Here is a 144179-nt window from a genome sequence, read left to right on the forward strand (position 1 = left end):
ATCTGGAACCAAAAGAAAAAATGCTGGAAAATCTCAGCATGTCTGGCAGCATCTGTAAGGAGAGAAAAAAGCTGACGTTTCGAGTCCAGATGACCCTTGGTCAAATCTGACCTTTTGCCAACAGCTTTGACAAAGGGTCATCTGGACTTGAAAAGTCAGCTCTTTTCTCTCCTTACAGATGCTGCCAGACCTGCTGAGATTTTCCAGCATTTTCTCTCTTACAATGAGGATTGGTTGGAAGCTCTGACCCCAGTGTTCCATGCCATTGTTTTATTTAAAACATTTGGTGCCATAGGAGAGCAGCTACCTATTATCCACAGGTAAAAAAATTCAACTGTCCTGTCAAAGGAAACTATTGCACAGGAAGCCATTAAATCACACACGTACTTTTGAATGTGTGCAAGTGAGGATTTTCCACTCGCTCTAACCAAAAACTGCATGGGACAAAGACTTGTAAGAAGAAAAAGTTGTGTTGTTGATGTTTAATTCTATGATCGAGTCCGCCTCAAAGACCAACAAAAAGGTTACTGCTGCTTTAAAAATATAACTTTTACATATTTGAAAATTACATTTGTTTTAAGCATTTTATTACCCATTAGTTAGCAACATTTAAAAAAACTTCTAATACACCTGTCCCTTTATTTATTTAAGAAAATAATAATGAAGAGCCCTTTCAACATATTGTTCATTTTAAGATATACCATCTATAGCAGCAACTTGCATAGTAAAAGGCCATATGAAACACTCTTTGCGGGTGACTCGGAATACATTACTTGTTGACATATGGCCTCTTGCACTACGATGAATCACAGTTATTGAAGTCCTAGTTAACCTCTGCCTGAAGCCTTTATCTGTTTAATATGCAGCCAACACTGACGAGACCATCAAAGTCTTTATTGGTGTCTCTGGTGGAATTCAGGCAGTGCAGTAGGAATTGGAAAGCTCAGAAGTTGCCTCTTCTTACAGACTTCAAAATCATAATGATAATTGAAGAAATCTCAGTGGGCATAAAATGTATGAGCTCTCAGTGAAGACAGTTCCTTTTTGCTATTCAGCGCCTTTATCGGTTATTTTGGTTTAGATGAGCTAAGGAGCAAAAACAGACGGCTAAATTGAAAGAAAAGAATTGTTTTTAGAAAGTCCTAGGATCGACCATACAGCGATAGGAAATAAATGACAGTGGCTGTGTTTCTCACGTATCAAATGCAAAGTCTTTTGAGATTTGGTTTGATATTCAGTTTTTTTTTGCCAAGTCTTGTAAACATGACGCAGCTTGGGAACAGGTTTAAGCTAGTTGACAGGGTATATCGGATATAGTTTCCTGTAACATGAATATTTACTTCCAGTTCATATGCCAAGCATGTGACCTTGTCTGCTGCTTTTACCACTCTTTAAATTACTTATATTCTCACTGCTCAATGGAATTTTGCTGGATTGAAGAACGGCCTGAATTCTAAACTCAGCACTAATTCAATCAGACACTGTTCACTATACACACTCACACACAAACAGGACACAATGTAGATTATATATACTGTTACAACATAACAACACTTCTATTAAGTTGAACTTTGGATGTGCATAAACAACATAGATTATAAGTAGATTATTATTTAGATAGGAATTACAAAAGGGGGATAATAGCATTTGTTTTACATTTTCACCGACTCTATAAATATAAATTTGAATTCACACTTCATGAATTATAGAGCAATGAAATGGCTCACTCACAGACAACATATCTTGGGTATGGCGGTGATTGTTTCCTGAACTTGTGTTGGTTTCAACTATCTACTGACATTGTAACTCACACATCACACTTATGCACAACTTCAATGTAATTTGCTGTGTTACAGTTCTCCTATTCATTATGCATTGACAAGAACAGACAGGATACAAAATTAAAGGCATTCATAACTGATGTCATAGCCCGCGCTGGGATGAAGAAACATTTGTGATAAATTTAAAGTAACATTTTCTACACAAATGTAAACTCAAAATAATTTCATCAAATGAAACACACACTTCCCTAGCATGTATTCTATAGCTATTCATGCAGATAAATAAATATTGCACAGAAAACACTTTGGTGGGTTACAGTTCAAACATTGGGCTTTCTCTGTGATGTTACTTGCGTTGTGATATCCCTACTCAATACTTAGAGTGGCTTAACAGAGTAAGTAAGCCCCACTGTAGATGCCTTTGGAGTTATGGAACACATCCTCAGGTGAAGGATGTCACTGATTCTTCCAGTTAATGCACGGGAAGAATGAACAAACTTTAGGGTGTTACCCTAAATCTGAATTTTCTCTATATTTTTCTTTCAAAATATATGTACACCTGATCTTTTTTAAATATCTAAAGCCATCTAACAAAAAGAACTGATAAATATGTGAATGTATTGTAGCTATAAGTGCCTTTAATAGATGAGTTCACATTGTAAGTTTGCTGTGATGATATTGCACAGTGTAGTTGCTATTGCTGCAATAAAGTGAATTACCAATCCAACAGCTGATGTCACTATTGTGTCCCTTAACAACACTATATGTCACATCAGTAAATTGAGCTGAATTTTGAGGTCCACTGCCCAGCACAAATGGGTGGTATTGCCCTATGGCATGGAAGAACTTAGTACCTCATTACCACCATCATCTCCCTTTGCCAGGGTCCTCTGAATAACCAACCTAGGTGACCAGTTATTGACAGAGGTCATCTAGGTATTGTTTGTAAATTAGGCCCCCACAATGCCAATAACACTTGACACTATTTTTGGACTAAACATGCAGCGTGCATGCTCTGCCTAACATGTGCTAGTGGCAGAGCTGAAGAGGAACCAATGAGTTACCCTCACTTTATATTTACAAGGCCAGGAGGTTCAGAAGTGCTCCTCAAGGCTGCTGTGCTGCCACTTCAGAATTCCTTCCCTTTATCCACCCCCCACCCCCCCCGCCCCGCAATGATGGGAGCCCACGTTCTATCAGCCTGGAGGCTATCATGCGCTGCCTGATATTGCAGGTTGCTTTGGGTAGCACCTCGTTTCTCCATTTTCATCCTGATGGCCCAATGCTGATTAGTCCCTGCATTGAAAATGGAACATGCTACCGGAATGGTTAGGCAGCTGGCCTGTGCACATTGCCTGTCAGTCACCTGTAGTCAGCCCATTCTCGGAGGGAAAAACAGCCCCATTCTCTCAGCAGCATGTAATCCGATTTAGCTGGGCTGCTGATGAGATGATTTTCCGAGCAAGGGGTTTTCTTTATCTGACTGTATGAAAGATTGGCTTGTTTGAGGAACACACTCAGAAAGAAGTCTTTGAAACAGTTTCTTCTAGCTGTCTGTGAACTGATGTTTGAAGCATCACAGGGAGTCTCTGGTTTCACAGCACCTGCCTTTACACCTTGGGATATTAATGCTTATTATGTGCATATGAGCTGTCTCTTTCTGCTATTTTAGCCGGGGCATTAATCTCATCAAAATTAATTGGTTATTGCTTCCACTAAAATAGCAGAGGAAGGAATCACATAAGAATGCGTATCACGTGGCATGTTTTCAGGACCTAAGGATTAAACCGCAGGGCTCAGAAGCATAAAATCCTGATTTTCTGTCAGGTTGTATAATACTTCATTTAATACAAGCTATTCAATTGGACCATTATCAAACATTGAGCAGTTAATTGAATGGTCATGATTTCAGTTCAACACACATCATGAACAGCTGATCGAGAATCGGATGTATCAGAAATATTGCTGTAAACTAAAGGGGAATTCTTAGAATTTGAGACATTTTCAACATTTTCTTGAACCTTGCTTTTAGAAGAACAGCAAGCTTTTTTAATTTGAACAGAAGAGTCATTGATATGATTGTGTTATTTAAAGTATTAAATTAAATTGGGGCTTTAAAGAAAGGTTTGAATCTACTGAAAGTCTTTTGACGTGCTGGGATACTGGGTTTCATTTTTAAGTGCACTTTTTGCCCCCATAATTGGTTCTAGAAGATGCAATCAATGTTACATCCCTAAGCAAAAATGTGTTCATGCTCTTTATATATATTTAAAACTATAGTTTATCGAGTGATTATTGACAGTTCAACTACACTAAATCAGTGACAATGCTAGAGTCTCATACTTAAACCTAAGTCACAGCATTAACTGTGATGGTAACCTGAGTTGTTTGCTACAGCTCAATGTGCTATTTCATTAGCCTTTATTACCTCCGGATATCCTTTGAAATACAAAGATTGTCAGGACTACAGTAAATAGGTTAAATATTAATAATAGTCAAAATATATTAATAATAGAATTAAAGTGTGTATGTTTAGTTTTAAAATTTAATAAACATTTGATGTCTTGTTGAGATACAAAATAAAAAAAAAGCATTTTGCAAATATAAATTTTGTCTGTTGTGTCCTCAAACCGCTTCCTGCCCTGCCATCTCTAACTTCCACCCACTTGAGTGACAATCCATTGTTGCTCACTGGTTTGGTGGAAGGAAAGATTATTCTCTCACACACAATCCATTTCGTATCATCGTAAGAAAGCTTATAATAATACCACAGAACATGATTGAATACATCCCACAGGACTGACACTGGCTGGCTGTCAACCATCTACTGACGCAGACTATATTTTCCTATCAAGTGTATTAAATTTAATAAGGAAAAAGAATCCTTTCTCTTCTTAGAAGTCGTTAGGACCCTGAAACCTCCAATAATTTGGTTTGGTTTCCTCATGTTCACATAGCAAACACCATCAACAGTGGCAATAAAATCCAGTGCTGGAAATATCACTGCCCTGTACCTCATAAACATGTTTTTTTTTCTATCCTCCCTAAATGAATGTAAGCCACTATAGTAAAGTATGTAAAAATATATCTGTGCAATTTTAGTAAAACAATAAGCTAGGTTTCCTCGTTAAAGTATTTCGCTTTAAGAAAAAAGTAAAACTGTTTTAAAACTGTTGACTGGGGGCATGGAAACAACCTTCTGACAAATTGCGAATGAATCCAAACCTCTAACATTGCCAATAATTTCCTCCTTAGCTCTGATGACAGAGTGAAAACTTGGCTTCAGTTCAAGCGAGTTTTCATGCTGGTCATTGTGAAACTAAGCACAAGGCTTGAACAGGATGGTCTTAGTTTATTTCCATCCAACCTGTATTTGTGCTCCTTATCATTCTAGGAAGTTACATCTGTAATATTGCTGTAAAAACCACTATTTGATGCTGCCATCCAGCAGTTGGTGCAAGAGTTCTTTTTACACTTAATTCTGAGAGTAAGAGCGGGATAATTGCGAAGGGTCAAACTGATTCTGTTTAAAACTCAAATCTGTACTGGTGTAGTATCCACCTGAAACTGTCCACGTTACCCTGCATTAGCAATTGACATTTTAAAAATGATATTTGTGCAATGTTGAGATATTAACCGTGTACTTTAATGGTTTGTACATAATATCAAATTGTAATATGTTGAGTCGTGTGCCGCAAATTAAAGTGTGCAGCTGCACTTTTCACACTAACACAATGGTGATTGTTGACTTTTGTTAAAAAAAAGATAGGGAATGGGCAAGGTGTACATTTGATGTCCATGGAAAGTTCAGATTCTGACCACCCCCAAAAAAACAGCCGGCACCTTAACTGTTTTTCTTACGGAGGAAATGAGAATACAATATCCAGAACCCTTTCACTCACCAGTCTGGGGATTATCCCCCCTCTTGTTAGACAATCATTGTTTGGATTCACTCTGCCAAAATAGGAACTCCTCCAGTCTTCGTTATAGGGCTTTGCCTATGCAATAGTGTCCTGCATACTGTAGATTTCATCTGTCAGTAGCGCACTTAGTGACATCCTTATGGGTGCTGTTCATCAACATTGTAAAAGAGTTTCACAGAATGGAAGTGGGTCACATCACCGTGCATTTTGAGAATCCATGCATCATCATGCATCTAATTTCCTGTATTCCTGTGTAGGCTGGATGTTCCTTCAGGGACTCCAAAATCAAGAGGACTACCATGCATTTGGGCTGCTGTCTTATCAGTTTCTCGGAATTGTCCGGGGTGAGGGCTGTTTGTGAGGCTGCCGCGCCCTTATTTCATCCCACTCCTCAGCACCTGATTTGCTGCTATGAGCATTACACTGATGATGAAAGCTATAGCGAACGCACAGATGAGACTCTTCCTTACACACGTCTGCTTGATCTGCTGTGTTGAGCACGCTGCGGATAAAAACAAAAATCGTTTTGTTCTCTGAATTCACTTGAAAACAACACCCTTCATTTTGCTCAGGGCTCTATCCAGAGGCCTGGCTGGGAAGTGAATGAAACCTGTCCAGTAAGAGGAAGTGAATTCAAATGCCAACTGAAAATTATTTATTATTAGTGTCACAAGTAGCTTACATTAACACTGCAATGATGTTGTGGTGAAAATCCCCTAGTTGCCACACTCCGGCGCCTGTTCGTGTACACTGAGCAAGAATTTAACATAGTCAATGCAGCTGACCAGCGCGTCTTTCAGACTGTGGGAGGAAACCAGAGCACCCAGAGTAAACCCATGCAGACATGGGGCAGACGTGCAGACTGTGCGCAGATAGTCATCTAAGCTGAATGATAGGGAGTGGGATAGCTTGATCTTGGATTTGGACATAGTTTGGCACAAGATTGAGAGCCAAAGGGCCTGTACTGTGCTGTACTGTTCTATGTTCTAAGCAGAGAAATGAATCCGGGTCCCTGGTGCTGTGAGGCAGCAGTGCTAACCATTGTGTCACCATGCCACCCATGGCTTACTGCTTGGAACTCAAGTATGTGACAATGTTAGAAATGCTGCTCCCTTTACGATTGAAGCAGGACTGGCTGCAGAGTGAATTGAGAGCAGACAATACTAATTGAAGCTTGCTTCTGGATGGGGAGAGGATCTGGAAGGGATGGGTGGAAACCTGTGTGAGTATTGATCTATAGTTTCACAACAACAGTGGCACAGTGGTTAGCACTGCTGCCTCACAGCACCAGGGACGCAATTTCAATTCCCATCTCAGTGTGGAATTTGCACGTTCTCCCCGTGTGTGCAAGGATTTCCTCTGGGTGCTCCGGTTTCCTCTCACAGTCCGAAGATGTGCAGGTTAGGTAGATTAGCCGTGCTAAATTGCCCTTTAGTGTCAGGGGCATTAGAAGGGTAAATATATGGGGCTACAGGAATAGGACCTGGGTGGGATTGTGGTCAGTGCAATCTCGAAGGGTTTTTTGGCCTCTATCTGTACTGCAGGGATTCTATTCTATTCTATGAAATAAAACAGTCGTGAATCATCAGGCTGTCTTCTGTTGCCTGATTCCGTAATTGGAGATTCACCTGTCTGACATTATGGCTGGAATTTTCTGGCCGTTCCTGGTGTCTCTAGTCCTGCTGCAGTGGACACAAATCTGGCTGAATCCCAAATTCTGTCTCCTTGATTGTGGCAGTGACGGGAGTGAATGGCTGGAAAACTCCAGCCCATGTTTTAAATGTATATTACGTACCAGGACAAAGATGCATAGCTATTGTCTAATATATAATGGTGCACGTATATAAGTTCAAATGTACTCTGAGTGTTTTGTATTTCAAGTGAAGGGATAATTCTAGAGTCAATACTACCCTGTCACCTGAGGGACGATCACTTGGCCAGGAATCAATAAATGTACATTCCATACCACAAACTCTGCAGGAAGAACAAATTGTGTTTACTTTTTTTAAAAAAATCATTATACCCATGTAAAAATGGATTACAAATAAAATCTAGGGCAGTGAAGAGTTTATCACTCAGATGTTGAGGAATTGTACCATTAAAGACTGCCTAAGGATCATTTTCAATTTTGCTTTTAGTGTTATAATGACTCTGTTCCCGCCCCTCCCATCATTTAAATTATTTTGACAAAAGTAGAAAATGACATTGAATTATGACACTTAATAAGTTTGAAATTGTTTCACTAAGTTATTTTTGAACCAACGTTCTAAAGTTAACAAGCTTTCAAGTAAAATTGGATTTAATGTTTCAGTGACAATATAATGTAACTCAATCCTTCCATCAAATCCTCATTTATCTTGATATTTGAAAGGAGATGTTAGGTATTCTGTTAATTTCACTCACTTTGTTCTGAGGGACGGGAAGATTCAAAAGATATTTCTACTGTCTACTTAGTATCAGTGGAAAATGAAGAAAGGATCTTTACCAATTCCAACCCACAACTAAGAATTCCTACAATGATGTTTTCTATTGTTACTACATACTACAACCTGTTGGGACATGTGATTTTATCTGAAAGCTTACTTATTCAGAACAGCATGGTTGTACAACATTTCAATGCCATTAACACTGTGCTGGCACAGTGGATAGCACTGCTGCTTCACAGTGCCAGGGACCTGGGTTCAATTCTGGCCTCAGATCACTGTCTGTGTGGAGTTTGCACGTCCTCCCTGTGTCTGCGTGGATTTCCTCCGGGTGCTCCATTTCCTCCCATAGATGTCCAGGTTAGGTGGATTGGCCATGCTAAATTGCCCTGAGTGTCAGAGAGATTAGCAAGGATAAGTACATGGGGTTACTGGGATAGGTCGTGGGTGGGACTGTGATTGGTGCAGACTCAATGGGCTGAATGGCCTCCTTCTGCACTGTAGAGATTATATATTGCTACTATTCTACAGGCTAGTAAGGAGTGGGCCTGGCCTTGTATTACTTTGCATGCTGACCTTAAATTGTGCCTGAGGGTGGTGTGACCCTCAGCAAGGTGAGGCTGTCAACATTGAGGTATGACAAATCAGGATGGGGATTACTGCAGCTTACTCCTGTACAGTTCCTAGCTCAGGCAAGGTAGAGGAGAAGGCTATTAGCCAATTATTCCCCTCATATGCCACATGGTGTGGAAGACACCTATATGAAGCAAGGGAATGCAATTGTAAAATGGGACAAGGTAAAACATTTTGTCTCTTATTGTCTGTTCTTTATGAGGCAAGTACTCATTCTAATTGTTTGAAGTGGTACTTGAAATCATTTGGAAAGTATCCAGAAGCAAAAGATTGCAAATGCTGGAAATTTGAAATAGAAGTAGAAAATGCTGGGGTACTTAATAGATCTGGCTGAACCCTTGGAGAGAGTACAATAGTACAATATGATGATTTTGAGTGATATGGGTCCCATTGGTGTGGTTTACAACAGGTTTTGAAAAGTGAGATTCAGCTAAGTAGATTCCCTTCCCCTCCCCTCCCCGGGGTAGCAAATGTAAGTATTGCCTCTGGGGGAGAGGATATGCTGGAGCCTCTAGCACAGGTTGGCACTGCCAGGTTGCTGACTGTGCCAACCTGTACTGGGGGCAGTGCCAGGAGTGGACCACCCCAGGACAGCCCCATGGGATGGCTTGCCCTTTTTATGTGTTGGGGCTGGTGCCTGTGTGTGGGGTTGGAGAGGATTGTGCCACCAGACTGTAGTGGATGTGGGGGGGATAAGTCACTCCAATGCCTGCAAGGGAGGTGGGAGTTGGCGGGGGGGGTCGCCCAATGCCTGCGAAGTGGGGGGGAATGTGTTGGGAGTGCCCTAGTGTTGGCATTGAGGGGGGAGCTCCATCACTTCTGCTATGGTAGGGTGTTGGTGTAGGGGGTTAGTCCCTGATGCTTATGAGGGGCATCCTAATGTTTACATGGGGGGGAAGGGGGTGATGGGGGGAATGGGGGCCCTTCAGTTTATGGTACCCATCAGATCTGACTGAATCCTTGGAGAGAGAAATAAAATTAGTGAGGATGATTTTGAGCGACATGTGCATCTGATTAGGGCACCTTTTAAAGATGGCCCCACCCCACTAGTGTGCTGGAGAAAACTCTCCCCCCAGCCCTTTTTTTTGCTCAGGAATCTGGGGTGGAAACTGGACGCTGCAGCTGGAGAATTGACTTTCAGTCAGGTCCTGACACTGAAAGAATATGGGAAAATTCCAGCCAACGTTTCAGGTTGCTGCCATTTTGTCAGAACTGGAAGCCTGTCAATCAGGTGGGGTGCTGGGTAGAGAACCAATTTAACAACATTGCATGCACACGGTGAAGTTAAAACTGGGATGCAAGCGGGCAACCCCAAATGCTGAGTTTCCCAAGCCTTACTGACCCCCCACACACCCCACCCCACTCCTGGTGGGTCAGTTGTTAAAATCCAGACCATTAACTTTGTTTCATTCTCTGCTTCCAGCCCTGCTAAGTATTTTAAAAAGAGAAAATACTGGAAAAAAAATTCTTCTATTTATCACATTTTATCAGAAAAAGTGTCATCCATTCAGTTGCACTTGGTGGATTTATGACTGTAGTAGCGATTTACTGGAAGGCAGACACACTGTGTCGTGTTAGACTGGACTCACTGTCAATGTCAACAGGACATTCATCTGGGTTTACAACATGGCCCGCTTCTTCTGTCATGATTATATTTTCTATGTCCTTCATTGACAAATGTTCACAGAATGCCTCGTAAAGAAGTCTCTTCAGTTCTTCTACTGTCATTCTCTGCATATCGCACTATGGGACAAAGCACATACAGAAAATTAATAATCCCAGGAGTAGTGTCATCATAACATAATTACACCCATTACCTGATAGCAACAACAATAATAATCTGCCTCTTCCAATGGCACTCTGATAATTACTTCATACTAACTTGAATTGGAATCTTTGTTGAGTCTCTTGTCTTTTTTTTGTTCATCTGGACATGTTGGCCACTGCAATGTTTCTATAATAATGAACAGTTCCCAATGGTTAAACTGAATTCATATTTTTATTACAGACAAGTTCTATTGTACCAAAGACCATTGTGATTGGGATCATTATAACACTAAGGGAAGGCTAGGTTTATACTGTTCATCTGGACATAGACAGCAACAATGATCGGATTAATGTTATTCTTTATCATTGAGCTGCTTATCTAGAAGTGTATTTATAGCACCATAAACAAATAATGTGTCTAAATATAGTACTGTAGAATAAAAGGATGTGAATATGTTCCATGAATTCTTATATGATGGTGGCCCGATCTGAGCTGAGGGGTGATTGGCAGACAGAGAATGAAGATAATGATCAGGTAAGTTCACCAACCTCAGCCCTCCTTCCCCCACACAAATAATGACTAGATATTGTGTTGTTGCTGCGTGCCGTCTGGAAGCTCATTATAGAATATCAGTGGCAGAGAGATGACTGTAGTCTTGAAAAGAGATTATGCCAAGGGCAGAATCTACTCAGGCCATCGAAGGTGGTTTTGGGGACAAGCGGGCCGAGAGTCCCGGAAGGTGATGCTGAGTCGGGATCCTGATGTGGCATTGCCTTCTTCCAGCTTTTCACCAGGTGGCATTGTTGGCAAGTGGGGAATGCCATCATCTGTCAGGTAAGTAATTATGAGCTTATTATGAAGCCAATTATAAGTTCTTCAGTCCTCAATCCTAGATTTCCCAGCTATGGAACCCATTTCTCAACCTGTCAGTAACTTGCCAGAGTCACTGGGGTGAGTGCAGAGTAAGGGGAGTGTCTTCAGTTGTTATGTATTTAAGTGGTTGCATGATTGCTTTAAGACCCAGTCACATGATGCTCCACCATTCATTTTGATCGTGGCTGATCATCAAATTCAATATCCTGATTTCCACCCTTCCTCCCATATCCCTTGATCCCTTTAACCCCAAGAGCTGTATCTAATTTCTTCTTGAAATCAGGTAACGTTTTGGCTTGAACTACATGCTGTGATGGTGAATTCCACATATTCACACCCTCTTGGTGAAGAAATTTCTCCTCACCTCAGTTCTAAAAGGTTTACCCCTAATTCTGGACTCCCCCACCATTGGGAATGTTCTTTCTCAATCTACCCAGTCTAATCCTGTTAGAAATTTTAAGTTTCTATAAGATCCTCTCTCACCCTTCTAAATTCTAATAAGTATAATCCTAACTGACTTAATTTCTCCTCATATGACAGATCTGCTATCCCAGGAATCAGCCTGGTAAACTTTCATTGTACCCCCACTCTAGCAAGGACATCCTTCATCAGAAAGGGGCACCAAAACTGCACACAATACTCCAGATGTGACCTCACCAATACCTTATACGATTGCAACAAAACATCCCTATCCTTGTACTCAAATCCTTTCACTGTGAAGGCCAACATACCATTTGCCTTCTTTACTGCATGCTGTATCTACGCGTTTACATTCAGCGGCTGATGCACGAGGACTCCAAGGTCTCATTGAGTATCCGCCTCTCTCAATTTATACCCATTCAAGTAATAATCTATCTTCCTATTATTGCTAACAAAGTGGGTAACCTCACATTTATCAACATTATACTGCATCTGCCATGCCTACACACTCAGCCTGTCCAAATCACGCTGAAGCATCTCCGCATCCTCCTCACAGCTCACCCCCCCACACAACTTTGTATCATCTGCACATCTGGAGATAATACGTTCAGCTCCCTCTTCCAACTCATTAATATACATATAGACTGAACAAGATGGGAAAAGATAGTTAACGTTGAGATTCAAACAAATAAAAAATGTTATCATAGAATCTCTGCAGGGCAGAAGGAGGTCATTTAGTGCATCAGATCTGCACCAATTCTCTGACAAAGTAGCCTATCCAGGCCTTCCCTCCTGCTCCATCCCCAAAATCCCACGTATTTACCATGGCTAATCCACTTAATGTGCACATCTTGGGACACTAAGGGGCAACTTACCATGGTCAATCCACCTTATTTTGTGTCAGACCTTTTGCTTGGGACATAGTAATACCCAAAATAACGTCAAACTCTTTCTGATTATCCTTGAGTTCCAATTCCTGATGAATTCACTGACGTAATTCTGAGTGTAAACTTTTGAATGAATCTGTGCAATTGAGCAGTGAAACAGAAAGTAGTGTTTTCTTTTTTTCATTAAAGAGTATCCACTGATGGATTGAAGAATGATGACCTAATGTGGTTTTCTCAATCCAGCTGAAAATGGGTTTATCACGAAAAATATGTTTTATTTAACAAGCGCTCAAGCCATCTACCATTGAATAGCCTGATTTTAAAATCACTGGAAATGACTATGAAAAGCTACATTGAATCATTTAATAGTTTAATTGGTATTTACTGGTCAACTCCTTAATAAGCCAAATATTTTTGATTGAAAACCTTTAAAAACATGCTACTAATGCCTTGTGCCTGTTTGAATAGAGGGGAGTACGGTAGGATGAGAGGAGAATTGGCGAATGTGGACTGGGGGAGCGCGTTGGAGGGAGGGTCTGCTGAGGAGCAGTGGAGAATCTTTAAGGAGATCTTTCTTGGTGCTCAGCGGAAATTTATTCCGATGGTCAAAAAGGATAGTAGGAAGAGAGGTAATAAGCCGTGGATAACGAAGGAGGTGAAGGAAAGTGTTAAATTAAAAGCGGAGGAATTTAGAGTAGCTAGGAGTAGTGGGCGAGAAGAGGATTGGGAGAGGTTTAAATGTCAACAAAGATTGACAAAGAAGTTGATAAAGAAGGGTAGGAGAAACTATGAAGCTGGGCTAGCGCTTAATATAAAAAAGGATAGCAAGAGTTTTTATAAATATATAAAAAGGAAGAGGCTGGCTAGGGTGAATGTTGGTCCTTTAGAGGATGAGAAAGGGGACCTAGTGGTAGGGGATGAGGATATGGCTAAGGTATTGAATAACTTTTTTGTTTCTGTCTTCACGGAGGAGGACGTGAATAATTTGCCGGGTGTTAGCGATGGAAAGGTGGTAGGACTGGAAGGTCTTAATGACATTACTGTTACTAGAGAGGCGGTGCTCGACAGACTGGAGGGGCTGATTGTGGACAAGTCCCCAGGACCGGATGGAATGCATCCGAGGGTTCTGAAAGAAATGGCGGAGGTGATAGTGGATGCCTTGGTGGTTATTTTCCAGACGTCGCTGGATTCCGGGGAAGTGCCGGATGATTGGAAAACGGCTAATGCTATGCCGTTGTTTAAGAAGGGTGCCAGGCAAAAGGCGGGGAATTATAGGCCGGTTAGTTTAACGTCTGTGGTGGGTAAAATGTTAGAATCTGTCATTAAGGAGGAAATTGCGAGGCATCTTGAAGGGAATTGCTTGATAGAGCAGACGCAGCACGGTTTCGTTAAAGGGAAGTCGTGTCTGACAAATTTACTGGAATTCTATGAGGATGTGTCTAGGGCGGTGGATAGAGGAGAGTCGGTGGATGTGGTCTTTCTAGATTTTCAGAAGGCGTTTGACAAAGTACCTCACAAGAGGTTATTGCAGAAGGTCGAGGGACATGGAGTTGGGGGTAGGGGGTCAATGGGTGCTATTCGGATTGGCGGTTGGTGACTAGTGGAGTGCCCCAGGGGTCGGTGCTGGGGCCTCAGCTTTTTACCATTTATATAGATGATCTGGAGGAGGGAACCGAGTGTAGGGTGTCGAAATTTGCTGATGACACCAAGATTGGTGGAACGGCAAATTGTGCGGAGGGTGTGGAGAGTCTGCAGAAGGATCTAGATAGGCTGGGCGAATGGGCCAGGAAATGGCAAATGGAATTTAATGTTGGCAAGTGTGAGGTGGTCCACTTTGGTAGGAAGAATGGTAGGAAGGACTATTACTTACGGGGCGAAAAACTGCAGCAGGCGATGGTGCAGAGGGACCTCGGGGTCCTTGTGCATGAGTCGCAAAAACCCAGCTTGCAGGTGCAGCAGGTGGTCAGGAAGGCGAATGGGATGCTGGCCTTCATAGCAAGGGGGATTGAATATAAAAGTAGGGAGATCTTGCTGCAGCTGTATAGGGCATTGGTGAGGCCGCAGCTGGAGTACTGTGTGCAGTTTTGGGCGCCGCACCTGCGCAAAGATATTTTGGCCTTGGAGGGAGTGCAGAGGAGGTTTACTAGGCTGATACCGGAGTTGAGGGGGTTGAGCTATGAGGAGAGGCTGAATAATCTGGGCTTGTACTCGTTAGAGTTTAGAAGAATGAGGGGAGATCTCATTGAGACGTATAAGATGATGAATGGGATGGATAGGATAGAGGTGGAGAGACTCTTCCCGCTCAAAAAAGACAGTAGGACTAGGGGGCACAGCCTCAAGATAAAAGGGGGGCGGTTTAGAACGGAGTTGAGGAGGAACTTCTTCACTCAAAGGGTGGTGAATTTCTGGAATTCTCTGCCCGTTGAAGTGGTGGAGGCTGCCTCGCTAAATATTTTTAAGACGCGGGTTGATGGGTTTTTGATAAGAGAGGGGATTAAGGGTTATGGGGAGAAAGCGGGAAAGTGGAACTGAGCAGCGACAGATCAGCCATGATCTTATTGAATGGCGGGGCAGGCTCGAAGGGCTAGATGGCCTACTCCTGCTCCTATTTCTTATGTTCTTATGTAAAATAATTAAGACAAGCTGAAGAACTTTCCGTGAAAAGTGCCAGGCACAAATCTCGTGATTTCTTTATCCTGGGAGAGAGAAAAAGATACATTAATTTGGAGTCATTTGGGTAAATCATAGAGTCATAGAATCCTACACTGCAGAAGGAGGCCATTTGGCCCATCGAGTCTGCACTGACCACAATCCCACCCAGGCCCTATCCCCATAACCCCATGCATTTACCCCAGCTAGTACCCCTGACACTGAAGGGACAATTTATCATGGCCAATCCACCTAACCTGCATGTCTTGGGACTGTGGGAAGAAACTGGAGCACCCGGAGGAAACACACGCAGACACGGGAAGAATGTGCAAACTCTGGGGCAAATTACAAAAATGGAGAAAGGGATAATTTGATAAATGGGATTTCCAAGGTGGGATGTTCAATGCCACTTGTTTGTGACGGATAGGTTCTGAGCAGTATTAACATGGAACACATGGAAAGATCAATATTGAAAAGAGGAACGAACACAATGGGGGTGATCCTACTGGCTCGTCCCACCATCAATTGGCATGGTGAGTCGGTAAGATCAGGCAAGACGTGAAAAATCTTGTTCATGCCCAGTTTCTCGCCTCTTGCAATTTTGCTGGCCCTGTTTTGCCGGCGAAATCGGCCTCATGCTCATGTAGACAGTTGGGAGTGCTACTAGTTGTAGTATATTAAATGTGTTAGTCAAGAAATGTTGGTTCATGATTTTGTTGCTGAATTTCTGACTGTCAAAAGAAGTGCATTCATTCATTCATAGGCACACTGGCCATCTGAAGGGTGGTTGGTTGTGTAAAGGATAACATAATGTTGACTGGATCATGTCAGATAGTTCAAGTGTGTCAAATTCAAGTATTCAATAACCTGCTACATATGGGTGGCAAATCCCCAGAAGGATCTTTGATAAGAGATCATAGAATCCCTACTGTGCAGAAAGAGGCCATTTAGCCCATCGAGTCTGCACCAACCACAACTACAGCATTCTTCCACTTACATCGGTCACAAGATCTTTTTTATGAGTTCTGATGAACCATCTGAAATCATGATATTAACATGATTTGTCACATGTTGAATATCTACAGACCTACTTTCATTGAAAACACATTTTGTTCTTGGGTTTTCTAACATAGACTTTTCTTTTCCCTGGCAGTTTCATTGATGTTTGTTTAACTTGTGCAATTTGTAAAGAACCCTGAAGCTTTCTGCTACTTGGATCATCAAGAGTATTCATTTTCAAGTGGCACACTGACTATATCACTGCAATGTAACTAAAACCTGCTTGCTGTTTACCCTTTGTCCTAGCTAAGTATTGCAATTATCCCTTGATGCCGATATATTTCAGTCTCTTTGCTGGTGATTACTCAAGCTTCCAATTTCAGTTTAAGTACTTGCCTCACTCTTGTACCATTGACTCATTTACCAGGCCTGTGAGAGAGCAGCAGTGGGGCTGGTGGCAATGTTGGGAGGATGGGAAGGCTTAAAGATGTGCGGCTTTGGCAATTTTCATTCAATCACATGCAGTGAATGATCATACAAGTACACTCAGATCAGAGGAATTGACAAGGCACTTGCTGTTCTGGATGCAAGAATACAATCCATATCGATTCAGTGGCCATGACGTGTGACATTTACTATGCAAAGGGAAATTGACTTCAGGAGCATGATTGAAACACACACGGACTGGTGAAGATTAAGAAGGAAGTCATTTCTTGGTTGATTGCCTGTAGCACCTCCTACACCTGAGGTTTACCATCGAAGCACACATTAGCCTGGCGAATGAACTACTGAATAAATGAACAGAGTAACGGAACCAGAGAGAACCATGTAGAATTTTAATCTGAGTGAGAATTTGAACATTGTGGGGACAATTTTATCTTAATCTGCCATTGGTAACTGACAAAATTGGTTGTATGCCCAATTCTACTCTCCTTTGAAGCTAATGTTGGGTGGGGAGTAAAACTGGCATTCCACCCAACCCTATGCCTTCTTGCCAAGCCTATTAGGTTAAAATCACCTCCATTTGGTTGCCTCGTCCATAATCCCCCATATGTGGCCTAGTGAGACAACAGTAGAAGTGCAGCCCTCAGATTGCTTCCTGAACATGATTGCTGGGCAGCATGGTGGCGCAATGGTTAGCTCTGCTGCCTCACAGTGACAGGGACCTGGGTTCATTCCTGGGTGACCATCTGTGAGGAGTTTGCACCTTCTCTTCATGTCTGTGTGGGTTTCCTTTGGGTGCTCCAATTTCCTCCCACAGTTCAAAGATGTGAGGGATAGATTGATTAGCCATGCCAAATTGCCCCTGAGCGTCAGGGGGACTAGCAGGGTAAATACATGGTGTTTAAGGGGATAGGGCCTGGGTGGAATTGTGGTAAGTGCAGGCTTTATGGGCCATATAGTCTCCTTCAGTGCCATAGGGATTCTATGATTCTTGGGAGATAACAGTTAGTATGTATGTCTTTGATACAATGCAAGGATGCAAATTGCTTGGACTCCTATAAACGCTGAAACTCAAGCGAAATTCTGTTTCATTGAAAATCTTTCTGTTTTCGGCAACCCTTATAAAAACTATTTGCTCTCAAAGAATGTCTGTTCTCCCTCCGGTATGAGCTTTGTTATTGAAAAGAAAATGAATAAATTCTTTTCTGAGCAGTGCGACCAGGGGCTGGATTTCAGTTGGTGCCTGGTGGACTGAAATTGGCATATCCCATTGAAACTGAAGGCAGACAAACTCACAGGAGAATTCTATTTATCTGAAGAGCAATAAAAAGAGATATTTCTGTAACCCGCAATTCATTTCTTGTACCCATACTTCACGTTGTCAAACTACTGGTTAGGAGCAGTATGGTTATCCATTGGATGTAGCCGGTGTCTCGTGGCTAACTAGAAAATGCTCTCCATACGTTACTGCACCCAAGATCCTCCTGTCACTGCATCCTACAGTGGCAGCAGCATCATTGGGAGTTGTATCTAACACACCCGCCCCATTTGTAACCTTACATATTAGTTTCATTTGTCAGCTATTGTTTGTCTATGATTGGACAACATTGCCATTCTACTGCATTCATGTGAAAGCTAAAGACTAAGCTCAGGCAAGCTTTACACCTCCTGGTTGGTACGTGTGTCATGAATGCAAGTTCTTGTAGATACCTGCCATATTTTCAGCATTAAGATGCTTCTAAATATGTTATCATCGAGTGTTAATAAAGGAATATTAGTTTATGATTTAGTTGCCTAAATGACTTGTCAATGACTTGACAAGAAGAGGTTAAATCAGTCACTCAACTGAGGGCTGGCTGGCAACCAGTAATCATGGTGCACAGTGGTTAGCATTGTTGCCTCATAGGACCAGGGATCCAGGTTCGATTCCTGACTTGGGTCACTGTTTGGATGGAGTCTGTACGTTCTCCCTGTGTCTGTGTGGGTTTCCTCTGGGTGCTCCGGTTTCTTCCCACAATCTGAAAGATGTGCTAGTTAGGCGCATTGGCCGTGCTAAGTTTTCCCTTACTGTACCCGAACAGGTGTTGGAGTGTGGTGACTGGGGGATTTTCACAGTAACTTCAATGCAGTGTTAATGTAAGCCTACTTGGGATACTAATAAATAATCGCCTAGATCTGGCCTGGCAAACCTTCAAAATGATTCTTTGATGAGGAGTTAAAATAAATAGATTAAGGATTTATTTTAAGTAACGCATGTTATGAGTTTACCAGCCAAAGTTTATTTATTTTATTTATTAGACACAATTAGGCTTACATTAACATTGCAATGAAGTTACTATGAAAATCCCCTAGTCACCACACCAGCGCCTGTTCAGGTATACCGACGGAGAATTTAGCATGGCCAATGCATCTAACCTGCATGTCTTTAGACTGTGGGTGGAAAATGGAGCACCTGGAGGAAACCCACGCACGTGCGGGGAGAACGTGCAGACTCCGCATAGCCAGTGATCCAAGCCAGGAATCGAACCTGGCGCTGGAAGGCAGCAGCGCTAACCACTGTGCCACCATGATGCCCCAAGTGTTCTTTAAAGTATCAGAGTGGGTATCGGACACTCGTGGCTTCAGACGCCAAAGCACAAAAATTTAGGTTGACGATCAAGTGTGATTTGGCCCAGATCCCACACACTATTTGCAAACAAGAACAGGGAGGTTCTCCCCAGTGTCCTGGCCAATAATAATTGTTCCACCAACATCATTAGAACAGATTATCTGATGGCTATCCCATTAATGATGGAGAGACCTTGTTATGCTTACATTGCCTGCTGTATAACAACAGAAATTATCATCCCCCCTTCCATTCAGCGACCAGTCATTAGTATTTTCAGGATGCCTCTCACCATTATTTCACAACACTGAAAGGAATTACTGGATAATAATGTCTATTCGGCTGCGAGACTGCATACTATGTTGGAAGTTGGATGCCGCTTTCTCTCACACTGCCCCCTCTTGCAGTTCCAAAGATACGAGCTAGACAGACACCCGGCAAATACTTTACCATTTTCATTTTTCATCACATTTCAGAAATTAAAAAGTCATTCAACATTTTGTTGTGATGCAGTTGCTCACCTGTGAGCAAATAGATGTAAGCAATGTTGCAGCACAACATTATTGAGGAGAGGCGATGGCCCAGTGGTATTATCACTAGACTATTAATCCAGAAACACAGCCAATGTTCTGGAGACCCAGGTGCAAATCCCGGCATGGGAGATGGTGGAATTTGAATTCAGTAAAAAATATCTGGAATTAATAATCTACTGCTGACCATTAAACCATTGTCGATTGTTGGAAAAACCCATCTGCTTTAGGGAAGGAAATCTGTTGTCCTTATCCAGTCTGACCTACATGTGACTCCAGAGCCACAGCAATGTGGTTGACTCTCAACTGCCCTCAGGCAACTAGGGATGGGCAATAAATGCTGGCCAGCCAGTGACACCCATGTCCCATGAATGAAAAGCAGAGGATGAGATATGCCTAAAGTAGGTCAGTCTGAGCATTTGGCAGCCTGAACTGGACCAATTTTAGGTTTAGGATTTGTTGTCACTGTGCCAAGGTACCCAGATGTGAACCTGTCATGGGGATCCCCTGGGGGCACAAAGTTGAGAATAACACCAGGGGAAAGGGACATTGCACAAGTTGGCACTACCAAGTTAGCACCCATGCTAAACTGGCAATGTCAACCTGTGCCAGGGCAGTGCTGGGGTGGACCCTAGTGGGAGTTTCATGGGGGAGCATTCATTCATTGTGGTGGTGGTGGGGGGAGGGGTAGGGGGAGTGAATGTGTCAATGTGGGAGCCAGAGATGCTGATAATGGCTGTATGGGGAGGGGTACCAGTATTGACTGTATGGGGGGGAGTAGGTGGAAGGGATGGGGGGGAATGGGGTTGATGCCCATTGCGAGTACTGAGGTAATGGGGGAGAAGCGAGAATAAATGCCACCTCTGATCAGGAGGGGCTGTGTGCCTCCGATAAGAGGTTGGGGGTGGGGTGGATCTGATCAAGAAAGGAGGGATGGGAAGGGCAACCTCTGAGACCTCTGTGGTGGGCAAGGGATGAGAGGGTGGAGGATGGTGGTGGAGGTCATTGTTTGGTCTGATGAGAGTGCTCTTTAAACATGGTGTCCCAATCCCAGTTCAGGTGGGATTTATTGGCATGTCGAGGCCCCACCTTTCTACCTAATGGCGTGAAATATGCCCACCTGTTTTTTTGTGGCAGAGTGGGGTAAGATCTGGGGGCTGTTTCTCTTATCAGAACCAATGCTCTGCTGTTTTTTTTTGGTAAGATTTCACTCATGATTTATTTTATTGTGACTTCCTTTCTTCCATTTAAAGCTTGAAGGTGTGGCAGCAGAGATAATTGGGTTACCCAGGGGAGGAGATTTTACTTTCCAGATAACTATACAGTGGAGTAAAGGGACAAATCTCTCCGTGCTGAATACAATGGAGGAGAGGGGAAACAGAAATAGCTCAAGGATCTTTGAGATGATGGGCAGGATTTGCTACTACTCAATGCACAGCACCAACCCGTGAAGAACAGCAAGTAGCCAAAGTAATGTGACAGATATGTGACCTGAGAGCTATATCAGCATGGTGCTCCTGTAATGTCCATTCCACTGAGGCTTCTGAACAACAACAGGAGACATCACTTGGAGCAGCATATATATTTCACCACAGCTTTACTGAGACAACAGGTATCCTTTTCACTGTGTGTCATAATAGATCAAGGGCAACGGTGACATACATCTTTGATTTTACCAGACACCAAACACTCCCTCAGTATAATGTGACATCTATTGCACAAATATTGCTATCATAAGTCTACAGGCACAGCCATCTCTTCTATCAATATTCAGTTAATAGACTCATTTTCTGAATGTTCTCTTGACTTACGCATTGTGAAGGAATCAAGGGCTTTGAGTTGTGGGGTGTCAAGGGGAGGTGGGAAAGGTAAAACAAAAGTTCAACTGAATGGAAAAAGGCCACAATTTTACATTTCACCCTGTGTTGGGTGGGTTGGCAGGGACCTTATATTTGCTGGCATGGCGTGGGCCATTATATCTGTTGTCTATCTGCTTCCATTGGAATTTTATCAATGGTGGGGTAGGTGTTGGGTAGCCTGCCTCTCGTTGGGCCAATTGAGGCTGCTTAAGGACCTTCTCTCGCCGCCACTTCACATGCGTCGGCTAGTCTACAGGCTCACGTGAGCATCTTCCTCAGGTTTCCTGGGCCCAACATGTTCAGTGTTAATCGTCATCAACCTTGCCACCCACCATAATCTTGATCAGCAATCTCCCCGACCAATCCCTTCACCAGGTGAAGCTTTCCTAACTTGGGATCCAACCTCTGTCACTGTTCTTTGTGAATGGACGGAGTGGCTGCAGTCTCAACAATGACCACCACTCCCAGTGGCGCTGCTGAGACTAGAGTGCTGTCTGCCATCTGAGTGGTCAGCCTCTCTTTTAGGTGTTACATCCTCCCACATGTCAGCTGAAGCCATGAACTCAGGGAGTTAACATCCTGATGACCCTGAAATCTGGTTACTGATTCCCACCCTGGCTCAGGCAGGCTGGTTCACAAGCCTGGGGTTTGATCTAAGCATACTAATGACACTTCTGTGGAAATGTTCAAATGTGCCAAGAAAATAAATCATGTAAATGATGCACAATATTGAAGCAGCATAGCATATACTTTGATTCCTGAAACAATGATTGCAATAGCAACATTGCACAGTCAGTGGGGATGGGAGGTAATGTTGCAGTGATTTGGAGCAAGTTGGCAGAATGACTGCAGAATCTTGCAAATGAAGTTGCTACAAAGCAACCCTAGAGAAAGGTGGTGGGAAATGGGAATCCTCTGTGGTAGAGCAGCCAGTGTCAGAAGTGACATCCATTTTTAAACAACTCAATGACACATTCATCTGAGATTTTTTGAGAATGCAGAAATGAGTAATTTTTTTGGATTAGAAGTTGTTCTATTGCCCCAAATGCCTGTGTTAAAATATCAAAGGAATGAATTTTGTACAACAGGGTTTGTTCAGGCCAAGTGTGGGGAAAAAGTGTGCTCCAACTCATAGCTATAATAACAAATTGAATGTTTGGGCATTTCTCTCAGTTGCACAAGGTAATTATGTTGATGTGGTTCCCCTAATGCCTTACCTTCCAAAAAACATTATCAAATTCGGTCCCGTGGAACTTTTCTGGAATAGCAGCTGATGACAGTTTGGGTCCTAGCAAAGTCACAAACTCTTCAAAGTCCACCTGTCCATCACCTGAAGTCATAATACAAAGTTAGTTTTGAATATTTCAAATTTGTCATAACAGCAGCTAATGATAGCATAACTTGAATCTCATTACATTCATCTGTAAATATGAATTAGGAGCAATATTTGGTCATTTGATCTCTAGAGCCTGCTCTGCCATTCGACAAAATAATGGCTGATCTGATTCCAGCCACAACTCCACATTCTGCCTGTCCTCTGATAACCTTTGACTCCCTTGTTACATAAAAATTTATCTATGCCTGAATAATATTCACTGATCCTGCACCACCACCCGCCCCCCCCCCCACCTCTCTCTCTGGGGAAGAGTTTCAAGGACTTTCAACCCCAAGAGAATAAAAAATCATCTCTGTCTTAAATGGGAGACACCTTATTTTTAAACTGTATCCCTTAGCTCTAACCTCCTTTCATCCTCCACCCTGTCAAATCCCCTCGAGATCACATATGTTTCAGTAAGATCGCTCTTAATCTTCGAAGTTCCAATGGATATACGCCCTACCAGTCCAACTTTTCCTTGTTAGATAACCCCACATCAGCTAATTGGATCATACAATCCCTACAGTGCAGAAAGAGGCCATTTGTCCCATCAAGCCTCCTTTGACAACAATCCCACCTAAGCTCTATCCCCGTAACCTCATGTATTTATCAACCTGACACTAAGCAGCAACTGAACATGGCCAAGTAACCTAACCTACACATCTTTGGAGTGTGTGAGGAAAACAGAGCACCCGGAGGACATCCATGGGGAGAATGTGCAAACTCCACACAGTCACCTGAGGCTGGAATTGAACCCAGGTCCTCAGTGCTGTGACCTATACTGTGCCACCGTGCAGCCTGAGTGAAACTTGAGTGAACTTTCTCTGAACTACTTCCAACGCAGTGTATATTCTTTCTTAAATAAGGAGAGCCAAACTGTAAACACTGTTCCAGATGAGGTTTCACCAATTCTCTGTACAAATGTAGCAAATGATGCCTACTTTAATATTCCATTCCCCTTGCAACAAACAACCACATTCTATTTGACTTCCTAATCACTTGCTGTATCCACATATTAGCTTTTTGTGATTCATGCATCAATATACCCAGGTCCTTCCTGAACACTATAAAATAGACTCTGATGTTAACCTGGAGCAAGAGGACAAACCAGCAACTATCAAGTGGATGACCCATTTAAATAGCATCTTTGCAGGACTCTTGCCAATTGTTAGAGCCTCTGCGGCAATCTCCTTAAAAATAACAGAAAGCAAGCAGAGGATTCTTATTTTAATATTCCATTGAAGTTACTGTGAAAATCCCCCAGTTGTCTTATTCTGGCACCAGTTCAAGTACAATGAGGGGAGAACTTAGCATGGCCAATGCTCCTAACTAGCATGCCCTTGTGAGACTTGAGAGGAAACTCTGGAATTAAAAGTCTAGTAATGACAATGAAACCATTGTCAGTTGTTGTAAAAACACATTGGTTCACTAATGTCCTTTAAGGAAGGAAATCTGTTGTTCTTCCCTGGTTTGGGATGGGCAATTTAATTAATGCATGGGATATGAGCCCAGCCACATCCCATGCATTAATTAAAAAGTATTTTTCTTTTGTTAGCTTTGTTTGGCGTTTTAGCATTAGGCTGGGACCCATTCCCAGTTCTTAAAAGTTGTTTGATGTGCTCCCAGATTCACCCAATCCAATGTTGTTGGTGCTGCTCTTCCAGTGCTGGACAGACAGAGAAGTACCTTTTGGCACCTATTTGACACCGGTAAAATGAGCACCATTACAATTGTTATGGACAGAAAGAAGAGATAAACTGAACCGCCCCCAAATTCCCAATTGCCCTCTCTTACTGTTGGCAATCACTATGGCTGTTTTGGAAAGATAGATATGTGGATTTCTAGTTGCATTCTGATACAGCAGCCTCATGAAGAGCCAGCATCTGGCAAAAAAAAACAAGGTCAGAGCCACACCAACACTACAAAGACATGGTTAAGGTAAATCTGAAGTGGTGCAGTGTCAAGCCTAATGACCTGGAAGAATCAATACGAGAAGGAACTCGCTGAAGATCCTTGACCCGTTGACCTGCTGTCACTTTTAAACAGGATCCACGTCAACATCTCACCACTTCCCGTGAACAGTGTCATAGAGCAGCATCTGTCTGTGTCACAACATTAGCGTTCCAATACCCCAAATGTTTCTAACTCTGTGCATCCAGAATAGGACAATGTAACCATTGCCATTTTCATCATTGATGAATCTGCACATCCATCATCTTCTTCAAACTCTAGGGACAACAATCATCAAAGAAACAGCATCAGAATTTCATGGGTTTAAAAATAAAGGAAATTATTTATTCACACACTCGTCCTGAAAAAAGTTACACCAAATAATTATGCAACTAAAGAAGATAGTGTTAAGTTAAAAGAATAGTTGGCTTGGCTTGTTGAGGGAGATCTATCAGGGTGGGCCTGGTAAAGGGGAGTATTTTTCCACTCTTGAATTGCAATTCCAATGGGTCCAAAATTACTGATGTCAGATATCTGGGTTGATGCAAAGTTCCTTCAAAGGGATGGATGTTCAGCAGGTTATGAAATTAGGCACTTGGCTTCTGTATAATAGGTTATATTGGACCTCTAAAGAGGAGTCATTTTGGACTTGAAACATTAATTCTGCTTCTCTCTCCAGAGGTGCTGCAAAACCTGCTGAGTTTTTGGATCACTTTGTTTTTATTTCCAATCACCAACAGCTGAGGCAGTGGTGTAGTGGTATTGTCCTTGGAATATCCAGTGATTACAGGGGACCTGGGTTCAAATCCTACCATGGGGAATGGCAAAGTTTGAATTCAATAAAAACGACTCTGGAATTGTAAGTCAAATAATGACCATGAAACCACAGTTTTGAAAAAAACAACACATCTTGTTCACTAATGTCCTTTAAGTAAGGAAATCTGTTGTCCTTATCTGGTCTGGGGATGGGCAATACAACTGGCCCGGCTCGTGATCATAGAATCCCTATAGTGCAGAATGAGGCCACTTGGCCCATTGAGCCTGCACAGACCACAATCCCATCCAGGCCCTATTCCCTTTACCCTGCTAATCCCCTGACACTAGGATCAATTTAGTATGGCCAATCAACCTAACCCGCACATCTTTGGACTGTGGAAGGAAACTGGAGCACCCAGACGAAACTCACACAGACATGGGGAAAATGTGCAAACTCCTCACAGTGACCTGAGGCCAGAATTGAACCTGGGTTCCTGGTACTGTGAAGTAACCACTGTGCTGCCATGCCACCCCATGATGCCTGTAGCCCATGAATTAATTGAAAAGTATTTTGCTTTTATTAACTTTGTTTGGAATTTTAGAATCAGGCAGGGAGACACTCCCAGTTCTTAAAAGGCAAATCTTTTGCAGCTGCTGTGTTTAGAGTGTTCTTCTGCATACTGCCCTGGTCACCACGCCTGCAGATAATGAGTTTTATCTCAGTCTGGTTTCCATCACAAGACTTGGCTTTGTCTAACCAGAATGGCTCGGAAGTCTGAAGCCATCACTAACTACACAAGGAAATATTAGATGGAAAGGCAAGATGCGAGAGAGATACAAGCAGTTTACAAAGATATATTGATAGGTTCAGTAAATGGGCAAAAAGATTGCCAAATGAAGTATAATGTGGGAAAATATGAAGTTGTTCATTTTGGAAGGGAGAACAAAAGAACAGAGTATTATTTAAATGGAAAAAAAACTGCAGAAACCTGCAACACGAAGGGACTTGAGGATACTTGTGCACAAAATACAAAAAGTTAGCACACCGGTGCAGCAGGTAATCAGGAAGGCTAATGGAATGTTGGCCCTTATTTCAAGGGGGTTGGAGTATAAGAGTAGGAAAGGCTTGCTGCAACTGTGCAAAGCACTAGAGAGACTGCATCTGGAGTACTATGAGCAGTTTTGGTCTCCTTATTTAAGGAAAGATACTTATTTCATTGGAGGAAGTTCAGAAAAGGTTCACTAGGATGATCCCCTGTATGGAGGGATTGTCTTATGAGGTAAGATTAAAGTTTGGTACTCTACTCATTGGAATTTAGAGGAATGAGAGTTGATCTCACTGAAACATAAAGGATTCTTAAGAGGCTTGACAGAGTAAAGGCTGAGAAGATGTTCCTCCTCATGGGAGAGTCCAGGAGTAGAGGACATGGTCTCAGAATAAAGAGGCACCAATTTTAAGACTGAGATGAGCAGAAATTTCTTCTCTCAGAGGGTTGTGAGTCTTTGGAACACCTTGCGCCTGAGAGCTGTGGGGACAGAGTCCTTGTGTACATTTAAGGCTGATATACGTGGATTTTGATTGGTAAGGATCAAATCAGCCAACAACCTTGATCCTGCTGATGGACATGTCAAGATGGACTTGAACCTGCTGCTGTTGGTCTAGAGATATGGATGCTACCGCTACCCTACAAGATTTTCTATGAAAGATATAAGCGGCACAGAGGTACAGTAATTAGCACTGCTGCCTCACAGCACCAGGGACTAGGGTTTGATTCCCAGCTTGGGTCACTGTCTGTGGAGTTTGCACGTTCTCTCCGTGTCTGCGTGGGTTTCCTCAGGGTGCTCCAGTTTTCTCCCACAGTCCAAAGGTGTGCGGGTTAGGTTGATTGGCCTTGCTAAATTGCCACTCAGTGTTCAGGATTAGTAGGATAAATACTTGGGAATAGGGTCTGGCTGGGATTGCTGTCAGTGCAGGCTTGATGGGCCGAATGGCCTCATTCTGCACTGTGGTGATTCTATGGTTCTAAATTGAGATTTATACCAAAAATAGCAGGGACCAGATTGAGGAAAGTAATAGAAGTGCAAAGGAGATTTTACATTTTGTTTATGCCAATACCTATTGTGTAACTAACAAGGTGAGCTTCAGAAACAAAATGCTACATGGAATTATGGTTGAATTGGAATAGTAGAGACATGGTAGGATGAGGTCCTTAAATGAACATTAATTACCCACTTTGCTACCAAACTCACCATAGGGGAGGTATTAGGCTTTGTCCTAGGTCGCTGAAAGAAGAAATGTCAGGGGCATTAGTCCCTACCTTTCAATCCTCAGTAGCTACCAGAGTGATGCTAGAGAACCAGAAGATTGGTAATGTTGTATGATTATTTAGGAACGAGGTGAGGAATAAATCAGGAAACTACAGGCCAGTTAACCTAACATCAGTGATGATAAATTAGTGGAAAGCAGGCTCAAAGTAAACTTCCATTTGGAAAGACATGGGTTAATCAAGGAGGTTTGTTCAAGGCAAAATGTATCTAATTAACTTGCTGGAAGTTGTTGATAAGGGAGCAAAGAAGGTTGATCAAGGTAGTGTAGTAGATGTTATGTATATAGACCCTTGGAAGGCATTTGATCAACACTGAAGGCTAATAAAGAAAATAGAAACTCAAGTAATTGACAGAAAAGTTGCAGTAATGTTAAAAATTGTCTCAGTGATAGGAGTGTGACAGAAAGGGTGGTGATGAGTGAGTTTCTAGACTGAGAGGTGGTTTGTAGTGGTGCTCTCCAAAGGGATGATTTTGGGTCTAATACTCCTTTCAGTTTTTATAAATGACCCAGATTTCAGCATAGGGAGCAACATTATAAAGTTCTTAGAAACTTAGAAGTGGTAGATGGTGATGAGGATAGTTATAGGCTTCAGGTTGACTGACAAGATGACAAAATTGTCAGGCGCATGACAGATAGAATTCAAAGCGGAGAAATGTGAAGTGATGCATTTTGGAATGACTAGTATGGAAAGACAGCTATAAACTGGCATGATTTTGAAAAGTGTAAATGAGCAGAGAATCCTTGATGTCCACACACTCAAATCATTAAAAAGGCAGCATACAAGTTAATAAGGTGGTTTAAAAAATCATATGTATTTCTTTTTTTAAAATTCCTTTGTGGGACATGGATGTCACTGGCTGGCTAATATTTATTGCCCATCCCTAGTTGTCCTTGGAAGACAGTTTAGAATTGACCACAATGCCATGGATCTGGAGTCACATGTAGGCCAGGCTGGGTAAGGATGGCAGATTTTCTTCCCCAAAGGACATTAGTGAACCACAAGGGTTTTTTCCACAATTGACAATGGTTTCAGTAGATTTTTAATTCCATTTTTAAACAAAATATTGAATTCAAATTTCACCATCTGCCATGGTGGGCTTCAAACCCAGGTCCGCAGAACATTAGCTGAGCTTTTAGATTATTAGTCTAACGATAATACCACTGGGCCATTGCATCCCCGTACTTACATCCTATGCCTCAATTTACAACCCTTGGGGTTGCAGCAAATGATCCATTCTAGAACTTTATAAATCACTAGTCAGGCATCAGCTGGAGTGTTGTGGACAGTTTTGGGTATCACACTTCATGAAATACCATTGCAAGGGTACAAAGGAGTTTTCTAATACAGTCCCAGGGATATGGCAGTTACAAGGAGAAATTTTGAAAAATGTTTGTCAAAAGGTCAGGACTGTTCTCCTTGGACTAGAGAAGATTAAGAGATGCTCTAATGGATGTTTTCAAGCTAGTGAGAGATTTTGACAGCATAGAGAGAGAAAATTATTTGCTCTGGCAAGTGGGTTAATGACCATATGTTCAAAGTCACTGGCAAAAGATTTAGAAAGGGAAAAGGAGACTTCTTTTTGAAACTCAAGCTAATTGTTAGAACCTAGAACACTCTACCTGAAAATTTGGTGGAAGCTGTTTCCATTAAGGACTCGAACAAACACTTGAGGGTGAGGAGTTTACAAGGTTATGGACAAAAAAAGGTGTTGGATTGAGCACAGCTAATCTTCAAGGAGCCAGCATACAGACAATGGGCCAAATAGGCTCATTTCATACTGTGATTTTCCACACTGAGAAAAAAGCATGGAAAAACAAATTAAACGATCTCTGCTTTTGTTTATATTCTTGTAAATTTACAATCAAGCTTCTTTGCAATTTTTCAGTACAGAGTTCTGATCTCTCTGGTTTGGTGATCAGTTCTTAAAGTTCTGCTGGCTGATACCACTGTTGTGGGTCGGATCTCAAACAATGATGAGATGGAGTACAGGAATGAGACAGAGAATCTGGTGAATTGGTGCAACAGTAATCTCTCCCTTAATGTCAACAAAACAAAGGAGCTAGTCATTGACATCAGGAAGCATAGTAGAAGGGATGCCCCTGTCTATATCAGTGGGGGCGAAGGAGAAATGGTCAAAAGCTTAAGGTTTTTAGGTGCTGAGATCACCAACAACCTGTCCTCGTCCCCCCATGTGGATGCTATTGTTAAGGAGCCCACCAATGCCTCTACTTTCTCAGGAGACTAAGGAAATTTGGCATGTCCACTACACCTAACACCAACTTCTACAGATGCACCAGAGAAAGCATTCTTTCCGGTTGTATCACAGGTTGGTATAGCTCTTGCTCTGTTGAAGACTACAAGAAACTACAAAGAGTCGTGAATGAAGCCCAGTCCATCACGCATACCAGCCTCCTATCCATTGACACTGTCTACACTTCCCACTGCCTCGAAAAAGCAGCCAGCATATCCGGGGGACCCACGCACCCCGGATATACTCCCTTCCACCTTCTTCCGTGGGGAAAAGGATACAAAAGTCTAAGGCCATGTACCAAATAACTCAAAAACAGCTTCTTCTCTGCTGCCATCAGGCTTTTGAATGGACCTATCTCGCATTAAGTTGATCTATCTCTACACCTTAGCTATGACTGTAATGTTACATTCTGCACTCCTTTCTTTCCCAATGTACAGTATACTTTATCTGTATAACACACAAAAAATTATACTTTTCATTGTATACTAATACATGTGATAATAATAAAATCAAATTAAAAATATTCTAGAGTAATTTGGTTGACCCATGTCTGCTCTGTCACTGTTTTTAGAACAAGTGATTGCATTTTGGTGTCTCATCTCAGACATGTTTGTGAAAGCCAACAGTTGATGGGATGTTTCGTGCTTCCCAGGGGTTTGAGTGTTTCTTCCTTTATATCTCCCTTGGTGGAATGCAAGTTTGTATATTCTGGCTGGCCAGCAGTCCTCCATTGTCTTAACAAGTTAAGTTTATTTATTAGTCACAAGCAGGCTTACATTAACACTGCGATTGTGAAAATCCCCTAGCCACCACACTCTGGCGCCTGTTCGGCTACACTGAGGGAGAATTTAGCATAGCCAATGCACCTAATCAGTGTTTCTTTCGCATTGTGAGAGGAAACCCACACAGATATGGGGAAAACATGCAAACTCCACATAGACAGTGACCTAAGCCAGGAATCGAACCTGAGTCCCTGGCGCTGTGAGACAGCAGTGCTAACCACTGTTAACAGGATTACGGTTTAAAAAAAACACAGCATTATTGTGCAGAAAAAAAAGGGCAGTTGTATCTCCTTTTTGAGAAACAAAAGCGCATCCTTGCAACATGATAAAAATGACCAAAGTGCTTCGTTGGGGAGGAAGGAAAGAAGGATTTCTGTCCCCAAGTAATGATAGATATGGGGTGGATCTTGGTCCTGCTGAATTTCTACTCTGTTGGAATTAAATCCTATATTCCAGGCATTGAGGAAGTTTTTTTTAGCCGACGTCATTCTACCGCCACCACAATGATAAGGTCATGAGGAATTCTATGGGATACAGGGGGGAAGGAAGGATCAGGCCATTGAATTTGATGATCAGCCATGATCAAAATAAGTGGTGGAACAGGCTCGAAGGGCCGAAAGACCTACTCCTGCTATTTTCTATGTTTCTATGTATTCCAGAAATTACTTACATGTGGCACCTTGGCACAGCAGTTAACACTGTCTCACAGGGATCAATTCTGGCCTTGGGTGACTGTGTGGGGATTCTATGTACTCCCTGTGTCTGCGTGGGTTTCCTCCCACACTCCAAAGAAGTGCAGGTTAGGTTGATTGGCCCTGCAAAATTACCCCTTAATGTCAGGGGGATTAGTAGGATAAAGAAGTGGGGTTACAGGGATAGGGACTGAATGGGATTGGTGAGGGTTCGATGGGTTGAATGGGCTCCTTCTGCACTGTATAGATTCTATGAATAGGCCCAGATGAGATTCTCATAGTGCAAATATACTAAAAGTAGCCATACTCAAATAATAGATTAAATTGTTATTTTTATCCCACTAACAAAAGAGGCTATCACCATGTTAATTTCACATGGGCATTTGAGAACAAAGGTCAGTAGCCCCAATGCATTTAAGCTTCCACTTACTGTATACTATTAACTCATGATGGAAACCTATCACCAGTTTATATACCAACCATCTTTGGACCTGTGAACAGGAATACAAATCTGACTTGCTAATGTACCATTGAGCCTATTAGGAAATGCTCATTACGTTGGCTTTCTGTGCGGCTAGGCTTTGTCGCAGATTGTTGTTATCCATTTTATTTAAGATCCAAATCGTAGAAAGTAATCATATAGCCAGTGAATCTCAGTATAGAGCTACAGTAACTGACTAATCAGCAATTTATAGAAGTGAGTGACAACACAAGCAATTATTGGATACATTTATTAGTGACCCATTAAAATAATAGCAAAAGAGCACATGCCTTCACTCTTCAGAAAGTGCAGGTTCATATCTAAAGAGTTATTTGAAAGTGATCGAAACTCTGCCAACTCAATTATAATGATTTTAATGAATTCTTGATAAATCCATCTGGCAATCTTTGAATATTTTATGTCGTTAGGAGGAAGCAACTTGAAAATAACTGCATGATTACCAGTGAGGCAAAAATGATCATCCAAAATAGCCTGAATTGGCCTCTATCCGAATTTTGCCGACTTTGTTTTAGGTATTTCAGCCTTACAATGAATGCACCAAGGGCAAAATGTCCCATTATGCATGTGCCACCTGCAAAATGGCAGGGGCCTGACTTTGTTGTGGTTTTATGTTGAAAGTTCTTGACGGTCTTGTGATATGTGCATGTCACTCATGAATCTTTTCCTCCGTTGAACAGCTGCAGTTTATTATTAAGACTCCAGATCACCATTAGGAAGGATTCAGAATGTACCTGAACCTGGATCCCTGGTGTATGATGCAATTAATGGGAAACAGGAACAGATGTGAGCAGCAAAAACATTTTTTGCCATAATTTGCACTGGCACTATGGTCTTTTTGATTTACTGGGAGAAAAATGCCAGTGAAAACTCTATCTTAACTTGCAGAATGTTGGCTGTTCTATTTAGTACATGCATTCTCTGGTTGGTGAATTTTTTGTTTGAAAATGGAACATTTATTACACTTTAGTCAGGTGGTGTCAGAATCAAACAGTCTTTATTCAGAGGTAGTGCAACACTGCTGTAAAGATCTTCTAATCTGTCTCAACAATTGGGGAAGAATTGCTCAGGTTACTGCTTATTATATGTTCAGTGACATGTATTCATTGAGATTTCATCTGTTCCTTACTTCTAGTAAGATCCTTTCTATGCTCTTGAAGAACAGGTTTATGATTTTGCTTCCCCCCCCCACCCCCGACATGTGCTTTAATATCAACATGAGGAGTTATAGTACCGCTATGGGTGGCACAGTGGTTAGCACTGCTGCCTCACAGTGCCAGGGACCCCTGTTTGATTCCAGCTTTGGGCGATTGTCTGTGTGGAGTTTACATGTTCGCCCTGTGAGTCCATGGGTTTCCTTCAGGTGCTCTGGTTTCCTCCCACAGTCCAAAGATATGCAGCTTAAGTGGATTGACCATGCCAAATTGACCCTTCAGGGTCAAGCTTACCAAAAAAATTCTAATTCCCGGGTGGGTGGGAAAATGGGAGAGTTCCAATCTGTTTGCGTGACTTCAAAGCTGCTATTTTATGCACTCAGAGAATGAAAAATTGCAGAAATGGTTTTTTGCCTGTAGGGGAGGGGTGTGGGGCTTAAGTCACCTAAACGCTGGTTGAGAACAGCAGAGAGTACTAATGCACATGTGCAAGTCATTAGCAGCAGAGACCTATCAATCTACCTTTGCTGCTGTCAGCTAGCCTCTATGGCAGAAATAAAGCACATTAAGAAGTCTTAAATAAAGTCTAAATCTAGTGGATTTTGCTACCAAATAAACCTGTTGGACTTTAACCTGCTGTTGTGAGACTTCTTGCTGCGTTTACCCCAGTCCAACACCCGCATCTCCACATCATGAGAAACAAAGCACCCAGCCTCACAAACATGGCTCCCCACTGCCCCATTAGCTATGATAGAGGCCTGTGGCTCCATCCACACGGACCAAACCCTCTCTCCCTTCCCCACCCCCTGTGACAGTTGGCTGCCTGATTCCCCACCCCATGACCAGCCCTGATCATCCCCCTCCCTCCCCCCACCGATCTATATGCAGAGTAGAAGCAGGTCCACCCCCCGCCCTTCCTGCTACCAATCTCAACGCAAAGTGTATAGCGCCCCCCACCACCACCAACTATCCTCCTTGTAGTCTCTGCCCCGCCCCATAAGCCCCCAAACTCTTAGGCCTCACCCCCTGGGCATAACTCTGTGAACAGTGCCAAGAAGCCCAGTGAACAATGCCAGGGTGCCCAGGGGGCAATGCCAGAATGTCAGGCAGGCACCTCCCTTCCCCCGACCTCTTCCCGGAGGCATCAATGGCGAGACCATCACGACTGGTCCACGTTGCTGGGCACTAGCTGTGATCTTGCCGGAGAGAACATCTCACGCAAAGCCACAGAGGCGTGAGTCCGGACAATAGCATCCTGAGCTCGTTAAATCAATGCAAAATACGTTTAAAATGAATTGAAATAATTTATTCAGCCTTGAATTGGAAATGGCTACAAGGCTGACCTCGCCGGATATCCAATGCTGGTAAGATTGCGACAGGCAATAAATCGGGCGCAAACCTGATTTCTCGGCTCTGGTTCAGTCTTACCGGCTTGCCTCGCCCCTCCCCCTCCCACCTAGTGTCCAAAAGATGTGTAGGTTAGGGGGATTAGTGGGATAAATGTGTGGAGTTTCGAGGATAGAGCAGGAGGTAGGTCCGGATAATGTGCTCTGTCTGAGAATGGGTGCAGACTCAATGGGCCGAATGGTCTCTTTCTGCAGTGTAGGGATTCTATAATTCGATTTTATGATTCTATGGTTTTTTTTCATTTTCAGCATCAACTGTGCATCTAGTTCCTTGCAGTGAGATTACCAGTTCAAGTGCTTTTTTTAAACTAAGCTCCAGGCATTTGATTAACAGCTGGGTTCAAATGGTTGGACTCACCTCTTATCGGATCCTTAAATGTGGCAAATGGTGAAGATTTTATGACATGAAAGTGGGCTGGATTTTAAGCAAAAAGGTGGCAGTCCTCTCAGTCTCCTGACCATTAATATTACATGAAAAGGAAGAAACAGATCATATTTGACAAGTACTTTTGGACTGCAAGCAAAGTTGAAGCTTTCACTCACATTCAAAACCCCATATGGGCACAGTGATTGTCACTGCTGCCTCAAAGTGACAGGGATCTGGGTTCGATTCCCAGCTTGAGTCACTGTCTGTGTGGAGTCTGCACATTGTCTGCGTGGGTTTCCTCCGGGTGCTCTGGTTTCCTCCTACAGTCTGAAAATTGTGCTGGTTAAGTGCATTGGCCATGCTAAATTTTTCCTTTGTGTACCCGAACAAGCATCAGCTCGGGGATTTTCGCAGTAACTTCATTGCAGTGTTAACGTAAGTCTACTTGTGACACGAATAAGTAAATTTAAAACTTCACCTGATTATTAGCTATCAGTAACTATTCAGCAACCAAAGAAAAATAGATGCAAAGATTGTAACGTACAGCCTTGACCTCGGAGAAGAATCAGATTATATAACCCAACTTCAGAGTCCACGATTAATCACTTTAAATCTTTCTGAACACTATTCTTGGTTACCAGATAGCTATTAATATGTAAAATAAATACAATTGTGGCTTTGATTTTGACTTTTTGAACACTCCCTCCCTGATCCCTTTATTGCATGATGTAGAGATGCTGGCGTTGGACTGGGGTAAACACAGTAAGAAGTCTCATAACACCAGATTAAAGTCCAACCAGTTTATTTAATAGTAATCCAACAAGCTTTCGGAAATGGTGTTCCTTCGCCAGGCGTGTGGACTTAACTGTGTGTGTCTTTATATGCCTTCCTCTGATCAGAACCTTCCACACACCCGATGAAGAAACACTGTTTCTGAAAGCTTGTGGGTTTACTATCAAATAAATTGGTTGGACTCTAACCTGGTGTTTTGAGACTTCTTACTCCCTTTATTGCACCCAGTTTTCAATCCTACAAGCTGAAGACTCCTTCCTTAAAACCCACCAGCTCTTCATTTCTTCCTCCCCCCACCCCACTTTAAAAAAAGAAACTACTCAAACCAGACTTTAGATCATCCCACTCCTCATAGTTCACTATTCTACCCCCAAAGATCTCAATTGTAAAGCCCCAAGTTTTTTTTAATATGCACTAAATATGCCATATAAATGGAGTTTTTGATTTTGCATAACCATGGTAAATAATATCCATAAGACATTATAAATATTCATTCTTTTGAAGAGTTGGGACTTTTGCCTTTCCACTAGTTTGTGCTGGTTAATTAATTGCAAGTTGCTGGAAATTGGTTAAACTAGTGCAAAAGAACACAGAATTAAGCACAAAATGCCTTTTTTTTCCAGTTTGGTAAAACACTGCACTAGAAGTTGACTCCACCTGCAAAAGTGGTCATATGGCACGAGTAAATTAATGAGCATTTTAACCTTCTGCTAATTTGCATGCCTACAAGGAAGTTTCTTAAAATGAAGCTGATTCTCTTAAGTGCAAGGATGCTGATAACAGACAAGTTTCAAAACTACTTTTTTCCACATTTATTAAGAAATTGACTGCTGTACATCTGTATAATTAACAAATTGTTCCATATAGATTTTTAAAACACGTTCTCAGTTATTTAAAATTGGGTTATTCACACATACTGATTTTAATAAATGTTTATGTTTTGTAATAAACCCATTTTCAGGTATGAATAAAACTTCACCAAGTTACAACTATATCAAAGGATACTTTTTAAAGCAATTTTAATTCTTAAACAAATAATTATGTTATAAAATATTGCACTAAGTTATGGCAGTTTTTGCAATCTGTGATATGCAAATAAATTTGAGCAGAAACCTTGCAAAAGAAAATTCTGAAAACCAATGCAATTTCAGTCAAAACTTGCATTTGGATCCAACTGGGCCAATTATGCCCAAAGCAAAAATATCTATGCACTCTATAAAATAGAGCAAAGTAAATCATGTAGGCTCTAAATGACTATAGCAGTTTAAAAAGGAGAGGAAGTTCTGGGACTAAAGTTCAAAAGAAATTAACATCTCTCTCCCAAACCAGCTTGCTTTTTAAAAAATATTCATTCAGAGGATGTGGGAGTCGCTGGCTAAGCCAGCATTTATTACCCATCCCTAATTGCCCTTGAGAAGGTTGTGGGGACTTCCTTCTTGAGCCGCTGCAGTCCACGCAGTGAGTTCATAGAATCCCAATAATACAGAAGTTGGCCCATCGAGCCTACACTAACAACAATCACACCCAGGTCCTATCTCTGTAACCTCACATATTTTTCCTGCTAATCATCCTGACACTAAGGGGCAATTTAGCATGGTCAGTCAACCTAACCTGCATATCTTTGGAATGTAGGAAGAAACCAGAGCACCCAGAGTAAACCCACGCAGACACGGGGAGAATGTGCAAACTCCTCACAGTGTCACCCAAGCCAGGAATCAAACCCAGATCCCTGGCACAGTGAGGCAGCAGTGTTAACCACTGTGCCGCTACATCCAGTACCAGCCATTTTGTTTATCATAGCTGGAATTCTCCAATCTCACCCGCAGCTGGGATTCTCCGGTCCCACTGTAGTGAATGGAGATTTGGCTGAGAGTGTGAGACTGGAGGATTCCAGCCCACAGTTTTGGCAAGTCCTCTTCAATGCTGAACAGTAATATTAAATTATTCCAGGTTATTTTCTTAAATCAGGCTAATATTAGCCTTGTTAACATTGTTAACTTTTTCGAATGATGGTGAAGTTTTGATTTTTAAGGAGAAGTTTGTTTTCTCAATAAGCAAAGATAAAAATAGGTTAGGTCTCATTGGAATTGGAAAGGTTGATGAAGTCCAATGGCAGCAGTTGTCTGTTCAGTAGGGAAGGCAACTGTTGTCCATTTCCGGCTTGTCCCTGCGCTCAGATTTCTGCTGGGCTCTCTGTCTGTTAAAAATAATTCTGCTCAAAACTTAATTATAATATAACCAAATACTTCAAAGGCTTTTCTACCATGTATATGTAATCCAATTATATCTGTTCAACTGCAAATAAACTTTAATTGCTTTTACAGTATGTGGTGAAATCCATAGTTCACAAGCTGTTTGTTGGCGTAGCCTGTGTTTTCAGACAGACTCTAATTGGAACTGAAATGTAAACTTCAGTCAACTGAAAGGGAACTGAACTTTGCATTTTCCAGGAAAGCTGAGAGGGAAATAGAAACTGACGTGTTTGAAACTAAATGAAAAGATATATGGCTAGTGGAGCACTCAGATCCTAGTGGTATGGGCAGGCTGAAGATGATGGCTATTGGATCCAGAAGCTGAGAATAGACAAGTATACAGTTGCTGAGGCTGTTTCTGCTACTTGAAGACAGCACTGGTGGATGTACACCATCAAGACCACTGTGGGCAATGTTGAGGAAGTTCTGCATATGTGTGCCATTTTACCGGTAATCGTGCCAACAGAACTGGGATTGGTTGAGTGATGCAGTCAGCTGGGGATTGGACTAAATATTGAAAGAAAAGGAACTGGAGAACATTCAGAGCTCTTGAAGGACTTTGTGGCTGAAGTTAGTGCCACATACACCGAGTGGACTGTCCATATGTGAAACATACCTTTATCTTATCAGCTATATAAAATTGTAATTTATAGTTTCTGTTAAGTACAATTTATCTGTTGGTCCATGCTTAATCTATGTTCGTTTTGGTTTGTTTGTTCCAGTAAATGTCTTAAAAAGTGAAATCTGCGCCATTGGATCTTTCCAATGAGGTTGTTTGGGAAGTTCAGTTCTTTCATGTTATTGGTATCCACAGAGGCTTGTAACAATTACATTTGATATACGTTTTATTTTACATCATGAAGCCACTGTAGCTCATTTCTAATTAGCTGGGATTCTTACATGTTCTGATATTGAAACCATAATGTGAGCTAAATTGAAAAAAAAGCACAATCTCTTATTCAGCAGTACATGAATAATTTAGCGGGTCACCTTGGCGAAGTTCTAATAAGGTGTAACAATGTCCTGTACATCAGAGGAGTTGAGGAAGACAAAGAAGATGGGGAATGAGAGAGTAACATTCCTTTTTATTTGAAGAATAACATTGTGTAGAATGTTGGAGTACTTTTTTTCACATTCAGCCACTTGACTATGTTGTATTTGGATTTGCACTGACTAGGTCAGGCGTTTGTACTGTGCTCCAAAGTGTAGGTGACAAACTATAATTTAATTGCAGACAATTGTTCTATTTGAATTTGAATATGTTCAAATGTAATTCAGGTGTAAGTTGAACCAATAACACTAGTTTTCAATCTGAAAAAAAATAGTTAGTGGAACACAAAAGAATGAACGTGTCCTGAAAATAGCCCAGAATTTGCTGGAGTAGGGCCTCTCATGGGAAACTCTGTTATAATTACACTTTCCCCTCACCCTGGAAGTGTTGAGTTGATAATGGTGCAGTGAGGGCAATAGAGCATCTGGGACCTGAGTGAACAATGGGATCAACAGTCTCTCTCCTTAATCAATGACATTTAAAAGGAGGAGGATTTAGAGTCAAATCAATTAGAAAGGTATAAATAATGCAAAGGAAAGAAAGATTAGATTAAAGGAGAGAGTGAAACGGAGACTGAAAGGAAAAAAATTAAAACATTATAAATTTTAAAAACTCCAGGAACAATTTGCTGCCTCAAAGAATGAAACGCTATAGTTAGTAGTATTGCAGAGGAACATACAGCTTGTCATTCTAAGTCTCTTTACATTACTTAGTCACCGGACCTACTTTTAGTGAGTTTAATTTTCAATGATTGCACAACGCAGCAATGCAGAAATGTGTCCAGTTATGTCATGTCCACACAAAGCAGAACAAATCCTAACCAGCCACTTACTGCCTCATCAGTTAAATGATGGAAGGGGGGTTGACAGTACTATCAAGTGGCACTTGCTCAGCAATAACCTGCTCACTGATACTCAGATTGGGTTCACTGCCACTGGGTCAAAATCCTGGCATTCCCTTTCTAACGGGTGTACCTAGACTGCATGCATTGGAGGAGTTCAAGGTGATAGCTCACGATCACCTTCAAAGGCATTAGGGATGGGCAATAAATATTGCTCTGTATGTGAATTTCACACTCCATGAATGTATCAATTCAAAAATGCACCAATTTCTTGAAAATCATAGGACTTTTGAGGGCTGCTGTTTTTGTGAATCTAAAGGGGGAGAAGCTCAAGTTGTCTAACAATTTATGATGATTCACAACTCACAAGCTCTCTTTTCCTTAATAATATTGCTGCGAATACTAAAACTGCTGTTGAATTGGCTGACATTTCTGGCCCAATATAAGAGCATATCTTTTAAAGTACTGGAATGATTCTAGTTCACCAGTTTAGGAAAAAAACATGTTTATTTACAGGTAAAGACTATACAAAGGCTTGCAGCCTCTGGCTGCATTTGGCTCCCGAGAAGGAACAGGAGCAGAAATCCTAAATTACTGGGGTCATCCTCCAGCCGGCTCCCTGGTTGGGTCCCTGACTCATGTGACCCTTCCTCTGCAGATTGATCCTTTAAGGGACAATCACCACATGTACCTGATGAAGTTATTAGAGAGATAGAAGAAAGAAATCCTGCTAACTTTCATTCTGAAGTAAAAATCTACTTGTTTGACTGTGGCAGACAAGGTATATCAGCCAGGCAAGCTTTGTCCATTCTCAGCTAGGTTATAAGTTAGAACATAATGTGATAATGAGATTTCCCACCTTGAGGGGAAGAAGAAAATCATGCAGCTGTCCTACTTAAAGAGTGCCTCCTGACAGCTAATCATGAAGCAACAGTGATTTGTGGAGAATACCTTGCAGCTTAATAAAGATATATGGTAGTAAGTGGTCCAAACCATTTAATAGTTGAAAGAGATGGAAGTTGAAAATGTCCACACATGGGATCAAATGAAATGTAGCAGAAGTTAAACACAATCACATTGATAAATAGGGAATGCAGACCCTGCATTTAATACTAGCACACTTTAAAGCCAGTAAAGCTTAAAATACTTGCTAATCTTTCAAGGGGCAAGATTATTGACTATGACATTTTTTTAAAATTCTACATCCTGATGCTATTCCTTAATGAGAATAACAATTTATGAGCATCCCCCTGCTCACTGAAAATGAGTTACGAGAATTCATTACTGTAGGATAAAGGCCTAGAAATTTGTGGTAACGTTGTTGGAAATTTGGAGCAACAGGGTTCAATCCAGCTGTGGTTAGCAGATGCCCACATCTTCAATATGGGGTCAGATGAAGCATTCCTAATCCTCCTGTCTCAACAATCATGTGCATGATGTATATCTAACGTAGCCCAGTCCATCACGCAAACCAATCTCCCACCCGTTGACCCTGTCTACACTTCCTTCTGGCTCAGAAAAACAGCCAGCATAATCAAGGACCCCAAGCACCCTGCCATTCTCTCTTCCACTTTCTTCCATCAGGAAAAAGATACAAAAGTCTGAGGTCATGTACCAACTGATTCAAGAACAGCTTCTTCCCTGCTGCTATCAGACTTTTGAATGGACCTAACTTATATTAAGTTGATCCTTCGCTACACAAAAGTTATGACTGTAACACTGCACTCGGCACCCTCTACTTTCCTTCTCACCTATGTACTCTGTGAATGGTATGCTTTGTCCGTTTAGCGCGCAAGAAACAATACTTTTCACTACATCAATGCATGTGACAATAATAAATCAAAATCAAATGTATGAAACCCAGTTTTACACAGGAAACCTCAAACAAGATTGATTTGGATATGCAAATTTCAGGCATTGGCCCCAAATGCTTTTTTGCTTTACCTGAACCAATAATATGGCTGGATATTTCAGCTCCTGTATTTCCTCGCCACCTTGGAAGTTTAGGTGGCCATTTAGATCCCCAAAAATGGGAGTTGCATCATTGAATTTCTATTCTAAAGAAGACTTTAGCAAATATATAAATATAGAAGCAATTGTGGTACATTTATATTTGAATAAATAATGACACTGCAACTATATGGTACAGGAGTATTTTATTTGGAGCATTTTATTGTTAGACAAATAAATATGCATTAAATTGATTAACTTTTAAAATAGAAATAAATAGATAATAAAGAACTCAGCTTTTACCTGCGCTCATTTTTCTGTTATGAAGATAAGGTGAAAAGAGTATTTTGAAAAGTTTGGCCAATCAGGTTTCTGATGTGCATCACATTTAGAATGTTCTAATTCAAGTTACTTAGCAGTCTATATTGTCTTGCAGAGTTCTGTTTGGACCAATCTGTATGCACACTCTCTTCCCTTAGGAATATCTCCAGTAACAACTTTTAATTATATGGTGGACTTTAACAGAGTGAAAACAGCCCAAGGCACATCATCCTGGCCCATGGTCCAGCCAATTCAAATACAAGTTGGCAGACCTGAAGCAGCTTAAGCAGATTAATACAGACACTCCAACTGTGAGCAATGATCAAACTAGAGTTCAGCCACCCAAAGCTGCACTGTGTACCTGTGCAGAGAATGATGTTTCTTAATTTAGGGTGGCACAATGGCACAGTGTTTAGCACTGCTGCCTCACAGCATCAGGGACCTGGGTTCAATTCCAACCTGTGTGGAGTTTGCACCTTCTCCCCATGTCTGTGTGGATTTCCTCTGGGTGCTCCAGTTTCCTCCCACACTCCAAAGATGTAGGGGGTTAGGTAGATCAGCCATGCTAAATTACCCCTTATTGTCAGGGGGGCTAGCAGAGAAAATACATGTGGTTACGGGGATAGTGCCGTAGTGTTGCTGGTGCATGCTTGATGGGCCAAATGGCCTCGTTACTGCACTGTGGAATTCTGTGATTGTCTACTTTACGTTTTGGGACACTAGCTTACAGGGTTATCTTGAACATAATCCTGTCCCCAACAACAAACCTTCCTCTCCAATTTGAATTAGTGAGCCAGATAGGATGAATAATTATTAAGAGTGTACTGCTATACAAGTATCCAAGAGGGTGAACTGGGTATAAGCCCCCACCGCAAGCACGTATTCTTGGAGCCAGTTTGATATTGGCTTCAAAAAAATGGAGAGAGGGTGATTCTTCCAGCCGGCTGCACTGCCTGAGCAGCAATGCAGGCTGGGAGACACCAGCAGGGGATGTTTCACGGGCTTCCCACTGGACACCATGGCCTCTGTGAGTCTTCGTGACAAAGATTTTGGAGTAATCAGCTCCATGCTGGAAATCGGTGATGACAATATGGAAATCGGGATTTCCATGTCATTAGCAGGCCTGGGACTGAAATCTCCGGGCCTGCTCATGTCTCCCCCCAACCCAGAAGTGCTTCACTCCAGCAGGGTTTAGCCCTGCTCCCCACTAACGGGGAACAGGCGGCCCACCCTGCTGGAGCTAACAGAGGCCATTGAGGCCTCCCACAGGAAGTTGGTGGTGGGGGGAGTTGTGCCCTTTGGGCAGTGCCATAGGGACACAATTCTCTGAAGGGGTTTTATATATACCATATAATAATATATACCATATATGTCTATATATATATATACCATATCCTATTATAAAATCCTTCTCTTGCTTGGCGAACTCCAGGACCATCTGCTTGATTCTTTGCAATGACATCACAATATTCATTGAGCCTTGAATAGATGAGTGCGCTCCCATAACCAATCTCCAGATCACAATTTTCAGCTGCTTTCCTCTCAAGTCTTAGAGTTTCCTCATAGAATCATTGAATCCCTACAGTGCAGAAAGAGACCATTCGGCCCATCGAGCCTGCGCCCATGACAATCCCATCCAGGTCCTATTGCCATAACCCCACATATTTACTCTGCTAATTTCCCTGACTCTAAGGGGCAATTCAGCATGGCCAATCACGCTAACCTGCACGTCTTTGAACTGTGTGAGGAAACTGGAGCACCTGGAAGAAACCCACGCAGACACAGGGAGGACGTGCAAACTCTGCACAATCACCCAAGGCTGGAATTGAACCTGGGTTCCTGGTGCTGTGAGGCAGCAGTGCTAACCACTGTGCCATCGAGTTGCCCCAAATCTCAGAGTTTCCTCAATTATTTAAAATTTCTTGCAGGTAATACAAAAGGCCAAACACTGAGATGGCAAATTTTGAATGGAGTACCATATTTACTCATCGATCTAGACCCTTATTGATGGGTTTTAGCTAAGAGACACACCTGGCCTGGGGAGAACTCCCCTTCTGCTGGAAGCTGGAGCCCTCTCTCCTGGTTGCCAAATTGCCTTTTTGTCTCAAAAGCGGCTTGGATCCACAGGATCCAGGAAGTTTTAATGTCTTGCAATTCTATGACCTGAAGGAGGACAGTCTAGAACAAGGAGATGTTGTAAACAGTTGTTCCAAAGTGAGAATGAATGAAATATGCACTAGATGATAGAAATGTTTACTTCCTAAAGTCAACATCACTCTCTGAATTTCATATTTGGCTGTTTGGGTGAGGCCACATCTGGAATACAATGGGCGGTTTTGGTCTTCACATTTTAAGAAACAATATACATGCATTGGAGGTGGTACAGTGAAGAGTCACTTGATTAGGCCCTGGGAGGATGGAGCTGTCCTGTGATGAAAAGTCAGATAAACTTGGTGTTTAGAAAAATAAAAGGAGATCTCATTGAAAGCTACAAAATTCCACAGGGTAAATAGAAGCAAAGTACTGCGGATGGTCTAAGTTTGAAATAGAAACAGAAAATGATGGATAAGTTCAGCAGGTCTGGCAGCATGTGTGGAGGGAGAAACCAAGTTAATGGGTAGGATTCTGCAGCCACGTTTGCCCCAAAACCAGAGGATCCCGCCCAAAGTCAATGGACCTTTGCATGGTCCGCTGCAATCCACACCCCCCCCATACCCACTACAATTTCTGTGGCGAGTGGGACGGGAGAACTCCCCCCAATGTTTTGAATCTGTTATGTCCCTTCTACAGAACTGAAGGAGGACAAAGATGTAATGAACTTTATAGTTGGAGAGATTGGTGGGGCAGAATGGAAGGCAGGGATAGATTGGAGCTAAAGGGAGATTAACAAATATGTCATGGACATAAGACAAAGGGGGTGTAAATGGTGGCATTATGGGCTGAAGAAGTGCTCATAGTGGCATAAAGATAGACAGCAAAATGTGTTAATAACTTCACCTGACGAAGGAGCAGTGCTCCTAAAGCTTGGTGACTTCAAATAAACCTGTTGGGTTATAACCTGGTGTCGTGTGACCTCATCATATTCATAACAGAACAAAAGTCAGCGCTCAATAGAAGCAAAACTGAAAAACAAAGGAGAGATAGCTGGCTGGGGAATGGGTGAGGATGTGCTGGGACAAACCGAGGAAACCAAAAGCAAAAAGGGGGTCACGATGGAGGAGAAAGTCTGAAGTTGTTGAACCCAACATTGAGTCCAGAGGGCAATAGTGTGCCTAATCAGAGGATGAGGTGTTGTTCTTCCAACTTGCATTGGGCATCATTGGAGCGTTGCAGCAGGCCGAGGAAAGACAAGTGGGCATAAGAGCAAGATGCTGAGTTAAAATGGTAAGTGACTGGAAGGTTGGGGACAGGTTGGAAGAACAATGCAGAGGAGACCACATTAAGTTTAAGTTTATTTAGTAGTGTCACAATAGGTTTACATTAACAGAGCAATGAAGTTACTGTGAAAATCCCTTAGTCACCTACTCTGGTGCCCGTTCTGGTGGGAGAATTTAGCATGGCCAATGCACCTAACCAGCACTGTGGGAGGAAACTGGAGCACCCAGAGGAAATACACGCACACAAGGAGAGAACATGCAGACTCTGCATGGGCAGTGACCCAAGCTGGGAATCAAACCCATGTCCGTGACACTGTGAGGCAGCCGTGCTAACCACTGTAACACTGTGCTGCCTAGCGACAAATACAGTAAAATTCTGAGGGGGTTTGATATGGTAGATATAGATTGTTTCTGTAGGTTGGGGTGTTTAAAACAGAGGCACAGCCTCTGGATCAGAGGCCAGTCATTTAGGATTTAGATGAAGAGAAAATACTTCACACAAAAAATTTTGGAATTTTTGGAATGCTCTATTCCAAAGGGTTACAGATGCTCAGAAACTCCAGAGTGTTTTATGGATTGTATGTTTTACATCTTGAATTTGGCTAAGATAAGGATGATATGTTTCACCTTAGGTATGATTCAAATGACCCACTGGGGAGCTTTTATCAAACAAAGTTTATTTAAGAATATGATTAACATGTATAGTAAGAATATTAACAATAACTGTTATCAATTACAAACAAAACAACCACAATAATGTATAACCCTTAACAAATACATCTGAAATGTTCCAATCAAACCAATTCCATAAACAAAATCCTTCCACAGGTTTAACTCAGCAAAGACTAATACTCATGTGATATTGGAATTGAGTTCTTTGGATGAATGCTGTAGTTCTCTTGAAACACTCAGAACAGTTTGAAGTCAGAACAGCTTCCCAGGACATCAGGGAGAGACTCTGGTCAAGTCACAACAGCAGATTTTCTACTGCAGGAAAGGAAGAAGTGTTTGCTTTCAGCTAATTAACAGAACCTCCAAAACCCAAGAAGAGAGAGAGAGAGATACTGTTTTCAGTCTGACGTCCATTCCCTTTTAAACTAAACACTGCTGCCAGCCAAAAACAGAAAATCAAAACCTTGCATTCCCCAGAAAGGAAATAAAACTGACCAGAACCTATGATGTTCCTCCTAAGAATGCAGGGCCATTAAACAACCCAGAGTAAAAAGAAACAAGCCTCATTTAAACCACCGAAGCAACAATAAAACAGGCAGCTGGACAAAAATGAGGGCTGAGAGCCTCAGAGAACATGATTTAAAGAAATCCTTAATGGTACATTAACGTCATAATGCTCCATTGTTAAATACATTTAAGGCTAGGATAGACAAGAATTTTGGTCTCGCAGGGGATTTAGGGATATGAGAAATAGGTGGGGATATAGGGAAAATGGAGTTGTAGCTCAAAATCTTCCATGATTTTATTGAATGGCAGAACAAGCTTGATGGGCCATGGCAGTTTGCTCCTGCGCCTATTTCTGTTGTTTTGGTGTTTTTTTTGGGATGTGATACAGATACGTAGGGCTGGATGTTCCAGTTACGCCTGCCCCAAGATCGGAAATTCCCACCCGAGGGCAATGGACTTTTAAATAGTCCATCAAATTTTCCGTACTACCTGCAATGATTCCTGTGATGGGCTGTTCCAGAAAATTTACCCCGTGAAATTAAGGAAGTAATAACCTTACAAAAAAATCTCTGCGCAAGTAAAAGCTATTTGAGGACATGCCAGATGTATAATATATACTTGAAGCAATAGCATCAATGCAGATAAGAAATGAAATGTTAGCATTCGATAGCTAAGCTGGAAGGGTTATGGTCCATTAGCTCAAAGTTGGAGAAAATGATGTATAACATTGATTGTTTTCACAACCAGAAAAGCAGATATGAAAAGATCAACTATAATAGAAAGAAAACTAACAGTTGCATCATTGATGGTTTTTAAAAACATAAAACAAAAAGCTCTCTGATGTTCATGTTATACTGATCATTTCAATCATTCAGGCCATTGTCTGTGTGGAGGTTTGCATGTCCTCCTCGTGTCCGTGTGGGTTTCCTCCAAGCGCTCTGGTTTCCTCCCACAGTCCAAAGATGGGCAGGTTAAGTTGATTGGCTATGCCAAATTGCCAGTGTCAGGGGGACTAGCAGGGTAAATATGTGGGGCTATGGGATAAAGATTGTGGTTGGTACAGACTCAATGGGCCAAATGGCCTCCTTCCGTACTGCAGGATTCTATGACTGACCACAGTAGAAGGTCCATGCAAACAAATTTACAATGAACAGGGAATAAAGTGCAAACTACAGAATGCATGGGTGGAATCTTACCACCATTCATGCCGGCGAGGTTTTCACATCCCGCAGCAGTGGACAGAGATTTGGCCGCCAAATTCTCTGATGCCCCTCGCTGTAGCGGGAGCATAGTGCGAATAGCAGGCTTAATCACCCCCAATGAATTTATTTGAACTCATTTAAATCATTGTTTCTCATGTTCATAAAATATTTCAGCGTGTCAAAAGATCTTGACCTGACATTTCTCGATACATGAAAATCAGCTGTAAAGTTTTAACAGTCCTCACCAAGTAAACAATCCCACTGATGATTTCCCAAACACATTTTCACATGGTAGAAAGGCTCAGGGTAAATGGTAAAAAATAGAAGGAACGTTTGTCATTGTTTTCCATCAATCCTGTTCATCGTGTTTACTCAATGTATATATATTTTTTGGTTGAACAAAACACTAATTCAGTGGATGGAAATATAGCTATCTGATCCAAATGAATTGAATTTTGAGTTTAGCTAAATTGGGAAAATACTGTACAATCTTACCAATCTATGGATGATTCACCATTAACCTTTGAAGCATTTTCTCATCAAACTATAAATGTCAAATATTTTGCCATTCACTCTGCAAACCTTATCCTAAAACATGTGAACATTTGAACATATTTTTAAACAGTTAAATTGACAGACCTGCTCATGTAATCCTTTATAATTCTGTCATTCTTTTCTATATTAAATAAGTGAAAATTAATACATAGGATTCATTTGGCTTCCTGTAATAAAATGATATGGCTGGCATATCCCAAAAAATATACATGTTGAAAACACTGGAGCACTGGTTCTGTCAGGTCACTCAGCTGCTGACCTCATTACAGCCTTGCTTCAAACATGGGCAAAAGAGCTAAACTCCAGAGGTGAGGTCAGAGTGACTGCCCTTGACATTAAGGCAACACTTTACTAAATGAGGCACCTAGGAGCCCGAGCAAAACCGGAGTCGGTGGGAATCAGGGAGAAAACTCCGCTGGTTGGAGTCACATCTACTACAAGGCAGATTGTTGGGGTTGTTGGGGTCTATCCTATCAGTTTCAGAACATCACAGCAAGAGTTTCTTCAGCTGATTCAACCAGCAACTGATTCATCAATGACCCTTCTTTTATCATAAGGTCAGAAGTGGGCATGTTTGCTGGTGATTGCACAATCCTCAGATACTGAAGCTGTCCATGTGCAAATGCAGCAAGACCGCAACAAGATCTAGGCTTTCACTTGCAAGTGGCAAGTAATATTTGTGCCACACAACTGACAGAAAACGGCTATCTCCAACGAGAATCTAACATAAGAACATAAGAAGTAGGAGCAGGACTAGGCCAACTAGCCTTTCGAGCCTGCCCCGCCATTCAATAAGATCATGGCTGATCTGTCGTGGCTCAGTTCCACATTCCCGCCCTCTCCCCATAACCCTTAATCCCCTCTCTTATCAAAAACCCATCAACCCGCGTCTTAAAAATATTTAGCGAGGTAGCCTCCACCACTTCAACGGGCAGAGAATTCCAGAGATTCACCACCCTTTGAGTGAAGAAGTTCCTCCTCAACTCCGTTCTAAACCGCCCCCCCTTTATCTTGAGGCTGTGCCCCCTAGTCCTATTATCCTTTCTGAGCGGGAAGAGTCTCTCCACCTCTATCCTATCCATCCCATTCATCATCTTATACGTCTCAATGAGATCTCCCCTCATTCTTCTAAACTCTAACGAGTGCAAGCCTAATTTATTCAGCCTCTCCTCATAGCTCAACCCCCTCAACTCCGGCATCAGCCTAGTAAACCTCCTCTGCACTCCCTCCAAGGCCAAAATATCCTTGCGTAAGTACGGCGCCCAAAACTGCACACAGTACTCCAGCTGCGGCCTCACCAATGCCCTATACAGCCGCAGCAAGACCTCCCTACTTTTATATTCAATCCCCCTCGCGATGAAGGCCAGCATCCCATTCGCCCTGTTGACATTCAATGGCAATACCATCGTTGAATCCTCCACCATCAACATCCTGGAGGTTACCATTGACCAGAAACTGAACTGGACTAGCCATATAAATACTGGCTACCAGTTCAGGTCAGAGGCTAGGAATCCTGTGGTGAGTAACTCATCTCCTGACTCCCAATGCCTGTTTACTATTGACAAGGCACAAGTCAGGAATATGATTGCCTGAATGAATGCACCTCTAACATCACTCAAGGAGAACACTCATCCAGGAGAAAGCAGTCTGCTAGATTGGCACCCCATCCACAAACATTCACTCCCTCCCCTGGCTCAGAGGTAAGGACACTAGTCACTGTGACACAAGACCCGCTTCACTGGCAATTAAGGATGGGCAATAAATGCTGGCCTATCCAGCGATGGCCGCATCCTACGAATGAACAAAAACAAAACAAGGTGTTAAATATATAATAAACTGTTTGAACTACAAGTACCGATTTATATCTCAAAGTTCACCTCTAACCAACTTAACCACTTGAACAGAGTCCGGGAAAAGAATTTAGAAAACAATTAGGTCACAATCTTCAGAACTACACTAGAAGACAGTACAGATGAGATATATCTTTAAAACTGATAACAATATTCAACTTACTTCATTTGCATGAACAGTAAATTTTGCACAATTGGAGTATCATGGCTTAGTTTTTTCAAAAATAAATTATTTTATTAGCTGGACATCTCTATATAGAGAGATTTCTAATAGTAAGATACTGGGACCAAACAGTCAAGCATTTAAGTTTCTATTATTGTTTTCCAATCTTTAACTTTTTCTGTGACTTTTGATACAATTATTCCCCATAAAAAAGTCACTTTGGGTTGCAGCATAGCATGGTTATCAATAGATCACCAATGTCCGACTGCTGTTCATAATGTGCACATAATGTTTCTTCCTCTCTGCATGCACAGTATGCTAAGCTGCCTTACACAGCTTCACAATCTTTTCACAATCATAAACTATTCCACTCCCACAGTTTCAGCAGCCCCAACTTGCACAGTAAAGTAACAACAAATTTATAGACGCCATGTTACGAATTCTCACCCCAATGGAAGACACCAGAATCAACCCCATTGGGTTAGGCACACAGACTGGGAGATGGCAAGGCTAAAGGCCAGCACAGTGGCGCATATGACTGTTCTCCTTCCTTTACACACACACATTACACAGCATGGTGTCATTGAGCTTAATTGGGCTCCACTCAACTGCTGGTGCTTAAAAATGCCATCATTTCCTAACTGTAAGTCACTCTGCCAGATTTTCTGGGTCCTCTGCTGATTTGGGTCTGCAGCTGCTCAGCTGGAGAAAGGGAATTCTCAATCCTGAAGGTGCTCTCTTCCTCCCTCGTTCCTTCCTAAGCTCCTGTACATAGCTTAGCACCTTTACATAGTTCTAATCAAGAATTACGGCGACCACCACAGGATGAGTTACTCAGCATAAATGAGCCCAGGCAAGTGCAACTGAAAGCAGTCGCCTACTCGAAAGAATGGTACAATGTTCAGTCATCCAGCTGTGGAGCATGCAATGGGCATAAACCGTGGCCGCAGAGAAAATCTCATTTTACAAATCAAGCTCTGAGAAAGCTAGCACGGAGCTTTGCAGTAACACATTTTGTTATGAGGGAGAATGACTTCCAAGCATGAAAATGAGGCGACATGCAGAAGAGCATATAACAGACATGGTGCAGTCTGTGTCAATTGTCAGAGGCACCCCATGAAAGTGGGAAAGGAGTTAAAAGCCTTAAATTATAGCACAAATGTACTGTGTGAATAGCATAGCAACATGGGATATCTATGCACACAATGGAAATCTGAAGTTGTTAGAAGTTTGCAAGTGTTGCTGTAAGGCCATGAAGAAATATGAACACAATTATTGGGAATGACATAGAACAGATGTTGGAATTCTAGACAATGAAGAAGTTTGAGTGAGCTACTGTTGATCTCTTTGATTAGACAACCTCAAAGTTAAAGTTAAAGTTTACTTATTAGTCACAGGTAGGCTTACATTAACACTGTAATGAAGTTACCGTGAAAATCCCCTAGACGCTACCCTCTGGTGTCTGTTTGGGTACACTGAGGGAGAATTTAGCACGGCCAATTCAGCTAACCTGCACATCTTAGGACTGTGGGAGGAAACTGGAGCATCTGGAGGAAACTCAAAGCTGGAACTGAACCTGGTTCCCTGATGCTGTGAGACAGCAGTGTTAAACACTGTGTCACTGTGCCATTTCTTGTGGCACAGTGGTACAGCGGTTAGAACTGCTGTCTCATAGCGCTGGGGCCCTTTCAATTCCCGGCTTGGATCACACTGACTATGTGGAGTTTGCACGTTCTCTCCGGGTCTGCATGGGTTTCCTCCGGGTTCTCCGGTTTCCTCCCACAGTCCAAAAGACGTGCAGGTTTGCTGGATTGGCCATGTTAAATTGACCCCTAGTATCCGAATATGTGTAGGTTAGATGGATTAGCCATGGTAAATGTGTGAGGTTGCAGGGATAGGGCAGGGGAGGGGAGCTGGGTAAGATAGTCTGTCGGAGAGTCAGTGCAGACCCGATGGGCTGAATGGCCTCTTCTGCACTGTAGGGATTCTATGAAGGCACAGAGTCTGTCCATGTTGGAAGACAGCATATCACTCATGGTAAAAAGTTAATAAGCTATTGAAATATCAATAAAGATCAGACCAGTTGCTCCCAATATCACACCACTTTCTCCCAGTGAAGTATCATGCTGAAACATGTGACAGAGCACCAGGGAGAAGTTTTGAGTTTAAGTTTTAAATTTATTTATTAGTGTCACAAATAGGCTTACATTAACACTTCAATTAAGTTACTGTGAAAATCCCCTAGTCACCAATCTCCGGTGTCTCGTTACGCTGAAAGAGAAGTTAGCATGGCCAATGCACCTAACTAGTACATCTTTCAGACATGTGCTTATTTACTCATAATGCATCATTTACTTCCGTCACTCAACTATATCGGACTCATATTATTCACCAGAAAGTACAGACACCATCCTAAATTGAGGCAAAAGTCAACTCAATCTTTAGAACCTTACAGCGGCACAGTGGTTAGCACTACTGACCCACAGCACCAGGGACCTGAGTTCAATTCCTGCCTAGTGTCACTGACTGTGTGGGGTCTGCATGTTCTTCCCATGTCTGCGTGGGTGTCCTTCGGGTGCTTAGGCTTCCTCCCACAGTCCAAAAGATGTGCTAGTTAGGTGCACTGGCTATGCTAAATTCTCCCCCAGTGTACCTGAACAGGTGCCAGAGTGTGGCAACCAGGAGATTTTCACAGTAACCTCATTGCAATGTTAATCAAAGCCAACCTGTGACACTAATAAATAAACTTAAACTTCAGAATTAGCTATGAAGAAACAGAGTACTTGTAGGGGATGGTGCTGATTGTTACTGAGCTTGTCCAGTTCAGGACAGAGGTTTCGGATGCTTAATGTCTCTCCTGAGTTGTATGAATAGACCTTTGAAATAAAGGCTGTTATTGGAGCATGAGGGCATATGGAGGAGTCGCTTTGTTACTTGTACATTAAATTAGTCTGGACAGCATGGAATTAATCATGCAGATAGGCACTGCCAACTCCCACGAGTGACTTCACAGGGCAATGATTATTTGCATTATGTCTGCCATGAGGCATCTGCAGTAGCGACACGAGACACTCAGCCACTGGCATAGTAGAAACCTTTCCCACAAATGCTTCAATTGCTGATCAGCAGCTTTGGGGATTTGAATCTATGAGCAGAAATTTCTGTCCCTGCTTCTGAACACCGTTGTCAGGCTCAAGTGAAGGTCAGAAGGCCACAAGAAGAAATGAGTCATTGATTCTACGATTCTATGATTCTTTTGGGGGCAGTCAGTTAAGAGCCAGAGGGTGGACTCAGTATCCAATTAAGGATGGTGGGTAGGCTATCGAAGCTAAAGGGTCAGAAGCCTTTCAGCTTCAGAAGCACTGCTGGCTACATTGGAAGGTGAGGGTGAAGATGCTTCAAAATGAAGGGACCCTCTCACCAACTTTAAACTTTAAATTAAAAAGGAAACCGGATTTTGCACTGACCATCACTATTAATGGAGCAACCTTCTACAGGATAGCCTGTGGCTACTGCTGCACATGCACACTAGGGAGGGACTCTTGCTCTTCCTGGAACACTGATCTCCTCTGCTACCTCATGGGAAAGTTGCTTCCAGGCGCCTAATCAGACCCCTTTTGCTTGTGGATCCTGGAGACTGAGTGGAAAATCCCAGTCTGCTACTTGAATTGGTCCTTAATGAGCCGGATAGGCTACCCAGTGCAGTTGCACCCTCCCTCCCACCCCCAGCCTGCCCTCCGCGCGCCCCCCCCCGCCCCCATACAGCCTCAGCAGAAATGGTCTAGGGACAAGATGGAGCCAAGAGACAGGCACAATGGACATTGTGAAGTGTCTGCTGCTTGCCACCAGTTGTTTATGAATTATAACTGGCAGTGGGACTATTTATAGCACCATCATCCTCTGCTCTTACTCCTAATGCGGGTTCAAAAATTTGCCCGATGGCACTGTTGAGGGCAGCTTCAACTTGCTTGGGAAATGGTTGAAGGATGAAGACTGAAAAGATATAGAAAGGGTATTATTAAATTAGAAAGAATGCAGGAAAGATTTACTAGGATGCTAGTGGGACTTGATGGTTTGAGTTATAAGGAGAGGCTGGTTATATTGGGACTTTTTTCCCTGAAGTGTAGGAGGGATAGGGGTGACCTTATAGAGGTCTACAAAATAATGAGGGGCATAAATCAGCTAAATAGTCAACATCTTTTCCCAAAGGTAGGGGAGTCTAAAACTAGAAGGTATAGGTTTAATGTGAAAGGGGAGAGATATAAAAGGGTCCAGAGGGACAATTTTGTCACACAGAGGGTGTCTGGAACAAGCTGCCAGAGTTAGTAGTAAAGGTGGGTACAATTTTGTCTTTTAAAAAGCATTTGGACAGTTACGTGAGTGAGATGCGTTTAGAGAGACATGGGCCAAACATGAGCAATTGGGACTAGTCTAGAGGTAGAGAAAAGGCAGCATGGACAAGTTGGGCCGAAGAGCTTGTTTCCATGCTGTAAACCTCTATCACTCTATCTCATAAAGAGGGATTCTGAGATCTTATTAATGCCTGCTTGTCTATGTTCAGTGAAGAAAGCTTTTCTGTTTGTAGCACATGTGAAGTTATACAGTTGCAAATTGATCTTCGTGTTGGCAGCATTTCTGTGTTAACAGGTAACCCTGAAAAGGCAATAGGGGCATCTGTAAACAGCAAACTATCAACTTTAGTACAGGAGATCCCCAGTACTGAAATAGGTGCATCAGGGATAGTCACAGGTGAGCAAAAAAGTAGCAAATTGGATTAAAATCTGGTTAGAAGGGAGGGAATAGAGAGGAGCAGTTACAGCCTGTTTCTTAGAGTGGTTGTAATTTTTTAGTGGTGTCTCACAGGGTTCAGCTCCGGGATGGCACTGTCTAATTAATAATTTTGAAGCCAAGCCAGAGGGAATGGTATCTAAATTTAAGGCACAGTAATTCTAAGGGCCAATGCGAGCTAAAAGAAAATATAGATAAATTGATGAAAATGGGCAAAATTGGCAGTCTAAATTTAATGTCAGTAAACGCATGTGTTCACAAAAAAAAACAGAATAATAATAAAATGAATATTGGAAAACTAGGTGATATGAACGTGCAGAGAGATTTGATGGTTCATCTTCACTATATGCTAAGGATATACTCCTGCTCCTATTTCTTATGTTCTTATGTTATGTTCTTATGAATTACTTTCAGTGGACAAGGCTGTAAAATAGTTAATAGAATACTGAGTTTTATGGCAAGAGCCATGGAAATGGAAATGTCAAGATATAATGATCTTTATGAAACCTTAAGACGACGTCAGTACTGGGCTGCATACTATAAGAAGGATGCTGACAGTATAAATAGAGCAGAACACAGATTAACTAGGATGCTGTTTGTCTGAACATAAGAATGCGAAAGTACATTACTGACCCCTTGAACCTCCTCCATTAGATCATAACCGAACTTTTACGCCACCATTTTTCTGGTCCTTTTCTCATATTCCTGAATCCCAACTTCTACCAATATATATCACGTACCTGTCAATCATAGAATGCCTACTGTGCAGAACAAGGCCATTCAGCCTATTGAGTCCGCACTGACTCTCTGACAGAGCATTTTATCTATGCCCACCCTTCCACCCTATCACCATAATCCCATGCATTTTCCCTACTAATTGCTTGCTGTACCTCTTCGCTAGCTTTCAGTGATTTGTATAGAAGGACTTCAATCTCCCTTTGAATACCAAAATTTTAATCTTCAAATCTCTCAATTTTTAAAAATACTTTTCTTTTCTCTTCTTCCTACCGAAATGTCTTTAATCAATCTGTCACCTTCTTTCTCAATCACTTAATCAATCCATATCCTAATGCACCTTTTTTGTGTCTTCTTCACAGCTTAATTTCCCATCTAGCTTTGCAACATCAGCAAACTTTAAAATATTACACTTATTTCCTTCATCAAAGTCATTGATATAAATTGGAAATACCTAAGGCCCAGGCATTAATCCTTGCAGAACTTCACTGGTTTAATCTGATCATTTTGAAAATGGTCTATTTATTCCTACTCTGGTTTTTGTCCATTAATCAATCAATACATATTGATATATTACCCTCAGTCCCATGAGCCCTAATGTTGTCGAACATCCTCTCATGTGGCACCTTAATGAATGCTTCGTGGGAATCCACATATACTGCATCTACTGACTCCCCCTTAGTTACCCTGTTAATTGTACTCTCAAAACATCAAACAAATTGGTCAAACATTTTCCTTTCATGTTGATTCTGCCTAATCATAGTACGATTTTCCAAGTGCCTTTTTACCGCTTCAGTAATAATGGATTCTAGCATTTTTCCGACTGCTGACTGTAGTTCCTGTTTCCACTCTCTTCTATTTATTGAACAGTAGGTCTAATATGAGAAAATCCACATCATAGAATCATAGATTTGCAACAGAAATGCAATGCAGTTTAGTCTCACACTTTCCCGTATCACTGTAATGTATTCTCCTTCAAGTAGTTATCCTTTCCCCTTTTGAAGGTTACAATACCCAATACCCCTGAGATACAATCCAATCCATTCCAAATCTCAATCATGCATCATGAAACATGTTTTTCATCTTACCTCTGGTCCTTTTGCCAATTCCCTTAAATCCCTTCCCTGAAAGTCTTCAACCATTGGAAACATTTCTCTTTAGCTGCTCTCTCATTATTTACTCTTCATAATTTTAAACACCACTATCAAATTTCCCTTTGTCCTTTTAAGAAGAGCAGTCCAATTCCTCCAGTCTATCGATGTAGCTAATCCCTTGTGTCTGGACCCATTCTAGTAAATCTCTTTTCTACCCTGACTCAAGCATTCACATCCTTCCTAAGGTACAAAATTGGGTTGGAATCAAAACTCCAGCTGGGGCAGAATATGAATCCAATTGGAAAACCTTGAGTGGAAACAGCGCAGATGAAGGGATGATTTGATCAAACTGTTTTAAATTATGAAGGGATAAAATAAACATATGGGAGATATTTTTGTGCAGTGGATGATGTCCGTGCCACTGAGTTCAAGTCCCATGTCAGGGCCAGGAAATGTGCATTCATAATGCAGTCACATTGCTTGAGTAGCAACTTGTAAATCCTTCCAACATATGCCAATGATAGGTGGTAAGAGTGAGAGAGATTCCTCCTCATCCATGTATTAGAAAGAAATTGGAGTCTCTATCACTATGCATAGATCCAGGCTACAACATTCATGCATGTATGTGAAAGTGCATGTTGCAACAGCAAATTGGACTCTGGGAGAGTGGGGCAGTCGATTCGCCAATTCTATTGGCTGGTTGGTTCAGTTGGCTGCATGGCCAGTGTGGATCAGATTGATCCAACAGCAATGGAGTTTAATCCTTGTTCCAGCTGGCTTGGATTTGGGATCTGCCTTCTTTCCCCATTTGTGGTGGAGATCGTGACACTGTGGGTCAGACCTGTCTTTGAGAAGAGAACCCAAGAAGGGTAAGTGTACCCAAATTGTTTTCAGTAACTTTGGGATTGAAAGTGGGAGGACCTAAATACAGGATTAAATTTGAGATGAGGAGGAATAAGGGTTTCTGAGACTACAACATGCACAACTAGAGCTAATGATTGAAGCAAAGATCATTTGGTGAAATTCACTAAATTCACTGAATGTAGTCGAGGCCAAAACATTGTCTGATTTCAAGAAGAAATTAGATATAACTCCTGAGGCTGCTGGGATCAAGGGATATGGGAGGAAAGGAGGGGGATCAGGATATTGAATTCAATGTTCAGCTGTGATCAAGTTGAATGGGGGAGCAGGCTCGAAAGACTGAATGGCCTACTCCTGCTTCTAGTTTCTATGTTTCTATCATTTAAGGACAGTTTTTATAAATGGCTGAAGAAAAAAAAAATGGAAAATGGGATTTGGACTGTTCCTCATGTGAAGGATAAAAATCAACATAGACTTGTCAGGTTGTATAGTCTTGAATCCATATCTGCATAATTCATTGTAAGTACTCCGGAAAGACACATTACTCTCATACAGCACACCAAAGTACAACTTAGTAATCTTAACTCAGTCTGAGGTTTTACATTGCATTAATGTAAAAAGATTAATTGTCCTAATCACTCAGAGCATCACACCTGAGGCCAATAATACCTTTCATTGACAGTGATAATCCATTGCAGATGGTTACTACCTCTTCAGATCATTGTGCACATTTCTGAGTCCCAGCCTCTGTAAAGAATATGAGTTCACAGGTACATTGCACCTCTATGGCTCACTAAATGACTCAACTGTGGAATCCACAACTGCCTCAGCTATTATCTGCTTCTTCATTTATGGAGTCTTTTAGGGGCCAGTTTTAACCTAAATTGTCTAGCAGAAAATGGATAAGATGGGGTAGGCTGTCTTACATCCATCTGATTTTATGGTCTATTATTATGAATCAGGGGAGGTGTAAAACAAGCAGCTGACTCAGTTGTATCAGCTCCTGAAACTTGAGCACTGAAGTCAAGGTTGACAATGAGCACAATACTGAGAGAGTGCTACATTGTTGGAGATGCTCTATTTTGGATGAGATGCCCTGTCTGCTCTCGGAGGTGAAAGTATAAGAAGCCAAAGTACTATTTTGAAGAAGAACAGGGGCGTTACCCAAAGTATCCTGGCCAATACCTATCCTTCAAATCAACATCTCAAATGACCACATTGCTGTTGTGGGAGCCTGCTGTGCACAAATTGACTGCTTTGTTTCTTACATTACAACAGTGACTGCACTTCAGAAGTACTTCCCTGGCTGTAAAGCTCTTTGGGACACCTTGAGGTTCTGAAAAGCACTATACAAATGCAAATCTCTCTTTAGGTTAAAATTGCCCCAATGGTCCTGGGCTGGCATCTCATCCACTGCAATGTATCCATCAATAGCAGCCATCCTTATGCTTGCTGGTAAAAAAAATCTTGTGGGCTATTTATTTCTGCCACAAACTTGGTGATATTTCAAAATGTTCCTATTTGCTAAGCATATTAAGATCAGGTCTAACTGATTAAAATGTCTTATTTTTATTTAATTATGCCACTAAGAATGACCTTCAGCAAGTCTACAGCAAGCAAAGCTAATAAGGAAATTGCTGATATTTGTTAATTGAAAGCAAGAATCCTCAACATGGCAGCAAACACAGACCAGTGTCCTCCTCGCACTTTCTATCTATAGTCATGTTTATATTTTTCCTAAGATTAAAAAAGTTAAGAATGCAATCTCTTAAATGGCTTGCCTAGATGATGAACTCACACAAGGAAACAATACCAGGGAGGTGAGGAATCATAATGAAAAATACTTGTATTCTATATCATATACCCACAGGTTCATTTATAATGCATGTGCACAAGTGGGGCAAAAAAAACCCAAATTCGGTACACTGGTGGAATTGCAGAATGCCCTCCTGTGTTAACCTTCATCAATTGAAATTCAAACAATGCTGGATTTGTGAAAGGTAAAAATAGTTGATCAGATTTCTGGCCATGTTCAAATCATGCTTAAGGCAAATTATCTTCCAGAGGGACCCTATTATTCCCTGTAATTACCAATGTAGAGTTAGAATTACCTTCTCAAAAAAGCACACAGAAAATGCTAGAAAAACTCAACAGGTCTGGCAGCATCTGAGGAGAGAGGAAACAGACCAGTTAACTGTGTTTCTCTCTCGGCAGACCTGCTGGATTGATCCAACATTTTCTGATTTTATTTTTAACATCCGCAGCATTTTGCATTAAATTAAAAGAAAGTACAGTAGGTAAAAATCTGGTAATCTTTTTACATCGCCTTGCCAAAAGTAGTCCAGATGTTAAGATACTTTGAGCAGCATTAAGATCATTTAACAAATTCCAATGCAGGTTTAACCCAGCAGTACGTCTTTCAACCAATTACTAGGAGCAGGTGTTGTGCATGCAGTGAAGTTTAGCCACTTCATAAATCATGCGGCATCAAGTGCTGGAGGAATTTGGGCTGCAGCATTTACCGTCTCACTTTGGAATAGTTAAGAAATCTGGTGGTGTTGTATTGGGGAACCTGGCAAGGAAGAGGCCAGTAATAGTGGAGGCAAAAGTGCTGGGAGCCAATAATAAAGGACCTGGGAGCCAATAAAGGATGCAAAAATACCTGGGAGCCAATAGTAAAGTAGGTTGTCACGGCAGCACAATGGTTAGCACTGCTGCCTCACATTGCCAGGGACCTGAGTTCAACTCTGGCTTTGGGTAACTACCCATGTGGAGTTTGCACATTCTCCCCGTGTCCCTCCAGGTGCTCTATTTTCCTCCAACAGTGCAGAAATGTGTGGGTTAGATTGATTAATCATGATAAATTGCCCCTTAGTGTCAGGAGACAGGGTAAATACATGTGGTTACAAGGCTAAGGCCTGGGTGGGATTATTGTGGATGCAGGCTCAATGGGCTGAACGGCCTTCTGCATTGCAGGGATTCTGTGACTCTACCTGGGAGCCAATTATAAAGGACAAGATGAGAGGTCTCAGGACACCAGAATATAGTCCAACAGGTTTATTTGAAATCACAAACATTGGGAGCACTGCTCCTTCTTCAGGTGAAGTGGGGAGAGGAGCACAGGCACAGAATATATGGACTGAGTGATGCTCAATTACCTGTGAGTATGGGGCTATTGTCACTCTGCCTATATGTTCTGTGCTTGGGCACCTTTCTCCACTTCACCTGCGGAAGGGGCAGTGCTCCCAAGGCTTGTGATTTTAAATAAATCTGTTGGAGTATAACCTGGTGTCCTGTGATCTCTTATTTTATCCACCCCATCCCAACACTAGCATCTCCAACTCAATAATGAAGGAGGTTCAAGTAACTATGAGCCAACAATAGACATTTAAAATACTATTTAGCCATACTTACCATGCAGGCTTCCTAAAACATACATTCATAAATGCAAACTACATGAAATGAAAACTGCTTCAGTTTTTTTAAAATCGGAGGCTCATGTCTTTTGAGTGACTGAACAATAATCTACTTAATGTCGGTTATTAATGTAAAGGAGGCGCAAATGCCTCTGGACGCAAAATCCATTCTGATGTTTCCATGCGTTCCCTTTACCAAATGGAGAGAGGCCGAGAGTTATGTCGTGGCATCTGAGTAAATGCTTCTAATATCACTGGTTGCTCGCTACATTAAGTAGATTATTGTTCAGTCACTCAAAAGACGCGAGCCTCCGACTTCTAAAAAGCTGAAGCAATTTTTACTTAATTGATTCGTGATGAATGTACGTCTTAGAAAGTCCGCACGGTAAGTATGAGTAAGTAGCATTTTAAATTTATACCATCAAATTTCTGGAATGGTTAAAATAATTTGGGATCGTGCGATTCGCTGAATTACAATGATACACGAACCAGCTTCTACAGAGTGGATGCCTTCTCACTGAATGTATCAGCTTGGCGTGATGCCAGCACTCTGCATCTGAATCTGAATGTTCAAGCCTCTGGCCAGGACTGGAGCATGTTTTGGTGCAGCACGCACGGAGGGAGTGCCGCACTGTCAGATGTGGTGTGTTTTGAGATAAATTTTGTCAAACCGAGGATGGAAGCGGAAGATCCGACAACGTTCTCCCAGGGAAAAGGAGTTATTTCAGCGTGCAGCCCAGCACTCATCTCTGAATCAATGCCAGCTAAGCGGGTCAACTAATCGCTTCTCTCCTCTAGGAGCTTGGGGAGTACAAATTCACCCCTTCTGATGACTGTTGTACAACAAATCTATTTTACAAGTCATTCATTGGTTCTGCATCTTTTTGGGACATTGTGAATGTTAAAAATGATGCTACAGAAATGCAAACTCTCACTTTCACACGTATCATAGAAACATACAAACATAGAAGATAGGAGCAAGTGGAGGCCATTTGGCCCTTCGAGCTTTTTCCTCTATTCACTATGATCATGGATGATCATGGTCTCCAATGATCCCACTTGAACATTCAATTCTCCTGAAGAAAGGCACTGATATTCAAATGTGGGAGGTGGCTGAGCTTCTGATGTACCCGAGCTTCTGATGTATCCCTTCACACTTACCTGGTTTGTAACTGCTACTATCTCTCAATTTGAGAAGATGCAGTAGGTTTTCCCCTCACTGTGGGACAGAACTTCACTTTTCTGTTGGATTTTTTTGGTCTTGCTTTCTGTTCTAGGTTGGCACAACTCCATCCTGGCAGTGCCCTTCCCAATCCATCTCTATTTCATTTTCCCTTTGGTTTGTAGATTCCCATTATCTCCAGTCAATGCAGTGCATGCTGTGATTCGTCCATCATCAAGTCTGCCTCCTGTTTGTGTACATTCTTCCCACTCTGTTCCCCTTTCTTTGAGGAAGGGTCTTTACCTTAATCTAGCCCAATAAAGAAGAGCTCGAACTTCTGGAGTGTTATTTTCCTACCACATACCCACCAGTAGGGTGGCACAGTGGTACAGTGGTTAGCACTGCTGCCTCTCATGGCCAGGGACCTGGGTTTGGTTCCCAGCATGGGTCACTGTCTGTATGGAGCCTACACGTACTCCCAGTGTCTGCATGGGTTTCTTCCAGATGCTCCAGTTTCTTCCCACAATTCAAAAGTCTGATGTCTAGGTGCATTGGCCATGCTAAATTCTCCCTCAGTATCCAAACACGCAGCAGACTGACAACTAGGAGATTTTTACAGAAATTTCATTGTAGTGTTAATGTAAGTCTACTTGTGACACCAATAGAAAGCTAGATTTTCACAGAGATTTCATTGCAGTGTTAATGTAAGACTACCTGGGACGCTAATAAATAAAAATAACTGGGGGATTGTCACAGTAACTTCATTGCAGTGTTAATGTAGGCCTACTTGCTACACTAATAAATAAAAAACTGGGAGATTCTCGCAGAAACTTCACTGCAGTGTTAATGTGAGCCTACTTATGACACCTAAGTTTGTTATCTTGATCTGAAGTTTAATTTTGACCAATCACAGAATTTCCTCCTCAACAAATCTCACCCTTTATTTCCAGTGGTATGTGCCCTCATCTACCTGACAGAGCGGTCTGATGTTATCCTATCAACCGATTCAATATAACAGATTACCCCCAGCTCATGAACAGACTATAATAACATCCTTTAAAAACACATCGCAAATATACACACAAGTTTCTGGAAAACACAACGTTTAAAAAAACGAATAGGTACACAGTGACGCACGTTAGAGTTGCCCTCTGTTGAGGTAGAGGCAAGGGGGACATGTTAAATACAATCAAGTAGATGTCAAATTTGCTGCTCAGAGCTGATGAACAATAGTGTAAATTCAGGTTCCCTTCCCTCGGTCATTAGGAAAGTACACAGTCCTTCTCCGAGACTAATTCCAGCACCTTCGCTATCCTCTTGACATTAAAATCCCTGTCAATTGCTTGACGGGATTCTCAAAAAACTTCATGTGCAGGGGGTTGGGCAATCAACCCTGAATGTGAGGAGATTATATGGGGACAATTCAAACTATCTGAGATTGTTATACCTCCAGCAAGTTCACACTCCGCCCTTCACACCCTCCTAGATACACTTCACTCCACCTCGGTTGCTGAGCTAGGGATCGCATTTTACACTGCATAGTAAGAAGTCTCACAACACCAGGTTAAAGTCTAACAGGTTTATTTTCGAAAGCTAGCGGCTTTTGCTACCAAATAAACCTGTTGCGCTTTAACTTGGTGTTGTGAGATTACTTACTGTGTTTACCTCGGTCCAACGCCGGCATCTCCACATCATGACAACCATTTTACATTGCAGGCAGCCACCGTTACTTCCATTAGAAAGACAGCCAATGTTACCTACCGGATAATCATTGAATCCCTCCAGTGCAGAAGAAGGCCATTCGGCCCATCTAGTCTGCACCGACCACCCAGGCCCTATCTCCGTAACCCCACTTACCTAAGTCGCCCCTTGCAAATCCCCTTGATACTAAGGGGCGATTTGGCGAGGCCAAGCAACCTAACCTGCACATCTTTGGAGTGCATGGATTTAAAGTGGTAGTATGGTGCATTATGTTCCACCTGTAGTTCGCTCAACACTAGGGTATAATGCAGCCCTTGAAATTGTGTTTAGTTTCATTAATTTGATAGATTTTTGATGTGAAATCTGTTGCTTCCACAAACCCCGTTATCTTTATATATGAACCTTTCCACCACCCACTTGACTGTATGTAATGGAATCTCAGGTTGAGATGTGATCTGGTTCTGATGCAGCAGAAGACCAAGGTTTAAGAGAGAGAGAGAGGGAGGGGAAATAAAGAAATTCAGCAAACATTTTCCCAATAACTGAAGGTAACAAGGAAGCCATAGCTGAGACCAATGATTTCTGCTGGAGCTGACTGCAAACAGACACCCTGTGATACCATCTCGCCCAGTTGCAATGTGCTTAGATCTGAGGCAGCGGTTATTGTGATCATCCTGACACCCCGATGAGAGGGTGCCAGGATGCATGAAGTTGCATTCTGCCTCCTACCGTCCATATCCAGTCTTTGGATGATCACCTCCAGTTCCACCTCATTTGGCATGTAGCCTAGTGATCGCATCGCCATCCCCAGCTCCTGCTTCGAGATGTACCCGTTCCCATCGCGGTCAAAGACTTTAAACGCCTCGCGGATCTCTGTTGGGAGAAGCGAGGTTTACAGACAGTCACTTTTGAGATTGATGGCCCCGCGGGGCACTTTGCTTCATTCACAATGTTGGGGTTCTCGGCAAGTTACGTGGAAAACACAGATAGCAGCCACCTAGCGCGGCTCCTTTTCCTTGCCAACGGTGTCGGGTTGACTTTTTAACAAACCAGATTCAGGATCAGATCCGTGTGCAACTAATTCAGGGGACGGATCGTGACAAAATTCTTTAAGAAGTAAGAGACCTAGCCAGATAATCCTGTGCATAGTTAGCAGCAGACTATTAATGGGGCTACTGGAGTGTGAGACCTCACCATTTCAACCTCTTTAAACCCATGACAAATATTCCATGACTGTCTAAAGTTACCCAGCGTGCGCAAGAGATGAATCAGAGATCCAGCAACACGTTCGCACGTTGGCACAACAAGGGCTGTGTTAATGCACCCAGGGAATTGCTCTCAATCTCTATTAGATTATCTGAGGGGGTGATTGACGTCTGAGGCGAGGGGACTTCTAGCCTTCCAGTGCAAGCTGCCCAGCTCAGCCCCCTCAAGGTAAGGCAGCACACCGTCCCCAACAATAAAAAGCAATGGCACCGGGATATGGACAAGGGGGGAAAATTGGTGCCCCCTCCCACCACTGGCGAGTGGAAACTATAGCAGCAGAAGCCAGCTCCAACCCAAACCCATACACTCGGCCCCCTTTTTCCTATCAGTTCTTGCCTTTGCTTTCCATTCGCCCCATCTGTGTTTTGTGGCAATATTGATGGAGGGGGGCGAAGGTGGTATTTACCTTCTCTGTAACGCACTCACTCCATCCCTCAACTGTCTCACACAAGCAACACATTTCCACAGTCAGAATCCTCTCCCCCAGGTACAGGGAAAAGAGCTGGGGCTCGCTCTCCCAGCAACAGTTTTCAAGAATTAACAAACGCTGTTAGACCAGGGGTTGCTGGTGTAGCAAAAAACAGACCCCTAAACAAACAAACATGTCCTGGTAGCTAACACAGCGTGTGAAGAGAGACGTGGATAGCACTCACCTTCCAGTTCATCCTCAGGTATGTCCACAGGATCCTGGTTGCTGAGGATATCAGGGATGGTGTAAATCCCCCTGTACATTAAAGTCGCAGTCACCGGGTGCATTGGCATATTGAAATCTCCAGCACGGATAGATTCTTCGGGCAGCTCTTCATGCGGCGACTTTGAAGGAACCTCGCCTTGCTGTCACTTCCAGTGCATCAACACACGGGAGCCGAGCGAGAGACATGATGGTGTGGCATGAGGGAGCCCGCTGCAATCATTTCCCTGCGATTCCAGGAGCTCCGAGCTCCGTGCACCCCCTGTCTGCCTCGTCCCCCGCTCCCCCACACTCTCTGACACGTGGCTTCATTCAGACAAACGCTCTGTGACATTGGAAAGGGAACCGGGGAGAGCGGCTTGCCGAATTCGTCAGCTCGCAACCGGTCCACACTTAACTTGATCTGTAGTTAGCTTCTCGAATTCTGGTTTCGTTAACAGCGGCTCCCACCCTCCCCCCCCACTCTTCACAGCAGCACCCCAGGCTTTCCAAAACACCAAACATCCATTTTCAAGCCCAATTTACTGGTGATCAAATTCAGATCAATCGTATCACCAGTTCACTGGACGTATTTAAATAACCAATGGCTGAGAAATGTACTCCCTCCCTTCTCTCAATGTGTGTTTTAAGGTACAAATCTAATTCTATTTCAGGAAAGGTAGGTAGGGGAGCCCAGTCCCCAGTGTGGGGAGGAGACATGTCACAGGAACTATACAACAGGATCGAAACGTCCTTTTAACTGAGGTGGAGGCAGAATATTATCACCTCCCCCAATATTATTAACTCAGCCCCCCCATCTCAATCGATCAGAACTAGAAGGGACAATTGATTCTTTCCAATTCAAAGCGGCACAGATATATTAAAATGGGAGGTGAGGAACCAACAGAGAAAGTCATTTCCAGTTGGATTGTAAATGTGGGAAGGCAGTGGGCAAAGTAAAACCCAAGAAAAATGGGTGGCACAGTGGTTAGTTAGCACTGCTGTCTCACAGTGCCAGTGACCAAGATTCGATTCCAGTCTTGTGTCACTGTCTATGTGGAGTCTGCACATTTTCCCCATGTCTGCATGGGTTTCCTCTGGGTGCTCTGGTTTCCTTCCACAGTCCAAAAGATATGCAGTTGAGATGGATTGACCGTAGGCCTTCCGTGCCCGTTGGGCACCGCAGGAGCTGAGGTGCCTTATAGACCCCGATAATCACATTTTGATTTGACGTGTCTTAAGTTTCCTTTGTACCTTTTGTTTCTGTTCGGGCTGTTCCCCCTCCTTTTGGGGAGCTGCCCCCTTTTTCTTTGTCCGAACGTAATTTAAGTTAGTTTACTTGGTTTGACCCGAAAGATGGAGATGGATTGGCCGTGTTACATTGCCCCTTACTGTCCAATATGTGCAGGTTAAGTGGTTTAGCCATATTTTAAAAGTTAGTTTATTAGTCACAAGTAGGCTTACGTTAACACTACAATGAAGTTACTGTGAAAATCCCCTAGTCGCCACACTATGAGACCTGTTTGGTTACTCTGAGGGAGAATTTAGCATGGCCAATGCATCTAACCAGCATGTTTTTTGGACTGTGGGAAGAAACTGGAGCACCTGGAGGAAACCTTTGCAGACATGGGGAGAACATGCAGACACTGCACATAGAATGATCCAAGCTAGGAATTGAAGCCAGGTCCTTGGCATTGTGAGGCAGCAGTGCCAACCATTGTGCCTTTGTGGCGCCATGGTAAATGCACAGGGCTATGAGATAGAGCAGAGGGAGATCATGGGTGGGATGTTCTTTCTACACTGTTCAAGATTCTAAATTCATACTTTTAGATGATTTTCTTTTTCAATGTATTACAATATTAACTTTTATTTAAGACAGCATTCTGCACTCAGTAAATGAGGATCCGTGAAGCTTTCTGTGCTGAAGTCCTTAAAATGCTTCCGTCCTGTTATGACTCCCCGACAGACATCTAAGTTTTAAAAATAAATTTGGATTCCTAGTGACCAATTTTAATGATAAGATTTCATAAGATTTTAAGGTTTAAGACATTTATTGTAATAAATTAAAGGCAACGTTGACTATTTTCTATGTAATTTATACTCTCAACTACAGAAAAATATCTTAATGCTTTCACATTACTGAAAATTTCCCCTCACTTTATCTTGTCCCTTAAGGCGATCATTTCAGTCTCCCGAAACAGCCTAAAGTGGTTCTTTGCCCCTGAGGGTTGCTTACTTTCTTTTTCTTTCCCAGTCAGATAATTCTAATCTCCAAATTGACTTTCACAGTGAAGGTTAACCTGGAGATCTCTTCCGCTGGTCAAAGCTAGGTAAATCTTCCAGTCTTATTTAAATCCTCACAAACTTGAATATGCACCAATATTTTTGCATGGTGAATCATACAAGTTTATGGCCTTTAACTCTCTGCTATCTCTCTCTGTCTGATTCTGGTAGCCTGAAGCCATGTATCTGTACTGGTGACTCTTTAACATTGATATATTTAGGAAGGGTTACCAGTGTGTTTTATTTTTTAATATTTCTACTAGATAGGGGAAAAGATCACAAGATATCCTAATTCCCCCTACAAACAAAATTGCATAACCATAGGTTTAATCCAGAAAAGTAGAAACTTAAACTTAAATAATATGATATTGAGCCATGCTTATGAGAAGTAAATTAGTAACCAACTCAACTTAAAAGTACACCTCAATCTTCAAACTGTATTGATTGTGAACAGATCTTGAATTTGTTTCTGCACGTATTCAAAAACAGCTTCTTCCCTGCTGACATCAGACTTTTGAATGGGCCTACCTCATATTAAGTTGATCTTTCCCTACACCCTAACTATGACTGTAACATTACATTCTGTACTCTCTCCTTTCCTTCCCTATGCACGATATGCTTTGTCTGCAGAGCACACAGGAAACAATATTTTTCACTGTAACTAATGCATGTGACAACAATAAATCAAATCAAACCAAGTCAAAATATTCTGAATAAAATTTTGAGGCAGTTTTCAGACTATTTTTAGTCTCACAATGTAAAAATTTTCTACAAGTTTACTTATTACATTTTGAACAGGAAACTTTACCTCTTATTATTTGATTGAATTTTTATATGTGGCAACTATCAAAGCTGTCACAAGTGTCACAATTTTCACTTGCTTAAGAATTTGGAAGGCAAAACTGTAAAAAGAGGAAAGAATGGAGAGACTTTGGGGATTCAAATACAAAGGCTTTCAGACTGAGAGGGCAAATTCATTAAGTTACTTAAGAAAACCAAATGGGATGCTCGGTTTAACAAAATGGGCATCAAACCCCCCAAAAAAAGGTAATGTTAAACCAAAACATATCATTGGTTAAGCCACAGTGCTAGGGACCCGGGTTTGATTCCCAGTTTGATCACTGCCTGTGTGGAGTTTGCATGTTCTCCCTGTGTCGGCGTGGATTTCCTCTGGGTGCTCCAGTTTCCTCCCACAGTCCAAAGATATGCAGGTTAGGTGAATTGGCCATGCCAAATTCTCTTTCCGTGTACCTGAACAGGTGCCGGCATGTAGCGATTTTCACAGTAATGTCATTGCAGTGTTAATGTTACTTTACTTGATACCAATAAATAAACTTTACTTTGTTTCACAGTGAGAATATTGGGTGAAATCTTACTAAAAAAATGACTGTGCTGCAGCGGAAAATGCAATGTTTCCCATTGATGGCACCAGTGCATTTTTGGATCCAATCTTCTGCTTCATTTATAATAATTTTATGCACATGAGTATCATGCTGCACTTGTGGCTGCTCTCTCTGATTCACCCAGCCTGCAACAACTTAGCTACTGCATATAAACGGCTCCCCAGCGCTTGTTACACAATGACTGCAGAGGTTGGCAGCCAAGAAGAGGGGGCTGGGTGGAGCGGAGCAGAGGGGAGACACAGTCTATCCCCGCTCCAGGAGATGACCTTCCCGGGATGCAGTGGCAGTCCTGATCACTGCAAATGCATTGCAGAAGAGGACGGGATAGCAGTATCAGAAGAAGTTAAATGATCTTCTTCGTTCAGCCAGGGTAAGTGAACCACCCCAGTCTTCCACTGCAGCCATTTTCTCTCACTCAGCTACATTGGGGGTTGCCAACACCAGGCACAAAGCTCCCCCCTGCCCTTCCCACCACAATCATCATGTTTTTCCAGGAGCTGCTATGCTCTTCACACTCCAGCCCCCACCAGGCCCCACACCTGCTGCACCTCATCACCATCTTAAACATCAACACTCCCTCCTACACTCTCCCTATCCACCTCCATTCCCTGACATTAACGAGGCCAGAGGTCAAACATCAGCACTGCCCGAAAGCAGGCCTGGACTCTCAGACGAACTGCACAATGAGGGAACAGTATCTTCTGAGGTCCTTGAATGGCATTTCATGGTGCCATGGATTGCACAAGGTGCAGTCAAATGAATATTGCATCTGGGGCGAGTCTCTAAGATGATGAAGCCCATGGCCTTGACATCTTGGCTCACACAGAGGTCTCATGTGCCACCTTGGAATGAGCAACTTCCATAGAGATTTAGAGCGGCTGTGTGAGTTTAAGGGCCATAGACAGTGCATGTCCTCCCATTCCATGTAGTACCAGCTCGTGCCGAGTCTGGCAGAGGTGATCCACTGTCTCCCAGAACAGATGCAACCTTCTATGGCACTAATTCACTGACACCTGCAGGTACGATGACCAGTATTGGAATAGTGTCGGCCAGTATGCTCTGCAGTCCTTCTCCTGGAATAGCGACGGGCCCAGCCTCTCCCTCCTCCAGAGGGTGCTGGTGCTGGCCAAATGCCATGGCCTGTTGGTTCTCTGCCAGTGCTCTATGCCAATAAGCAGGATAGCCAACTCAACAGGCTCCATGATCTTCCAGACCATGCACTGTAGGGAAGAGAACACCACTGTGAGCTATAACGGTTTGCCAGAGAGTTCTGACCCTCATCAATATATTAAAATGAGATTTCTGCGGTCTTTTGGCATGTTTCATGCAACTCCACTGGCGAGGGACTAGAAAGATCAATACCCAGAAACTCGCCAGCGTGAATTGCACAGTCTGGATTTTAAGCATGCGATGCCATTCCCACAGATGGAGAGTGTGGGCTCAAAATTGCCCTCAATATGTCTAGGTTTGGGTAACCTACCTTAGGAAGGGTATCAGCCATGGAGATGAATCAGAATCATAAGATCATAGAATCGTGGGCCAGGATTAAATGGCCCCTCTCGCTGGCTGGATAATACAGTCCCACCAAAATAAACAGGAATTTAAATGGCCCGTCGCATCTTTTGGGGAAGAGAGACACAATGGTGGAGTTGTAAAACCCTGGCCATAGAATGATACAGCACAAAAAGAGATCAATTGGCCCACTGTATCTGTGTCTGCTCTTTAAAAGTGCTATCCAACCACTCTCATTCCTCCACTCTTTCTCTACAGACTTACAATTTTTTTCCCATGCAAAAATGTACCCAATCCTCTTTTGAAAGTCACTAATGAATCTGTTTCACCATCTTTTCGGGCAATAAATTCCAGATCACAAAAACTGCATGATAAAAATCCCAAGCTGCCTCTCGTTCTTTCGTTAAGTATCTTAAATCAGTGTTGTGATATATGTAGGTTGGGGTGCATGCTGCCCCTTTAAGAGTGTAGGTCATGTGACCTCAGGGATTAGCAACTTGTTTAGCCACAGGGAATCAGTCTAGGATTGAATGTGGAATAGCACACACCTTCAATAAAGAGCTCCTATTTTTAAGTCTTTGAGGCCTACTTTCTGGTCCTTCTTACGCTTTGCATCGTGATACCCATACAAAGTAAGTGTCTTCCAGTTATACACTTATCTGTCATTGGGAAATTTTTCCTTATTCGTTCTATCAAACCCATTCATGGTTTGGCAAACCTCTGTCAAATCTTTTCTCCACATAATTGAAATCTCTCATCCCTGGTTCCATTTTAGTAAATCTCGCCCATCTCCTTTCTAGAGCTTCACATTCCTTCTTCAAGTGTGGTGCCCAGAAGTGAGCACAATACTCCAGGTGAGATGTAAGCATTGTCTTATAAATGTTTATCACGACCATTTTGCTTTTGTACTCCATGCCTCTATGAATAGAACAATGGATTCCACGTGCTTTCCCATCAACCTTCTCAAGTTGTTCAGCCATATTCGAAGATTTGCATTCCAAATGTGTCAGTTCCTGTACACACATTGTGATTGTATTCATTAGTTTATATTGCCTCTCTTCTCTTCCTATTAAAATATATCATGGAACATTTCACTGAAGTAAATGTAATCTCCCATTTCATGAGTGAAATTTGTTACTATCTTTTTCTTTTTTTATATTTCTGAACTTTTGCTAACTTTTGGAACTATTCCCTGTGCACCCAAGATCCAGGTCTTTAACATCTACCAAAAAGAGTCAAACCCACCTCTGTTCTATCTCATCTCTCCCACCTTCTGCCATCGGGAAAAAGATATAAAAGCCTGACGTCACGTACCAACTGATTCAAGAATTGCTTCTTCCCTGCTGCCGTCAGACTTTTGAATGGACCTACCCTGTATTAATTTGATCTTTCTTTCCACCCTAGCTGTGACTGTAACACTATATTCTGCACTCTCTCATTTTCTTCTCCCCTATGTACTCTGCGAACAGTATGCTTAGTCTGTATTGTGCACAAAACAATACTTTTCACACTATCCCAATACCTGCAACAATAATAAATCAAATTAAAAAAGAAACAGCAACTTTCTGAGACTGAACCAGATAATTCACAAGCTTGGTGTTGTATTTGACCTGGAGATGCACTCCCAGCCAGCACAACATTATATGCTACCTACTTCCACCTCTCTCTTTCACTGACCCACTCTGTCTCTGCCTTAGCTGGCTTGCTGCTGAAACCCCCACCCAGCTATCTACCACCAGGCTCGACTATTTCAATACTCTGCTGGCTGTCTTCCACCTTCCTTCTTCCATAAGCTTCAGATCATTCCTAATCTCTGCTGCAGAGCTCCTAATTCACATCAAATTACACTTGTCGACCATTCGAATGTTCATTGAACAATATGTTTGTAAATAGAAATTCTTGTAGAAATATTTGTATGTTTTTGCTAAGAACTGTAACTGCTGTTAGTGATGCTTTCTTCACTGTTTAAAAAAAAATCTGATGGAATTTGTAACTATAGTGATAGGTAACTATTTGGTGATCTAATTCTAATCAAGTTGCTTTAATTTGAAGTGTAAGACTAGAAAAAAGTAAGGGGCGAATGTTATTCTTCTCTTTAAACTGGTGAAGGGACAAATGAGATAATCCAGCTAGAAATTTGTGACTAATTCTTCCTTTTTTTTTTACAAGTTTTATACAGAATGGAACAATTTTATTTAAATGTTTATGATTGTGAATCAAATAATATAAATGAACATAAAGTAACCTGAAGTCGAGAGTTTGCAGGTTTGTTTTTGTGCTACATATTAGGCCATGTAACAGCTCAGGCAACTGCGGTGAGGTCAGATATCTCATGAAATTGAGCCTGGGGATTGTTGAGATTGCGAAATAAATTGGCAGGGTTTATGTTGGATTGGCACTGGATAAGTCCATGGACTGTATGCGCCAGTGAGCGATGGGCAAATTTATATTTGGATTCAAACAACGAGCAGTATTTAAGTTGATCCTGACCTTTCCAAAGACGAATGAGAGTTCCGCCATTTGAAATTTTGGGAATGCATTTCAAATTGAAATAATGTTGGAGCACTTTCCTCCAATGAGGAAGGACAGCTGGGTTAACTGTAAGCAACGCCTATGAAGTGGCTGTGGTGGAAGCATTTTCCATGTCCTGTCCAAATTTGTAGATCTGCACTCTGACACATATACTGCCCTCTCCATTCAACTTGCCTTAATGCCTTCAGAACGATTGCATCAGAAGCATATGCTAGGTTTTCTCCACAGCCCAACAAATAGGTCATATTATTTTTGCTAATTCATTATTTATCACAAGATGAATAATGCATTTATGAATAATAGAAGTTGATTTGGGGTGCATTGCAAATGTATCCAACATGGGTTATGTCTGAAATCAGGACATTTCACCCTCAGAATAAATTGTTGAAATTATGAATAAACTAATATGTATGTCAACAATGTTGCATTTCATCACCAGAAAATAAGCCTGGTATACTAACTATAGAGTGGTGATAACAGCAGACTTTTGATGATCCCAATATTAAATGGAGCAATGATTGCGATAAAGACAGATGGGGAGGGTTGGGCCAAGATTGATTTTCTGAAGGGTGTCGAGGATCAGTGTTTCCTGCCCAGCGAGAAAGGAGACATTGGTGGATCTAGTCCTAGGATATAAAATGAGTCAAGTGGACAATGTGGGGTAGCACATCAGGAACAGTGATCATGGAATCATAAGGTTTGGATTAGTTATGGAAAGAATAAGGAACAATTTAGAAAAACAACGAATTGAGAAGGCGTCTTACCCGGATAAATAGAAGTCAAAGTGGGCAGAACTTTTTTAATGCATTTGTAGGACATGTGCGTTGCTGGCTGGCCAGCATTTATTGCCCAACCCTAGTTGCCCTTGAGAAGGTGGTGGTGAGCCGACTTCTTGAATCGCTGCAGTCCATGCGCTGTGAGTTGACCAACAATGCCTTTGGGATGGAATTCTAGGATTTTGGCTCAGCAACTGCGAGGGAATGGCAATATATTCCTAAGTCGGGATGGTGAGTGGCATGGAGGGGAACTTGCAGGCAGTGGTGTTCCTGTGTATCTTCTGCCCTTGTGTTTCTAGATGGAAGTGCTCGTGGGTTTGGAAAGTGCTGTCTAAGGAACTTTGGTGAATTGTTGCAGTGCACATTGTAGATAGTACACACTGCTACTACTGAGTGTCGTGGTGGGGGGAGTGAATGTTTGTGGATGTGGTGCCATTCAAGTGAGCTGCTTTGTCTTGGATGGTGTCAATCTTCTTGAGTGTTATTGGAGCTGCACCCATCCAGGCAAATGGGAGTATGCCATCACACTCCTGACTTGTGCCTTGTAGATGGTGGACAGGCTTAGGGGAAATGTAGGAGAGCAATAGGTACCCTTTTATAGAGGAAATAGTTCAGGGACAGTCTTGGTATGTTCCTGCAATGGGAAGCCAAGCTCACAGGATGACAGAAGAGTTCAAAAGGGAGAAAAAAGGGGCATATGATAGATGTCAGCTTGATTAAACAATAGAGAATCAGTTGAATATAACAAGAACTGAGCAAACGTGAATGAAAAAGCCCGATAGTACAAGAATAGATTGGCACCTAGTATATAGATAAGCCAAGGTTCTTCTGTTGACATATTAACAGTAAGATAGTTGTGAGAGGAATGGAGGGACTCACTAGAGGCCACTATGGAATTGTTTCCTCCCAGGAAGAGGAAGGCATAGCTGATATATTTATTTATTGAATATTTAGCTTTGGCTTTATAAGCAATGATGCAAATGTAAGCTGGGTTAAATTAAAGTAAATAAGTAGATAAAGAGGAGGTAATGGAAAGGCTGGCAGTACTTAAAGTGGATAAGTCAGCTAGTTTGAATGGGATGCATTAATATTGTTGAGAGAAGTAAAATAAATTGAGGAGGTGCTTGCTACATTCTCCCAATTCTCCTTAGACACAGATGTTGTGCCAGTGGACTGAAGGTTTGCAATCAGTGGTTATGTTGCTGTTCAAACTAGGGAGGATAGTAAACTTGGCAATTACAGGCTAATCAGTTTAACTTCAGAGGTGGGGAAGCTTTTAAAAATAATAATCTCTAAGAAAATTAATAACCAGCTGGATAAACGTGCACAATTAAAGGAGTATCAGCGTAAATTTGTTCAGCACAAATCATGTTTGACTAACTTGATTGAGGTTTTTGGTAAGGTAACAATGAGGATGGATTAGGGCAGTGAAGTTGATGTTGTGCACATAGCGTTTCAAAAGGTGCTTGATAAAGTACCACATGATAGGCTTGTTAGCAAAATTGAAGTCCGTGGGATAAAAGTGATAGCAGCAGTGTGGTTATAAAATTGGCTAAGGGTTAGAAAGCAGAGAGTTGGGCTGAATGGCTACTTTCTGGATTGGAATGAGATAAAGTGACATTTCCCAGGTTCCAGTATGATGAGCATTGCTGTTTTAGATGTGCATCAATGACTTAGACATGGGGATACAGAGGACAACTTTCAAATTTACAGATGACATGAAAAATAGAAATGTAGCAAGCAGTGAGGAAGATAGTAATAGAGTTCAAAAATACATTCTGCAGAACTTTAGGCTTTTGCATATGGCCAGGATTTTCTGCTCCCTCCAAACATCAATGGACTTTTGGCTGCCTCTCCAAATTTTCAGTTCCTGCCTGCAACAGGATGGATTGGAAAATCCAAGCCATAGACTGGCTGGTGGAATGTGCAGATACATGACAGAAGAAACTCAATGTAGAATAGTGTGAGCTGATACATTCTGGGAGGAAGAATGAACTAGACAATCCAAGATAATAGGTACAAAGTTTAAATGGGGTGCAAGAACCTTGGAGGCCAGGCAGGTGGAAGTTGTGTATAAATCTTTGGTAGCCAATCAGCTTTACAAAGCTAGGGGGAGGCGATAGCCAAGTGGTATTATCGCTAGACTATTAATCCAGAAACTCAGCTAATGTTCTGGGGACCTGGGTTTGAATCCCACCATGGCAGATGGTGGAATTTGTATTCAATAAAAAAGAAAATCTGGATTTAAATATCACGAGCATGAAACCATTGTCGGAATAACCCATCTGGTTCACTAACGTCCTTTTAGGGAAGGAAATCTACCATTCTTGCCCTGGTCTGGCTTACATGTGACTCCAGAGCCACAGCAACGAGATTGATGTCCAACTGCCCTCTGAAATGGCCAGGTGAGCCACTCAGCCGTATCAATCGCTGCAACGTCTCGACAAAGAAATAAGACCAGATGGACCACCTGGCCCTAACGACATTGTGGGTCAACCCACAGCACGTGGACTGCAGCGATTCAAGAAGAAAGCTCACCACCACCCTCTCACAGGCAACTAGGGATGGGCAATGAATGCTGGCCTAGCCAGCGATGACCAAGTCCCACAAATTAATAATAAGCAATTCATGAAGTAAATGGGATCCTGCGCTTTATAAACAGGAGCATCGAGTACAAAAGAGAAGAAATAATGCTAAACCTATATAAAACATTATTTTGGCTGCAACTGAACTGTCACATCCAATTCTGTGCAACTTAATCAATTACGTATCCCCGTACGTATGCCTGGAAAGGAGTGAACAGAAGAGGTTTGGAATGAAGGGGATTACGTGGTCTTCTTAGAACAGGGAAAGCTAAGAGGGTGCTTTCATAGATTGAAGGGTTAAGATTGAATCATCAAGGGACTGCAAATAAGAAAAGAATCGAAACATTTCGACAGGCACATAAATACAAAAGGATAGCAGTGCTGGGAATAGGGCTGCTGAGGGGTAGACAGAATAAAATCGCAGGTAGCGATAGTGAAAATGTCAAAGTATTAAATAATTACTTTGCTTTTGGCCTTACCAGGGAGAAGGTTCTGACCAACAAGACACCGGAAGATGGGTTTAAAAATGGTAAAACCTCATTTAAAATAAGAACAGGAGAAATATTTAATAAACTGTAATCAAGCTTAGAGGATTAAACCCCTGGTCCAGACAAATTGCTTCCACATATTTTAAAAGAATCTACAGAAAAGGATAACAGAATCACCATTACACATTGTTAATAATTCATCAGAAGAAAAGTGTAGTGCCAGAGAATATGCCGACAGTTGATATTATACATATATATTTAAGAAGATAGACGGAACGTATCCAGGAAACTTTAGATCATTCACTGGTAGAAAAAAAGAACAGGAATCCAATAAAAGAGAACATTGAAAAATGTCTGGAAATCAAAAATATAATAATGAAAGCGGCCTCCCTGTTTAGGGATGAAGACAGAAAGGGGCAATTTTCAGCCTGTGTTGCCTTCAGAGAGAACAGCGACACAGAATGAAAATCCAGACAGAATTGAGGAATGTGATTTCGCTTTGGACAGATTGCGTTCTGTGATTTTCCCCATTCCTTGCTATTGATGTTGAGAGAGAGGGTGATGGTAGTAATGACTGTTAAGGGATGGAGGAGAGAGAGATGATGCTGGTGTTTGATCGTGGGTGGATGGGCGCTGGTGTTGATCTTGGGCTGGGGAGATTATGGCATTTATTGAGGTAGGGGGCTAACTCCTGAGACTGTGTCATGGGGGGAGATTATTTCTAGGTCTGATAGGCGCAGCCCCATCTCGGTTCAGCTGGCTTTGCCAACGTGTTTAGGTCCCACCCCTCAACATGACAGCGGGAAACACGTCAGTTTTCAGTCAGATCCTGACACTTTCCTATTTTTCGGTAAGAATCCGCCCGTAATCTGAAATGTTTGAGACTCCATGTCAGCCATGTTGGAGATGGACTTGTCCAATCTCTTGAACCTGTGCACGATATAGTTAGAAGTCTCACAACACCAGGTTAAAGTCCAACAGGTTTACTTGGTAGCAAACACCACTAGCTTTTGGGGCTCTGCCTTCTATAGGTGAAGACTGAAGAAGAGGCAAAGTCCTGAAAGCTAGTGGCGTTTGCTACCAAATAAACCTTTTGGACTTCAACCTGGTGTTGTGAGACTTCTTACTGCGTTTACCCGAGTCCAACGCCGACATCTCCACATCACGATATAGCTGCCACGCAGGGTATTTTCTCTCTTCAGTTACCATGCCCTTAGAGTGTTGGAGACCATGGTCCTCTGTGTTAATCTTGTTTTGGTGACATGGATAATCTTTGCTGGTGGTGCATTCATCCAGTTTGCAAAACTCTTTAGAAAGATCCTTGTTTGTCCTCCTCGACCTCTTTACCATCGTTCATTCCTTTCAGACTTTCTAAATCATGATTTCTTACTGTGTCCAAGAAATTCCAATGGTCTTTTCCTAACCTTGATCAGGGGGATTCATTTGCTTTCAGATTTTACTAGTACCTCTTCGTTGGTAGTGTGGCTTATGAGATATTTGCGATCACCTCAAAAACCACAACTTTACAGCTTCTCTGCATTGCCTCACTGACCTTCCAACATTTGCTTCCGTATATCTGAATTTGAGTGGTGCAGCATTCTAGGATTCTTAGCTTTGTTTTTGTGGTGAATTTTGAGTTAGTTGCAATCTTTTCCATCTTGTGAAATCCATCATTGGCCATTCCAATCCTCCTCCTTATTTCTTCGTCACATTTCCTGTTCGATGCTTTTAAACCATCCTAGGTATCAAAATTTGCCCAACTGTGTGACTTTTTCATTCTTTGCTGTGATCTTACATCCTGGTATGATTTTCTTTTTGGACACTACCAGACATTTTGCTGTCTTACAATTTATGCTCAGCCCTTTCTTTTTACTTTCTCTCATTGTTCTATCCCAAGTCTGTTCTTGATTTCTCTTCAGAGTCAGCAATAAGAACGGTGTTATCGGTATACCTTTGTATGATTCAGCTTATAACCTCCAACTAATAATCCAGCAAGGTCTTCAATCTCTCCTGGAATATTTTCATTGTACAAATTGATTAAATGGGGGAAGAAAATGTGTCCCTGTCTGACCCTTCTTTTAATCTTCACAACATCGCTTGGATCATTCTCAATTTTTACATCTGCAGCTTGTTCACAATAAAGATTCCTTATCTCTCTCAGATTTTGACCTTCAAGTTCAAGAGACTCTACATGCTCATCAGTTCTTCATGCTTCACCTTATCAGATGCCTTACTGCAATCAATAAAACACGTGAAAATATCTTTGTTCCTCTCTATCGCCCTTTCTGATAGCATATATACCATAAAGATAGACATATTTGTTCCGCTACCTTCTACAAACCTACATCAAAGAGCTGAATTTTTAGCTTTATCTCACTCCTGACCTGATTCAACTTAGGAATGTGACTCATCAGACTGATAGTACGTTCACATTCAATTGCTCCTGGTCTTGTAGGGAGCACAATAAATATTGACTGAAGCCTTCGAGATTTCTTCCTTGTCATAAACTTCATTACAGTTGGTTTGTCTATTCCAAGCTCTTCCAAACAGGGTATTTTTTTAAAAAAAGGTACCGGAGAGGATACAAAACAGATGAGGTTATTTCTATCAAGAAAGGATGAATGGGCTGCATCTTATTTTACTTGAAAACAGAAAGTTAGTGGTGGGGGAAGGCAGGGTGGACCTAATAGATATCCTTAAAATAATGAAAAGTTTGAATAGGTAAACAAGGACAGACCGTTCCCTCTTGTGGGGAAGAACAAAACTAGGAACCATCAGCATAAGATAGTCACCAAAAAATTAAACATGGAATTCAGAAGATTCACCCAGGAGCATGGTGAGAATACGAATTCAGTTAGTGTGTTTGAGGGAAATAGTATAGAGCGCTGAGGAGTGACACTAACTAGATTGCTCTTTGACAGAGCCAGCTAAACCAAGATGGATTGATGGCTTCCTTCTGTACTGTATTATTAAAACAACGTACTCATCACTGACAGACTAAGGCACCCTAGATCACTCGGGTTTCCGTGATTTACAGGGCTTCTATCTATCAATGTACGGCCGGTATACAATCACACAAAGGGGTGTGCAAGGTTCCCAGGTAGCTGCCATGATTCTTTCTTCCCGTGGCTGTCCAGCCTCATGGCCAGCTCCCATCTCCAAGCAGACTTACTGCTTTGATTCAGGTGGTGCTCTCTTAAAACATGGTTGATGCCAACTGTGATGAATCTAACCAATTGGGCCTGGGATTGAGCACCACAATAAAAGCCATATGACAATCTAATGTGTTCGTGAGCGAGCAATCAGCATGCTGAAGATGCACTTCAGGAGCTTTGACTCATCTGGAGGCTCCCTTCCATATTCACTGGCACATTCTTTACAACTGCTCCAGACACTCTTTTTGGTTTCTCTTCAAAGTCAGCAATAAGAACAGTGTCATCGGTATACCTTTGTATGATTCAGGTTGTAACCTCCAACTAATAACCCAGCAAGGTCTTCAATATCTCCTGGAATATTTTCATTGTACAAATTGATTAAATGGGGAGGCTGTGTTTGTTGACAGTCTGTGAGGCTCAGAGCCTGTGCCTAGTCTAGCAGAGCCACTGGTGCAGATCCTTCACTGCTGTGCCTGTCCCTATCTGCCCTTGTTCACCCGTGTGCATCACCAGTGAAAAGTGAATGACCCGTCTGTCTGGTTCCACTGAAGTGAGAGTGTCTGAGCTGGTGCACATGGCCTACATGAGTCTGTGACTATGCATCCTCAGACTGAGTGATCAGCTTTGAGGAATCAAAATTGTCTTCCTGGGACACTTGAATACTCTGTGGTAGATTAAAGGCATGACTTAGAACCGCAAGGATAAGTGTGTTTGAAGTGATCATTGTGCAAGTAATCGTATTTAACATATGATTACGTGCACAATGATCACTTCAAATTACTTTCGTATCAAGTCAGCCTGAGTGAGTGCAGTTTGCTATTTGGCTGTCTGATATTTCATTCCAGCACCAGGTAGCTGGAAGGCCCCTATCTTCAATGGCTGAGATTCAACCGATGTTCAATGGCTCCCTGTCTGCAAATTAATAGTGAGGTTGTTGGAGGAGCACCTCTGGGTTAATATTTCTCCCTCGTGCTCCCACAAAGGGGGAAAGAAGACTCCTGCGCGTGAGAGTAATGGAATGTGTGAAATGGAAGAATAGAGAGCACTTATTGAGGAGGGATAGGTGCGACATTACTTGAAGATGAGGCTGACGGTGATGTGAGGAGGTATGTGCACAGAAGTACTGCTAGATCAAAGGTAAGCTGGTGTGAGGAGTGACTAGCTGCATTAGGCTTGAGAAGGCAGAATGATGGGATAGGGGTGTTAAACACAAAAAACAGAGAATGGAGTTGAATGTGACAGCATACTTGTCCCTCCTATCATTAGACCACTTGTAGCACTGAATCCATGACCATGCCAATGTACCTCAGCTGCTGACTTGGGCAATCTCTGGCCCGACTGATTTGTTTTCTTGTAGCCCGTTTCTTTCTTCCTTTCAATGGGTCGAGTGCCGTTCTGGGGGGCCTGGCAGACCACTGCATTAAACCCAGCAAGACATCAATGAAGTGAGGCACAGACTTTACACTTGGCTATTCTGTCGCCCCCACCTCCACAATCTATCAACTGTCAGCTTTGCCGTTTCCTTTATATAGTGCTGCTGAAATTAACTCATGCACGTTGTCATCACATCTGCCCACTCTAATAGTTCTGAAACTCCAAAATCCTATATGCATAGACAATGGCTGGGTTAAAATGACAGTGATAGACTTACTTACAGATTCCGCTCCACTACTGCTTGCCTCTGCCCACCCCTGCTTCAGCCCAACCACCCCCCCCACCTCACCCAGTCCCAGTTCGAGGGTACTGTTATGTTATATTTCCCCCGTAAAAACTCAACTCATTGTGACATTGTCATAACCTATCGTGTTACTGCTGGAAATGGGTGTGAGATGCATTAACTTTGAACATAATTACATATTTGAGAAATAAAAATTTAAAAAGAGCAATTGCATTTCGATTAATGAAAATGTGCTAGCTATCGGCACATATTTATGGGACACATTATTTTTAGACACCAATTTATTCCCAGTATATTTTAAACGCAGTTAATACATTTCATTTTGTAAGTTTCACCAGAAACATATAGATAAAAGATGACAGAGTCCAAGATCTTTAACATTCCAACAGATAGACTGAACGTGGGCATTTTAGACAGAAGAATACAAGGTAAATGTGAAATTAATGGTCTTTTGAAATAAAATTAACATATTAGGATGTGTGTTTTTTTTTCATTTAGGATTACTAGATTAATGCAGGGTTTATCTTGAGAATCCATATTATGATACCATTTTAAAAACATGATTTCAATTCTAGTGTTTAGGGGCATGTAAAAAAAAATGCGCAAGGAGCAAATGCTTGAAAATTTTGTAGGTTGAAGTTTTTCTTTCTAATTATATTTGGATTCTGCACAGATATCCTCGAGGTCTTCATTTCAACCTCAGCTTGTCATCGTCCTGAATTACTTTGAGACTGATGGATACCTGAGACTGTCTAGCAAATCTAATTAAGAAGATATGAGTGGTGGCAATTTCTAAGTATATTCTGAACTCTGATTACACCCTTAAGATATCTTCTTTTGAGCAATTACATATTAGTCATTATATATCGGCCTGGAATTTGCAGCACTTTTAGTCCATGCTGAAAAATGAACTGTGGAGGAATTTGGTTCTCAAAGCAGAAATAAAAATGTTAGGATGCCATGTAATGGAAAAAAATTTCACGGCTGGTCACTGCAAAACAGTAATCCTGATAACATTGTGCATTGTACAACATAGCAGCCTTCCTTTCTAATAAGGAAAGGTAGCAAACAGGATGGAGGCAAGGAAAGAATTAAATAAAGTTGCATTTATTATAATGCTTTTCATTTCATCATTAGGGTAGCAAAGTGGCAGTGTGGCTACCACTGCTGCCTCACAGCGCCAGAATCCCAGATTCAATTCTGGCCTTTTTTTTTGCACAGAACTCCCAGGAGGAACTCTGAGAGACTGTATCAGAATGGTTTTCCCCTTTGCTACTGGGGGTAAAAGAGCAAGGTAGTAAGAAATTAAGTGCTGTTCTGCTGAAGCAGCCTGGATATTCTGCAAGTGGTGGAACTGCAGAACTAGTGAGGAACAAGAAACATCTCTTCCCAAAACCTGCTTGACTTTGAGTTTACCTGTAAAACACGACTAGTCGGCTGCAGAAGCTATTACAGCTTCTAAACCAAACCTTGTGCCTCAACCCCTCCACTGAAGGAATTCAAGTAACAAGCCCACAACAATATCTCACAGGCACTAACTCAAAATGCTATCTTTTAGTGCTTTTTTTCCTTTTTCTGCATTTTAGTTTTGTCTCTATTTTACTTGAATTATCACTTTGATTTAAGTAACTTTCAGTGGTTTTGAAATAAACTAACCTTAACCTTGTTTAAGACTAAAACTTGTCTGCTGGATTATTTTTAAATTGAACCATTCATAAATTAAAAGGGGGTTACACACAAACACATGCACATTCTTAACTCACGCATAGCTTTGAGGAAAGGCCTTTTATGTGGCCATGGCGCCTAAGTGTTTCATTTTTCACTCATCAGGACAAATGCAAAAATGCTAAACTTCAAATGATTGCAGCAGTTTAAATAATGGGAGAAAAAGAATGCTAACTGCTGGAAAATTGACCCTGATTGGCTAATGGTGAAAGTAACAGGGAAACATCTCAAGTTTGCAGGTAATTCAATAAAGATGTAAAGCTTGATTATATTCCTTTCTTTTGCCAGAGAATGGGTTCCCATGTATGAATATATGTGCTCCTAGCAAGCATAAATGAGCCATGTTATGAGCTCAACTGATTATCTTCTATTAGTTGTTACTGTGGCTTTAAGCACACTCGATGTCCAGCAAGTGTTGCCCAAATGTGGAATCACATCAAACAATAGACTTTTTGTTTTGGGCTTTGCAAACATGGGCTGGTTGAATGGGCTTTGTACCCAATTATTATGGAGAACCAAAAGAACATACTTTTTGCTATAGTATAAACTGTTATGATTGTGTTTGAAATTTAGCACTTTTGCATTTATTTTAATGAGAATAAGACAAAAAGCATTGACAACACATATATATTCTTCTTGTTATGGATAGGAGAGGGGTTAATTTAAGCAGCACTGATTTCTCCTCTCACCATCATCCATAAACAGAAAAGTGTTTTGATTTGCTTCCCCTCTTTATAACCAGTTAATGTCTTTCCCAAATCTTCAGTTTTGGTATGATCCAATTACATACTAATAACCCCATAGCAAACCTGAGATAGGATGAACTTAGAGGGTTGGTTTATTTGTAAATACTTAAAGCACAGGAGGAGGATCGCTACTTAGCCCCCTATAGAGAAAGGAAAAACTTACAGGGCAAAGACCACAGAGAAAAGAATTATTTCTTCACATGTGTTCAGAGTTCAAAATCAAAAGTCCAATGAAGTATTCCTTCACAGAGGCTGGCAGGTTGAAAACTGTTGCTGGAAAATTTACTTTTTCATAAGATTTAACTTCCATGGTGAGGTAGGCATGACGAGATGAATCAGTCTTGTAGGCAATGGTACAGAGTTCCCATTGAAATTGTATAGATGACGCCACATATTCAGCCTGGGGAAAGCCCCTTTTCTGTGCTGCTACTAAGTTGATGGAAAATTGGCAGACAGATTCTTCAGCAGCACAAGGCAATAATACTGGTTCTACCAGCTCAGAGATAATGTCATATGACTCCCACCTCTTCACTCTGGCATTAAAAAAGGTGCAAAATGCTTTCTATGGGTCCCTAAAATTGTTAATATTCCAAGTCTTGAAGAGAGGTTGCGGGGTCCTTTATCCTGGCGGATAAATCAGTTCCAGTTGGCCAGGCCCAGCTTATGAAACATAGACAATAGTTCCCTTTGAATGTGGTCTCTGCAGCCCAAAGGGGTTCATTAGGGTTTCTTCAGTGTTAACGAGGTGTCACTTCATGGGGAACTGCCATATTAACTGATATTGTTTGGGACTCACAGATAGACTTAGCTTCAACCATTTTAAAGTGTCTTTGTCAAGTTTTTAAAATTTGAGAAATTAAAATTACTCCTTCTCCAATCATCATCTTGTTCCTCTTCCTCAACTTCTTACCATATGCCTGGTACATACCCTTATGGTAAGGTTATGCAGGGTGTAACAGAACATGTTGAATCATGGGATGCTCTGTGGTCTCAACAGGCCAAAACGTGGAGGTGTTGGGTAAGCACCCCAATGATCTACTTAATAAAATCTTTTGTGGCAGCATACTTCTCATTATATATATATGCTGCCCTTGAGTATGTAGGTTTTGTAACTGAGACATGAGTTAAGTGGCTCAAATACTGATTGTATGTTAGACTGCTACAGAATAATGACATTGTTAATAATAGCACTGTCAGAATTCGGATATTGATCTGCACAATGTATTGCATAAGCAGTGGAATCATTTACCATTGCAACACATCTCTGAATTTACATGTGGCACCCAAATGGCACCATAGGGAAGTCCATTATTGTAGCCAAGCTGCATGCATACTCTGCATGCTTCTCTCTGCAAGGACAGAACATAGTATCTGCCTCTCTTTTTACATATGAATGTCAGTGACCTCACTGCAGTGGATGGCAAACAGCAAGGTGTTGGAGATATCAGTTGCTCCAGCCAGGAAGAAGCCTGAAATTTATCATCACCCTCACCTTCACAGCCACAGGCAATGCCATCTTCATTCTGCTCTGAGGCTGCAACTGTTGTCAGATTTCAGTCAGCACCTCCTCAGTGAAGCAGAATGAAGCACACACTTCCTCTCTGAGCTTGAGGCGGCAGAATTGATTGGTGGTGATTCTGCGAGATTCCTGCGGCTAAAGCCTCCTGCAGATATGTAAGGTTAAGATTGGGTTTTGGGCGTTGAGGTTGAAAATGGCTTCACGAGAGTATTACACACTACCAGACATCATTATTCTGCTACTCTGCATACATATAGCACATGCTCCCAGTGCCAGTGCAAGCGATTTCCCAAAATGTGTTGAGTTCAATTCACACTAGAAGGAGAATCCCTATACATATATTAGGAACAAGAAGGTAGCTAGAGAAGGAGTTGGTCCACTCAAGAACAAAGAAGGGAAATTATGTATAGAACCAAGAATGAGATCCTTGAGTACTTTGCATCAGTATTGACAAAGGAGAGGGACATGTTGATTGATGTCTTGGAGGAGTGTGTAAACCTTTGAGAACAAGTCATCATTACGAGGGAGGAAGTGTTAGGTGAATTGAAAAGTTTTAAGGTAGACAAATCCCCAGGGTCAGATGGCATCTATCCCAGATTACGGAGGGAGACGAGATGAGATTGCTGGGCCTCTAACAGAAATCTTTGTTTCTTCGTTGGCCACTGATGACGCACCAGAGGATTGGAAGATAGTCAATATTGCCTCGTTATTTAAAAAGCGTAGCAAGAATAACCTGGGTAATTATGGGCCAGTGAGCTTTGCATCAGTGATAGTGAAACTGTTGGAGAAGATTCTTAGGAACAGGGTCTATACCCATTTGGAATTGAATGGTCTCGTTAGTGAGAGACAGCATGGTTTTGTATGTGGGAGGTCATGTTTCACTCATGTTTCAATTTAGTTGAGTTTTTTAAGGGGGTGACAAAAATGATTGAGGAAAGGGCTGTGGATGTTGTCTACATGGACTTTAATAAGGCATTTGACAAGGTCCTTCATGGCAGACTGGTGCAAAAGATGAAATCTCACGGGATCAGAGGTGAACTAGCTAGACAGATTCAGAATGGGCTTGGCCGTGGAAGACAGATGGTGGCAGAGGAAGGGTGTTTTTCTGAATGGAGGTCAGTAACTAGTGGTGTTCCACAGGCATCAGTGTTGGGACTTCTGCTGTTTGTAATATACATAAATGACTTGGAAGAAAACATAGCTGGTCTGATTAGCAAGTTTGCGGATGAGCCTTAGTGCCAGGGGGATTAACAGTGTAAATATGTGGGTTTATGGGAATAGGTCTTGGGTGGGATTGTGGTTGGTGCAGACTTGATGGGCTGAATGGCCTCTTTCTGCGCTGTAGGGGTTGTATGAATACTGTTCTATGAAATTCTACCACACGGACAGTAACCGAGGCTGGAATTGAACCTGTGCATCCTGGTGCTGTGAGGCAGCAGTGATAACCACTGTGCCACCATCCCACCCCATGGGAGTTATTACTTTCTCACACGGAAGATGATATATTGTGAAAGTATAAAAAGCAATAACCTTGTCTTCACCAGTAAACCTGAGATCATGGGGAACAGAAAACACAAACAACATAGATTGTGTCACATCCAGAACATTCTTAAAGGATACCCAAATTCCATCTCAAGTCAATCTGAGCTCCAGGGCCCTTTGAAGAGCAATACATTAAGGCAACATGTTCTGCACATTCTCTAAAATGTAATGATGGTGCCTGACTGTTTTGTTTGTGATAATTGAAGTGTTCCAGGACCTGAGGGTGATTTCTATCTACTTTCCTTTCATTCTATTACAACAGAGTTAGTCAGTTGCCCATTGCAGCACCTCCCACTGTTCCCCCTGATGTAAATCATCCTTCACTCAAGACAGCTATTTCCCTTGAGGTTTGAATAATCAATGCCACAAAAGTCAAGACTTCAATATTCTTGTTTTGGGTTGTTCACACATTGTTCGGAATGGCTCAACATTTTATTTTCTGTTCGTGGGAGCAAAAGAAAAATCGCCAAAGCTGAAAATCTCAATTGAAAATGGAATTGTTAATGCCTGTGAGCTGCACTTCCTGCATAATCGATGAGGGTTCCATTTCCAACAATCTTTCATATTCTTTTCCATGGTGGCAGAGTGGTTAGCACTGCTGCCTCACAATGCAAGGGACCCGGGTTCAATCCCAGCCTTGGGTCACTGTTGGTGTGGAGTTTGCACGGCCTCCCTCCTTCCCTGCTTAGCCCTCCCCTCCAGGGCACTTGTCTTACCGCGAGATGTGGTCAGGGACTGGTCTGAGTGCTGGTGTTTGGCGTGGGGCATGAGTGCACCATGTGCTTACTGAGGCCTAACAAGATGAAGCAGCTGCTGCTCCAGGCTGGAGTGCAGAGGTTCAGACATGGGCTGCATGGAATCTGCTGTCACTGGGCACACATCTTGGCGCCAAATCCATCATGCAAACCAGCCTCCCTTGCATTGACTCTGACTACACTTCCTTTTGCCTCGGCAAAGCAGCCAGCACAATTAAGGACCCCACATAACCTGGACATTCTCTCTTCCACCTTCCGTCTTCGGGAAAAAGATACAAAGTCTGAGGTCATGTACCAACCCACTCGAGAACAGCTTCTTCCCTGCTGTCGTCGGACTTTTGAATGGACCTACCTTGCATTAAGTTGATCTTTCTCTACACTGTAGCTATGACTGTAACACTAATTCTGCACTCTCTCCTTTCCTTTTCTATAAACGGGATATTGTCTGTATAGAAAATTACAGCACAGAAACAGGCCTTTTGGTGCCAATCCATTTTTCTGCCTAGTCCCACTGACCTGCACCTGGACCATATCCCTCCCTACCCCTCTCATCCACGTACCTGTCCAAGTTTTTCTTAAATGTTAAAAGTGAGCCTGCATTCATCACTTCATCTGAAAGCTCATTCCACACTCCCACCACCCTGTGTGAAGAAGCGCCCCTAATATTCCATTTAAACTTTTCCCCCTTCACCCCTAACCCATGTCCTCTAGATTTTTTCTCTCCGAGCCTCAGTGGAAAAAGCCTGCTCACATTCACTCTATCTATACCCATCAAAACTTTATACACCTCTATCAAATCTCCCCTCATACTTCTACGTTCCAGGGAATAAAATCCTAACCTATTCAACTCAGTTTCTCAAGTCCTGGCAACATCCTTGTAAACCTTCTCTGCACTCTTTCAATCTTATTAATATCCTTCCTGTAATTAGGTGACAAAAACTGCACACAATACTCTAAATTCGGCCTCACCAATGTCTTATACAACCTCACCATAACATTTCAACTCATACTCAATACTTTGATTTATAAAGGCCAATGTGGCAAAAGCACTCTTTATGACCCTCTCGACCTGTGATGCCACTTTTAGGGAATTATGTATCTGTATTCCCAGATCCCTCTGTTCTTCTGCACTCCAGTGTCCTACCTTGTATGTTCTACCTTGATTTATCCTTCCAATGTGCAATACTTCACACTTGTCTGCGTTAAACTCCATCTGCCATTTTTCTAGCTGGTCCAAATCCCTCTGCAAGCCTTGAAAGCCTTCCTCACTGTCCACTACACCTCCAATCTTTGTATCATCAGCAAATTTGCTGATCCAATTTACCACATTATCATCCAGATTATTGATATAGATGGCAAACAACAATGGACCCAGCAGTGATCCCTGTGGCACACCACTAGTCACAGGCCTCCACTCAGAGAAGCAATCCTCCACTACCACACTCTGGCTTCTTCCATTGAGCCAATGTCTAATCCAATTCACTGTCTTCCCATGTATGCCTAGCAACTGAACCTTCCTAACTTATAGCGCACAAGAAACAGTACTTTTCACTGAATGTTAATACATGTGACAATAATAAATCAAATCAAAAGATTTGCAGTCTGTCCCTGCCCTGTGACATGCCTGTAATGTATTTGGTGGATATAGTGGAAGGAATGGCAGGCACACTAATATGTGGCTGAGTCTCACAAAGCACAACATGCATGGGAATGGGGACCATTCAGCCCTGTGGGGGATGGAGGGGTTGTGGAGGGGGTAAATTAGACACACATCAGTCACAGCTGTAAGGTGCAATTAAAAGTTTGTGTACTTAACATTATTGATTGATAAACCCTGACTGAGGACATTTCCCGTGCCCTCTAGTGAACTCCAACTTTCTTACTTTGTGCAGTCTACTGCTTCGTCTAGGCGCTACCCCAAGATGCACATCGGAGGTGGAGGTGTCCAGTTATGGTGCACGCCCCGTTGCCTGTGATGCCCTTGGCGAACGTCCCCTGGGTGGGTGGGACCTGGAGGGCCCTGGCCGACTTGCAAACGGCACTGTTTTGGTGGCACCTTGTTCATCTTGCTGGCTCTGAGATGCCCTGGTGTGAGGAAGAGGGAAATCGGAAAGTCTTGGGACGTCCAGGATCTCCTGGGTGGAAGGCCCTAGTGTGGGCTCAAGTCCTTCCTCTTCCTTTAGGGTACTCAGAGGCCCTGGGGGCACTCCATAGGTTGCCAGCTGGACTGAGCTTCAAAAAGACCAGCTCCAAAAAGACTGGCTCTGCCAGTCCTGGAGACCTAGATGCGTCTGCCCCTTGATCCATGATCCCTCAGCCCTGGCCCTCTGAAACTGGACCAAGCTCTGGACCCCCTCTGCTACAGCATTCTGTGAGCAAGCCGGCTCTAGAGCTCCTCAGCAGTAGACCCCTGAGCCTGGGCTAAGTTGCTGAGGCTCACAGCCACTGCCTGCTGAGTCTCCAGAATGCCAGTGAGAGTCCCAGCCATGGCCAGCAGTGTCTCCCACATGCCCCCGACACCCATGGCCATCAAACACTGTGCCTCCTGCCAGAAACACACTTGCCCATGGCCCGTAGTGTCTCCAGGATGGCTTGGACTCCTCTTCCATGAGGTCCGACCCCAGAGCCAGACTTTCCACTGTGATTGCCTCCCTTGCAGTGTTGGCCTGGGTCTCTCACTGTGTTGGCATGATCTCTCCAACAATACTCTGTTTGACTCCCCTATACAGCCTTGCAGCTGCAGCATGGTCGCTGACAACCCTTCCACAACTCCTCGAGTTTGCTGATGCATCTCCGCTAGCCTTGGGAAGAACACACTGAGGTCCAGCAGCTGGCTTGGAGACAGCTGAATCCTGGCCTCTGGAAGACCTCCGTGTGCCTGAACCCTCGGATGTGCCCACCTCCATCCGATGTACATCAACGACTGTGATGTGCTCATCAGTTCGTGACCCAGAAACCTCAACACTAAAGATACCCATCGTGGTGATAGTCTCTATGTTGGTGGGTTGTGTGATATGTGCTGGTGCAGCTCTAGTGGCGCTGCCCTTGCGGGATTCCACAGTCCTTCCCTCTGAGGTGTCATCCAGGGGGTTGTGCACAGTTTGCTCCAGAGCAGTGGAGGCAGCGACACTGCCCAAAGGACTGGGTTCCTCTGGGTCCAGAGCTGGAAAAAAGAACACACATTAAGGGAAGGGAGACAAAACATTCCATGCAGTATCACACTTACTTAGAGGAGGACCAAGGTCGAGGGTGTGCTTCTGCGTACTTGCATGCTGGACGTCGATCTGGCCATCTGTGACCAATCAGGAAGGCCCATCTTCCTGTGCCAGCTTGATGGCTCGCTCCTCGATGCTGGTCAGCTGCTGCAGGTCAGGCACACCACCCCCACCAGCCTGTGTCATCTAATGTATATTGTCAATGTCCTTTTCCTGTGGGAACACAAGGTGAATAGCAAGCATTAATATATCATAGTGCGTGGTGCGCAATGTGTGCCTGTCACTTGGGCATTGTGCTGGCAGTTTTGGGGAAAACAGTCATCATTAAAGGGTGCTCGTTGAGGGGGGAAGGGGTTAGTTTCTGGTTCTGGGGGAAGGGTCACTTGTTGCATGTCCTTTCGGTTGTCTAAGCAGGGTTGGAGATCCATGCAAAGCATGTGTGGGGTTTCAAGTGGGATGCTCACTCACCCTTGCTGCCCGAAGAATTTTTTTCCTACACTGCTGGCCGGAGTGTGCTGTCAGGCTCCTGGCATTCACCGCTTCTGCCATCTCCTCCCACAATGCCATGGCAGGTGCACTTCTTGGGTGAGGGTCCTGGCCAGGGAAGATCTGCTCACGTCTCTCCTGCACGGCATCTAGCAGGTGCTCCTGGTCGGCCTCTGTGAACCTGGTTTGCGTGCAGACATCTTTGAGGTGTGATTGGCTGTGTGTCCAATCCTGCAGCTCATATACAGCTCTGGCTTATTAGGGGAGAGCGGGTGCGGCGAGGGTGGCCAGTCAAGGGCCCATTGGCAACAAATACTTATGAGAAATTTTGAAGGCTGCATTCAGTTGAGTGTCATGCATCCCTCAAGCTGCTGATTGGCTGCCATTCAATAGGCTGCAGTGTCCAAGGGGGTACACAAGGCACCCATTCAAGAGAGAGAATGATTGCAAGCTTGGGTTGTGCATGTCAGCCCAACACAAGTTCTCTGCAGGGCAGTAGTGAGGACAGTATATTCAAGGGATGGAGGCATTGGGTACCCACATTATCTAGAACCATGGGGGCATGGGATGAGTGGGCAGTCATGTCTGTGGGGGGGATCGTGGGAGCCAGTGATTTGGATGCTGGGAGGTCTTTTTAGAAATCTCCTAGCAATGTGCACATGTGCAGTTTCCCGCTCATCCTGCTGATTTCTGGTCTTTGCTGTGAATAAGCTCCACCCCCTGAGCTTTTAATGATATTCACGATTGCGCAATGTAGAGGTCTGAGTGCGGAGATTCGGGTCTGAAGTTGCAGTGAGAGAGTAGCCCCCATAGAACCTAAAGTGCAGAAGGAGGCCATTCGGCTCATCGAATCTGCCTCCAGATCCAACCCAGGTCCCATCCCATAACCCCATGCATTTATCCTAGCTAGTCATCCGACAATAAGGGGCACTTTAGCATAGCCAATCCATCTGCACATCTTTAGACTGTAGGAGGAACTGAAGCACCCGGAGGAAACCCACGCGAACATGGTGTGAATGTGCAAAGTCCACACAGAAAAAGACCCAAGCCAGGTATCAAATCTACATCTGTGGTGCTGTGAGGCAGCAGCGTTAACCCCTGTGCCACCGTGCCATCCCCACAAATCTCCAAACCTTCATTTAACCTGTTCAGCAGATCTTTCTACACCTTTCTTCCCTGTGCTCTGCCTCTTCAATGCACCTATGCTATTCATCTCAACAACTGCATGTGGTTTCAAGTTCTACATTCCAACTATTGTTTGGATGAAGAGGTTTCCCCTGATTTTCTTATTAATGGCTGTCCCCCATTAGTGGCTTCTAATTTTGGACATCCGCAATAACTGTAAACATCCTCTCTATATCTCTCCTATCGAATCATTTCACAACTTAAAACATGTCTCCTAGGCCATCTCTCAGCTTTCTTTTTATAGTAAAAACACCCCAAGTCAGTTCAATCTCTCTTATTATAATATCAAATATTAATATCAAAAAGGGCTTGAAAGAAAAAAGGCCAGGTGAGTTCGTTTGAAAAACAAAAAAAACAAAAAAAAAAATTTTTTCAAAACTACTACAGTAAATAATGGAGGGGCATGTGATGTGTGGTTTCTGTATGATGTGGGAACTGGTGGACCCTAGGGTTCATCCCAGTGACCATGTCTGCAGTAAGTGCAGGTTGCTGGAGGAGCTCCAGCTCAGGGTAAATGAGCTGGCCTCTGAGCTACAGACACTGAGGCTCATCAAGGGGAGAGAGGGTGCAATTGTCAATGGGGTGCAAGTGACATCCACCCCCCCTAGACTGGCTAACTCTAAGGGTCAGGGACAAGAGGGGGCTACTGGGAAGAGGAAGGGGGGTGAGGAGCGGAGGCCTCAGCCTCTTAATCTGCATAACAGGTTTGAGGTTCTTGCTTCCAAGTTGGACGAGAACGAGGCAGGTGAGGTTGGTGAGCAAGCTGCACACGGTACAGTGCTGCAGCAGGACATAGGCAAAGAGAAAAGGAAAAGGAACGTAGTAGTGATTGGGGATAGTGGGGTGAAGGGTATTGACACTGTCCTTTGTCACAATGACAAAGTGCACAGAAGGGTGTGTTGTCTGCCTGGTGCTCGGGTCCGGGATGTCGCAGCTGGGCTGCAGAGGAACCTGGAGTGGGAGGGTGAGAATCCGGTCGTTGTGGTACATGTGGGTGCCGGCGACGTAAGCAAAATGCAGACTGAGGATCTGGGGAGGGAGTATGAAAAGCTTGGAATGGAATTAAAAAGTAGAACCGACAAGGTGGTTATCTCTGGGCTACTGCCTGAACCGTGTGCAGATGGGCGTAGGGTTGACAGGATTAAGGAAGTGAATGGGTGGCTCAGGGATTGGTGTGGGAGGAATGGGTTTGAATTTATGGGGCATTGGCACCAGTATTGGGGTAGGTGGGACCTGTTCGGGAGGGATGGGGTTGGTCTGAACCGTGCTGGGACCAGAGTGCTGGCGAATCGAGTAAAGAGGACTGTAGACAGGGCTTTAAACTAATTATGGGGGGGGAGGGTGTGAGGGTAGGTGACCTTACAAGGTCTAAAGTTAAGGAGAGTGTACATGTAAGGGAAGAGGCCGAGGATGTCCCAATAATAGAGGGAGTAGGGGGCGTGAGTATAGTTGGTGGCGTTGCGGCAAATAGGGTCCAGGTGAAGGCTGGGATGAAAGCACTTTATCTGAATGCACGAAGCATTCGGAATAAAGTGGATGAGCTGATGGCGCAGATCGACACAAATGGATACGATCTGGTGGCCATTACAGAGACGTGGCTGCAGGGTGACAGGGACTGGGAGCTGAATGTACAGGGCTATCAAGTGTTTAGGAAGGATAGACAGAAGGGAAAAGGGGGGGGCGTAGCTCTGCTGATTAAGGATAGCATCACGGTGGTAGCAAGGGATGATATTGGAGCCAAGGAGCAGAGGGTGGAATCGTTGTGGGTGGAGATTAGGAACAGCAAAGGGAGGAAGACGCTGGTGGGTGTCGTCTATAGGCCCCCGAATAATGATCTGGAGATGGGGCGGGCTGTTAACGCGCAAATAAGTGCGGCGTGCAGGAATGGGACGGCCGTAGTTATGGGGGATTTCAATCTGCATATTGATTGGTCGACCCACGTTGGACGTGGGGGGCTCGAGGAAGAGTTCTTGGAATGCTGCCGGGATAGTTTCCTCGAACAGTGTGTGTTGGAGCCGACGAGGGAGCGAGCTATCTTGGATCTGGTGCTATGTAATGAAGCGGGTAGAATTAGGGACCTTGTGGTGAAGGATCCTCTTGGGGAGAGTGATCATTGTATGGTGGAGTTTCTGGTGCAGATGGAGGAGGAGAAAGTGGGTTCCCGGACACGCGTCCTTTGTTTGAATAGAGGGGAGTACGGTAGGATGAGAGAAGAATTGGCGAATGTGGACTGGGAGAGCGCGTTGGAGGGAGGGTCTGTTGAGGAGCAGTGGAGGATCTTTAAGGAGATCTTTCTTGGTGCTCAACGGAAATTTATTCCGATGGTCAAAAAGGATAGTAAGAGGAGAGGTAATAAGCCGTGGATAACGAAGGAGGTGAAGGAAAGTGTTAAACTAAAAGCGGAGGAATTTAGAGTAGCTAAGAGTAGTGGGCGAGAAGAGGATTGGGAGAGGTTTAAATGTCAACAAAGATTGACAAAGAAGTTGATAAGGAAGGGTAGGAGAAACTATGAAGCTGGGCTAGCGCTTAATATAAAAAAGGATAGCAAGAGTTTTTATAAATATATAAAAAGGAAGAGGCTGGCTAGGGTGAATGTTGGTCCTTTAGAGGATGAGAAAGGGGACCTAGTGGTAGGGGATGGGGATATGGCTAAGGTATTGAATAACTTTTTTGTTTCTGTCTTCACGGAGGAGGACGTGAATAATTTGCCGGGTGTTAGCGATAGAAAGGTGGTAGGACTGGAGGGTCTTAATGACATTACTGTTACTAGAAAGGCGGTGCTCGACAGACTGGAGGGGCTGATTGTGGACAAGTCCCCAGGACCGGATGGAATGCATCCGAGGGTTCTGAAAGAAATGGCGGAGGTGATAGTGGATGCCTTGGTGGTTATTTTCCAAACGTCGCTGGATTCCGGGGAAGTGCCGGATGATTGGAAAACGGCTAATGTTACGCCGTTGTTTAAGAAGGGTGCCAGGCAAAAGGCGGGGAATTATAGGCCGGTTAGTTTAACATCTGTGGTAGGTAAAATGTTAGAATCTGTCATTAAGGAGGAAATTGCGAGGCATCTTGAAGGGAATTGCTTGGTAGAGCAGACGCAGCACGGTTTCATTAAAGGGAAGTCGTGTCTGACAAATTTACTGGAGTTCTATGAGGATGTGTCTAGGGCGGTGGATAGAGGAGAGCCGGTGGATGTGGTCTTTCTAGATTTTCAGAAAGCGTTTGACAAAGTGCCTCACAAGAGGTTATTGCAGAAGGTCGAGGGACATGGAGTTGGGGGTAGGGTGTTAGCGTGGATAGAGGATTGGTTGTCAAATAGGAGGCAGAGAGTGGGGGTCAACGGGTGCTATTCGGATTGGCGGATGGTGACTAGTGGAGTGCCCCAGGGGTCGGTGCTGGGGCCTCAGCTTTTTACCATTTATATAGATGATCTGGAGGAGGGAACCGAGTGTAGAGTGTCGAAATTTGCTGATGACACCAAGATTGGGGGAACGGCAAATTGTGCGGAGGGTGTGGAGAGTCTGCAGAAGGATTTAGATAGGCTGGGCGAATGGGCCAGGAAATGGCAAATGGAATTTAATGTTGGCAAGTGTGAGGTGGTCCACTTTGGTAGGAAAAATGGTAGGAAGGACTATTACTTACGAGGCGAAAAACTGCAGCAGGCGACGGTGCAGAGGGACCTCGGGGTCCTTGTGCATGAGTCGCAAAAACCCAGCTTGCAGGTGCAGCAGGTGGTCAGGAAGGCGAATGGGATGCTGGCCTTCATAGCGAAGGGGATTGAATATAAAAGTAGGGAGGTCTTGCTGCAGCTGTATAGGGCATTGGTGAGGCCGCAACTGGAGTACTGTGTGCATTTTTGGGCGCCGCACCTGCGCAAAGATATTTTGGCCTTGGAGGGAGTGCAGAGGAGGTTTACTAGGCTGATACCGGAGTTGAGGGGGTTGAGCTATGAGGAGAGGCTGAATAAACTGGGCTTGTACTCGTTAGAGTTTAGAAGAATGAGAGGAGATCTCATTGAGACGTATAAGATGATGAATGGGATGGATAGGATAGAGGTGGAAAGACTCTTCCCGCTCAAAAAAGACAATAGGACTAGGGGGCACAGCCTCAAGATAAAAGGGGGGCGGTTTAGAACGGAGTTGAGGAGGAACTTCTTCACTCAAAGGGTGGTGAATCTCTGGGATTCTCTGCCCGTTGAAGTGGTGGAGGCTGCCTCGCTAAATATTTTTAAGACGCTGGTTGATGGGTTTTTGATAGGAGAGGGGATTAAGGGTTATGGGGAGAGGGCGGGAAAGTGGAACTGAGCAGCGACAGATCAGCCATGATCTTATTGAATGGCGGGGCAGGCTCGAAGGGCTGGATGGCCTACTCCTGCTCCTATTTCTTATGTTCTTATGTTCTTATTGGATATAACCTCTCAAATCTGGTATCGTCCTTTCTGCACCTTCTTTTATGCCTCCATGTCCTTTGTGTCATTTTCCTTACCTAAAAAAGGACATACTTATCATGGAGGAAGTACAATGAAAGTTCACCAAGCTGATTCCTGGGGTGGCAGGATTGTCATGTGAGGAGAGATTGGATCAACTAGGCCGGTATTCACTGCAATTTAGAAGAATGAAGGGAGATCTAATTGAAATGTACAAACTTCTGACACGGCGGGACAGACTGGATGCAGGGATGTTGTTTCCTCAGGCTAGAAAAGGGGGTCACAGTCTCAGGATTCAGGATTGGCCATTGAAGACTGAGATGAGGAGAAACATCTTCACTCAGAGGGAGGCAAACCTATGGAATTCTCTGCTACAGGATACTGTGGAGACAAAATCAATAGAATAGACTTCAAAGGGAAATGGTTTGATCTCTAGATTCTAAAGGCATCAAAGGGGAGGGTGTAGGTGAATGATGTTGTGATGGAGATCAGTCATGATCATATTGAATGGCGGAGCAGGCTTGAAGGGCCAAACAGCCTATTCCTGCCCTATTTTCTACATTTCTAAATGAAAACCAGACCTGTGCACAGTCAAGATTTGCGGGTTAGTTTAACTGGACGTACAAAATTGTCCCTTAGCATCAGGGGGATTAGTGGGGTAATTAAGTGGGATTATGGGAATCGGGCCTGGGTGGGATTGTTGTAGGTGCAGGCTCGATGGGCCAAATGGTCTCCTGCACTGTAGGGATTCTATGATTCTATTCCATTTGTAATTTAACTAATGTTTTGCACAGCTTTAGCATAACTTCTCTGCTTTTCACTTCAATTCCTTTAAAAATGAGCTTTTAACTTTATATTTTTACTGGCCTTGTTAACCTGTTCTGTTACTCAACATGATTTATGAAACTGTACCCCTTCATCCCTTTTCTCCTGTAACCCATTTAGATTCTTCTTTTCCAAGGACTATTTGACCTCCTTATTCCTCCTGCCTATTCAATGTTTCCTAACTAACTCCTCATGACAAATGAGCCTCTAAGCTTTATTATCAAATCTTACCTATATTACCAAATAACTGAAAAATCACCACTTTGTGGCAATATAACAAAGTCATTATTCTACATGAAAGAGATACAGACAGAATACTATCCTGTGATAATCCAAAACTAAATTACTTTACTTGCTGTTATTTGTACACATAATGTTGAAATTGAGAGGCACAAAGAAAATTACAGCACAGGAACAGGCTCTTTGGCCCTCCAAGACTGCACTGACCATGCTGCCCGACTGAACTAAAACCCCTTACCCTTCCGGGAACCATATCCCTCCATTCCCATCCTATTCATGTATTTGTCAGGCTCCTGTGCTGATGTGTTAGATATAAGCCAGTTCAAGAAATTAGGGTTACATTTTTACAATCAGCAGTACAGCCTCCTATCTACGGCCCTGTTGCTGTGCAGGATCAAAACATATGGGGAGAGTATGGGAACATGGTATTGAGATTGAGATTTTCTACATTACTAAAATGAAAACCAGACCCGTGCACCATTCAAAAGATATGCAGGTTAGGTTGATTGGCCATGCTAAATTGTATCTTAGTGTCAGGGGGATCAGCAGGGCAAATTTGTGAGGTTATAGGGCCTGGGTGGGATTGTTGTAGGTACAGACTCAATGGTCCAAATGGCCTCCTTCCAATAGAATCTAGTCCCACACATAAAGCAATGGGTGGAATTCTCCCATCCCGTCGCAGCTTGTAGTGGGCAGGAGCTGAGAATCTAGCAGTAGCCAAAAAGTCAGAAACCTGCCGGTGTGAGCTCATGTTTCAATTCTCCCAGTGGCGGGTTAGTCTTCACCACTGGCTGGTGGTGCCATTTGCATTTCATGAATGGTCATTGAACAACCGTCTTCTGGCATCTGGTCAGGTCTTTCAATCTTGCATCATGCCAGCAGGAAATTAAACCAGTCTGAAACCTGATTACTGAAGAATGATGTGCGCAAGATGTTCCTTGGTTCACAAGAGATTTCTGGATGAGAGCAGCAAAGCCTTTCTGACGCAATGTTGTGCTGTCGGTCTTTTTGTAATGACTTTAATCAGGCAATTGAGGTGGGCCTATTAGAAGGTGAACTCACGGATTGTGGGCTAAATGGATGGACTACTCATGGAGCTTCTTGCTTTGTACTTCACTAGGCGCGTCAGTTCCTCTGGAACTCCTAGTGTAGGCTGCTAACTGAAAGCATGCTGTGTACTGTTGTCAGACTTGTAAATAAAGGGATTTTGGTGAAGGGACTTCTGCCTCCAAAGATTTATTACACTTTGTGTTTTAAATTTTGATCATTGGTTGTGACAAAGATTAAACATTTTTGTCTAAGATTTGAGCTTGATTCGGGCTTCGTTAATTCCGCCATTTTACACGAAGAGTTAAAAATAAGCTTCAACTATAGAAAATCTAATCAAGCCTAACTCAGTACAATTATCCAATGCAATTGGTCAATTTGTTTGAGACAGGGCTGAAGAGCCCAAGCCATTCAATTCAAATCCAGGGCAATTTATGCAATTTGTTCAGATATCAACTTGATTGACAGCAATTTTTAAACGAACGGACAGTTACTTAAATATACTTTAAACCTGTCAGTTCTGGAAGGTTTATTTCAGCCTGTGTTTCACAAATCAGAGAGTCAGTTTGAAAACTTTGAGAAGGAATAGTCAGGCCGGATAGTTTATGTAGCGAGAAGAGGAAAAGATTCATTGCATCATTATTCAGCATAGTAACTATGAAGCTTAATGGCCACTGTAAAATTGTTATTATTTATTTGATTTTCAAATCCCTCCATTTTTTCACTCCTCCCTAAGGTGCACCAGCCCTACAACCCACCATGATCTCGTCACCCCTCCAGGTTTGGCCTCTTGCATTCCTTACTTTCATTATCGGGGCAGGCGGTTGTGTAGTGGTATTGTTGCTAGAGTAGTAATCCAGAGACCCAGGGTAATACTCTGGGGACCTGGGTTTGAATCCCACCAAGGCAGATGGTGAAACTTGAATTCAATAAAAGTCTGGAAATGCAAGTCTAATGACGACCCTGAAACCTCCGTTGTAAAAACCCGTCTGGTTCATGAATGTCATTTAGGGAAGGAAATTTGCTGTCCTTATCTGGTTTGGCTTACATGTGACTCCAGAGTCATAGCAACTCTTAAATGTCCTCAGGGATGGGCAATAAATGCTGGTCTAGCCCGTGATGCCCACTTCCCATGAATTAATTTGAAAAATCACTCTACTGTTGACTGCTAAATATTCAGCTGCCAAGGCTTCCTACTCTGGGTTATAATTTTACACTCTCCCACCCAATGGGTCCTGAGGTGGGGTGAGGGGATAATGTAAGTGCATGGATGGGATTCTCTCTGGGTTCCTGTCTCTCCCCCCCGCCACCCCCATTAGCGATTTTATGCTGGGGCAAGCAGGCCTCAAATGGGAAGCCCATTTTTGTCCCATTTAAGGCTCTTTAAGTGGCCTCTAAATGACCGTTTTAAGGGCCATTTCCCACCCTGGCATAATATTTAGGTTGACAGGCGGACAATAGCTCGGAAGGAAACGTGAAAATAAGGATAGCTTGGGCGGCACAGTGGTTAGCACTGCTGCCTCACAGCACCAGGAACATGTGTTCAATTCCAGTTTTGGGCCACTGTTTGTGTGGAGTTTGTACATCCTCCCCGTGTCTGTGGGCTTCATCTGGGCATTCAGGTTTTCTCCCACAGTCCAAAGATGCGCAGGTTATTTGGATTGTTAAATCAGGCAGTTAAGGGGATGTGCAAAACCAATAACTGACATTAGCTAAAATGCTTTTTTATTCAGTCCAAAGATACACTAGAAATTGATCCAGATATCTGGGCAAGTGGAAATACTCCTTGGAACGTAGAGGGCATGATCTTACTGGCGTTTTTGCCATGGTTCCACTGCAGCAAAGTCACCCAAATCTCCATTCACTGCGACGGGATTGGAAAATCCCGCCAGTGTGAATGGTGGAAAGATTCTGTCTGGAGAGGTAAATCTTAGAAGGTAAAGCGTGGCTTTATACCAATGAGATTTTGCTTAAATCCGTGGTTCTTTATAGTATTGATGTTCATTCTCCTCCCCCTTTAGCTGCACACTGATCATCCAATAACTGATAAAATATTATCCTCGTTGCCAGCGTAATAACTTTGAAGTCGACTCATTGTGGCTTCAAGTTATAAAGGGTTTCTTATATATATGGACTAGTGATGGTCTAACAGAACTGCAATACACATCATCCCTCTTCTCCTCCCTGGTTCCAGCTGAGGTTCCTCCCCAACCTAGGGTGTGTGTCTTTGCACCTGATTGGATCAGTGCTGCTTTTCCATAGTGGCCTTTGAGGATCGTCCCCTTAAATGGGCCATGCTGCTACGCTTAACATTACCATCCTTCTATAATTGAGCTGTTGGAAAAGTCATTAGAAAATTCCATCAGTCTGAAGTAGAGGATCTGCATGATTTATAGATAAGAATTGGGTGTTAGGCCAATTCTTTTGTTAAAAGAAGAAGTGAAAACCTTTGAGAGAAGCTGCTTCTCTATTCAGGAATCACTCCAGTAATCTTTAGCCTGTGATGACACCAGAACTCCGGTTGAAAGCAAATGTTGCAGTCGAGCGACTAAGCTTAATTGAATATAATGGAAACGAAAGTCAGGCAGTGATGGACAGTTGCTCCATTACTGCCACTGCTGAATGTTAAAAACAAGCCCTCCAGTCTATCTCATTGATACAAAATTCATTTGTAAATTTTACCTCAGCAGGTTTTTGAATTTCTTTCCTTTTTTTCCATACAATTAATAAATTTAGCCAGTGAGAAAAAAGATCAAAAATTTCAGTGAAGGATCTTGAGCAAGCTAATGATGAAAGGGTGACACACTGAGTAGATTTGCACAGTCAAAGGCTGAAGACTTTACATAGGTGGTTTCCATTATAACTGTGGATGTAAAAATGTACCATGGGAACCTTCTACTTTCAAGTGTAGTGTAGAAGAAATTAGATTCATGTAAGCAATTAGGTTGCATAGAAAAGTAAGTCTGTTTTAAACGGACTTGCTATAGTAGGGGCTAAAGCTGCAGCAGTAGCTAAAGGGTTAATGATTCACTATATACTCACCATTATACCGAAAATCAAGAAACTAGCTGAAGCAGGCAGGGTTAGAAAAACAGGGCCTAGCAGACACTCAAGGTCTAAAGGCCAGATAACGGGCCATCTGCCTTTAGGAGGATAGAAAAATAAACCACCATTCTTCTCCCCTATCTAGTTACGGTAAATCACAAGGGACAGGGACTGTAGGATGATTTAGACCAAGGACACTATAGATAAGTCCTAGGACCATAGTTTTAATTCATGGGACAATGATTAAAGGGGTAATAGAGATAGTAAGGATAATAGGGAGTATTGTAACCTGCTTGCAGAGTTGTTTATTTCACTGTATAAAAATAGCGCGGGTTTGTTCAAAAATTCAGAGTTCTCTCGGTGTTGACTGAGGTGTACTCTCCGTGATATCACGACAATAAACTCTCCTGATGCCTGACTCTGAACGTCTCTGCCTGAGTTATTCTGAGCTAGGAATTTCCTCGACACGTAGCAAAAGGACTGATGATGGAAGTAAAGTTTTGTAGGTAGGTAGTGCCTGTGGACGTAGATTTTTATTAAGACATAGATCTGTGTTCATTTGAACTTAATGTTCTACCTCGGGCATCAAAATGTCAGAAGATGTAAAGCACTATAGGTAAAAATACAGCAAACAACCAAATTTGGCATTAGGGCAGGGTGAAATGAATAGCATTGTGTGTTGTTTAAGTGCCTTACTCTGAGTGACAACTGAGCTTTTGTGGTAGTTACTGTGTATCAATGTATCAATTTATTTTTGATCAGGGAAAATGTACTTAAAGATTTGTAAGGATAATCTTGAGGTACGCTTCTGTCACTTAGCATTCGAGTGATTTTTGTTTTCCTTATCGAAACTCATTGGACTCACTCATTGAATGTAAACCTTAAAGATATTATTTCTAACTTCCTCAACGATTGGTTTTCAATGCGATTCAATACATGACAATGGATAACATTCAAACACCATTTTGATGCACAAGGAATGAATACGCAGTATTCATGAGTTCAGTTTCACAAGAAAGAGTTGAAATATGAGGCAGTCTGTTAAAGGGCATTAAATTTATTGATAGTCTGTCAGCTCTCTGGGTCTGTGGTAAGGACTGGCTTGGGTCTATTGCTTGTCTGTATAAATGTCTCAGTCTTTTCAAATGAATTATCTCCATCTGACATTATTGAAGGACTTCTTGAAAGAGTCATAATAATTTTTGGCTAAGGAAATTTGTAAGAAGTCATAGTACATTGAAAAGGTAATTCATTTTTTCCAGTGTTCTCATCTTCTGCCCTGAGATTGCTTGAGTGACCCTTCCATAGGTTCTTGTGTATCTCACTATGACTATCACTCTTCATCTAGAAGCTCCAACAGTGAGTGGTGGCAAACCATTTGACTGTGGCACGCAACACATCTAGGTTTTGGCCAATTTACATTCCATGTCATCTATCCGCACTTCCTAGTGGCTGTTACCAGCTGATTATTCCCCTCCCTAACCTAATTGCTAATGCAACTGTAGGACCACAACTGCTGTATTTGCTATAATCGACTTGTTCGGTGCGAACCAGGAACTGAACCTGGTTGGTGTGAAATGATGATCAGTGGTGCTTGAGCTACAGGGGATGTTTGATATCCAAAATAGCATCCTTGGTGCATGCACCCATTTTCAGTATGGAACTGGCAGGATAGCTCCCCTCCCCTCCCCAAAATTGGGCCAGGGTGTGGAGAAGAGCTATCAGAATTTGACTTTATTTGAGTGGATTTATTATTGTCACATGTATTAGTATACAATGAAAAGTATTATTTCTTGCGTACTATATAGACAAAGAATACCATTCATAAAGAAGGAAAGGAGAGGGTGCAGAATGTAGTGTTACAGTCATAGCTAGGGTGTAGAGAAAGATCAACTTTATATATGGTATGTCCATTCAAAAGTCTGATGGCACAGGGAAGAAGCTCTTCTTGAGTCAATTGGTACGTGACCTTAGACTTTTGCATCTTTTTCCTGATGGAAGAAGGTGGAAGAGATCATGACTCTTCATCTAGAAGCTCCAACAGTGAGTGGTGGCAAACCATTTGACTGTGGCACGCAACACATCTAGGTTTTGGCCAATTTACATTCCATGTCATCTATCTGCACTTCCTAGAGCGCATGGGGTTCTTGATAATGCAGGCTGCTTTTCCAGGGTAGCAGGAAGTGGAGACAGAATCAACGGGTGGGAGGCTGGTTTGCATAATGGCCTGGGCTTCGTTCATGGATCTTCGTAGTTTCTTGCAGTCTTGGACAGAACAGGAGCCATACAAGGCTGTGATGCAACTAGAAAGAATGCTTACTATGGTGCATCTGTAAAAGTTGGTCAGAGCTGTAGCGGACATGCTAAATTTCGTTAGCCTGTTGAGAACGTAGAGATGTTGGTGGGCTTTCTTAACTACAGCATCAGCATGGAGGGACCAGGACAGATTGTTGATGATCCAGACACCTAGAAACCTGAAGCTTTTGACCATTTCCGTTTCATCCCTGTTGATGTAGTTGGGCATGTCAGGGAGGGTCAATCAGGCTCATGACCTCATTGGCATGACATTGCCACTGGGGAGCTGGGAATGATCACATCCTGAGATCTCCCTCATGCAAATCCCTTTATGGCCCTCTCACGAGAGGTTCCAGCCATAATAGGATTTGTGTCAGAGTTGAATGGGCTTGGAAAATCCCAGTTTGGAGGAGAGGCATCATGGATGCACTTATGGGTAGATGACTGCAAAATGCTTCAGATCTCACCTGGAACAAGCCTGTCATAAAGGTTGAGGGCTGCTTTGATCTTCATGGCTACAGGGAAGGCGTACCCTCCACCTCCTTGTGGCACTAATTTGGAAAAATGTGGAACAGGGACCGCACTGTTTCCCTGGTAGCTGGAGTCTCCCATGGCACATGTTGTCCAACAGCACCATGAAGGACATCTGTGTCCTATAAACCTCAGTCTCCACCTTCACCTTTGAGCCCCCTGTTCAGCTGATGCTGCATCCGGCCCCTGAGCCTGCCCTATGGCCTCCTATTCTCTGGGTGTTGAATCTCCCCGGGGTGCTGCTGCTTATTGCAGCTGGAGTCTGTGTTCCACCAGCGTTGTGGTAAGCAATATTACCAGCTCTTCTGATTCCATCCTGAGATCTTGCAGAACTCTGCAAGGGGTGAGAAACAGAAAGAGGGGAGGGAGACAGTCAGGTTAGTGTCACTGTTGCTTAACCTCAGTACCTCCTCTCACCCATTGGCCTCCTGGTTCTGGATGCAGGCCTTATCCAGCAGCTCCCACTCACTCACGTCTCAGGCACTCTTTTATCTTCATTATATGACTGGCCCTGGACTGTGCCCTTGCCCAGTCTAAGTGGCCTTCCATCCCCTCCCTTATTCTCCACGTTACTAGGGGTTCTGACGGGAGGTTTATATAATTACTCATCCTTCATGGGCAGGGTCGACTGGGTGGTGATGCCCATCTTGAGGGCTAATGGATCCTCACTGGCAGGAACTGAGGTCCAGCACATCTGCAGAGACATCCATCTTGATCCTGCGCAATCAAGCATTTAGCCCTGAACCCTGAGGCAGGATCCCAATCCTTGAATTTGAGACAGTGTTTGGCTGACATTGTTAAGGGTTAACTCTTGATGGCCAATTACTTTGAGCATCAGCTTCTGAATGTTAGAGGGCACAAAACTCTTTGCATCAGGCATGGGCAAGTCTAACAAGCCCCCATCTTCCTCAGACTGCATCACTCCCTGGTGCTAGGTGGAGTCGGTTGTTCTCACCTTCTTCCTCCCTCTTGGAGGGTCTGGTGCCTGCTTCCTGTTTATTAATAGCAGTAGTAATTCATACCTGTTTGAGATCACACCTGGTGGGTGTAAGGATTCAGTGAAGTCTAAAGATTTGACTGTAACCTCACTGAATGTATAATAATGCATTCGAACTGTTGCTGGTCAGGTTTGCGCCCTTCCTGGGCATGAACCTGGTCATGTCACTGGGGAGGGAAGATTGCATTCTGAAATCTTGCTGGTTCCAATGCTGTTTTTGGCCTTTCGTGATATTTTATGGCTATTATGGGATTTGCGCTTGCAGGGCTGCTCAATGATGGACTCGCTTAACCTGAGACTGGAAAATCCTGCCCGAGGTCAGCAGACCTTCCCATTGTCTGTCCCTTGCCCACTTCAATTTCCACAGTGGGCGGGATGGCAGAACTCTGGCGAATGTGTGAAATCAAATGCAGGCAAAAGGGGTTACCTTAGATGGCCATTTTGGTTGGCCTGGACCAGTTTGAGCTGAAGGGCCTGTTTCCATGCCGTGGATTCTATGATTCTATCTCCACCTTAGTAAGGTGAAATTCTCACCCTACTGAAATCTTCCCCTTGCTGCAACCACACAATTACAACCCCAGAGCAGGACAAGCACCACTTTGCCAGTGGATGGTGTGTGTGTGGCTCCTTCCAGTCCAGAACGGGAGATATTTGCTTGCAACATCTTGCCGTTTGCTGTCCATTGTCGCACTAGGGACACTCTATTTACTAAGAGCTTGCCAGAAAGAAGCAGATGGAATAAAAAGCAGGCTTTGTTGGGGATTAAAGGCTTTCCCAAGCTGCAGGTTGCTGTAGATTGCACTCACACTGCTTTACCAATGATGAATGCCGACTTTACCCCATCCGGCAACTGAGGGGGAATTCCACTCCCTCAATGTCCAGCTGGTATGTGACAATAGGCAGAGAATCATACACAGCATTGCTGAGCATCCTGACTGCAGTCATGAAGCCTTCATTCTGCGGCAGTGCGCCATGCTAGTTGTATTTCAGGCACCGCAGCAAAATAGTACTAGGTTACTGGGTGACAAGAACCAACCACTGACTACATGGCTGTTGACTCCAGCACACAACCACTTGCAAAGCAGGTTGAGTGTGCGGGAGCATCATTTAAGTGGAATACCTTGACCAAGCATCTCCTGCATGACTGCAGCAGACATACAATGTCCTGACACTCCCACAACGAAAGGGTTTGAGGATCTGACTTCAAGTCTGGAACCTGTATGAATACTTTCTCAAGACTTTCAAATTCTCCAAGGAATTCTGAATCCCGTTCCTCAAGTGAATTGCCTTTACCAGGGTTATCCTGTAGATGGTGATACCAAGCGGCATGGTAGCACTGCTGCCTCATAGTGCTAGGGACCTGGGTTTGATTCCCAGTTTGGGTCACTGTCTGTGTGGAGTTTGCACATTCTCCCTGTGTTTGTGTGGGTTTCTGCCAGATGCTCCAGTTTCCTCCCATAGTCTTGGGTGGATTGGCCATGTTAAATTGCCCCTTAGTGTGGGGGACTAGTTAGGATAAATGCATGGGGTTATGGGGATAGGGCCTGGATGGGATTGCAGTTGGTGCAGACTTGATGGGCTGAATGGCCTCCTGCACTATAAGATTCTATGAGGCAGCTATCTCAGTGAACTCATCAATAAATTCTCTGCAACATCCTCCAATTCAGAGGAAAGACTGCAATGCTGTAACTGCATGTGACCTTGGGAGTTTTGGAAATAACTTGGTTGGATTTGAGGTTTCCCCTCCCTGTTGACTATCTAAATGTTGCAGTTTTGGGCAGAAGCACATTTTCTTTTAACATTGGTCTTAAACACAGCCTTTTCAAAGTGTTTTAGAACTTCCTCTCGAAGAAGGAAGTGTTTCTCCATTGACAGGAGCTACACGTTATTAACATACAGGCTTACACCATCACTGCATGAACATATTTGCAAAATATCTGCCAATCACTAATGCACAAGGGAGGTAAGTTGTAAAATCTCTGGGTGAGCATTTCCCCAGTAACCTGTTGTTTCCTAAATGTAACTGCAAATTTGTACTCTTTTCCTGGATACACTGCATTGGTTCAGAATCCATTTGAGTTCTTTATGGTTGAATGGATGGTAGCTGTGCCCTGTAACCTGGACATCATATCAGGAAGACTTGTGATTAATAGAGATGGGATATACTTATTTAACTGACAATAACAACAGACTTGTGTTCACACAACGTACCTTTGCGTTTTTAGGTATACAGATCACCAACAGCTTGTCCTGGTCCCCCCATGTGGACACTATAGTTAAGAAAGTCCACCAATGCTTTTAGTGTCTCAGGAGATTAAGGAAATTTGGCTACAACTCTCACCAACTTCTATAGATTCACCATAGAAAGCATTCTTTCTGGTTGTATCACAGCTATCCAATATTGCAAGGAACTACAAAGAGTCATGAATGAAGCCCAGTTCATCACTGAAACCAGACTTCCACCCATTGACACTATCTACTCTTCCCGCTTCCTTGGAAAAGCAGCCAGCATAATCAAGGATCCCACATACCCTGAACATACTTTCTTCCACTTTCTTCCATCAGGAAGTAGATACAAAAGTCTGAGATCACATACCGATCGACTCAAAAACAATTTCTTCCCTGCTACCAGGGAAGTACAAATTTGCAGTTACATTTAGGGAACAACAGGTTATTGGGGAAATGCTCGCCCAGAGGATTCACAACTTACCAACTTGTTCGTCAGTGATTGGCAAATGTATTGCAGTTATGTTCATGCCCTGATGTCCCAGGGATGACTTTTGAATGGACTTACCTCCTTTTAAGTTAATCTTTCTCTATGCCCTAGCTATGACTGTAACATTACATTCTCAACACTCTCCTTTCCTTCCCTATGGATGGTATGCTTTGTCTGTTTGGATAGAAACAACACTTTTCACTGTATACTAATACATGTGAAAATAATAATTCAAACCATATCTGTGAGAAATATTATAGCTCACGGAATAAAAGGGACAGTAGAAATGTGTGATACAAAATTGGCTGAATAAGAGAAAGCAGAGAGTAATGGTCAATGGATATTTTTCAGGCTGAAAGAAGATCTGTAGTAGTGCTCTTCAAGAGTTGGTACTGGGACCCTTGCTTTTCCTGATATATAAATAGTCCAGATATTGGTGCGCAGGGAACAGTTTCAAAGTTTGCAGATGACACAAAACTTGGAAGTGTTGAAAATTGTGAAGAGCACAGTGTAGGATTTCAAAAGAGCATAGACAAATTAGTGGAGTGGGTAGATAGGTGGCAGATTAAGTTCAATGCAGAGAAGCGTACGATGATGCATTTTGGAAGGAAGAAAATGAGATAAAATAAGAGGGTAAAATTCTTAATGGTGCAGGACAGGAGGCAACTGGGTGCATATATGCATAGATCATTGACGATGGCAGAACAGGTGGAGACAGCAGTCAGAAAACATAAGTATTTTGGATTTTATTGATAGGGGCATAGAGTACAAAGGCAAGAGGATACGGCTGAACTTACACAAACGCTAGTTAGACTTCAGCAGGAATATTGTGTGCAGTTCTGGTCGTCACAATATAGGAAAGATGTGAACACATTGGAAAGTTGAGGTTTAACAAGAATGGTTCCAGGGATAAGAAACTTCAGTTATGAGGATAGATTGGAGAGGTTGGGACTACTCTCCTTGGAGCGAAGGAGCTAAGAGGGGATTTGATAGAGATATTCAAAATCAAGGAAGGGCTGGACAGAGTATATACAGAGAAACTGTTCCCACTAGTAAAAGGATTGAGAACAAGAAAGCACAGATTTAGGGTGGTTGGCAAAATAAGGAAATGTGATGTGAAAAAAAAACATTTTCACACAATGAGTGATTTGAGTGTGGAATTCACTGCCTGGAAGTGTGATGGAGACAGGTTTAATTAAGGCACTCAAGAGGGCATTAGATGACTATTTGAATAGAAATAATATGCAGGGGTACAGGGAAAAGGCAAGGGAATGGCATTAAGCCGTAATACTCATTTGGCAAGCCAAGTGGCTTCCTTCCACGCTGTAGCAATTCTGTGATAATTTTCAAGAGCAACTAGGCTTTTTTATAGATGTTCTGGGAGCATTTTCCCAGGAGACACATCCCTTTAGTAAAAACAGTGGTAATTTAAATTTATTGTTGCCAATTTACAATCGGAAGGGAATGTTCATTCTCCCCTGAAATATCTGACTCCCCACTTCCAGTAAATGTACACAATGCCGGCTGGAAGAGAAATCTTTGTGGTGAGAGGAACCCCCTAGTGCCCACTAAAAAGCTTTTCTGCTGCCAAGCTGGATCATATAATCTGCTCTACTCACCATATTTAAGCTGACTTATCGCAGCTATGAAGGCCTGTCCCTAAGGATCCATCAGAAGAGAATTCATGGGCATGAATCCCTAACCTAGGGGAGGCAGTAGCCTAGTGATATTATCGCTAGAATATTAATCCAGAAACTCAGCTAATGTTCTGGGGACCTGAGTTCAAATCCCCGCCACAGCAGATGGTGGAATTTGAATTCAATAAAAAAAAACCTGGAATTAAGAATCTACTGATGACCATGAAACAATTGTCGATTGTCAAAAAAACCCATCTGGTTTATTAATGTCCTTTAGATAAGGAAATCTGCTGTCCTTACCCGGTCTGGCTTACATGTGACCTCAACAATGTGGTTGACTCTCGCCTGCTCTCCAAGGGTAATTTAGGGATGGACAATAAATGCTGGCTAGCCAGCGATCCCCATGTCTCGCGAATGAATTAAAAAAAACCTGTTTATTACCCCATATTACATTCCTTAGATCTCAATATTTCCCACTATGCCACTGGGTAAAGTTCACCCGCAGCATGCGTAGACTTGTGAAGAGGCCAATGTATCTGAACAAAATCAAATTCCATTTTGAATGTATGGGATTTGGTTATTTGAGAGTATTTTAATTACATGCCGTGGTGCTGCCCATTTCCATTAGGTTGTACTCACTAAATAATTCAAATTTGTTTTACTGACATTTTGCGGTTTTGGAGAGTCAGTTTGTTTTCTCATAAAAAGAATAGAATGGCTTTGGCATGATTTGTACTTGACTGTTGTATATTGTAAGTGGGGCATGGGCCATTGAGTATACTCTAGTTATTTAGCTATCTTATCTTTGCGTAATATGTTAATGTAATTCCCATGCTTACCACAGACCTACAAAATGTGTTTTCAATTGTATATTTAGCTTGAATTTTTGACTCCATGATTTATTTGCACATTTTGCCTCTATGGAAATGACGGTATTAGTGTTCAGAAAACCAGCAACAGCAATCCCAGCAGCTACAGCTGAACTAGTCCCAGGAAAGCTGACAGCTGGCAGCCTTGACTACATACCTCATGACACATGAAGATGAGCAATTGCACTTGTAAATGCAGTGGGATGTGCACAGGTCATAACTTAATCTGTAGGTAAGGTATACCCAACAGCTGATTAACTATAACGCAATCCTAGAGTGCATCTAAAGTTCAGTTCCGGCCTTTGGGTCACTGTCTGTGTGGAGTTTGCATGTCTCCTCGTGTCTGTGTGTGTTTCCTCTGGCTGCTCCGGTTTCCTCCCACAGTCCAAAGATGAGTAGGTTAGGTTGATTGGCCATGCTAAATTCTCCCTTAGTAGGGAGTAGTAGGGTAAATATGATAAGTTACAAGGATAGGGCCTTGGTGGGATTGTTGTCAGTGCTGGCTTGAGGTGCTGAATGGCCTCCTTCTGCATTGTAGGGATTCTATGATTGTACAGTTTGCAGCAGGGTTGAATTTAGATATTGGTGACAGGCAATGTAAAATTTAACTTCGGGGGCACCTTGGATCATGCCATCCTTGAATTTTTTGCCACAGCAGCATTATCACAACAGCATTATGAATTTCAGAAGAAACTGTATTTTAAAGTTGCCTTTGAAAACATTGAGCTGATTTTAAAAGAAGTCAAACAAAATGGGGTTCTGATGGTCACATGGCTTCTCCTGTGGGCTTTAGCCTTACAGCCCAGACATGGACCAGAACTTTCACCTTTCATGGACCAGACTATGTTTACCTCAAGAGGATTCACAAGTTATTTGGAATTCATTGGGTCTTCATACAGACAATGACTGTTTGTTTGTTTATTAGTGTTACAAGTAGGCTTACATTATCACTGCAATTAAGTTACTGTGAAAATCGCCCAGTCGCCACACTCTGGCACCAGTTCGGGTACACTGAGGGAGAATTTAGCATGGCCAATGCACTTAACCAGCTTGCCTTTCAGACTGTGGGAGGAAACTAAGCACCCGGAAGAAACCCACGCTGACATGAGGAGAATGTGCAAACTCTGCACAGACAGTGACCCAAGCTGAGAATCGAACCTGGGGCCCTGACACTGAAAGGCAGCAGTGCTAACCACTGTGTCACCGTGCCGCTCTAAGGTGGGATTCAGGACTGGGCCAACCAGTTTTTTTTTTGGAACATGATTCGGCTTGTCGAGACAGTGACCTAAAAAAGACAGATCCGCAGGGAACCATCTTGAATCATCTTCAGAGAAGCAGACAGGAGCTTTGACGCAGAGACAGAGGGATAAGCACAGCCATCAAACCACTGTAATCAAACAGGCTAAAACACGTCCAGTTCGCAGTTCTTTGAAAGAACACACTTGATAGTATTTGCCTGTGAAAGCAACCTCTGGCAATTCGACAATGGAAGGCATCCACTCTGCAGAGACAACTCTACAACCTGAAGACATTTACTTCAGAACAATGGATAGACTGAACCAATTTTAATAAGTATTACTTCCTCTGTAACTAATCTGTATGTGTACGTGTCAGGGATTGTCTTTTCAGAGATGAATTCCAGAGTAATAATGTGATATAAACTATACCCTTTTCCATTTTAAGTAAACAGGCTTTGCTGCTGGTTTATTTTAAACTGAATTTATTTGAAATATTCTGAATATGAAAATCAAAATAGTTATATATATTTCAATGAACTTTAAGATGTAAAATTAGAATGAATAGGATATGCCCTGCATTAAAATAGGACAGAGGAATGTTGATATAAAAGAAGACACCTTCATTCACTCTTATCACCTATAGTAATTTCTGACTCTTTTAAACCTGTTGAAATTATTTACCTGCATCAGTAAAGTTCATTATGTGTTAGTCATTTTCACAAGCATTTACACAATTGGGCACAGGGGGCATGATCTTGCTGGCCATTTCTGCCACACTCTTGTTGCAGCAAGGTTGGAGAATTTGGCACCCAGCCAAATTTCCGTTCGCTGCAGCAGGATGGGGAAATCCTGCTGGTGCGAACGGTGGTAACATTCCGGCCAGGGAGTTGACCTTCATTCTCTTAGCCTTGGCTGATTGTGCCTAATCTAGGAGTAGGAAGCTAATATACAATTGACAGAATAAAGGGGTTGGATTTTTGTGGAGAATGCTGGAACGGGCTAAATGGTGGGCAGGCTCAGAGAATCGAGTGAAGGGTGTTTTTATATTCATTTGTGGGACAAGGGTGTTTCTGGCTGGCCAGCATTTATTACCCTTGAGAGCGTGGTGGTGAGCTGCCTTTTAGAAATGTACTGTGTGTTGACTCACGGTGGCACAGTGGTTAGCACTGCTGCCTCATAGTGCTAGGGACCGGGTTCAATTCCCGGTTTGGGTCACAGCCTGTGCCGTGTCTGCATGTTCTCCCCATGTCTACATTGGTTTCCTCTGGGTTCTCCTGGTCTCCCATAATCCAAAAGATGTACTGGTTAGGTGCATTGGCCGTGCTAAATTTTCCCTCAGTGTACCTGAACAGGAACCGGAGTGTGGTAGCTCGGGGATTTTCACAGTAATTTCATTGCAGTGTTAACGTAAGCTACTTGTGACATTAATAAATAAACATTTTAATAATGCCATTCGGGAGGAAGTTCCAGGATTTTGTCCCAGTGACTTCCAAGGAATGGTGATATGTTTCCAAGTCAGGATGGAGGGTGGCTTGGAGGGGAGCTTGCAGGTGGTGGTGTTCCCATGTTTCTATGTATTTGATACCATCCTTCCAGCATACTAACCTCATCATGTTCCAGTTCACTTACAACTGTATTTTCAGAATCCCAACTCTCTGGCTTTAGGCTCTTGTCCTTCTAGATGGAAGTGGTCATGGGCTTGAAATCATTGAATACACCAAAAGCAAAAATGATGTTAAACTTTTCGGATAGGGTCGGGGCTCAGATAGGTAATGCCACCTTGAGGAGGAGTTCCTCTGATCCCAGGCTATGGGCTGCCCCTTTAATTTTTTAGACCCAATATTTTTGGCTGAGGTACTTCCTATCTCAGACTCCACCCTCCACAGAGTATCAGATAGCTGAAGGTATTTGACTGCTTGGAGTGCACTGAATAGCTTTGAGCGTGGCAAAAAAAGAACAAGTGCCGAATTATGTTGTTGGTGGCAGGGCAAATTGGGACTTCATAAATATTTAGAATCGACACCTTGCATGGAATTTAAATGTAATTCAATGGGATTGAAGGCAGCTCGATTAAATGAAACTGACACAAGTCTCCCATGCCTTCAATAACCTGCCCACCAAATGCTGGCAACTGAGATGTGGCTTTCGTGACTCACTTTTCAGAGTTCTTTTGACTTTAGGACAATATGTCACTGGGAGGTACACTGTCTTCAGAGAGATTTGCTCCGTGTTCAAATTGGATAATCTGATACTTTGTGGAGGGTGGAGTCTGAGATAGGAAGTGCCTCAGCCAAAAATATTGGGTCGAAAAAATTAAAGGGGCAGCCCATAGCCTGGGGTCAGAGGAACGCCTCTTCAAGGTGGCATTACCTATCTGAGTCCGTACCCTATCCGAAAAGTTTAACATCGTTTTTGCTTTCGGTGTATTCAATGATTTCAATTACAATTTGACATCAAAAGCTCTAATTTAGAATGGATTTGGCACCAAATTTGACAACACGCTCAAAGCTATTCAGTGCGCTCCAAGCTGTCAAATACCCTCAGCTATCTGTAGTGAAAAATACAGGTAATGAATCATTTCAATAATATCTGAATTTATTCAGATTTTCATTTTGTCCAAAAAAAAAATTCATGTATACAGGACACGTTTGAGAACATCTGCTGATTTCCCCAACACTTTTTCTTTCATTTTCATATCAGGGTTTATAATTTCGTCCAGGTTTCAGCAGTTAAATTCTCCCCAACTCCAGAGTCTAAACCCCTCCTCCAAAACGGCTTCCAAAATCAGGGTTCTGTACGCTTCCCTCTCTTTTTCCTGTATCTGCTCTCTTCCTCCAACCTCCACACTCTCTCCTCTCCCCTCCACACTCTCTCCTCTCCCCTCCACACTCTCTCCTCTCCCCTCCACACTCTCTCCTCTCCCCTCCACACTCTCTCCTCTCCCCTCCACACTCTCTCCTCTCCCCTCCACACTCTCTCCTCTCCCCTCCACACTCTCTCCTCTCCCCTCCACACTCTCTCCTCTCCCCTCCACACTCTCTCCTCTCCCCTCCACACTCTCTCCTCTCCCCTCCACACTCTCTCCTCTCCCCTCCACACTCTCTCCTCTCCCCTCCACACTCTCTCCTCTCCCCTCCACACTCTCTCCTCTCCCCTCCACACTCTCTCCTCTCCCCTCCACACTCTCTCCTCTCCCCTCCACACTCTCTCCTCTCCCCTCCACACTCTCTCCTCTCCCCTCCACACTCTCTCCTCTCCCCTCCACACTCTCTCCTCTCCCCTCCACACTCTCTCCTCTCCCCTCCACACTCTCTCCTCTCCCCTCCACACTCTCTCCTCTCCCCTCCACACTCTCTCCTCTCCCCTCCACACTCTCTCCTCTCCCCTCCACACTCTCTCCTCTCCCCTCCACACTCTCTCCTCTCCCCTCCACACTCTCTCCTCTCCCCTCCACACTCTCTCCTCTCCCCTCCACACTCTCTCCTCTCCCCTCCACACTCTCTCCTCTCCCCTCCACACTCTCTCCTCTCCCCTCCACACTCTCTCCTCTCCCCTCCACACTCTCTCCTCTCCCCTCCACACTCTCTCCTCTCCCCTCCACACTCTCTCCTCTCCCCTCCACACTCTCTCCTCTCCCCTCCACACTCTCTCCTCTCCCCTCCACACTCTCTCCTCTCCCCTCCACACTCTCTCCTCTCCCCTCCACACTCTCTCCTCTCCCCTCCACACTCTCTCCTCTCCCCTCCACACTCTCTCCTCTCCCCTCCACACTCTCTCCTCTCCCCTCCACACTCTCTCCTCTCCCCTCCACACTCTCTCCTCTCCCCTCCACACTCTCTCCTCTCCCCTCCACACTCTCTCCTCTCCCCTCCACACTCTCTCCTCTCCCCTCCACACTCTCTCCTCTCCCCTCCACACTCTCTCCTCTCCCCTCCACACTCTCTCCTCTCCCCTCCACACTCTCTCCTCTCCCCTCCACACTCTCTCCTCTCCCCTCCACACTCTCTCCTCTCCCCTCCACACTCTCTCCTCTCCCCTCCACACTCTCTCCTCTCCCCTCCACACTCTCTCCTCTCCCCTCCACACTCTCTCCTCTCCCCTCCACACTCTCTCCTCTCCCCTCCACACTCTCCCCTCTCCCCTCCACACTCTCCCCTCTCCCCTCCACACTCTCCCCTCTCCCCTCCACACTCTCCCCTCTCCCCTCCACACTCTCCCCTCTCCCCTCCACACTCTCCTTTCTCCCCTCCACACTCTCCTTTCTCCCTCCACACTCTCCTTTCTCCCTCCACACTCTCCTTTCTCCCTCCACACTCTCCTTTCTCCCTCCACACTCTCCTTTCTCCCTCCACACTCTCCTTTCTCCCTCCACACTCTCCTTTCTCCCTCCACACTCTCCTTTCTCCCTCCACACTCTCCTTTCTCCCTCCACACTCTCCTTTCTCCCTCCACACTCTCCTTTCTCCCTCCACACTCCAAACTTTCCCCTTTATCCCACCCATATCCAAACTCTCCTCCTATCTCTTTCCCCAAGCTCTGGTCCTTGGGTCTTGGGGCTTGCCAATGTTCTGGGCCTTGGGAACTCATCAACATCTCTTGACCATTGCCCCTCCCAAATCTCTCTCCATGACCACCAAGCTTCCCCTTCCCAATCTTTCCTCATCACCATGGTTCTCACTGCTTCTGTACCGACTTCAGATCAGCACCGAGGCTAGTTGAAAAACATCATTCCCGGTTTTCAGCTGGACAATGTAATAGCAATCTCTGGTTGGGGGAAGGAGGGCTGGGAGAGAGAGGGAAAGGAGTGGGAAGAAGGGAGAAAGAGGAGAGGCTACTGGGGAGGAGAGGGGAAGGACTGAAGAAGAAAAGAGGAGAAGGGAATAGACGGAACGGAGGGCACGGGAGAGGGGGAAAAACAGGTGGGGAAAAGAGGAGAGTGGGCAGGGGGACACAGAAGACATGATTGGAAGGGAAGGTGATAGCGGGGATGGGGTAGAGAGAAGGAGGTGAGGAAATAAGGGAGGGATAGGGAAGGAGGAAGGGGAAGGGGGAGAAACAATGGGAGGTCAGGAGAAGAGAAGAGTGTGAAAAAGTCAAAAGGGCAGGGGAGCGAGGTAGAAGATTAGAGAGGAGGAGGCAAGAGGGAAGGGGGTATAGGGAGAGATGAAGGAGGAGAGGGAAGACAAAGGGGAGTGGCCAGGAGAAAAGAATGAAGGGAGGGGATTGGGAAATAAGGAGTTTGAAGAAGGGAATAGGGATGTGGTAAGAGGGAAAAAGAGAGGAGAGAGAAAGGGAGAGATTGAGTGGAGGGTTGGTGAATGATGTGTACACAATGCATACATAATCTGCAAAACCTTGGTCTGGATTTTCCTCCCCGTCCACAGCATGTTTCTGCACTGTTTGTTGGTGGTGGAATCTTACGGTCTGGCCATCGCCAATGTGTTTTCTCATTTGAATGCACCCTTTGCCACTGGGAAACCCGTAGCAGGGGTGTACTGTCATATATATTTCCAATCATATTTCATTGTGATTTCTGGAGGATGGCCATTCATGGCGATGGTGTTTGTTGATGACTGACACTTGACATCACGAGTATTGTTCTGAGTGAAAATGATAGGTAATTGGTTAGTTATCTATGAAAATGGAATAGAATGATAGCCAGATGATTGATTCTGAGTGCAAGTGACATTAAATCATGACAAATGATTGCAGTTGAGAACAATTGATGTCAAATTATGTTAAAACGATTGTAATTGATTGCAATTTATGTCAAACAAATGCTGTTGAATGCAAATGATATCAAATGTCATGGGAGGTTTTGGGAAGGGTGAAGGGAGGACACTTTGGAATATGGCCTGGGTTTGGGAGGTATGGGGACTGCAGATGGCACTAATCATTGCGGCCTGTATTTCTACAAGAGCCTGAAATCATTGGCCAACTAAGGCTGTCAATCTGGATGGTTGTTGCCCAGAGCAGCCAGTAGGCACTATCCTAATTGACAGGTTAATTCATTAATGACAGCATTCATTAGTTGAGTACTAGGAGGCGCTAGACTCCTTTTGTACGGACTTTCATTTGGGCCTTGTCATCGTGGAGTGCTGCTTCCTTAATCTTCCCTATTCTTTCTTCAGACCTTGGTGGAGGCTGCTGGAGTAGAGGCTGGCTGGTGGCAATCGTGTCTCAGTTATTCCTCTTACCTCGTTGCCCAGTACAGTGCAGCCAGGTGGGCCCCTCCTCGGCTTCCACTTCTCATTGCAAACCCATAATTTCTTTGGATCAATTCCTGGGTCATTTTCTGCTTTTAAAAATTACTCCCTTTGCCTCTCCTCCTCCTTGCTCTGCAATCTAGCCAGTTTTGATGGCAATGGGTGATTGTTGGGTGCTGCCAGGTAAGAGAGTAGATGAGGTGTGAGGTGACTTGTTTCAGACATAAATGGAATTTGAGTTGGCTTACAGGGTTCTTTCGTTTAGGTGGAGAAAAATGTGGTAAGCTGAGATCTGGGGGTCTGATCTCCACTGAGAGCTTACCAAGCAAAATTCTAGTTTAGATCCTTTCCTGCAAGATTAAGTGCATGTAATAAGGCACTTGGTGGCTTGAAAACATTTAGGTGTTGCATTTGGATTCAGAGATTTTGGTTTTATATGTACACAGGCTCCCTGTATACATCCTAATTCAGTTTGGAAGATCTCGGAGTATTTACACAGCTGCTCCTAAAAACTTCCATTCTGCCATGTTTAATATTTCCAGCCAGTTTAGTCTTATTTACTTTAACCAATCACTGCCCATTAGTCAAGGCAAGTGACCTTTAATTACCAAGACCAATAGCTTCGCTGTTTCATTCTGGACTGCCACTGTGACTACTGCTTCACCTAAAGTCTTCAATGCCTCCCCTGGGCGTATAGACAACATGGCCTTTGACCCGTTCAATCTGAATAATTGGAGACCTTTCTGAAGTCAGGAGTGTGATGGAATACTCCCCAGCTGCCTGGGTGAGTGCAGCTCCAACAACACTCGAGAAGCTTGACACCATCCAGGACAAAGCATCCCGCTTGATTAGCACCACATCCACAAGCATCCACTTCCTCCACCACCCACACTCAGCAGCATAGATGTTAGGGAACTTGGGGAAATAAATATACTCTTGAGTAGTGTACATATTACAGAGAAAGAAGTGCTGGAAGTCTTAAAGCGCATCAAGATAGATAAATCCCTGGGACCTGATGAAGTGTATTCCAGGACATTATGGGAGGCTAGGGAGGAAATTATGGGTCCTGTGGCTGAGATACTTGAATCATTGATTGTCATGGGTGAGGTGCCTGAAGATTGGAGAGTGGCAAATGTTGGGCTTTTGTTTAAAAAGGCCTGCAGGGAAAAACCTGGGAACTATAGGTCAGTGAGCCTCACATCTGTGGTGGGTAAGTTGTTGGAAGGTTTTTTGAGAGACAGGATCTACAGGCATTTAGAGAGGCAAGGACTGATTAGAGACATTCAGCATGGCTTTGTGAGTGGAAAATCATGTCTCACAAATTTGATTGAGTTTTTTGAAGGGGTAACCAAGAAGGTAGATGAGAGCAGTGCAGTTGATGTTGTCTACAATGACTTTAGCAAGGCCTTTGACAAGGTACTGCATGGTAGATTGTTGCATGAGGTTAAATCTCAAGGGATCCAGGATGAGATATCTAAATGGATACAAAATTGGCTTCTTGCCAGAAGCCAGAGGGTGGCTGTAGAGAGTTGTTTTTCAAACTGGAGGCCTGTGACCAGCGATGTGCCTCAGGGATCAGTGCTGAGTCAACTGTTATTTGTCATTTATATTAATGATTTGGATGAGAATATAGGAGGCATGGTTAGTAAGTTTGCAGATGACACCAAGATTGGTGGTATTATGGATAGTGAAGAAAGTTATTGCCGATTGCAACGGGATCTTGATCCTGTCCAGCTTGCTATGATTCCAGTGGTGGACAGGCGGGATGGGAAAATTCTGCCCCAAGTTCAGATCAAGCCCAAGATCAGGGTATAATGCCATTTTTTGTCATCTTGGATCCTGCTTGTCTCTCCTGCGGGGACCATGAATTGGTTCAATTTGAATTTGGTTTTTGGATCGGACCAGGAGATGGAATTGAGGCTTGCCTGGTCCACTCTGCACATCAGCTTTGTAATTTTAATATAGGAATAAAAATTTTTAAAGAAGATATATTAACCTGGATATGAACCTGTATAGACTCTGCACAGAAAATGACCCAAGCCAGGAATTGGACCAGAGTCCCTGGCACTTTGAGCCAATAGTGCTAACTACTGTGCCACCATGTTTCTGTATCCCCTGGTTTATTTTCACTGTGAGTTGGCTTGGAGCCCCATGGTGCCGCAGGCTGCAGTTTCCTAATTTGATGATCACAGGATCTTGAGGGTCGAATCTGTTTGTCTTGTTTTGTCTCTTCTCAGGGCTGTGATGCTGAGGCGTTATCAACAAGTTAATGCTGTCCAATGGTGGGGACATGCCACTAGCAAGCTAATTTTTTTGGTTAGTGAAGGCAGGAGAATGTCCTGGAATCCTCAGCCAGAATGGTTGTTGGATTGGCAGGTGGAGGGGATGGGGATTTTACCACAGGTTCCTCAGCAACTTCCTTTTCCAATACAGGTTCAGACTTTACTGCCCCCACAGGTGGCTCAGGTTCTGTTCTGAATGTTCTCTTCTAAGTATTCTATGTTCCATCTGGACTTTAATGCTCCCTCGATAGTGAGGGAATGGGAACCCTGAGACTGGGGGGTGAACCAGACACGCGAATGAACCAGACACACGTGTGTGTACACATGCATACACACTTACATGCACACACGCATATGCACACACAAAAACCTTAAGCATGCACACATACATGCGCACACACACACACATGCGCACACATTCGTGCGAGCACACACACACACACACTTTTTAATGGTCATTTTTATTAACCACTACATGTTTAAAAATTCAGTTTATTGCTTTGACGTTGATTTCTTTTGGCTCAGCAAAGTGTACATGTTTTCTTCTTATCTTAATTTTCTTTTGGAAATTGAATTTTAATGTTGGGCCAAACCAGATCTTGGACAGCTGCTGCTGGGTTTCTTGCTGAAGGGAAATTAGAATTTCACAAGAGTTGTTTGCTGGTTGGAGAGGCTGGTGAAATGGATTATTTCTGCTCCTGCAGAAACGGGAGGTGTTGGAAATGCTCAGCACATCTAGCAGCATCTATGTGGAGAGAAACAGAGGCCAGTGACCCTTTGTCAGCACTTGTACAGATCGTGGACCTGAAGCATTAACTCTGTTTCTCTCTGCACACATGCTGCCTGGTCTGTTAAGGATTTCCAACACGTTTTGTTTATACTTCAGATTTATAGCATCTCTGTATGAGGCTCTCCTATTATATGCTCCACATGGCACAGTGATTAGCACTGCTGCCTCACAGTGCCAGGGACCCAGGTTCGATTCCCTGCTTGGGTCATTGTCTGTGCAGAGTCTGCAAGTTCTCCCCGTGTCAGTGTGTGTTTCCTCTAGTTTCGCCCACAGTCTGAAAGATGTGCTGGTTAGATGCATTGGCCATGCTAAATTCTCCCTCAGTGTATTCAAACAGGCGCCAAAGTGTGGCGACTAGGGGATTTTCACAGTAATTTCATTGCAATGTTAATGTATGCCCATATGTGACACTAATAAATGCCCAGTGGCAGTGGTTAGCGCTGCTGCCTCACAGCACCAGAGACCTGGGTTCGATTCCTGGCTTGAGTCACTGTCTATGTGGAGTTTGCACATCCTCCCCGTGTCTGTGAGGGTTTCCTCCGGGCGCTCCGGTTTCCTCCCACAGTCTGAAAGACGTGCTGGTTAGATGCATCAACTTGAACAGGCAGTGGAGTGTGGCGACTAGGGGAATTTCACAGTAACTTCATAGCCTTCCTTGTGACTAATAAATAAATAAAGAAAAACTATGCTGGGCATCTATAAATGTGGCTCATTTCAATTTATAATGGCAAAATATTTATTACTCAATGCAAAATGCAATTTTTCTGTTAGCAATGTCTATTTGTGTGGATAGAAATAGCACATTTTTGCAGGAGTATTTGTTGGTGAAATCTATTGCAACATTCTTAAACTTGAAAGTGGGAGCAGGAGACATACAGAATAATTGTCAGCTTCGATTCTGGGCTAATTCTCAGATGTGGATCTTAGATAAGGTGGATCTGTCTGTTTGGATGTCAACTCCCATGCTGCAAATCATTCAGATTAGGTAATTTTCATCTTACGTGGTGAATTAATCTAATGAAAGAAATGTACATGAATAAATGAAAGGGTTGAAGAAATACTGATAATTTTGATAGAAATGAAGGCTAATTCCTAGGTATTCCCAGGTTTTTACTTATCGGAGCAATGACCCTTTTCTGACCTGATCTCAGCTTAATGCATTCCAGAACGAATTCCAGAAAATGTATATCCTAATGGTACAGCAATATTTGCTTCACTGAGCAATGCTAAACAAACAGATCTTACGCACAAGGATGAAATCAGAAAACTAAGAGTTCTGCTTTGAGAAGGAGCATAAAGAAAATCATGACACTCGGTCAGCAGAATAACTCCTCGGAGGCTGGTGTCCCTTCATCATGTTCCCTTTATTTACAAAGATATCTGAACTCCTAAGAGTGTTTCAGAATCTGGAGTGTCTGTAGACCTCACATTCCTCATTACATGTACAGGTGAGAATCCCTGATTGAGCAAGCGATCGTTACCTCAATCAGGGACCTCGTACTCCAAGAAGCCAACCTCATGGACGTCGGTGAGGTCACTCCAGTCTACCTTCTGTCATCACTTTGGAGAATTAGTGGGTGGAATTTAATGCCCTCACTGAGATGAATTTGGTAGCAGAGAGGGCATTTAACCTGGCTGTTAAAGGTCCAACCACCTTCCCACTTGGTGCTAACTAAATCTGTGGCAGGAAGACTTATGGGCAGCCTTCCTGCCCTTAATCAAGAATGCTAATTGTGAAATTAATGTCCACTTAATGACTTCATCTCACCATCACTGCCATACACTTTGCAGTGGGCAAGGGACTCACCGTGGTGGAAGCCAGATTCTTGTTATCAGGCATAAGTGTCTGAACAAGATCCTGACATCCCTTCTCTTGCCTTCAACTCCCATCTCACCACCCATCCACCCATCCTACCATCACTGACCTGTGGCGCGGATCCCACAGCAATCTTGGACCTCAGATGGGTGCCTTACTGGCAGTGGCCACCATCTCCCTGGTGATGCTGCTGAGCAATGTGCAGCTGCCATCCTCTGTCTGGCAACTCTTGGCAGAGATGGCATTTCCATCCCTGGTGCCCTTTAACCTGAGAAAGATCCACCCCTTCCCAGATAAGTGCCCTATTGACATTTAATCAGTCAGGCCTTCCCGAGAGGGAATGATATGGGACTCTTGCTGACTCTCCAGCTGGCCAGTGAGAGCTCCATAACCCCCACTCATTTCTGTTCAATGCATTTGGTGACTTCCCTCTCTCCTACACTTGACTACCTTTAATTCTATTAATATCTATCAATAGATATTGGACCATGGTTTTGCACATATGCAAACATAATATGTCTTTTTTTTTGCTGTGTTTATCTTGTGAACTTTGCTTCATTTGACATAAGACAGCTTCTAGGTAGAGCCCTGTATTAATATTTCAGAATTAAATCTGGAAAGTGTGTATGCAGGCAGCATAACAATATTTTCGACTGGGATTTGCAAACAGGATTACCAGGCAGGTCTCATGTATGGATCCACGTTTGTGGAATGTGTAAAATATGTAAAATATGCATGTCAGTAATATAATGATAGATTCACTGAGGCATGCTAAACGGTAAGAATATTCTTGACAATTATTTGCCTGAATGATATGATCTCTTTCTTCCATCTATCCTCTGAAAAATGATAAAATACAGAAATTCTATTTTATAAATTACAACTCCCTTACCTACGTGACATAATTCTGTTAATTAGATTTATTGAAATTGCATATTAGTTTAGATTTATCCAACTCTTACCTTCAGGAATTACAGCAATGAGGGATAATTTTACTCAGAGTTCATCATGCATATAAGGGGAATGAAATGTGAAAACTAAAATTAAGTAGTATTTAAATGATTCAGGCATGGTTCTGTCATAAATTATCCCTGACACAAGCACTCTGCGGTGATTTGAGTGTGAATTTGGTATTCAGTTGGAGCTGAAGGAAACTAGGTGGTCATTCCAGTGACACCCACCAATATCGTTGCCGATATTTTAGATAATTCCCTTCTTTTCAGGGTGAGAAAATCAGGAAGGAGAGGAGTTTGTGATTCCTGTTTTAATGATAAGAGTGTTTTCAAACAAGGGCGTGCATTAATTGTTAACCTCATCCTTTTAAATGATACTCAATAGATATGATATACGGCACATTGAAAACAGCCTTGGATAGCATGGCTTGAATATATATAGTTCTCCAAATCTTAGCGATGTCAGTATTAGCCGTTGGCCTAGATTTTGTGGACATTGGCAAACGGACAGAGCTTGCCTTTTACGATGTTGCCTGTAAAACCTTTATGGACTGTAGGCTGCAGAGTTGCTTTCGTCCAGTACCTGTCTCTTTGTCACCCTCAGTGTAAGCAGGAGTCGCTTCAACCTATCTAATCGACAAAGCCTTCACTAAGATATGCTGGGAAGAAACGAGTCAGGAATTGGCTGTGTTTTTAAAGGTTTGAAGTTTATTTACTAGAGTCACAGGTTGGCTTACATTAACGCTGCAATGAAGTTACTGTGAAAATCCTCGAGCTGCCACACTCAGGCACCTGTTTGGGTACACTGAGGGGGAACCAATGCATATAACCAACATGTCTTTTGCGCTGTGGGGGGAAACCTGAGTACTTGGAGAAAACCCACACAGACACGGGGAGAACATACAGACTCCACACAGACAGTGATCCAAGTCAGGAAGAGAACCCAGATCTCTGGTGCTGTGAGGCAGCAGTGTTAACCACTGTCACCGTGTGGATGGGGGAGGAGGGAAGAGCGGGCACTGACTGTATGGATGGGGTTGGGGGTAAGGTAACTGATGCCTGGGAGGGAGTTGGCTCCGATCGGGATGTTGGGGAGGGGCAAGGGTGAGTGCCAGCTCTGATGGTGGGGGTGGTGGAGTGAGGAATGGGATGCCGGCTCCGATTGGTGGGGTGGGGTGAATACCAGCTCTGATTGGGGTGGTGGCGGGGGGGGGGGGTGGGGGAGGAGAGTGTTGGCTCCATTCAGGCATGGGATGTGAATGCTAGCTCGAATCAGCTTGGGGGGGTCGGTGGGGGGGGGGAGCCCCTGAGATCTCTGTGATTGGGAGGGGGTAGGCTGATTTAAAAGTTGACAGTTTCAATCAACTGAATTTGACAGTTGATTGAGAAAAAGGAATACCAAAAGCTACAGGGAAGGACCTTTTTGCTTTGACAAGGATGCCCTTTAAACATGGCGCCCCAATCTCACTGCAATCTGGCTTTGCTGGTGTTGTGAGCACCCCGCTGCCCCCCACTTGATGGTGTGAAACACATCCGGCCATTTTTTTTTTGACAGCGTGGTAAGATCTGGAGAGAAACACACCACTGGAACCAACACTTCATTGGCAGGATTCCCTGCAAGCAATTTAATTTTACCACTACGTGAAATTACCTCTTTCTTGCTAAATTCTGAAATAGTTTAAGTTGAAGCTATTTTATGAAATTGCATTTTGTTGCGCATTTGTCCAATCATGTCAGGCTGAGTAAGAGAAAGATGCATTTGAAGTTCATTGGAGCCATGTCGAGTCCCTCTTGCCGCAATGTGTTTCGGTCAGGCACAAAATTTTGTTAATGCAGGCTCTTGTAATCATATAAATTCTCACCGAGTACATTTTGTGCAGTCACCTATGGATCTTTTATGCCAGAAGCAAATCTACACGCAGCGGGTGGTCGCAATGTGGACTTTGTTGTTACAAGCCATTGCGGCAACAGAGTCCACAAGTGTTTTAAAAGGGAATTAGACAGTTGATTGAGAAAGAGGAACACCAAAAGCTACGGGGATGGAGCAGGAGAGCGGGATTAGACGCGGCAGCTCATGTGGAGAAAAACACCAGCACAGACTTAATGAGTTATGTGGTCTGCTCCTGTCACTCCATGTTGCATTGCCTATAAAATCAGTGTCACTCAGGCACATGACACAAGCTTTGGCTTGCTATGCAGCCTTTTCACTGCAGCTTTTTCCCAAATAAATGTTACCGATCAGTTATTAAATTTGATCAGGGTATGTGCAAACTTTCTATATTTTACAATGCAGTTTAAAAGAAAAACACTAATTCTCAATTTTCAGGAATCCAGCATTTAATTGTGGGAAGATGATTGTGGCGAATCTTCTCCTTTCAATTGTGTGTAAATAATCACTTGGAGAAGGCAAATAGAAGGATTTGAGGTGGCTGGGGGTGGGTGTGGGGGAAATCTCATGACAGTAACGGAGCTGGTTGATTTTCCATCCATTTCGATTCAGAACTGAAAATTTGTACAGGACCATATACCGTAGTGTGTAAAAAATAATCCCCTCCTCTAAACTTTCCTCTGTATGTTTCATACACATCATAGAACTATGGAATCCCTACAGTGCAGGAGGCCATTCGGCTGCTTGAGTCAGCAACTTACCCAGACCCACCCTTCTGTCTATCCCTGTAACCTTGTGCATTTACCCCATGGCTAGTCCATTAGGATGGCACGGTTTCACAGTGATTAACACTGCTACCTCACAGCTCAAGGGACCCAGGTTCAACTTCGGCTTTAGGTGATTGTCTGTGTGGAGTTTGCACATTTTCCATGCTAAGTTGCCTCTTAGTGTCCCAAGGTTAGGTGGATTAGTCATGGTAAATGTGTGGGGTGACAGGGATAAGGCAGGGAAGAGGTAAGATATTCTATCAGAAAACTGGTGCAGATGTGTGATGGGCCGAATGGCCTCCTACTGCAGTGCAGCGATTCTATGATCTAACCTAGATATCTTTGGACAGTGAAGGGGCAATTTAGCATGGCCAGTCCACCCAACCTGCACGTCTGACATGGCCAAACATAAATGAGGTGAAAAATCTTGAAACGTTTTCTGACTAATTCACTTCAAAGCATTTCATTTTCTTAAAATTTTGTTCTTTTCAGATGACACAATGAACACTTTGAGAACTTTCTTTTTGACCAGAGAATCAGAGACAATTTTACATGGGAGTTGTTGGTTGGCCAGTATTTGTTGTCCATCCCGAGTTGCCCATCCCTAGTTGCCCAAGGTGCAGTTGAGAGTCAACCACATTGCTGTGGCTCTGGAGTCACATATAGGGCAGGTCAGGCAAGGACAGCAGATATTCTTGTCTAAAGGACATTAGTGAGCCAGGTGGGCTTTTCCTACAATTGACTATGGTTTCATCAGTAGATTCTTAATTCCAGATATCCTTTACTGAATTTGAATCCCACCATCTGCCGTGGTGGGATTCGAACCCTGATGCCCAGAACATTAGCTGAGTTTTTGGATTAATAGTCAAGCGACAATATCACTTGCCCATTGCCTCCCCAGATTTTTCCCCACTGAAGTTCTTACTTTGTACTTGTTTGTTATAATCCAGATTTGAGTTCAGTTACTGCAAATAAGCCAATTAAGATTTAAAACCATATACTATAACAGCAGCATTTAACAGTTCAGACTCTCAACACCTGCAGCTGTCTGCAATCAAATCATTTCCTAATGTTAGTTAATTGTTGGCATCTCTGAATTATACATTTAAACTGATAAGTTATATTCAGATTTATTGAAGTAACAAACATCTACAAATTCTCATCTGATATAACCTCTCTCCTATCGTGTACAGCACTTTCTCCCTCCTTTTTAATTCTCCTGAATGGGTAATAAGCGAGCGTTCCCTGAAGTCTCCATCAATTCCAGTCAAGAACAGCCATTAGGTGCACAACACCGCTTTCAGGTGCAGGTCCCACACTGAGCATGTTCTCATTCAACCCCATTACTCCAGTGCAAATACTTTGCAATGATATTTCGCACCTGAAGTCTGCGCTTGTCAGTCAGCAAAGAGAGAAACCAAAAGTAAACAACAAGGAATTGCCAAGGATCTGCACAAAGAACAGGTGTATAATTATTATGACCAATAATCTCTTGGGGTAAAGTACTTTGCAAAAGATGTAAGTGAGATTAGAACCACAGCTGCCAGCAAAGAAAACAATAGACTGAGGTGTTCCCCAGGATCAGCAGAAAATAGACCGATCTGTGGACCAAGATTGTTTTTAAGGCATTAATTCAAGTTGGGATACAGTTGCCGAGCGCCGGTTACCATGCATTAATTTGCCCACTTGACCATTCTTCCTGTGTAAATTGAGACATTAAAGAATTGAAACCTAATTCACCAGCTGGGAATTGGGTGGCACTGTGGCTAAGTGGTTAGTGCTGCTGCCTCACAGCGCCAGGAACCCATCATCATCATCATCACCCTTTATTGGATCTGAGTGTCGCTGGCCCAACCAGCATTTGTTGCTCATCCCAAACTGAATGGCTTGTTGGGCCATTCCAGAAGGCATTTAAGAGCCGACCACATTGCCTAAGGGGCATTAGTGAAGCAGATGGGTTTTCACAGCAGACGACGATGGTTTCATGGTCAGCAGTGGACTTTTAATGAATTCAAATTTCACTATCTGTCTCGGTGGGATTTGAACCAGGGCCACCAGACCATTGTCTCTGGATTACTAGTCCAGTGACAATACCGCAACACCATCGTCTTCCCAATTAGTGGCAGCTAATACATGGGATAACACAGCCCGAACAATGCTGGCTACATTTGATTAGATTTTTCTTTGTCTAACTCTGATAAATTCTTTGCCACCACTCTCCACCTCACCCTAATGAAATCATTGAATCAGCAGATAGGAAGACAGAGCCTCATGTAGAGCAATTTAAGATTTAAAAAGAAAACATATATTTAATTTGAAAACATTGCTCATTAAGACTCTGTGGTTCAATGAGCCCTAGAACTGTGCTTCTACAGACGGATGAAAGAAAATCACAGTCAAAATAGAAGCTATTTCATTTGCTGGTTGCAAAATGACATGTTAATAATAGAAGTGCCTCAAGTACCTGCAAAGTGGAAAATTGTCCAAGAGTGTCCTGTCCACAAAAAGCTGTCCAATCTGGCAATTGCCACACCGTCTATTCTTAATCATCAGCAACTTAATGGAAGGTGCTATCATCAGCCCTTACTCACCAATAATCATAGAATCCCTACTGCACTGAAAGAGGTAATTCAACCCTTCAAGCCTGTACTGACTCTCTGACAGAGTATTGTACCCAGTTCCTCTCCCCTGCCCTTTTCCTGTAACCCCACTCATTTAGCATGGTCAATCCACTTAACCCACATATCTTTGGAATGTGGGAGGAAACTGGAGCACCCACCAGAAACACACACATGGAGAATGTGCAAACTCCACACAGTCACCCAAGGCCAGAATTGAACCCAGGTCCCTGGCGCTGTGAGGCAGCAGTGCTAACCACTGTGCCACCGTGCCCGCCAATAACCTGCTCACTGATGCTTAGCTTGGCTTCCACAATGTCCACTCAGCTGTCCAGCCATAATCCAAACAGGGACAAGAGAACTGGATTTGGAGGTTTGGTGAGTGTAATCGCCTTCTATATCATAATGGACACTTATGGACGCTGAAAGATGCCCTTGTAAAAACGGGATACAATGTGCAACTCATTGATCGACAGTTCTGACGCCCTGCAGTGAAAGGCCGCAACATCCACCTCAGGAGACAAACACGGGATATGACCCACAGAATACCCTGCGTCAGAATACCCTGAGTCATCCAGTACTTCCCAGAGTGGAGAAACTACACCAGGTTCTTCACGGCCTTCACGTCATCAATGATGACAAACATCTCACCAAGGCCATCCTGGCACCTACACTACTTGCCTTCAAATAGCTGCCTAACCTCAAGCAAACCATTGTTTGCAGCAAGCTACCCAGCCCTCAAGGGAACAGTGACCATGACACCATACAACCCTGCTATAATAACCTCTGCAGGGCATGCCAGATCATTGATACGGATGCTGGCATCACACAGAGGAACACTGCCCACCAGGTACTCATGTGACATGGCCAATGTAGCCTACCTCCTATGCTGCAGGAAAGGATGCCCCGGGGCATGGTACATCGAGGAGACCATGCAGACACTACGATGATGGATGAGTGCAACAATTGCCAGGCAGGAGTGTTCCCATGGAGTTGGAGAACACTTCAATGGCCAAGGACATTTGGTCTCTGATCTTTGGGTAAACATTCTCCAAGACAGCCTTTGAGACATGTGACAACACAGAGTTGCTGAGCAGAAACTGATAGCCGTATTCTGCACTCATGAGGACAGTCTTAACTGAGATCTTGGGTTCATGTCATGCTACATGTAACCCCACCATACTGTTTTGTGGGGGAAAAGATTTCTCTGACTGTCCTGTTTTGACAGCAAGCATACCTTGATTACGAGTGATGATCTCTGCACCTGAATTAATTTGCATAGTGTTTAGCACCATCTCATTCTTTGATTGTCTGTAATTATCTCTCTGCTTTAAATTTTTGGTTCTTAGGTCATCCTTTCACTTGTTATACAGCCTGTTGACACTTTACGCATACAGATGTTACTTAGCTGCTTGCACTTATCTATTAGCGCTCATGATTACGTGTAAAGACTTGTTATTCAGCCAGCCCTCACTGCATCTGTACTTATCCGTTGACACTCTTGGTTACCTGTTAATGTTGGGCTATCATCACTCCGCCTATACGTTCTATGCCTGCGCGCCTCTCTCCACCTGATGAAGGAGCAGCTCTCCGAAAGCTTGTGATTTCAAATAAACCTGTTGGACTATAACCTGCTGTCATGTGACCTCTCATCTTGTCCATTGTCCAACCCAACGCTGGCATCCCCAAATCATAGCGTTTTACATCAAGGCAGCGTTGACAATGTCAAGGAGCCTGAGTAAAAGTGAAGTCAATAAACATGAGGGATGGGGGAATAAAAAGGCTGAAAACATAATGACACAAATAGTGGTGTTGGAGGCCAACGCTCACAGCCTTAGATAATTGCTGCAAGAGCTCCTCAGAGTAATTAAATTCCAACAATGCAAATCCAATTAAAACATTTGCAGTCAATGAAAGGTTGTTTGAAAACACTTCTTTGGACAAATCAATGATGATCTAGTGAGTTGAGATGGTATAACTGGTGTTCTGTTTAAAAATTTAAAGTTTATTTATTAGTGTCACAAGTAGGCTTACATTAACACTGCAATGATGTTACTGTGAAAATCTCCTCTAGCCAAATCTCCAGCCGTCAAGAATATGGAAACACAGAGGGACCTAGGTGTGCAAGTCCACAAATCCCTGAAGGTGGCAGCACAGGTGGAGAAGGTGGTGAAGAAGGCATATGGTATGCTTGCCTTTATAGAACATAGAACATAGAACATTACAGCGCAGAACAGGCCCTTCGGCCCACGATGTTGCGCCGACCAGTTAAAAAACAATGACCCTCTAACCTAAACCAATCCCTTTTCATCCATAAACCTATCCACGGATCTCTTAAACGCCCCCAAACTAGGCGCATTTACAACTGCAGCAGGCAGGGCATTCCAATCCCTCACCACCCTCTGGGTAAAGAACCTACCCCTGACATCTGTCCTATAACTACCTCCCCTTAATTTAAAGCCATGCCCCCTCGTGCTAGCTTTCTCCATCCGAGGAAAAAGGCTATCACTATCCACCCTATCTAAACCTCTAATCATCTTATATGTTTCAATAAGATCCCCTCTTAGCTGCCTTCTTTCTAGCGAAAACAACCCCAAATCCCTCAGTCTCTCCTCATAGGACCTCCCCTCCATACCAGGCAACATCCTGGTAAACCTCCTCTGTACCCTCTCCAAAGCCTCCACATCCTTCCTATAATGTGGGGACCAGAACTGCACATAATACTCCAAGTGCGGCCGCACCAGAGTTGTGTACAGTTGCAACATGACGCTGCGACTCCTAAATTCAATCCCCCTACCAATAAACGCCAAGACACCGTATGCCTTCTTAACAACCTTATCTACTTGATTCCCAACTTTCAGGGATCTATGTACACATACACCTAGATCCCTCTGTTCATCCACACTATTCAGAGTCCTCCCGTTAGCCCTATACTCGACACATCTGTTATTCCTACCATAGTGAATTACCTCACACTTCTCCGCATTAAACTCCATCCGCCACCTCTCGGCCCAGCTCTGCAACCTGTCTAAGTCTCCCTGCAAACTATGACACCCTTCCTCACAATCTACCACACCTCCGACTTTGGTGTCATCAGCAAATTTACTAATCCACCCAACTATACCCTCATCCAGATCATTAATAAAAATTACAAACAGCAGTGGCCCCAAAACAGATCCCTGAGGCACACCACTCGTAACTGAACTCCATGACGAATATTTACCGTCAACCACCACCCTCTGTCTCCTATCTGCTAGCCAATTCCTGATCCAATTTCCTAGATTACCCTCAATCCCATACATCTGCATTTTCTGCAGAAGCCTACCATGGTGAACCTTATCAAACGCCTTACTAAAATCCATATATACCACGTCAACTGCCTTTCCCCCATCCACCTCTTTGGTCACTTTCTCAAAAAACTCAATAAGGTTGACTATCTCCAATCAATTCATTACTCTCCAAATAACTAAAAATCCTATCCCTAATAATTTTTTCTAAAACCTTGCCCACAACAGAAGTAAGACTCACTGGTCTATAATTCCCGGGGAAGTCTCTGTTCCCCTTCTTAAACAATGGGACAACATTCGCTATCCTCCAATCTTCCGGTACTATACCTGAGACCAACGACGACCTGAAGATCAGAGCCAGAGGCTCTGCAATCACCTCTCTTGCCTCCCAGAGAATCCTAGGGTAAATCCCGTCCGGACCAGGGGACTTATCTATTTTCAAACCCTCAAGAATATCCAGCACATCCCCCTTATCAACTGCAATACTGTCTAGTTTACACCCCTGCAACCCAGTGTTCTCCTCAGCTACATTCATGTCCCCCTGCGTGAACACCAAAGAGAAATATTGGTTCAATGCCTCTCCAATCTCTTCCGGTTCCACACACAACTTCCCTCTGCTGTCTGTAACTGGCCCTAATCTTGCCCTAACCAACCTTCTGTTCTTAACATACCTATAGAACGCCTTAGGATTAAGGAGAATCCTATCAGCCAAAGTCTTCTCATGTTCTCTTTTAGCCCTTCTTAACTCACTCTTCAACTCCCTCCTAGCCAATCTAAAGCTTTCTAGTGCACTACCTGAGCCCTCAAGTCTCATCCGAACATAAGCCTCCTTTTTCTTTTTAACCAACGAATCAACTTTTTTAGTGCACCACGGTTCCCTAGCTCTACCAATTCCTCCTTGCCTGACAGGGACATACCTATCAAGGACTCGCAGTAGCTGCTCCTTGAAAAAACTCCACATTTTGGACGTTCCCAGTCCCTGTAGTCTCCTAGTCCAACCTATGCTTCCTAATTCTCTCCTAATAGCCTTATAATTACCCTTCCCCCAGCTAAAACTACTGACCCGAGGTTCATGCCTATCCCTTTCCATCACTAAGGTGAACGTAACCGAATTGTGGTCACTATCACCAAAATGCACACCAACTTCCAAGTCCAGCACCTGGTCTGGCTCATTTCCCAGCACCAAATCCAATATAGCCTCACCTCTAGTTGGCCTATCTACATACTGAGTCAAAAAACCTTCCTGCACGCTTTGTACAAAAACTGACCCCTCTAACGAGCTAGAGCTATAGCAATTCCAATCAATATTAGTAAAGTTAAAGTCCCCCATAACAATTACCCTATTACTTTCACTCCTAACCAGGATCGTCTCCGCAATCCTTTCCTCAACCTCCTTAGGAGGTCTATAAAAGACTCCCAACAGGGTGACCTCTCCTCTCCTATTTCTAATCTCTGCCCATGCTACCTCAACAGACAAGTCCTCATCAAACTTCCTGTCTGACACTGTGATATAGTCCTTGACTAATGATGCTACCCCTCCCCCCCTTCTACCTCCTTCTCTACTCCGACTAAAGCATTTGAACCCTGGAACCTGCAACAACCATTCTTGACCCTGCTCTATCCATGTCTCTGAAATGGCCACAACATCAAAGTCCCAGGTACTGATCCACGCAGCAAGTTCATCCACTTTATTGCGAATACTCCTCGCATTAAAGTTTACGCATTTCAAACCCTGCTCCGCCCCACCCCCGCGATGCCATGCATTGCAGTCCCCATCTATGCCCCCCTCACTTTCACCCCTTCTACTCAGGATCCCACCCCCCCTCCGAATCAGTTTAAACCTCCCTGCATAGCCTTTGCAAATTTACCCCCCAGGATATTGGTTCCCCTCTGATTCAGGTGTAGACATCACTCTTATAGAGGTCCCACCTTCCCCAGAATGAGCCCCAATTGCTCAAGTACCTGAACCCCTCCCTCCTGCACCATCCCCTCAGCCACGAGTTCAAACTTTCCCTCTCTCTATTCCTCTCTAAACTATCCCGTGGCACAGGCAAGAGTCCGGAGATAACCACTCTTTCTGACTTGGCCTTTAGTTTCCATCCCAACTCCATAAATCTCTGCTTAATATCCTCTTCCCTTAACCTCCCTATGTCATGCATCCCCACATGAACTATAACTTGGGGTTGATCTCCCTCTCCCCTAGGAGTCCTGAATACCCTTTCCGATACATCCCGGACCCCAGCCCCTGGTAGGCAACACACCAGCCCTGAGTCCCTACCATTACTTCCGACTCTCCTATCCGTCCCCCTAACTGTGGAGTCCCCAATCACTAGGCCCAATCTTTTACATCCCCTAACCACCTGAGCTTTCACAATAGGCTCACCTCCAGAGACCTGCTCCCTTTGGCTATCCCCAGTTGATTCCTCCTCAACTGTAGCCTCCAGGACCGAAAACCTATTTTGGACATATATATTTATAGGACAGGGTATAGAGTACAAAAGCTGGAGTCTGATGTTGCAGCTGTATAGAATGCTGGTTAGGCCACATTTGGAGTAGTGTGTCCAATTCTGGTCGCCACACTACCAGAAGGACGTGGAGGCTTTAGAGAGAGTGCAGAGAAGGTTTACCAGGATGTTACCTGGTATGGAGGGTTTTAGCTATGAGGAGAGATTAGGTAGACTGGAGTTGTTCTCCCTGGAAAGACATAGAATGAGGGGAGACCTAGCAGAGGTGTACAAAATTATGAAGGGTATAGATAGGGTGAATAGTGGGTAGCTTCTTCCCAGGTCGGAGGTGATGATCATGAGGGGTCACAGGCTCAAGGTGGGAGGGGCGAGGTTTAACTCCAATATCAGAGGGACCTTTTTTATGCAGAGGGTGGTGGGGGCCTGGAATGCGCTGCCAAGTAGGGTGGTGGAGGCAGACGTGCTGGCATCGTTTAAGAATTACCTGGATAGTCACATGAGCAGCCTGGGAATGGAGGGATACAAACGAATGGTCTAGTTGGACCAATGAGCGGCACAGGTTTGGAGGGCCGAAGGGCCTGTTTCCTGTGCTGTACTGTTCTTTGTTCTCTGGCATCTGGTTGGGTACACTGAGGGAAAATTTAACATGACCGATGCACCTAACCGGCACGTCTTTCGGACTGTGGGAGGAAACCTGAGCACCTGGAGGTGAGAACATGCAGACTCTGCATACATAGAGCAGGGAATTTAATCTGGGTCCCTCGCTCTGTGAGGCTGAGTGGTTGAACCAGTGTTGCAAACTAACTATGGGTATGTTTGCATGAAATGAGTTGATTTTCCACATATAAAGAATCTTGTCTGTCAACTAAAAATGGTAAGATCTCAGGAGATTGTATCTTGCATCTCTCCAGTGTGTAAATGTTAGTTTCTGGAATGCCCTCTTCACCTGAAAAGGGGTGGCTGAATTCTCTTTCTGAAGGAATACTTAAGAAGCTATTTCCCAATAGAGACTTAGACTACCTGCGTGGGAGCCAGATGATGTATTATGTTTTTGGATCACCTCTTCTTTCTTTCTTAATGCTTAACCTTTTAAAATTACGATAAAATGACTTTTACAAAGGGAAACAGAAAATGCTGGAAAGAAAGTAAGTCTGGAGGCGTCTGTGGAGACAGAAACAAAGCTAACCGGGGTGATTTTTGATTTGATTTATTACTGTCACATGTATTGACATACAGTGAGAAGTATTGTTTCTTGCATGCCATATAGACAAAGCATACCGTTCATAGAGAAGGAAATGAGAGAGTGCAGAATGTAGTGTTACATTCATAGGATGTAGAGAAAGATCATCTCAATGCAAGGGAAGTTCATTCAATAGTCTGACAGCAGCTGGGAAGAAGCTGTTCTTGAGTCAGTTGGTATGTGACCTCAGACTTTGATATCTTTTTTCTGACGGAAGAAGCTGAAAGAGAGAATGCCTAGGTTGTGTGGGGTCCTTAATTATGTTGGCTGATTTGCCGAGGCAGAGTGTAGACAGAGTCAATGGACGGGAGGCTGGTTTGCGTGATGGATTGGGCTACATTCATGACTTCTTGTAGTTCCTTGCAGTCTTGGGCAGAGCAGGAGCTGTACCAAACGTGATACAACCAGAAAGAATATTTTTTGGTGCATCTGTAAAAGTTGGTGAGAGTTGATGTTGACATGCCAAATTTCCTTAGTCTTCTGGATTCACACATTCTCAGTCTGTGGGAATGGCGGCATGCACTTGCCAAGGCATGTAAGGCTACAGGAAATGGGATTAGGATAATTGGGTGGTTTGATTTTAACTGGTGCAGCCATGATGGGCTGAAGGGCCTCTTTCTGTGCTGTTGACCTCGCAGACTCTATCGCCGGAATTCTACCACTCTGCCCACCATGGAATCGAAGCGGCCGAGGAGTGGACAATGGAAATACTCGTTGACCTTGGGTGGGCATTTCCGGTCTTGCTCGAGTGAGGCTATAAAATCCTGCCCATTGACTCTCTTCAAACATGTAAAATACTTCTCTCTTTCCTGTTCATCACAGAGAGTGGGATTTTCCAGCTGCACTCGCCTCAAAACTGGAAAACCCTTCCTGAGGTCAACGGACTTTTGAATTGTCCCCTCCACCCCCCCCCCCCCACCCCCATCTGCTACAATTCCCATGGTGGGCAGGACAGGAGAGTTCCTCCCCATGATGTTATGACCAGTTAAGTTTGTTTGCTAGATTGTCAGTTGGTTTTGGGTTCACCTGGTCTGGCCACATTATCACTGAAATGTTCTCTCCAAAGCCTATTCTATCAGTTGATGTAATTTCTTATGATGTGTGCAAATGTATATTGAACACTGAGCAAACACGGATAGAAAAATGATTGAAAGAAACTGGGCTGGAAGAAATGAGCACGACTGCTGCACTTCAACTTAATAATTTAACCCTGGTTTAGTCTGCCATCTGGCACATGTGCCCATATACCATTCCAAAAGTTGTATTTTCTGGAAAACTGATGTTTTTTTTCCCTAAAGTGTTTTTGCTCAGTTTTCTTCCCTCCTTATTAAAGTTTAAGGTCAGTCATTCAGATGCTGATAGTTCTCTGATACGTTACCCAGTTCGTCACGTTGAGCTTGAGGGTTGGCAGAGTATTTGAGCATGATATCAAAGTGGAACCTCAGCTCACTCAATAACAACATCCTGTCTAGTGGGTGATATTAAATAATGACCAAGAAAGCAGATACTATCATCCCAGGGATGCTAAGTCAGTCACTGTAAGCTTCGTGGACTAGGCTCTGCAAGTCTAGTGGATTAAATCATGGAGGAATACTGTCTAATTATATTAACACCTATAACAGAGCTGGAGTTCTTTTTCAATTCAGCAGAAAGAGACCCAAAGGAACATGGTTCAGCCTGAATATGATTAACAGCAAAATCCAATCACGATAGTTACTTGTGAATTTGCTGGTGTGTCAGCAGAGTGGATGGCTGACTGAGCATTGGCCTGTTTGAGGCTGAACAAGACACGGAGGTAAGATACATAATGAAGGTGTAATGAAATAAGTGTGTACTACTCATAGGGAGAAGCCTGTAAGGTGGTATATGGTTGAAAAGAATATAATGATATTACTATGAATTAGCAGGACACAAAGAAGTGAGATCAATTGGATATCTCTACCAAGGAGCCGACATAGACCACAGAGGCCAAATACCCTCCTTTTGATTCCTTCTTCTAACACATCACCCATCCTCATCTTGAACTAAAATATGTGAGAATGTACTTTTCTAGGAGGGCTAAGGCCATCTGTATAGCTGCTACTGCCTTCTTTTTCTGCTCCTTAACTTGTGCTTCTGACCATCACTCAGGCCTTCTGTATTCTCTGCAATTTCAGCTCTCGGCATGTTTGCTTTCTTTAATCTTCCATGGGATACAAAGAACAAAGAAAAGTACAGCACAGGAACAGCGAAGTGGGAGTTGCTGGCTGAGCCAGCATTTGTTGCCCACCCTTACCCTTGAACTAAATAGTAGGCCATTTCAGATGCCATTTAAGAATGAGCCACATTGCTGTCGATCTGGAATCACATGTCAGTCGGAAGTGGTTAGGATGGCAGATGTCCTTCCCTGAAGAACATTAGTGAACCAGATGGGCTTTTGCAACAATTGACAATGGTTTTAATGTTAATTCCGGATTTTTTTAAAGTTCAGATTTCACAATCAGCCATGGGTGGAATTTGAACCCAGGTCTCAAGAGCATTACTCTGGGTATCAGGGTTACTCATCCAATGACTACATCCCACCATCTCCCCACTATCATCCTTGTGGCTTACCATTTGCTCAGTTGATTCCCTTCCACCCAGGTCTTGGTGATCCAATGTCACCTCCTCAGCTGCATGTTCAATGTCACCAACAACCTTCCGACATTGTCCAAACTGCCACCATTATAACCATTTCCCCCATGAAATTGACAATCCTTTCAATCCTTCCGTTACTGTCTCCCATTTCACTTCCCAAATTCTTGAAAAGCGTTGTTGCCCTACAATTACACTCCAGCTTCTTCTTCCACTCTCTCGCTCTCTGCCTGACATTAAGAGATGATTGATTCAAAATTTCCTCCAGCTTAAATGTTGGCAAAACTGAAACCATCCTCTTCAGATCTTAGCAGCACATATGTGCTTCTGGCCTTGACTCCATCAACCTCATGCTGCCATCTCAGAGTGTGCCAGGAGGAACAGAACTTTGTGTGCTGCTCAAGTATAAACTCACTTTGACATCCAATCCATTACCAAAAAATGCCTCAGAGAAGAATCATAGAATTTTAGAGAACAGGAGATCTTAGTTCCGTGCTCAACTTTTTTCCCATTAATAATAATGATGAGTGGTCGCAGGCTTCCAAAAGTATCGAACCATTCATTGGCACTGCCAATGTTACATTATGTGATGTATTGAAAATAAAGGAGCGTGCTCTAATGTTACACAACATCCTGATGATGTCTCGAACAAATTGTAGCCATTTGTCTCTTGTCACTGAAGGCATCACATGAAGTAGATTGTACAAGCATGAGTGATTGAAGTTGAACTTTTATTAAGAAGGTGACAAGTAAATACAGTTCTTATATAAGACTATATGTGCGACTTATTGAAAGACTGTTGTCAACATAGGAAATAATTTAAACGGATAGGTGACATAAATGCAAAAGCTGTCCCAGGTGCATAAATATGCAATGGTAGTGCCCTGGGAGAGACAAATGCCAGGGAGGCACAGGGTTAGCACAGCGGCAGGATCCGGGTTCAATTCCTGGCTTGGGTCACTGTCTGTGTGGAGTTTGCACATCCTCCCCTTGTCTGCGTGGATTTCCTCTGGGCGTGCCATTTTCCTCCCATAGTGAAAAGATATTCCGGTTAGATGCTACATTGCCCCTTAGTGTCAGGGGGATTAGCAGGATAAATACATGGGGTATAGGTATGGAACCTAGGTGGGATTGTGGTCGGTGCGGACTTGATGGGCTGAATGGCCTCCTTCCGCACTGTAGGATTCTATGACTCTATAACTAACTGAAGAATCTGAAATTGTTCATGTGAACAAGCAGGGTCCTGGGGGAGGAGGTGTTTCTGCCCGCCCCTCCCAGCTCTAGCAGTGCAGTGGGCTGGGAGACATCAGCAGAGGCCATTTAGCAGACTCTCTTCTGGCCACCACAACCTTTGCATGTCTCCGACTCCACATTTTTTGGAGCCATCAGCACAGAAATCGCTGCAGAGCTGATCTCCATATTTAAATTACCATTTCCATCAAATTAGTGGGCCCAGAACTGAAGTCTCCAGGCCTGCTGGCATCTCCCCCTCCACCAGGAGTGGTTCACTCCAGCGGGGTTAACTCCTGCTTCCCACTAGCGGGGACCTTGTGGCCTGACCCCTCTGGAGGGAACAGAGGCCATGGGGGCCTGCCCAGGAGTAAGGCAGTTGTCCCCTGACACTGCCTAAGGGGCAAAGTGGCAATGCCAAAGGGGCCTAGAGGGGTTGATTGGTGAGGGGTCCCACTGCCACTCTGCATAGGGATCGTGGCAGATGGAGGGAAGTGGCTGATTAGTGCAGGCCATCCATGTTTGGTGGGGGGAGGTGCGTGGTGGGAAGTCAGGACTGCCAGGGGGAGCTCGGGGGAGATCGGGGCTGACGTGTGGGGGTGGGGGGGGGGGGTGATATTGGGGTTGATTGGGAGAGGTCTAGAAGGCCAGCAATATGGGAGTCAGAGGGGCAGCAATGTGGGGTTGCGGAACTGGCCAGTGATCAGGAGGTCAGCATGGTAGGGCCACTTCACATGTGCTGAACTCTGCGCTGACAGGTCGGTACGAGCGCAGTGGCCCACTCGGTGCTATGCTGCCGTCCACTCCAGCAGGAATAGGCTTCATCCCCTGATCTTCCCAGGGAGCCCCGCTAGCACACTCTGCAGTGCCCAGACTGTGGGAGATCCATTTTGAAAATGCCACTTAAAAAAAAGCAGGAATTACTCCTGTTTCCACATGAATTTGACACTTTTTTTTGCAGAATTGCCCCCTTCATGATTTGATATTCCTTCTGCTCAGCAGAGGAAATTGCAGTCTCCTCCCATCTCTGCTGCACACGTTCAATCCTCTTCCCCCACAGCTCAGTGAAAGTTGAGACTATGAAAGGAGTTCATGTCACCAGTGGAAATGTTAAAGTTGCTGAAGCGGCACTGGAGCCTGTGATACCAGAGTGAAGGGAGCAGCAAAGTTAAACAGGAACTGAACAAAAAGCAATTGACACCTTGACACCCAATGCCCAGACGGGCCATGGCCTTCAGCTGCCTCTCGTCCACTCAATCCTGTCCAGAGGGTGATGCCCAGAGCTGGGAACAGAATTCAAACTGAAGTCTAAGCAATGAATTGCCTTGGTCTAACATTACTTCTTTGCATTTATTCCATGTCCTTCCATATAATTTGCATTTATAAAACATCTTGGCTTTTTGTCGTTTATCTTTTAAAAGGCATTTAGACAGTTAGGTGGGTAATATTGGCATAGAGAAATATGGGCCAAGTGCTGGCAATTGGGATTAGCTTAATGGTCAAAACTAGGTGGCGTGGACAAGTTGGGCTGAAGGGCCTGTTTCCATGCTGTAAACCTCTATGACTCCATCTCTTTTGTTTTTTTGTTAAGCTTTAGCAATTTCTCCTCCCCTCTTTAAACCAAACTTGCTTTCTTACCCCTTAAGTTTCTGCTTTTTCACCTTATTCTACTTCTGAACTATTGAATTCCTTTGTCCCCACTTCTCATGACTTAGTATCATCCGTTAGCCCATCACCTCAATTTTCACAACACACAACTCACTCAAAGTCCACATCCTCACTATTGAAAAAGAATGCTTAACATATTCTAACTTGCTTTCACTATTGTCTCTCCCCATTTTCCATAGTTAAGTTCCTTCAGTTATTTTATTGCCAGCCATTGTGAATTTTTCAATTCAAAAAATGAATGAGGAAGCTGGTTGAAAGAAGAGGGAAAACTAATTCTGGCTACCATATTAACACTGTGATATTCAGCAATTAGGGGCAGGCTAGGA

The 144179-nt window shown here is 43.3% G+C and overlaps 1 protein-coding gene across 1 annotated transcript; it reads right to left on the bottom strand.

The window, feature by feature from the left end:
* Positions 1–2977: 2977 nt before the first annotated feature.
* LOC145356091 (calcium-binding protein 7) lies at positions 2978–66909 on the bottom strand. The gene is made up of 5 exons (XM_080208695.1): positions 66566–66909; positions 65376–65519; positions 23012–23124; positions 10350–10503; positions 2978–6206 (listed from the first exon to the last, which is right to left on the bottom strand). Exons 1-5 carry the CDS (start codon positions 66672–66674, stop codon positions 6079–6081), a joined length of 648 nt encoding a protein of 215 aa, XP_080064821.1. The 5' UTR covers positions 66675–66909; the 3' UTR covers positions 2978–6078.
* Between the last annotated feature and the right edge of the window lie 77270 nt (positions 66910–144179).

The sequence above is a fragment of the Carcharhinus amblyrhynchos genome, chromosome 20 (genome assembly GCF_965287045.1).
Source record: "Carcharhinus amblyrhynchos chromosome 20, sCarAmb.v2.hapA, whole genome shotgun sequence".
NCBI classification, from domain to species: Eukaryota; Metazoa; Chordata; class Chondrichthyes; order Carcharhiniformes; family Carcharhinidae; genus Carcharhinus; species Carcharhinus amblyrhynchos.

Bases quoted from the DNA above. Each gene is read 5' to 3' on its own strand.
- LOC145356091 (XM_080208695.1), bottom strand. From the start codon at position 66,674: ATGCCAATGCACCCGGTGACTGCGACTTTAATGTACAGGGGGATTTAC. The intron at 65,520-66,565 runs GTGAGTGCTATC...TTCTCCCAACAG, and splicing joins ACCTGAGGATGAACTGGAAG to AGATCCGCGAGGCGTTTAAA. The intron at 10,504-23,011 runs GTAAGGCATTAG...TTTGTCCCATAG, and splicing joins TTGATAATGTTTTTTGGAAG to TGCGATATGCAGAGAATGAC.